Source organism: Schistocerca serialis, chromosome 1, assembly GCF_023864345.2.
Source record: "Schistocerca serialis cubense isolate TAMUIC-IGC-003099 chromosome 1, iqSchSeri2.2, whole genome shotgun sequence".
NCBI lineage: Eukaryota > Metazoa > Arthropoda > Insecta > Orthoptera > Acrididae > Schistocerca > Schistocerca serialis.
In genome coordinates, this window is record NC_064638.1 from 243,508,679 (window position 1) to 243,652,857 (window position 144,179).

The 144,179-nt window shown below is 39.5% G+C and overlaps 1 protein-coding gene across 4 annotated transcripts; it reads left to right on the top strand.

Moving 5' to 3' along the window:
• The first annotated feature begins 32,656 nt into the window (after positions 1 to 32,656).
• Positions 32,657 to 109,276, top strand: LOC126466919 (peroxisomal acyl-coenzyme A oxidase 3-like). Of its 4 annotated transcripts, none has more exons than XM_050096424.1 (14): positions 32,657 to 33,123; positions 35,763 to 36,075; positions 39,942 to 40,073; positions 45,564 to 45,719; positions 48,033 to 48,179; positions 54,573 to 54,705; positions 61,051 to 61,338; positions 64,106 to 64,269; positions 88,381 to 88,473; positions 88,620 to 88,743; positions 91,930 to 92,169; positions 94,448 to 94,581; positions 108,005 to 108,137; positions 108,326 to 109,276. In XM_050096424.1, the coding sequence occupies exons 3-14, from the start codon at positions 39,954 to 39,956 to the stop codon at positions 108,580 to 108,582; spliced, it is 1,989 nt and encodes a 662-aa protein (XP_049952381.1). In that variant the 5' UTR covers positions 32,657 to 33,123; positions 35,763 to 36,075; positions 39,942 to 39,953; the 3' UTR covers positions 108,583 to 109,276. The 4 variants fall into 4 exon arrangements, with proteins under 4 accessions (XP_049952381.1, XP_049952378.1, XP_049952380.1 ...); XM_050096421.1 differs by lacking the exon at positions 35,763 to 36,075 and adding an exon at positions 33,203 to 33,506 and having other exon boundaries at positions 32,658 to 33,123; XM_050096423.1 differs by lacking the exon at positions 35,763 to 36,075 and adding an exon at positions 33,223 to 33,506 and having other exon boundaries at positions 32,658 to 33,123.
• Positions 109,277 to 144,179: the final 34,903 nt, after the last annotated feature.

The following is a 144,179-nucleotide window of genomic DNA, read 5'->3' on the forward strand; positions in this document are numbered from 1 at the left end:
TGCTGTAGTCTGTTGTGGCGTTGTGAACCACTGAGGACAACGGCGGGGACGAAGCCTCTCCGTCGTTTCTAGGTCCCCAGTTCCATACAATACAATACAATACAATGGAACTGGACTATGCAACAATAGAAGAAAGTCCTTTGATCGGATGAGTCTTGTTTCACACTGTTTTCACTTCTGGCTGAGTTTACGTCACAAGAGTGAAACATGGAGGGGTTTCAAAGATGACTTGGCAGCCATATCATTTTATTTCACGCGTCCCATTATTACCGCGTAACGTCGGGTTACTGAAAAGGATTATACGCCCATTTTGGCCGATCAGGTCCGTTCCATGGTAAAATGTTTGTTTCCCAATGGTGATGTTGTCGTCCAAGACGACAGGGCCCTGTTCAGGCTGTTCGCATCAACCAGGACTGGTTTTGTGAGCACGATGACGAATTGAAGCATCTCCCCTGACCAACACAGTCACTAGATCTCAATATTATTGAGCCTTTGCGGTCTACTTTGGAGAGAAGTGTGCTTGATCGCTATCCAACTCCATAATCGTTATCTGAACGTCCCACTATTTTGGAGGAAGAATAATATAAGATTCCCTTTAAAACCATACACGACCTGTATTTAACAATTCCGAGCCGACTTAAAGCTGTTTTCAATGCCAAAAAGTTTCCTACGCCGTATTAAGCATGGTAATGTCTTATGATTTTGTTGTTTCCATATTTTTGTCCAACCCATGTGTAGCCCATGTTTGAATACCACTAGAATATATGGGAGCCACACTAATAGGAAACATCGGGCGGTAGAAATTAGGACGTTGCGAATGGTAACAGACATACTACACTAGCGAGAGAGCGTAACAGAAATGATGAATAAATCTTAACTGACAAATATTCAGCCGCGCATCTCGCAAGAACCAGCTCACAAAACTCAAATATTTTTCAGCCCATTGCGTACCTGTCCTGAAAATGTCACGCGGAAAAAATATGGCAAATAATAGCTCATGCAGAGGTGTACAAACAGTCGTTGTTCCCACACTTCATCCTTGAATTTTACTGGAACCTCCTTAGACATATAGTACAATGAAAAGTATCTCTGTCATTCTCTTCACAGTGATTCGCAGGGTACAATTGTTGATGTACCTAATGAACAGTATTTTCGATGACACTTGCTTGCAGGCAATGTTCCCATCTCCTTAAAGATAGTTCGGCGACAGAAAATTACAATAAATAACAGACTGGTCGTAACTTCCGAATAGAAAATACACGTCCGTCATATCGCGCTATCTTGGTGGCACCTTGATGACCGCGTCTCCCTAAATAATCTTATCAATGAACTTTTACCTCAGCGTACCTATGGTCGAGAGCAAAGTACGATTTGTGGAAGCATCGTGTCGTACCACATCTCGCAGATGTAATCCCCAGAATTAATGCCGCAGGAAACATGAAATCTTGAAATCACAACTGACGTAAGTAACAATCAGAATCACATTCAGCCGTTACAAAACAAGTCTTCAACAGATCAGACGCTACACCATGCAAAACTTTTCTGTAGTCCACTGTTTGGTCCACTGCTGGTTGACGACTTCCATCTACTAGTTCTAACAATTACCGTATTTTTACCATGTGGTTATGAGCTTTAGTAACGATCAAGCGAAGCGTAATTGGTGTTGTCAGCGGTTCATGAAGCTTTCACTGTAAATGATAATCACTTTAACGCTCTGGCGACTGAATATATTTCTATGATGATTTCTGCATAGACTTATCACCTCTCTTGGGATATCTGCATTTGTAGAAATATGTTAACACCCAATTTAAATTTAAATGTTAGAAAATCTATTCTGAAAGAATAAACAATCAACAGTACAAACCAGAAAGAATAGTACTTTTTAAAATGTTTTCCTACAGAGAAACAATGAAGCTTAGATGGGTAGATCGCATTACCAAAGAAATGGCACTGAATCAAACATCAACGGAGCCACCTGGCTAAAAGAAGGGATAGGATAATATGACGCTTTCTGAGGCGTCAATGGTTGGTTATGTTGGTTATGGACAGGAAGACCATGGCTAGACTACAAATAGCAGGTTCAATTGCATGTTCGTTGAAGCAGTTTTGGAAAGATGAAGAGACTTGCATGGGTTAGATTAATGTGGAGAGCTGTACCAAATCAATTTTCAGGCAGAAGACCACAACAACATCCAAGACTACTGAGAAGAAAATAACAAGTTATTTCTGTATGAATGGGTATAATGGAGTGGCACAGATGTTTCAGAATTACATAATAACAAAATGATTCTTGGTCAGAAAACGCTCCAGGTTAACTAATAAATTATAAAAGTAGTATGTCTACCAACTATCTGGGACACTTTGTACTTAAATGACCTTGAAAAATGCAGTTGTTGGAGCTGATTACCACCATTCAGGGACAAAGTAAATGACCTTTCACCTTGACCTTGACCTTGATCTCAGCTTTGACTTTGTGACATAACCATACTTCCCCTATCCTCCACCCCTCCACTCCGCTTCCCACTGTCTCCAACCAAACATAACACAGTATTAAAAATGAGACACAGTGAAAAATCCAAGGTAGTGGAAATAGCGCAAGATTAAAACAAGCCATACCCCATTCCCTGTCACCAATCCATCACAGAGAACAGTACTTCTTATCTTCAGCGAATCAAAGCGCTGCGAAAAAAACCAAGATGGCGGAAATATAACAACTAGCTTAATGGAAAATTAAAAAAGCCCTTCACATCTTTCACACCTCCTAAACTTCATCCACTCATAAAACAACAATATTTTGGAAGCAGACCAATCGCACACTCCCCTCTATCTCCTGGTCAGAGCATAGCATTAAAATAGAGTCATATTACTTTATTTCTGACGTACACATCAAGTCACACCCCCTCCCCCTCAAGCCCACCCTGCCTCTAGCCAATCAAAATGGAGGAAATTGCCCACTTGTGTACTTTACAGCTGCTCTCCTCCATCATTAATCAATTACACAGTGTCGTAATCCTTATCTCCATCCAATCATAGCACAGCATTAGTAAACCAAGACGGCAGAAATAGCCAAACTATAGTAATGCGAAATTAAAAGTCTCTTTCTCCTACTCTTTATCTCTGGACAATCATAGTGCAGTTCTAAGAATTGAAGTTGACAGAAACAAACCAGTTGTCCTATATATCTCACGCCCCCTCTTCTTTCTGTCTCCAACCAATCATTTTGTAGTATTAGAAAATGGCCCCAGATATGCTGTAGAAGTTATATAAACTCCACTTGAAAGTCTCATATTTTCTTGAAAGTCAAAGACACTCATTATTCCTGGCGTAAAAGTGGTCTCAGGTTACATTATTTTTGTACAGACCATTCGTGTGCTTTATACGCACTATTCCCTCTCCTCTCCTTGCGATCAGTCACAGATTAGTGTTAACAAATTTCCCAGAAAATGAAGAAAATCTCTTTTCCTCTCCCTTCCCCCTCCACAGTCATATCGTTGTATTAAAATGAAACATAAAATAAAATAGTACAAGCTGATGGAAACGAACCAACTGTGTGCTTTATGCCCTCTCCGCTCCCCTCTATATCCAACCAATTGCAGTGTATTATTTAAATGGTGTCAAGTTACATTATTTTTGACGTATACATTCCCTTCTCCTTCTCTTCTTTCCAATCTGATATTTAAATGATGTATGAAAGCGATGACGAACTACATTATTTGCGATGTAAACATCAAGTCACAGTCCTCACCCTCCTTATCTTCTGTAAACTCACACAAAAATTCACAATGATGGAATCAAACCAATTGCCCTATATATCCTATATAGCCTATCCTCCCTGTCTCCAACCAGTCACATCGAGGAACTGAAAAATGGAGCCACTTAAACTGTAAAAATTATGGAACCGCAACTTGAAAGTGGCTAACGCCTAACACTTGACACTTAATGCCTAATTGCTAATGGCTAATACCTAACACCTGACAGCTAACAACTGACACCAAATGGCTAATGCCAACAGCTTACATCTAAGTCTAACTACTAGTGCCTGATGCCTAATCGCTAATATCTAATTCCCAACGCCTAATGCCTTACATTAAATGGCTAACAGCTAATGTCCGACATCTAAGAGCTAACGCCTAGCAATGTGACGAGTGGTAGAAACTGAGATCGTTGCTTGTAATTGGTTCAGCTGCAATTGAGCTAAGCAGTTGCCAACATGTTTTTAAAAATCGATTCGATGTAAGAGTCAGATCATTCCCCTCCCAGGTACCCATCATTCCAACAAAATTCTCACTAAATAAATGTCATGTGACTAGGGCGTCTCATCAGGTAGACCATTCGCCAGGTGCAAGTCTTTCGATTTGACGCCACTTCGGCTACTTGCGCGTCGATGGGGATGAAATGATGATGATTAGGACAACACAACACCCAGTCCCTGAGCGGAGAAAATCTCCGATCCAGCCGGGAATCGAACCTGGGCCTTTAGGATTGATATTCTGTCACGCTGACCACTCAGCTACCGTTGGAAGACAGTACTCGCTATTCCCCCTAGCTTTCCACCTAACACCTAATGCCTGATGGCTAACACCTGATGTCTAATGCCTAACAATTAATGTGTAATGCATAATGGCTAACAGGTAACACCTAACAGCTATCACCTAACCCTTCACACCTGGTACCTAACACCTAACACTTAATGCCTAATGGCTAATGCTTAATTCCGAAGGCCAATGCCTGACACCTAATGCTTAACAGCCAGTATCTAATGACTAATGTCTAACACCTAACACTTAACAGCTAATGCCATGGGGACTGATATAAACTGAGACATGTGTTTGTAATCAGTTCAGTTGTGATGGAGCACTGCAGGTACCATGTCTCTCAATTCGATTGAATGGAAGAGTGGTTTCAAGAGACGTGTTGAAATCTCGAGAAAATATCCACAGGAAATTGGCATTGCTTCAAAACAGGTAAGCTGAAGCTCTGACTCCATACTGGAAGATGTATTTAAACCCACTTCTCAATTGGGACGTTCATTCCAAAAGAAGGTAGACCAAGGTGAAGCCAAAGAAAATAATGTATTTACAAAGTAGAAGAAGAAGACGAATATAATGTTGATGGTGGTGAAAAGGAGACTGGGGGTCAACTGGCAGTACCTTTTTCTGTTGAACTAACAGACAAAATATATGATACTGTGTATGGCATTAGATCTGAACCAATAGCAAGAGTGTGTATGAATGGTGATTCACTGGTAGGTGTCGACTAAGATAATTTAGTAACTCACAATATAAGATACCCAGGAATGACTGGATTATATAACGTAATGTTTAAAGTTAAACCTCCTGAAAAGAGTTACATAATACAGTATCTTCAAAATTATTGTAAAATTCTCAAGGCTACCACTGCTCATAAACAAAGCTATTTTGTCTACGGGCAAGTAAGTTCCAACATAGGTGCATATCGTTAAGGCTGCATTAGATAAAATTGAATGTTCATTATTGAGAGAAGATGCCACATGTGTCAGCATGAGAATATACGCAATTCCAGCTGTGTCTAAAAAATTCGCTAGGTTTTGTCAAAGGATTAGAAGATGTAATTCAACAAACGTGCACTTCCACCTACTTCTCAGAGATTGGGACAGCTCTGCCGATAGGAGACAGATGAAGACATTAAAAGCGATGTATTTATGAAAGCCATAGATGGAGAAGAAGAAGAGGAGGGGGAGGAGGAGGAGGAGGAGGATTAGGACGAGGAAGAGTATGATTGGAGAACAAAAGGAGATGAGATTCGCGATTGGACGACAGTCTCCAACAAATCGCAAGCAGAATCAGCCCAAATGAATTGGTAGAGAGACTAGTATGCTTGCTGGCTTGAAAAGTGGAGAGCAATAATTCACATGGTAACAAAATTCTTTCTATTGAATAGTAACTTCGAGTAGCATCGGTTATCGTCTCAAGTTGGAGATAAAAATAAACTGAAGTCGCATATGAGAACCTAGACTCAGCAGGATGATGACGAAACCGTATAACACGTGTATCTACCCTTTCCTCATGTACTGTATCTCACAATCCTGTTTTAGCTACAGTAGGAGCATATTTATCGTCATAAATTCAGTATCAACAAACACTTGTTAAAAGAATGCAATTAGTTATAAAACACTTTTGTAACTCTTAAGAGTGCTGCTTAACCTAAAAGAAATTTTATCAGTAGTGGCAATAAGCAAGTTGTGAGTATTTTAACAAGTGATATAGAAACGATTAATTTTGAGCTTGCAAAGTCTCTTAAATATTATATATAACACAACTTTAACTTTTATCCAATTTTCGTACAGGTCTAGCATATTATGATAAGCTCCAAGATGAGTGTATTTCAATAAGTTATACAGATACTTTAGAAGCGAAAAAATATTTGCGACGTTGCAGAGCCTGTGTTGTTCTGCAGTACAACGCAAAGTTCCTTCGGACAAGCATACACGTCGGAAGGAACAGGCATTGCGACATTTACAGTCATTTTGAAATACATCTAATATATTCACAGTTGCGAATATGGACACCCCACTCCAGCACAAATTTTCATTGTTCTCATACCATTCTGCAGCTGATGGTTGTACATATTCGCAAATGTAATACATTTCCTGTAAAAATATTTAGTTTTGAGGATTTATAGAGCTGGCAGGTGTGGTACACGTACTGAAATTTCGTCGTAAATGAGGCTGCTTAACCTAAAAGTTTCTGTCAGTAGTGCCATTATGCAAGCCTCGAGTGTTTTAATAAGTAATACAGACAATTTAAATGTGGCAATATTTAATCTGGAGCGTCATTGTGCTTGCAGCATCCTAAAATCGAACACTTTATTCCTGCCTTACCTAAAGAAAGTCGTGTTGTTCAATGTGGTAGTTCTTTTTATTAGATGTTGTTATAGCTGATTACGGGTTTTATTTCAGAGAGCCATTGTTTCCCGAAATGTAGCAGTAGTTTGTTTTAGAAACATTTATCTTTCTTCTTGTGATTCATAACCTTCTCTCCTCCACTCCTAAACTTGCGATGAAAGTAAGAAACGTAAGACTGAATACACTTTATGAATTTGGATACTATTGCAATGTAAGCATTACATTTTCTGAGGTATTTTAGAATATTGTGAGATCATAGAAGATCCTTACAGCGTTTTTTCTTGTACTTAAGCTGAACTAAATCTCCAGATAATTGATTTTGCCAACGTATTTTGCAGATATTTTAGGATATTGCGACATCATAGATGTGGAAAATAATTAATTAAAGGCTCTTTTGTGTCTTTAAGGAAGCATGGTTCTAAAATCAGACTTCGAACGCTTTTACCCATTACTGTTACGTGTTGGTGGAAGTGAGATCAATCCATGGTAAAGAGACGAAATTCTGTTCCTTTTTAACAGTGGAGTCATTTGTTGGGGACAGTAAGCAACTGTGGTGTCAAACAGGAGTTAATTTTATTTCTCGTTTTCAGGGTTTACAGAATAGGATTTAAGGTAAAACTATCGTTCAACAATTATGTATTCCTAATTCATTGTTTGTATTTTATGATCAAACATTGATTTTTGATTATTTACAGAGAATGTATTATATACTTGTGCCAGCATTGCATTGGAAACAAAATATACCAATGTGATTAATAAGACAGTCCAGGAACGAATTTTCAGAAGTCAGTGATGCAAACTTAGTTGACAACATGTACAGTACCAGTATTGGGGCAATTCAGATACTTCACTTTGATAAATATTCCGGATATCCCAAGTAGTATTACACTGTAATAGTTATACAAGGCTCTGGTTGGAGGGAGAGAAGATAGAGGTTTGTGATGCATTTTTCAGTAAATAATTCAGATCGTTCGGATACTTTTGGGCAGACAGCCTAGATTGGACTATGTTATAACTGGCTGTTGCGTTTTGATAAGAGGCCCTGATCAGAGGAGAGGAGAGAAGGATGGAACCATATGCAATATGTGTGCTCTATTTTACATACACACAGAGAACATTAATAAAATCGACAAACTGTAGGGACGAATTCCTGATTGGAAATGGAGAAAGAAAGATTCTATGAACATGTGTCTGGAAATGTATCATTGCCACAGTAGATGGCTTTGATGAATGAAAGTTCCTCTGATCATGTGTCATGTGTTCCACGTGTGCTGCAGGCCATGTAAGTGACACAATGTACTGCAAGCAGCAGAATGGTGTGGTATTCATGTCGGGAACAAGCCAAGATGGTGTTTGTGTAGGGCCAGGCAGATGGAAATGTTCGAGAGGTAGCACGGCTATACCAAAACAAGTACCCTCGAAGACACCAACTGCACCAAACAACATTTCAAGCCCTTTCTCGGGGTTTGTGTTATCATGCGTCCTTTCAGACAGAGAAACATGCATGGAGGCCGAGGACTGCATGTACACTAGATTTGGAGGGCTGGTTCTATGGGACATTTAGACAAATCACTGTGGAAGCTCCTGGCACGTGGCCCACCAACATAGTGTAAGCCAAAGTACGATTATGTATATCCTACATGACAACTGCTACTATTCCTATCACCTGCGACGAGTGCAAGTATTACTCCCCTACTGGAAGGATTTTGTCGACGGTTTTTGCACCATGGGATTTCTGTCATCAATTCTATTTACAGACAAAGCAACCTTCACGAGAACTGGTATCATCTCTCTGGATAATCGTCATCTGTGGGCTACAGACAACCGTCAGGTAATGGTTGAGCCATCTCATCAGCATCAAACTGTGATCAGGGATTCTTGGCAACCACATTCTTGGGCTGGGTACTCTTCCGCTATGCCTCAACAGAGAAATGTACTTGGACTTACTGGCCTGCTGAGAATGTACCTTTGGTAATACGACAGGTTATGTGGTTCCTGCATGATGGAGAACCACCACACTTCTGCATTACAGATCGCTGACACCTCAACAACATTTTCCCCATACACTGTATACGACACAGAGGCCCTGTAGCATGGCCTGCTGGATCACTGGACTTGAGCCCCTGGGTTTTTACCTATGGGGGCGTCTGAAAAGCGTAGTTTATGCTGAACAGGTTCCTGATGTGAAGACCCTTTAACAGCATATACACAACACCTGTGATGATATTCCAAGAGAGGCTGGAACATGCGAAAGAGTGCTGCAGTCCATGATAAGATGTATGAACGCATGCATTTAATCGCATGGCAGCCCCTTTCAACATTATTGTGACGTGTATGCAATGCAGTTCTATACAGTGTTCCAGGACGATTTATTATCGATGCACGCACACCATCCATTTCTAAACACATATTCATAGGACCTTCTTTTCCTCCATTTTCCATCAGGAATCCGTTCCTGCAGTTTGTTAGTTTTATTAATGTTCGTCCTATACAATTCTAACCTTCACTCTTGCAGTCATTTTAATTACTTACATCAGAGGTATATATATATGTGTGTGTGTGTAAATAATTTAATTTGATATTTCTAAGGCCAGAACGAAAGTCTTTTGGAAATAATGAATATCTTCGACTTTAATGTAGGAGTTTGTAATTTTTCACTACACATTTGGCACTATTGTCAATACTTTACTTGGATTGGATGGAGACAGGGAAGTGTACTTTGCAAATAACGTAATTTGACGCTATTCAAATATAATACTCTGATTGATTAGAAAGAGGAGGGGTATGTGGTAGAAAGCACACAGTTGAGCTGTTTCCACATAACAATGGAAAGGTCTTAAATTTTCCATTAACATAACTGGACTGTTTCTGCTACCTTTTATTTTTTTAATAATGTGCTATGATTGGTCATAGATAAGGAGTACAGCATTGTGTTGGAGAGTAACTTATCTACATTACACCAATTTTACAAAGGGTTAGTTCAAGTGTTCTTGTTATACAGTCATCCATTTTTATGCATGTTTATCTTAAATGGCGCAAACACCAACACATCGAGGCTTTACTCCACACTGTGGGATGAAATCCCACATTTCTATATTAGATAAATTGTAAATTGCTTTGTAATTAATAATCAGAAAGAACTGGAACTTGGATACATTATAGGCAACAAACCAACTTGTATTTCAATTTTAAATTGCGGCAAAATCCATCCCCCATTGATCATAGTATTAGAAAAACTGTAATGACAGTCTTCATAATAAAAACTAAACACTTCACTCACTGCACTAAGTTGTATAAACTGAGCTGTAGGTGGGTGAGTGTTTTGGAAAGGGTGTAGAATGGAATGGATGAAACTGAAGACCCTGAACCAAGCTGATGGAAAGGGAGGAAGGTTAGTAAATGGAAGAGGTTTCCTGGCAGGGAGAGGAAAAGGAGCGTTCTGTTAAAGCTGGAAAGCTGAGTAAGTTTCTGGTCGCATTTCGCGGTCAGATGGGGCTTAGTGATTAAAGTTTCGTTGGGATGAAATGTGGAGACTCCGTAGTTGTGAGTTTGAGGGATGTGTGGGTAAAAGTGTATCAGATAAAGTCATAGGAATAAGGCAATATGGTGCCTGGTCTCAAAATTGTGGGAAATGTAGGAAATTCAAAGATGTTCATTGTGAGAAAGGAGTGAGGGAGTTCATATAGGAATCGAGTGAGGAAGAGTAAATGGGTATGGCAGGAGAGGTGGAATGCATGGCTTTTAATTATTTACTGCGAGTGGTAGAGCTATAATGGAGAAAAAATCTAGGAAATATTGATATAACATAGGTTAGTTTGGATCAAGACTTCGTAGATGTGGAGAATGATGGAGAGTTTTAATCCACATGCTCAATCAGTTAGTAGTTGTAGTTTACTGTGAAGTATTCACTGCACGATAGCTACCGGTTCCATATTGGTGTACAGTCAAGAGTTAGTCCATGGTATTTTAATCTGCTGGTTAATTGGTCAGGATGACTGTACTCAAACAACTTACAGGAATGTAGTCAGGTGACGTCTTCCACAAGCAGCTGCAGTCCTGTAAGTTCTTTGAACATTTTATGAGCTGGAAGAAACTCAAGTTTCACAGGATGATTGTAATGATTATGTAGAAATCACAGGATTGTATGGTATGCTATGGTTGGTTCATATTACATTTATTGGCTTGGTCTTAGATGTGTTGATCTTGAGTACTCAGTGGTTGGCTGCGTTGGACGGTAAAGAAGTCGAGATGAAATTAAGGGATCGTTGAGCTTCCTGGAGGGTTTGGTATAGAACTTGGAAAAACGTGCCATCAGTATACTGGAGGTGGGCTAGAAGACAGGGATTAGACTGATAAAGTAGTGTAGAGAACATACAGGAGTTGAGAAACGTCACAACCTAGGACACACCTTCAGTGTGTTGGACATATGGGAACTGGAGACATTTATGGTTACATAGGATTAACATTTGTTTAGGATGGATGTAATAAGGTGGATATAGCTTATTAGAAGTGTTTCTAATTTGAAAGAAGAGTGTCATATCACAAACAGTCATGTGGTTTCTTGCAAGCGAAGAAAATTCAATACTGTTTTCACATAATTATGACCTTCAGCCTAGAAGCAATTGCAGGCTGTGTTTTGCACTCATTATTGTTCTTATTGTAAACATTCACAATACTTTAATAAAATCGATCTCTTCTTTTACAACTTGTTATCTCTACAACCTATTGCTAACCACAGCATTAACTGTCAAGATATTAAACTAGAGTCAGTTGTGCAGATTTTGCCTATTAATGTTGTTATACATGAAGCTGCATGTTTGACAAGCAGGCATCATCAACCATTTTGCACAAGTGTGCATAAATCCCTCACACCTCCACATGGCTCAAGCATGCTTTTACAAGAATCAGTTCATACTTGTAACCTGTCGAGCTCTGATAAGGACGCACTCACATGACTGCGGCCTTAATAGCGAATGATTTTGGAAAGAAGTGGAAATTTCTGTATTTTGCTCACTGCATTAATAGAACACAGGCAGAAATAGTTCCTTCGGTCGCAAGTGGTTCATTTTATTTTAACCCTCTGCTTAGCAGTAAATCTGTAAAAGGTCACCTACCTATCGGTCCTCTCAGGCCCATGTTGTTTAAATTTACATAAATCGACAATATTTTGACTACATATGAAATGAACAATCTCTGAGGTATAAATACTTTTAAGATAACTACATTTATTTAAAGATTACAATTGAAAAACACAATTTTTATACTTTTACTTGTGGCTTTTTAAAGATATATTGTTTATTCTCATTCTATAAATACACTAGATAATTTTCTGATACAACTAGCCTTTTCCCTGTGCCTTCCCCCGCATATGCATTCCACACGTTTATATTGAACACACCACCCCCTCCCCCTCTCTATGTCCATCTCTTCCTTCCTCTGTCCATCCACAGCACCTTCCCATCGCTATCTGCCTAGCTATTCCTCTCCACTCGGGTATTTCTTCATCTTCTCCTTTCCTTCTCTCTGAACGTATCTTCTTCTCCCTTCGTCTGAGCCTGTCTTCCTCCAACTCTCTCTTTTTAACTCTGCCTCCCTCTCCTCCTTTTCCACCTGCCAACTACCCCGTTAGACCTTCTACCTGTGTTATGCATCTCTCCCTCCTCTCCTCTCTTCTCACTTCCTCCATCCCTTCATTCTGTCCATCCCTTCCTCTGTCCATCTCAACTTGTCCTTGAGCCATGCTCATCAGCATGTGTAGGCCCTGCGGTAGAGTTCAATAAAGCAGGCCAATACTGCTCATACAACACACCTGTCATGTAGGGCAGGCTACACATCAGGGGCTTGAGAATTATTCAATTGCCCCTGAGGTACAGACCGCAATGTGAAGCATGTCGATACTGTTCCTACACATCTCTGTCATGCAGTGTAGTCTACACGCCAGGAAACGGAAAAACACATTAGCCTGTATCTCTGCTCCTGCTAGTAGTCATAATCCCAATAGTATTTATGCTCATGAGGTCTGCTGTTTCTCCGCCAAATTTGAATGAAATCGATCTAGGTGTTGGGAGGAGATGCAGGACAAACACACATATATTCACTCTGCTTTATATAATCCAGGTGGTCCAAGCAAGATCTCCTCTGTAGTTTTATGTTTCCTGCATACGTATGTGTAAGAATTGTTGCCTTGACACCGCTGTCGAAAGGGGAAGTGCATTTACGAGCGAACCTCCACCGAAATGTCCCGCCATTCACGTGAGTTTTCCTCCTGGTTCTGCTCTGGTAAGGTCACATGTTTGTAGTTTGAGTTAAGTCTTACAATAAAACCGTCAACAACTGCAACATACTCCAGCAAAGACTACATCAATATGATAGTGATCTATGGGGAGACGCAACGCAATACAACCGAGGCCTGAAGGCTGTATTCAAATTTTTTTCCAAGGTGACATCTACCTTCCGTGTATGTTTTTAGACATACCGACATGAGTTTAAGAACCAAAGCAACTTTCCACGTACAATGTGTCATGGAAAGACTAATCTGCGACACATCCAATGTTGCCCAGAAAGTTATTGAGCATTTTGGAGCACATTCCACATATGCTAAGCATAGCTTAAACGAAAGTAACGCATTCACACAATAAACAAGTGTTATCAGGTTATCGCATTTAGGTTGCAGTATTGTTTGCACCTATAATATTAATGATAATAAGAAGAATAAGAATACTAATAACGATAATAACAGTAGTGATAATAATAATACTATTATGGTCATTATTACTACTACTATGGAAACCATTAGATCTTGCCCAGTAATACCTACTTCTCATCGTAATTAGGGCAAAGAAGAGCTGCAGAAGACCTGGGGATATCGAGGTCTTTGGCATAAAGAACTCTGGAGGAACAAAAATATCATCCTTTTACAATGCACATACACCAACAGCTGTACGGAAATTATTTCCAAAATCGGGTATCATTCTGCATATATCTCGTAAATAAAGTAGCCTCAAATCCAGGTTTCATCAGGCAGATTCTATGGGGAGATGAATGCTATTTCCCTAATGACATCACTGTCAATAGACACAGTCTGCATTACTAGGCTCCTGTAAATCCTCACTGGCTATGACTACATCACATGGAAGTGCTCTGGGGTGTTAACATACGGTGCGACATTCTAGTAGACCACGTCTTTGAACCAGTTTATTTGGCTTCCACACTAACTAGTCAGCTGTACTTGCAATTCCTACAGAATGAGCTGAATCTTCTGCATCTCCTAGAAGATATCTCATTTCAGTTAGCTGTGAGGCACTGAATTCAGTACGATGGTGCCCCACCCCATTATTGTAGAGGTGTTAGGAAATATCTCAACAATGTGTACCCCTGATAGGCCATGGTGGTTGCTTCGATGGCTAGCGAGATCACCTGATTCAACACCCTGGATATCTTCTTATGGGGTTATATTAAAGCCAGGATTTACAAAACAGAACTGGAAAATCAAGATGTGTTAAAAGAACAAATACATCATGCTTGCACGTAAGTATCTGCAGATATGTTAAGAGGTGTCCATGCTAATACCGAGAGGCGCTTACATCAGTGCAACCAACAGGGCAGACACACATTTGTACATTTTTATTATGAATAATACAATTATAAAGATCTGTCAGTCTATAACATGGATTAATAGGAACATCATTTATGATATTCATTATATTCATTGTTCTTTATTGCAATCAGTGAAATGGTAGAATTTATTTAGTACTGCCAATTATGAGGCACAAACTGGTGCAGGATGTGTTGTTAACAAATTAGATGTCATATATTGATAAGCCGTGAAACAGATATTTGATATGCTTTGGTCCTTGGGTGTACTGCTTTGGTCCAGCACAATTCTTCTACACAGACACCTACACAGACAGGCCATGAATCGAACCTGGCACCTCTCCTAAGGCAAGAAAGTTTTCTAGCAATGATGTATAGGACCTGTTATAGCTGTGAAGTGTTTGTTTTCAAGAGTTAGTGTTACTTGTAGCAGGGTCCCCTCTCTGTTAGTGTTGAGTTCCCTTTACTGTTCTCTTTAGGCAAACCTTTCGGCGTCTGTGGTATCTGGGATAACTAATGTCAATGGCGGATGGTGTGTTTCGGCCACCTCGTGTGTGTGTCTATCTATGTATATAACTTTCCATTATTCATTAATATATATTATTCTATTGTTTTATCAACTAGTCACTGCTAGTCATTTTCCTCATCTTTGTTTGGTGCTTATTTCACAGATAATATAATTACCTTTAAATGTTAACTTTAATTTTCATTCTCTTCTAGCATTGTATCGATGGAGGTAAAACTAAGAGGAACTCTTATGATGTCAAAAAATTGAAGCTAATGTCTGCCATCTTAGCTGCCCCAAAACATTACCTTCAGATGTTTTTATTCTGTCCAGAACAGGAATCACAGAATACACTAAGTCCACGCATAGTCAGGAAAATTTCTGAAGAGAAATGCCTCTACATTGAACACACATCATCAGCTTCTTTTTTGGAACATGTTTTGTCATATGTACAAAATGCAGATTTTCCACAAGAAAAACATGAACATTGAATGAATAAAATGATAGCTGCCTGCGATAATATGCCTCATTGGTTTAAATATTAGCAGAACATTCATCTATACAGATTTTTTTAATCACATATTTTCTGTACTCCAAATGTTCAGAAAGATTTATCCCGTAAAACCTGTGTGCTTTCCTCTTATGTAGTTCATATTAAGTTACATGTTTTTCCACTTATTCAAAGTTTATATCTTTTTTGCATATTCCTCGTTGTTTATCTTTAAATCAAGTTTAGAGCACTCAGCTCAAAATTTGTCACATGTTGAACATGTCAGTTCTGGAGTATCCAAAAGCTGTTTTGTAGTTACTCACAAAAATCAATCGATATTATTCACAGGACACAGGGTATGGAGGATTTTTCTCTGAATATAATGGGTGTAACTTCCGAATATTAAGTTCTTTGGTAAATTTAAACATTTTCCAACATGAGTGCTATAATGTGATTTCTAGCCTCTCAGTGACTGTATATATTGATGCGCTTTAGATATGGTTTCTTCTTTAAATTTGTTTCCTCTAGTATTATGTTTTCCTCTGGTCTCCACATGTGCTTTCCCGGTAGTAGTAAAACATTTTAAAAAGTAATAAGACGTCTGTTGGTGATGCCATGCGATGCCAAGAACGCTGACTGACGTATTTTAACAGACTGTATTTGTCCAACTCTTCTATTAGACAGAAATAGGTCTCTGATATGTCATCTGGTGAGTTTTTAGTATCATGGGAGACCATCTGATTGAATTCCTTCATTAATCCACTCCTTTCGATAAATGGAAAACATTTCAATAGTAAGCACTTACAAACATCACCTGTAATGTGACTCATTGTACATAATCTTTCTGAAGAATCAGAAACACATTCCAACACTTTTCTTTTCCTTGTATTTGCATTCTGCATAGGACTGCAATTTTCATCTGTATCCTTCAATATTTTTCATGCCTTCTCTTCACTCATGAAATAACTTTAATCACAATCTCTATAATAGTAAGCATGAGTGTGTCTGTTCAACTTCCTGAGAAAAACTCATTTTCCTTCCTACTGTGTGGCGCAATTTTATATCTGTCTTTATCTTATTACTAAGCAATATAACAGTTCAAAGTTCATTTACAGTCTGTTAGTGAAGAACAAATATTGCTGGAAAGCCAGAAGCATGAGACTACAGAATTATAAGATAAAGTGTAAAGGATAATGAAATGCTCTAAGAAAGAAATGGAGTCTGATCATTTCTCCTCATCACCAAGTGGACCTCGATCGACTTTCTCAGGTGCATCAAAACTTAAGCCCATATTTTTGAGCACCTTGGTTATTTTTACAAATACCAACATTACTACATTATAGCACTTATATTCCTCTAAAATATGTTATGAACTAAATTTTTAATTTTGATGGACATTGATTGCTATTCCCATGCACCCTTCATATATAAACAATATTTGTTATTACACATATCTGACAGTCATAGTGTACCTAATTTGATCTCCTGTATGATAAATGAATGGATAACTGAAAATGGTAGTTGCACCGGATCCCAGTATCATTATTGATTTATCACAAAGCTTGCTGCAGGCTTATGCACTTTGAAAATCTCAAAATGAAATTAAAAAGTAAAATCAAGCAAGTTATTCTGGAAAAATGGGCACAAAGAGCTCCAGCCAATAAATATTCTGAGAAATGAAGGAAATAGGTTACCCTTAAAAAGATACAATAATTAAGTATAAAATCTAACTGTGAAACTACATGCTGTTAACAATTTTTTTATTAAAATATATGTGCAACAATTGTTTAAGAAGTGTGTACATGTTACAGAGGTTAAGCTATCATTACTTTAAAAAATGAGTTACAGACGTGTTGAAGCAAAATATTCACTTTACAGGCTGTAGGTTTTTAAGACCATTCCTTTATCCACAGTGCTGTCTTTTGCCCTATGTAGTAGGTAATAGTTTAAATGCTCGTTAGTAGCATTAGAACTACCTGATGATGACTTTTTTGCTTACTAGTTTTCTGAAACTTGTATTTAAAAATGAATTTATCGTTTTTTGCTATTATTGGCACACAATGAGTGACACTCCAAAGGTAAGATTTCAAAGTGAGAAGATGAGTAAACTACTATGACACCTGAGGCACTGTCAGTCTAGTAAAGCAATAACTAACTTCTGGACCCATGCACTTCTGTTCCTTCGATATTTATGGACTCTTTCACTTTGTTGACATTGACAACCCATAGTATCTTGCTTATGCCTTTCTGCGTTGCACACATTTATGGGCTAACAAAGAAAACATAGGTAAGTTTCTGTAAATGTGAAATTAAACATGCTGTGCATATGATTTGAAAGTTGAAAATGTAATGAGTAAGAATCAATATGTGGCAGACAGATGTGACACTACACTGTAGTACAAATAGTGTGGTTTTCGCGCTAAATTTTGTACAGCTGTCAAAGGGCTTCCGCGCCAGCCACTGGGACGCTTGTGCACTTGCCCTTAGACCAGTCTCTTACTCCGTTGTTTATTATTTATAGAGTTGCTTTTGAGTATTCATGTTTTAGTTGTCGGGTCGATTCTACTTCCATGTAAACGCCTCAGTCCAACATTCGTCATTAACCAACTCTCTGTTCATTTGAATAAAGTGTTACTGATTCTGATGTAAAGAGTATTTCGCTATATCGGCAGCTAATAGTACGCAAGAAGTAATTTGTTCCGACGGCCACAAACACGAGGCTACTTCAACAATTACAAGTAAGCAAATAATCATTGTTCTTGGAGTTCCAGGATCATCATTTATCGGAGCAAATACAGTCAAGGAGGATTTAAATGGATTACGAAAGCGTCCTTCCCATGCTACATACTTCTTTCCTTGATTATTTGAAATGTGTTACCAAAAACAAATTTACATTTACGATTACAAATACATTATGTTACTGAATCAAGTACACATTTAAGACCAGAAAAAAGTTTGGAAATGCCTTCCTGACACTATTTTACGAGCGTTCTCACTGTAATGTTTTCTATTTAAAACAAATGCCGTTTGCACAAAGCATAAATCGCGAAAAAAAATCAATCGTTAACAATCTCTGTGTAAACAATAGCCTGCTAATGTTTTGGAGCATCTAGCGTGCCGGTGGCGCCTTCAAAACAACGTACAGCGTCTACCCCTATTTTTATCTCCGTGGCTCTATCACGCCTGAGCGTGTACGATTCTAATTTTAGAAATTTTTTGCACAACTCCTTTTATTTGTCAAGTCTCTTGCCACATTCAGATACTGTCGATGGACAACAAAGCGTTCTTTTCTGCTGTAAATTAAATCACAGTTACTTTATCGGTATAGAAACAGTAGTTGCTTAATGAGTACCAAAACCTTCCCAAAACCTATAAATATGCTTCTTACCCTCAGTCTTTAGAAAAATTAAAGAAAATTTATGTTATCACTGCAGTCGTAAAATCTTCATTACCTGGAATTTGCGGTTTATGATTGGCTAAATTGACGTTAGTTCTGAAGCCAAAAATTAGGAAAAGACGTCATTGTTTCTGCCACTTCAGAATCAGTCCATAACTTGCTTGCAGATTAATATTTCTTGACAGTATGCAGATCCCTCCACATCCTTTTAACATAATCCTCGAAAAATTGTCAAGGTGTTTTTTAAATACAAATGGCTAATTTTTCCTATCTGCAACAAACATAAAAAAAATATTAGCTCTGCAGACCATACAGAGAAGTAATTACTTCTCCTCACACTGAGGCTCCAAAATGGTAACTACAACTATAAGGCAATTAAAACTGATTTGTTTCCCTTCATACATTACATCAATTTAATAACGTTGCTAGCGGGTATTCCAAGTAGTTCTTTTCTTTCATGCTTGCCAGATTTCTGAGTCATCATTAATCGGCAGTTGTTTCCACTAGTTTCTACTAAATGGCTTTGATGGGGGAAGGGGGAACTTCTAGTCTAAAATTTGCTGTAAGCATAGTCTCATCGCTTCCATCTCTCACCCACTAGACATGACAAACCAAAGCCCTAACAAACGGCAATCCTGTCGGAAGAACATGCTCAACTGAGCACTGGCATAGGATGACACAAACGTTGGTTGAGCCCAATTGGCCCATCTAAGGGCAGAAAGCGAAATGTTACCTACATCTGCCCAGTAATGACAAAAAAGATAAGGAAATTAGAGAGATAATGCTAAGGGAAGTAATAATTGTTCATGGTGGTTTTATCTGCACGTCTGAAGGGCAATCCACTAATCTGAATCAGTGTCTCCACATCCAGAGCGCTGCAGCAGTCCTAGCACTCGATGACGGATTCGCCAAACACGGCTTCCTTCATTCCAGCAGATGTTCACATTCGTCTTCATGTTTTTGGCACATAGAGTGTCTTCAGTAGGATGATACTGCTGTCCTCTCCTTTGTCCACCACTGTTGGCATGACGAGACGTGCGCTGTTTGCCATTGTTGAGTTGATGGGACAGAAGGATACATGAACTGGTCGGAGGATGAGAAGTTAGGAGAACATGCTAGCCACTCTAGTCGAACGATGGTCGTTGTCCTGAAGGAAGTCATTCACAAGATGTGCACGATGGGGGTGTGAAATGTCGTCCTTGAAGACGAATGCCTCGCCAATATGCTGCCGATATGGTTGCGCTGTCGGTCAGAGGATGGCATTCACGTATTGTACAGCCATTACGGCGCCTTCCATGACCACCTGTGTAATTAATAGTGCTTTCAGTGCATTACAATTTACCAAATGAGCATAAAATACAGACACAGCAAATAATGTTTTAAAAACAAGCCAATGTGATCCCAATTAGAATTTTGAAGCAAGTAACCACAGTCACTGCTGAAGGCCTTTAGCGCCAAGAAGGGCAATTATAAAAAATTTAACAAACATACTGTAAAACAGCAATGGAATAGCAAAGGTTAATTTAAAAAAGACAAGCAACTGATCACCAAACGGTTGAGATAAAATGATGATAAACTTGGTTGCCCAACCATTTAAACCTGCTGTAACGACAAGAATGGCAATTATATAAAAAAATTTAAAAACATACAGTAAAACAGCAAATACAACAACAAAGGTTAATTTAAAAGGACAAGCAACTGATCAACAAACAGGTGAGATAAAATGATGGTAAACTTGGTAGCACAATCATTTAAACCTGCTGTAACGCCACGAATGGCCAGAGTAGAAGAAACGCCAACCAACCTACAATCAAGAAAACTGTCAAAACTACACGTATCACCTGACAGCCGTGGCAAGGCAAGGAAACACACACTGCTGTTACATACAATAACCCCCCAGGGCAGGTAACTGGGGTGATAGCGGCCATGAGGCAGGAAAAATACCGCTGGTTGAACTTAACAAATAGTAATAAACTGAACGCAATAAATAGTAATTAGAAGTCCAGGAAAGCTAATCAGATCCGCCTTCCCAAGCACTCCACTCACTGCTCTTCACCTCGGGAACACTACGAGCAGCAACATGAACCCAAGTCACTGGAGAATTGCAAGATCTTTCAATGGTGGAGGTTTCTCTACTTGAATCCAAATGCATTCAACTTAAAGCTTGCAGGATCTACATCTACACCTACATTTATACTCCGCAAGCCACCCAACGGTGTTTGGCGGAGGTTTACAAAGCGGTTGTGCACCCTCGTGACCACAGGCCTTCGATCCAGCAGTCCATGCGTGCCGCCAGCGGTCCCAGCGTGTACACACACTGTGCAGACCTGACTCCTCCTGAGTCCCCAACCGTACTGCCCACTGACATGACCCGGGAGAACAACCACGTCGTCCCAAAGATAGGGCCACAGTTCCTACATATCGATAACCGCCGCTGCTGGCACTAGCGGACAGGCAACGCTTGCGAAACCAAGTTGCGCCAGTCGACAGGAGAAGAAGACAAACAACCGCAACAATGTCAGCTAATCGATACGGTCTGGCCTCCAGCATAGGATGGAAACCTAAAAACAGCACCAACGTGAGCTGCAGCACGGCTGACACTTTGCACGCCATTTTTCGTCCCAGTCAATCTCAGAAATAGGCACTTTAACACCCTTTGCTGCATTTTCAATTTCTATTCTCACATGAAAGCCCCAGTCATGATGTTTATCTATACCCACGCTAACATGTTTCGTTCCACTAGGAGTTAAATTGTGTGTAGAACTGAAAAGTGTGGGTACACTCGCTACCTCCTTATCTACAGCATCTGCACTGTGTGACTGCACCAACACAGGGTTATTCTGCTTGGATGGGTCATATGTTGGTGACCAGTACTGTCCTCCATCTTGCTGTTGTTTAGGATCACCAGCTGCATTTGATGTGTTGGGTACAGACCACATGTCCTCTTCACACAATTTGATGAGTGGAACAGACAATATCAGCTCTGTGTCCTGCTCCAGCAAGTGGGCTATGTGCACTACAGGGTCCCACGTGGTCACTATAGGTTCAGACATGCTGGAGGTTGTTGCTGCTCGAGGGCCTGAAATCGGTGCAGGTCTCAACAAGATGGCAGCTGAGGTTGTTGCAGGTCTGGACGTGTCAGAGGTCGACATGTTGGTGCTCGCCCCTGTAGGTTTGGATGTGTCAAAGGCTACTGCTGAACAAAGAGGAGGAAGCACTACATACCGACCAAGACACCAAAACAACCAATAATAATAATAATGCTGACAAGACAAAGATGTGGTATTGGATACTTACTTTTCTGTTTCTTCCTATTCTGCAGGGTTGTGCTGGATCACAACTGCTGTTGATGCTGCATAGTTCTTCTTCTTCTTCTTCTTCTGCTGCTGCTGCTCCTGGCTGATTGTGCGAGACTGAGGTCACAGAGCTGCTGAGCCTGCCCTATATACCCTCCAATGACATCACCAGATACTGCCATCCTATTGTCTGAAGCTTAACATGTGACCAGATTCAGGGTTCTCTTTGGTTCCTGCCCTTTTTTTCTTGTCCACTATCTTGGACTATGTCACAGGGGGGAGGGGCCGAGGTGGTGGAGGGCCTACAGGGGGCTCTGGTGGTGGTGTTGTGAAGTAGGCCGGTTTGTCTCCAACCCTCAAGATGAACACCTATGGTTATTCATGAAATAGGGCTAAGTTGATGTGGGGTGTTTGGCAATTTCAAAAAAGGTAGGCAGTTGCACCACAAGCGTTCGTCAGGGAGAGTACTGAAATGCATGTTCACGCCATCCTGATGCACTGTCATTATTTGTCGAAAAGCATTCATCACACACTCGTCCATTATCTTTTCTTTCCAGTCATTGTGCAGGAGGCTGTGGATACAGTCCTCAGCTGTGTACTTGCATGTAGTACATGTATTAATTTCATCTCTGCTCATCACCAGCATTTCCTCAACTGTACACATAGGTGCTTGCACTGGAGTGGATGAACTTCTTGCCTCTTGCACTTCGGAAGACTGACTGACTGGACTTCTATCAAATGATCTACGGTTACAGCACATGCATTTATGAGCAGGTGTGGCCTAGGGGTTCTAGGCACTTCAGTCTGGAACCGCGCAACTGCTACAGTTGCAGGTTCGAATCCTGCCTCAGGCATGGATGTGTGGGATGTCCTTAGGTTAGTTTCGTTTAAGTAGTTCTACGTTCTAGGGGACTGATGACCTCAGATGTTAAGTCCCATAGTGCTCAGAGCCATTTTTATCAGCACAAGTTGTGAAGTGTAACTTAGCCCCATCTTCATCATTTCATGAAGCATATTTGTCTTTGCCAAATATTATTGCTATCGACACAATCCCCAGATGCTAATATATCCCTCCTTCTCCAGCACAGACATCTCATACATTGAACACAGTACACAATTATGTCCATCCTACTAGTCCAGTAACTAGACACAGACTGAGTCCTTTTCCCGCTATTTCTCCCAGACTGCCATCCTGGATTACGTCATAGGAGGGGAGAGGGGGAGGGACGACAGTGCCCTCTAGTCGCAGTGTTGTGAACTAGGTCAGTTGGACTCCAGACATTCTGGTTAACATACTGGATGGACCTACTGTATGCATATGTATGCCTATCCTATCTGGTAGCCCAGCACAGACTGAGTTCTTTTCCTACCAGTTTCCAAATGGGAGAGTGGAGGGGAGTAGAGGGGAGCAATGCTACAAAATAAAGATTTATGTCTGTCCCATCTGGCAGCTCAGCACTGAGTGAGTCCTTTTCCCACCAATTTCCAGGTGGGGAAGGTGTGTGGAGGGGAACAGAAGAGGGCTAGGTTAGTGGAAGTAGCCCAATTGACCATTTTCCCACAAAAATATGAACTTCCCACCATGATGTCACTGTGACGTTGCCACATCTTTGGCTACCATCTTGAATAAATTTGGCAACAATGCAGAGTGGGGCTGCACCGCCCTTGCCATACTACTACTGAACATGAGCATGAAAAACGTTAAAAATAAAGAGAAAACTATCTCAAGAAGTGAGATTAGCAACCCAAAGACAGAGGGAGTGGACTGCAGCGTTGTGGAACAAGTAGAGCTATCTGTTAGCCCAATACAAGAAATTGAGAGTGGCATGTATCACATACTGACACCTAGAGGGACAGCCTTTTGACCGTGGCAAAATGTTAGTGGCAAAAATTACAGAAAAAGTTAACCAAAACATAAGCCTCATAAGAGAGGATTTCTCAAACAATGTAAAGATTCTGATAAAGGAAGAAATTGAAAGTGCAAAACAAAAGAGGCGAAAACCACAGAATAGACCCAGCACCATAGCAAGGGAAACAGAAAATCTGTTTCACATGAATGAAGACGAAACACCAACAACACAAGATATGACATAAAATTAAGCACTGAAAATGAATGTAAACGAAGAACACTGGACTTAAGTTGCCCATAGAATAAAGAGGAGCATGCTAAGCAGCATGAAATATTGACTAGTGCTGGACCACAAGAAGCAAATCTACACACTGCATATGAGATGGACTGGCTCTATATAGGACGGCTCAAACCTGAGACAACACCAGATCCAATAAAACAATTTCTCAAGAAGGAGGAAATCAAGGAAAATGTAAAATGTGAAGAACTGACAAACAACAATAATACGAAATCCTTTAAAGTAGGCATTCCCTTTCATAACTTCGAATTGGCGAATAAAGCTGAATTGTGGACAACAGGAATCACTGTCAGGCACTTTCGCTTTCCCCGTTTTTTTTCGAGAAAACAGAGCATTGTTTCTTTCATAAGACACAAGAACATAGCCCAAAACATCAATGAATTAGAAGCTTTAGGAGCCTTAAAGATCTTCCTATAAAATATAGAAGGTTTAAAAGCACAATGAACGTGGCTCCAAGGGACTTTCTACAGGTTTATGACATACAGTCCCAACATAAAAATTTTTAACCAACACCCAGAATTTTATTACACTCAACTCCAAACAAAACAAAGTGACAGAGGAAACCCATGGGAGGAATGTCTGTCCTCATAAAACTGGAATTAACACCAATAACTATAACTATCAAAAAGCAACATATGCTCTTGACAGAAACAAAACACATTACAATAATATCAGCATACTGCCAACTAAAAAAAACAGCTATTGATATAACAGATAAAATAGGCCAGCTGATCACTCAGAGCAAACAGGATAAACCATTAATTACTGCCAGAGATTTAAACTGCAGAATGGATATAAAAAAACTACAAAGCAAAAATAATAGTGGAAAATTGCAAGACAATGGCTTTATCCTATTAAACAATCTCCATGTACCTACATATATTTCCCAGAATGGCAAAAGCACAATAGGCATTGCATTCATAAGGGATTCAACCAGGGGCAACCTTTCTGGACTGCAAACCACACACCACTCCGGAAACATATTCCTTTGGAAATAAAAGTCCAAGGAGAACGACAAAAAGAGCATGAAAAGGAGGAACAAGTAAATGTCTGCAGACGGCCTTGTAAGCCGCAAACAGGTTAACACAATAAAAGTAACACTGTAGAACAAAATCGAACTAGTGCTTTTCATTATTAGGGACAAGTGCTTTCGAGAATAATAGATGTCGGGAAAGTAAAAGTAAAATCAGACGATATAAAACAAACGGAAAGGCTAATAGACAGTTCGCGACTAGTGAAAGCAACACAAACAATAGGAGAACTAAAACAAGTCGCCAATCTCAGATACAAAAGAAAAGTGAAAAAATGATCCGACACAGAATTTTACAGGCTAAGAAAAGATGTATTAGAAAGACTACACCAACTAAAGCGGTTTGCAGAGGACCCTACACTCCTTAGGACTTACGCCAAAAAACGATATATCTATAAGAAAACTCTAAAACAAAAAAAGAGAACACTCTGGGAACGAGAAGGAAAGAAACTAGTGGTGGAAGTCACAAGAGACCCTTATGTTGCAGTCCACCCCAGAAAACGAGCCAAAAGACATTGCTTCGATATGAGAGAATGGGAGATGCACATCGACATCATACTGAACGAAATAAGACTAAAAGGCAGATCAGAAGGCAGGCGGGAGACAGTGTCACAAAGAAGTACCGAAAGGGTCCCTTTGGTCACAGATGTCAAAGATGCCAATAACAGCACCAAGAACAAAAAAGCTGCAGGCTCTGACAGATTGCATAAAGAATGTTTGAAAGGTACTTTTAAAGGCACATTTGCAGGATGGGAGTTGATGTATTGCAAAAACGTAGATATAACTTGACGATTACGCAGTTCAGTTGTCTTGCAGAGAAGATGGCATGTTTTTTGTTCTTGTAACGTTCCAGATCAGACACTTACCTGCCATCGCTGTAGATAATTATTTGGCCCACCACAATTATTCTATTTTATTGAGACGCAATCTCACTAGGTGTACTCATAGTTACACACAGCAACAGAATTAATGTGTCTACGTAATTTAATTTAGTATAATATTTTGTGAATACAGCGATATTATTTAATCTTGTGTTTCATTTATGTTGCAAGCTACTGTTCCCATTAAACGGCGTATTGGCGTGGCTAAAGCTTCTGTGCCACAAATCCTATGAATGGCCCAGCATGAGCCAAAACTTTGGAATTATTCAATCTACGAAGTCCGATAAGAAAATATTTTCAGAAGATCTTACTCAAAAAGCCATTGTCAAGCGCCAAAAGTTTGTATTAAGCACCATTAGAAATTCATACTCTGATCACATACTATTATCATTATCTATTATTATTTGTCTGTTGTCTGATATAGTCAAACCAGACCGGAATGGTCGAAAAATCAATCAGTGTCCAAATGCTAACGCCAACATGGGCAATACTCTACAGTAAGTGTATATAAACAGCCTCCATTCCAGAACAGTGGAGACAGTCAGTAACAGAAGTGTTATATAAAGGGAAAGGAGACCCCAAAGACCCTAGGAAATACAGAGACATAGCAAGTTAGAAAACTTACCTGTCAAAGCATTCACAAAAATAATAACAAAAAGAATACAGCAAACAATCAGCGAATACCTCCCTAAATGCCAGATGGAATTCAGGAAAGGAAGATAAATTCTGACAGCAACAGAACTCCTACTAAAAAGCGTGTGGGAAGCCTTTGAAGACAAGAAAAAGTTTTATGTAATGTTTATAGACTTCACAAAAGCCTTTGACTATAAACAGAAATCTAGTGACAAAAAAACTAGAGGACACCCTAAGCAAAAACAACGCATGGACATGAATAATAAGTGCAATACTGTGATGGAACGAAATAAGGATCTCAGACAACCTCTACCTATCACAGCTGATACTCCCACCAAATGGAGTACTTCAGGGAGACCCACTGAGTCCTCTGTTATGTATCCTTGAAGCGGAAAAAACTTAAGAATACCGCAGAGGGAAGATGTAATCTTACACACATATGCTGACGATACTCTAATAGGCTCAAGGGACATTGCAAAGCTACAAAAATCAATGAACAGTATAGAAGATCGCTGCATCGAAATGTAGCAAAACATAAATAAGGTGCTCAGAAATGGAGGAACAGCACTTGCATCAGCTGAGACCTTCGTAGAGGAAAGAAAACTGTAAATAATGTCAGACTTCAAGTACCTAGTGGTCACGATACAAACAAGTGCAAAATGATGCACAACCGTGTAACAGAGAAAGGAATGCTAGCAATAATAGTTGTCTATGAAATACACTCCTGGAAATTGAAATAAGAACACCGTGAATTCATTGTCCCAGGAAGGGGAAACTTTATTGACACATTCCTGGGGTTTGATACATCACATGATCACACTGACAGAACCACAGGCACATAGACACAGGCAACAGAGCATGCACAATGTCGGCACTAGTACAGTGTATACCCACCTTTCGCAGCAATGCAGGCTGCTATTCTCCCATGGAGACGTTCGTAGAGATGCTGGATGTAGTCCTGTGGAACGGCTTGCCATGCCACTTCCACCTGGCGCCTCAGTTGGACCAGCGTTCGTGCTGGACGTGCAGACCGCGTGAGACGACACTTCATCCAGTCCCAAACATGCTCAATGGGGGACAGATCCGGAGATCTTGCTAGCCAGGGTAGTTGACTTACACCTTCTAGAGCACGTTGGGTGGCACGGGATACATGCGGACGTGCATTGTCCTGTTGGAACAGCAAGTTCCCTTGCCGGTCTAGGAATCGTAGAACGATGGGTTCGATGACGGTTTGGATGTACCGTGCACTATTCAGTGTCCCCACGACGATCACCAGTGGTGTACGGCCAGTGTAGGAGATCGCTCCCCACACCATGATGCCGGGTGTTGGCCCTGTGTGCCTCGGTCGTAGGCAGTCCTGATTGTGGCGCTCACCTGCACGGCGCCAAACACGCATACGACCATCATTGGCACCAAGGCAGAAGCGACTCTCATCGCTGAAGACGACACGTCTCTATTCGTCCCTCCATTCACGCCTGTCGCGACACCACTGGAGGCGGGCTGCACGATGTTGGGGCGTGAGCGGAAGACGGCCTAACGGTGTGCGGGACCGTAGCCCAGCTTCATGGAGACGGTTGCGAATGGTCCTCGCCGATACCCCAGGAGCAACAGTGTCCCTAATTTGCTGGGAAGTGGCGGTGCGGTCCCCTACGGCACTGCGTAGGATCCTACGGTCTTGGCGTGCATCCGTGCGTCGCTGCGGTCCGGTCCCAGGTCGACGGGCACGTGCACCTTCCGCCGACCACTGGCGACAACATCGATGTACTGTGGAGACCTCACGCCCCACGTGTTGAGCAATTCGGCGGTACGTCCACCCGGCCTCCCGCATGCCCACTATACGCCCTCGCTCAAAGTCCGTCAACTGCACATACGGTTCACGTCCACGCTGTCGCGGCATGCTACCAGTGTTAAAGACTGCGATGGAGCTCCGTATGCCACGGCAAACTGGCTGACACTGACGGCGGCGGTGCACAAATGCTGCGCAGCTAGCGCCATTCGACGGCCAACACCGCGGTTCCTGGTGTGTCCGCTGTGCCGTGCGTGTGATCATTGCTTGTACAGCCCTCTCGCAGTGTCCGGAGCAAGTATGGTGGGTCTGACACACCGGTGTCAATGTGTTCTTTTTTCCATTTCCAGGAGTGTAGAACAGATTAGATTCTCCAGCCTAGAAACAGCAGTGGCACTATTCAGAACCAAAATTTCCCCAACACTGATGTTGGGCACAGAAATCATTGGACCACACCTCACAGAGAAAAATCTAACGATACTAGAAAGAGCAACGGTGACCTATATAAAGAAAGCAGTTGGAGTGTCCAAAACAATACGATCCAGACTTGTGTACCTGCTAGGGAGGTAATCCTTCGTCTTTCAAGTACTACAGACAAACCTGATGCTACCCAACACTATAGCGTCGGAAAGTTTACTAAAAACATTGAAGGAAAAAAGGGAGACGTACCTCCAGAATTTTTTACAGCACTTGCACCATGATTGAGCGAACATGGACAAAGGAAAACTTCGAGATGAGATACGTAATCATCAGAATGGCAGTCTATGATTTCCACCAGCTTATTTGCGACAACACGTCGTATCATGAACCAAACGCAGTGTGTGAGTGTAAACTGTGTCAACGAATACGCAAATGTTACCATATAGACCTCTGTACAATAAGGACAGGGTCAATAAGTGACTATGAAAGCCACAATACGACAGCTTTCAAATTTCATTTATCATTATAATTGTACTTTGAACTTCTATGGTTGTTTGGCTGCAATAAACTTATTATTAAAAAAGAGACGGAGTATTGCGAGTGTTATGTTAAGCCTAGTTTACACGACGACACTAGGTTGCATGCAGCTGCGCTGCCGGCCACTACGCATGCGCGCCACGCGTTTGCGCAACTCATTGGTGAAGATACACACTTTCAGCGTGTTCCAACTTTCGCGACACTGGTTGCATGTGTGTTCGTAGAGTGTAGATAAATAGAAAAATGAAGTGGAGAGCGGAGGATAAAGTTCGCTTTTTAGATGTCTATGCTTCTATGCTTTCCATAGGTGTTTGTGGGATTTCAGTCATGCTGATTACAAAAATAAGCAAGAACTTGCTGCCGCTGAGACCGTCATGTGCGATCATAACAGATGGTTTGACAATATCTTAGCTGCAGGGCAAAATTTATTGAGTTAGGAGCACATATACAACTGAATTAAGAAAAATACAAACAAGTGTAATTCTAGCTGTGGCAATGCTCTCGCCTACAAGACTAAAATCCCATCGTTCGAGTTGGGCAACTCTTTGTTAAGGAATATTGTTGACAGGAGAGAAGGCTACACAAATTCAAAAAGCTGCAGTCTTCATTAGATATTCATCTATTTAAAACGTCGCTGCTGTTTTCCCCATTCACATATGTTAGAATTTTGAAATATTGCCACTGTACAGATCTATCTTCAAGAGACTAGGTTTGCAAACCATTCTCTTCTTAATGCGGCCTGCTTCGAATAATTACTGCTGTTAATGTAAATAATTATTACTTTTAATAATTATTAGTGCTAATGAAAAAGCGTGATCACCAACTAAAACCGCATCTTATAGCATGCCGATTGTTCTCGATTGTAATGCATGCAATGTGATATGTAATTTCAGTTCTGGCGACAGTGCTTCGTGCATTACAATATCTTTATTCCTTATCGCATAATTAACTCTGTTTAGAAGAAACGTTAACCGTTCTGGTGACATTCTAAGACAATTAAAAGAACTTATTGGATCTTCCGTTATAAATTATTTCAGCAAGGATGCTGTGCAACCGAGCTGACGTCTTTTCTTCATCCAGTCTCGAATCTAAACACGTTTCTTAATGTTTTATTATGCAGCGATTCCAAGCAACAAGCTTTAACTCCATCACAACTCCTGCGACTTGCAGCTGCCAAAACTTTCATTTCAGACACGACTCAGGAACCCACAAAAGGACGAAACTGAAGTGTACACTGGTTTCGCCGTGTCTACAGTCAAATATGAAACCATTTGCGTGCAACTCATTCCACGCAACGAATGGCGCAACCCAATGTCATCGTGTAAACTAGGCTTTAAACTGTGGTCGAAACTAACTAGGCACGTACACGTCATAGTATCAGAGACTATTAATCGTGCTTAAGTAAAAATGTCTGTTAGATTTCAGTTTTAATAGCACTTGGTCACAACAGTCAATATTAAATATTTTGTGTATGATAAATTTATTAATAGTGCATAACAATGTTTCATTCTGACAGCGTGTTAATTCTGCAAATATTAGCTGTTCCAGTTTACTGCATGTATTCACCTATTTCGACAATCTCCTGACAAATGATCAGGGTAGTAAGTATTATATTCAAATGTTTTATGTTTTTATGTTATACTTTCTGACATATTCCACACCCATGAGAATCATCTCACTTTTTGGGTTTATGGAACGCAAACTGAACCTAATCTAATTCAATCCAACGTCACACTGTGATAACGTCATTGGGAAGTGTCACCGAGGTGAATCTAGCAACTCTCTTTTTACGGAGGATGCTAAGTTCACCGGACTTGGATACGATGTGACGTCATTATGACGTATACACGCTACATCGAAAACGATAGAAACCGCATATCGACTTCTGTGAACTTTCGAGAGGTTGTGACAGGGTAGTGCTGTGCTCTGCGCCATTCGTTTAAATGTGTTTTGCGTTCCTTGCGTTTAAATCGTGTATTGTACTATGTTTGTGTCCTGTGCGTTGTTTTTCGTTAGCTCGTCTCTAATTATGTGTTCAGCATTCGAGAGACTAATGAGAAAAAGCTGAAAGAGTTCAGCATCGATGACGACGGGCAATTGCGTGGTTATTGTGAATTTCAAGCAGAAATTGATGTACTTCTGACCCAGCTGAAGTGCGTCGGTTATTCGTACTCGGTGACGAGAAGCACTCAGCAGCCAAAATCTTTAGATGCGTCAAGACACTAACCTTTGGTTAAGATTTCATTGAGAAATCCATTTCCCCTCGTATTTCATCTCCGGTCGACGATTTTTATTCAACAATGCCTCATATTTTTCTTTTTAATTTCGAAATTCAATCATTCTACACACCAGTCATTACTGGACACTAAGGTACCTGTCTCTGCGGTCCGAATGTAAAATTACTTGGAATTATGGTTGATAAAATACTATCTTGGGATGGACATATAAATTACTTAGCTATCAAACTTGCACGAGTTCTCTTTCAGCTATATAAATTAAGAAAAAAAAGTCAGCAAGAGTATGCTGCTACAATCTAATATGTACTGACAAGACCAATTGTATGAAACCATACTAAAATATTGATAATAAATAAATATTATTTTCGGCGTAAGCGCTCAATACAACAATCACACAATCTAATCTGGTCGCGACATAAGAAGACTTCACTTTTTTACGAAACGTGTTATCCGTGGTGTTTTCAAGGCCACGGTCAGGAATATTTCTATTAATATCCAGCTCTTTTACTTTTATTTTGGCGAAATACATATACGCTGCCACACTGAGCTGTTATCAAAATCGCACGTGTCAAAACAAACCACTAGCTGACGACAGTTTAGAATCTCGAACGTTCGTTAAAAGTCGATAGATGTGTTAATCGACTAAAGCGTATATACGTCATAATGACGTCACATCATATCCAGGTTGGGTGGACTTAGCATTCTCCTCTTTTTACCTCCATGGACTTTACTTCCGTAGACCTGTTGCGTAAACAAATGAACGACGCACAGCGTCGTAAAGCAAATGTCAGTGTGCAGCAGACGAAACGGTTTTTTTTTTAATAACGAGGATGTGGGACACGATTCATATGCTTATATAACACACATTGCTAGACTCTGCGAACTAAAGAAAATAATATGTATTTCTCAACATACAACGAAATCTTGGTGGCAACACAGTGTTATCTTCATGCGCTGTAACCCTTGTTTGTAGAAACCGCATAGTACATATGGCCAATCGCATAGAACATTGCTTGATTCGGTGAAATTATTGTGCGATCGTAACGTCTTGCGTTCCATTTTTTATTGTCTCTAAATCGTAGTTTCCCAAGAGGACGGTAATTTTCACATCATTGTTTTGGTGTCACTGCCGCTACTTACAATTTTTTTTAAATTTATTTTTAAAAGAATTCGTGCAAAGTTGTGATGGCTATAAGTTGTGATGGCTATAACTGCAGTAAAGGAGTCATGAGTTTCATGTCACAGTTTAAGTACACAGAGAACTGACATACGGATTGTTCCTTTACAGGTAATTCGATTAACATCTAAAAGTCTAGCGATATTTTCAGGTTGATTTAAGTAAATTTTTATTTTTTTTCTGTGAATAGTTACTGCTTTTCTTTTTTAGGTTTGTATAGGTCACTGCGAAAATTTAGCGAAACCAGAGGTTTTTTTTAATGATTGGAGAGTCAGTTCAAGTGGTGTGCACGCACTAACGTCTTTAGCGTAATATGCGAAGTCATTCAGGAGTACATTAATGCATGAACGATCAAACGACCTCCGTGCTTATCGCGATTGTGTACCATTATCTTCTGATAAAGCGTAACTACAACAGAAATTAGAGAAAAGCGTCTTGCACTAAATCTACACCAACAGTGATAGGCGGAAACTTCGAACGTACTGGCGCTCAAGGTGTGTTTTAGATTGTAGTAGATTTAATCATTTATATTTAATGACTGGAGGCAAATGATACAGCGTTTTAAAAGCGTGTGATGATAGTGTCATTACAGTAAAAAAAGCATTAGTAGATCAAATTAGCAGCAATTTGTTAAAGATATGACGACCTGTCTTCAGAAATGCAGATCTGCCGAAAATATTTTGCGCCATGGGTCATTTGTATTAAGCAGCCACAGCAAAACTTAATGTCAATTTCCTTGGTAAATAGCAGAATTAATCAGTATTACACTAACTAATCAGGAACATTTCATCCTTAACTTCGATAAACGTTATTGGAAGTGTCAGTGTAAACTTAAAAGCATTCCATTTCCACTCTGAACCACAATTAGAGATGTGATAGGTATAAGCTTTCGTTAGTCAATTTATTCAAATATAGATAATTGTTATTATTTGAAAGATGGGTTATATTAATGTAAAGGTAAAACATAACAATAGTACCTAATTAATGAATACTAGGTACCTAATTAATGAATACTAGGACATACTTATGGTGTGTGATCACTCTCACAAATATTTAAATGTTCTGTACAATATCTGTTGTCTGTAGGTACTGGCAAACAAATTAACTGATAAGGCTAAAACTAATATTACACTTCTGATTAGTGTCACTACACACTCTACATACACGCCTAGTAATTTGCTGAGATTGGGACCATAACCATATGTAAGGCTTTCCACTACATCATCACACTCTTCCATCTTTTAGTTTGCAAACCAGGCTTAGGTACTGAGAATATTACTTTAATTTTAGCATGCATTAGATTGTCAAAGTGTATTGTAAATGACAGAAAGTTTGTATTGTTAAGTGATTTTTCATATTTACAAACATATATTATTTTCATTCATTCATACACATTCTGAAGCTCTAACCATCAAGCAGCGGCTTTAGGGATCTAGGACAAGTCAGGTTATTTCCTATGCTAACAACAAATTACAATTAGTCATACTTATAACTATATCTTGACAACTATATACAAAAAACTCAGTTCTGCTTGTTCTGCTTTTAAAAGCTCCTCTCATATATTGCCATGGAGATGGGATTGCTTCCATGCTTTTGCTCAACACTGTACTGTGACATAATGTTCTGGGGAAGCAGCTGAGGTCATAAATGTATATTTTCAGAAATGTGCAGTAATAATATTATGTAAAGTTGATAACTAAAACTTTTGCAAAAACCCTTTCATGGACCTTTAGATTCATACCAATATATTTTCTCTCCAACGGTCTTTGTGATTAATAGTGACAGTGAACTTTGGTTGAACTGTGAAATATACTACCACAATACTAGAAGTAAAAATAATTTCCTTATAGACTGTTTGTCCCTGTCTAGGATGTATTATGGCATTGTGTACTCCCATGCTCATCAGAAATTGGGAATTCAAATATTAAAAATCAGAGTGCCATCCTTTATTAGCTGCTCCTTGTATAATTTGTTAACATATTTGATATTGATTCTATTTAGCATTAATTGTGAGTTTTAATTTTTCCAGTACATAGACAGCTGAAAGCATTATCTGAAAACAGTGAAGTTACATATAGGGTTACTGTAAATCAGTTGATAAAAACAGCAGCTAAGTGCTGAAGAGCAATGGATTTTTTTCAAAGTAGATGATTTTCTCCTAACATACATGTTCACATATAAAGTAATAAATTGTGGGATAGAATTGCTAACTAGTACTTACCCCCATGAAGCAAAATGTATAGTGCTGCCAAAAGATACACAGAAGTGTAGGTGACACACTATCCTCCCCAAGTTCCAAAGACTAGGATAGTGATGCACTGTCTGAACTTTTGTAACTAGTAGTTCCTTCTGTGGGGAGGATAGTGTGTAATTTCTACTTTTATATATGCGTTTTAGCATCACCACTCATATCCCCTCCTGAAGATAAGTCCCTGGCCAGCAATTCTGTCTCACAGTTTATTAGTTTTATCAATTTAATTTTTCTTTGATACATACATAGAAAGCAATGGAGACGTGATTCTCATATTGTCAGTGTGAGTCAATTAGTGTTAGTCGTAGTTTGTTATTAATGTAGTTTCTATAAACAGCCTGCAGTGGTTGCATCTGCCTTTCAATGTGCAACTTGTAATTAGAACATGCAAGAACAACTTCATATGAGACAGCAGCTATAATCTTCATGGCTTTCAGAAGCCAGCTCTAGGTACTGAGTAGAAACAAAGAAATTTACTGAACTGTTCATGTTCCTACAGGAGAAGTCACACCACCAGTGCAAATGTTTACACAATCCGTGGTAGCATGACATAATGACAACATTCACTGACTAATCACGAAAGCACACATGGACTACAAATGGCCACTACATCGGAAGCCACAATGATTATTTGCTACTGATAAATGCAATGGAAGTGATCCTCGAATGCTTGATGCTTCACTCAGATCTGATGCAACAAGAAGGCTGAGAATAATTTATAGTATAATGTGACTCATTCCACATCCTCAAAGGAGCTCCACCATGATGGGATTAATGAAATAAGCGTACTGAATGAATGAAATTCGTACCTAGTGAGTATTCTTTTCAGAAACAGCTTCACCTACATTAGAAAATGGGCCCAGTAAACAGTAGTGGCAAGTGATCATGTCTCTGTTATTCTAGTCAGTGACTCTTTTGGAATCCAGTTGCACAGTCATCGTGCGAAACTAATCAAATTATGAATAATCACATTTAAGTTTCCAGAACTAATTTTGGCACTCGCATGCTTTATGTACAGTAATGAGGATGAAGCTTGTTGCTGATAATTCCATGTACGGAACCATGACCCATTTTATGTAGCTTCATGGACATGCACTGAGCTACCAGAATTGCTACGTAGATTTGTTCAGTGTCATGTTAACTACAGGATGCAAATGAATATCCATAATCTGTATTGTCCTGGATTATTGCCACACTATTTCTTTACCTTTTCTGTGCACTTACACAAATTTCCTTATATACTGGTGAACACTTTTGGTGGATTTGCTTGCAGACAGAAGAAATAAAAACAAAACATGACGGTCTCTCTCTTTCTTTCTTTTAAAGCTCTGTTTTAAAGAACCATTAATACCTCTTCCTTCTTCAGCCTAACAAAACAAATCAAACAGTGAAATTTGAAAATTTGATGGCAAGAAAGGCGCAGAGTTTTCAGTCGGGTACATTATGAGCATTGTGAGCAATTGGTAGATGATTAACACAAAAGCTCTTTACTCACATGAATTGTTTAGTGCTATTGACAAGGGATTTCAGATTGATTCTGTATTTCTGGATTTCCGGAAGGTTTTTGGCACTGTACCACACAAATGGCTCATAGTGAAATTGTGTGCTTATGGAATATCAACTATTATGTGACTGGATTTGTGATTTCTTGTCAGAGAGGTCACAGTTCGTAGTAATTGACAGAAAGTCATCGAATAAAACAGAAGTGATTTCTGGTGTTTCCCAAGGTTGTGTTATAGGCCCTTTGCTGTTCCTTATCCATATAAATGATTTGGGAGACAATCTGAGCAGGTGCCTTCGGTTGTTTGCAGGTGATGCTGTCATTTATTGAGTAATAAAGTCATCGGAAGATCAAAACAAACTGCAAAACGATTTAGAAGAAATATCAGAATGGTGCGAAAAGTGGCAGTTGACCCTAAATAACAAAAGTGTGAGGTCATCTGCATGAGTGCTAAAAGGAACTCATTAAACTTCGGTTACATGATAAATCAGTCTAATCTAAAAGCTGTAAATTCAACTAAATACCTAGGTATTACAATTATGAACAACTTAAATTCGAAGGAACACAGAAAATGTTGTGGGGAAGGCTAACCAAAGACTGTGTTTTATTGGCAGGACACTTAGAAAATGTAAGAGACCTACTAAGGAGACTGCCTACACTACGCTTGTCCGTCCTCTTTTAGAAAACTGCCGCTCGGTGCGGGATCCTCACCAGATAGGATTGACGAAGTACATCAAAAAAGTTCAGAGAAAGGCAGCACATTTTGTATTATTGCGAAATATGGAAGAGAGTGTCACAGAAATGATACAGGATTTGGGCTGGAGATCATTAAAAGAAAGGCGTTTTTCGTTGCGACAGAATCTTCTTACGAAATTCCAATCACCAACTTTCTCCTCCGAATGCGAAAATATTTTGTTGACACCGACCTACATAGGGAGGAATGATCACCACGATAAAATACGGGAAATCAAAGCAAGATATAGGTGTTCATTCTTTCTGTGCGCTATAAGAGATTGGAATAATAGAGAATTGTGAAGGTGGTTCGATGAACCCTCTGCCAGGCATTTAAATGTGATTTGCCTAATAGGGTGTAGGAAGATGGTTAGTATTCAAAACAGCTTCCAGTCATCTCAGATTGAATAAATACAGCTCCATTATGATCTTTGAGGGAATCTTATATCATTCTTTGCAAAATAGTGGCTAGTTCAGGTAACAATGATAGACATGGATAGCAATCGCACAGCCTTCTCTCCAAAGCAGACTATAAAGGCACAATTATATTGAGATCTGCTGACCATGGTGGCCAGGGGGAATGTGACAGTTCATCTCTGTGCTTACAAAAAACAGTCCAGCTATGTGCACGGTAGGGCCTATTGTCTTGGAACATAGCATAACTTTTGAGGAACAAATATTGAAGTATTGTGCCATGGGATGGACCTGCTCTGTGAAAACGGTCACATAATCCTGGCACTAATGCAACCTTGCAGAATAACCATGGAGCCCATGGATACCACAATATGGCAGCCAAAACTGTCACTGAACCACCACCATGTTTCAATCTTGGCAACAAGCAGTCTATGTTGTAGGCTTGGGATGACCTATGCCAGATCTAAAGTCAGCCAGAAGTTGAAAACAGTGTAAAACAAGACTTATCCAACATTTGCCTTTCTTCCATTGCTCCACAGTCCATGTTTTATGGCTTCAGTGCCACGTTTTCCTATCAGAGACATTTGTTTCATTGATGAGTTGTTTTGAATTCCAGCTCATCCTGCAGTTCCCAGATTAGGAGTTCCCTTCTTGTTGTGGCACTGTGAGGGTTCACAGGTATGACATTGAGCTCTCCAATGACTTTTGCTGCTGTCGTCCTCTTGTTTTTTGTCACAGTCTTCAGTGAGTGTGTGTCACAATCACTCAGCACACACTTTTGTCTACATTGTAACTTAGTGAATGATGTTTTTCCACTTTACATGTCTGCAGTATAAATCTTCAATATGATGCCTCTTGAAACACCAAACACTTCAGCTACTTTGGTTACAGAAGCACCCACCATATGAACACCAACAAATTGCCCAGGTTCAAATTCACTTAGCTCCAACCTAATTCCCTCACACCACACAGAACTCTGTTCTGATCATTACTGATACTTGCAACATATTGTGTACATCATACAAGTGCCATTCATGGTCAAATACAACAGAACCAGCTGCAGGCTTGGCTAGCATCATCATTTATGTTTAAGCTTGCATTTCTCATAATGGTTCCCTGTTTTTGTCCAGTCCTTGTAGATTCTTGATAGCACGTACAGCAGTATATAATTAGTTCTTTTCTGGAATCCCTTTCAGTGTATGGACATATCAGTCTATTATATTTGTAAAGTGAAAAGTATTGTTTGTGACAGGTTGTAAAAGTGCTGTTCTGCATAACCATTTCAGGTCTACCATGGCAAACCAGTTGAATTTGAAACTGACACTCCAAGTATGAAATTATCTTTGACTGTTACTGATTACATTTTCAATTTGGCAAGACTGTCAGATTTAAATAATGACAATGTGGGAAGATTATTTTAGCATTCAATGATCTCATGCAGTTCATTAGCCTAATAAAATCTATGTATAACATTATTTTTCATTATGTAAAAAAGGTTTAGCTTTAATACAAGTAATGATCAAGAAGACAGGCCACCAATTACTATTAAGAACTGATCGTTGAGCAGTTATTGAAATTTCACTCTCCCAAGGAGCACAGGAAAGTTTAGAAACAGTTTGCTGCTGTTGTAATTTCGAACACAATCTGTAATTATTTTGTTTTTGGTGAGACATTAAACTCCAATATTTCTGCTTTTAAAGTAGAACAAAAGTACAATAGCTCAGCTGTATTCACTTCTTCTTTTTATGTTTCTGTTTGTTACATAAAACCTTACCTTCAAAGTACTTGGTGAACTGTCTTTTCGATCAATATTTAATTGTTTGTTTTTGGTTATGTTCATCTGAAGTGAGTAAAATAATGGGAAATTAACAATGAAATTTAGCAAATGAAAGTTCGCAGCAACACAGATGTAAAATTACACATTTTATACCGAAATCCAACATTTGATGAGTAATTCAGTATTAAATAATCTCTTTCTCCATTTTATGTCCTCTCTGCATTACTGATTGAATATTATGTTTATTTTGACAGAACACCATCAAGATGTCTGATAAGAAGCCATTCAGCGTCTCGGGACCTCTCAGTGAGTACCGAAAGAAAGCCAGTTTTGACTGGGACAAACTGAGATTTTCCCTGGATAATGAAGAAATTCTTAAAATGAAGGTAAATTATGTTTCAGTCTTTACTTTCTTTATGATAATGAACTGTTAAGGTCATCTCCCATTATGCTTATCATATTTCTTTAAAAATATGTGTATCAAGATTACCAACCCTAAATGATTCTTTATATGATCTTTCTTTTTGTGGTTTCTGTTGAGTTAATGTGAGTAGGGAACAAACTGGTAAACCTGCTAAAAACTGAGAATGTCACTAAGTCTGGAGTTCAGACAAGTATTGTGGGTGAGCTTTCTAGTGGTCTCCTCTCTTAATCTGTGATTTTGCGTGTTATTAATATTTTCACTTGTGGCAAACTAAGACAGAGTAAAATACACATAACAACTGTTTTTAAATTTTATTGTACACTCTGTATTGTGGAATATCATTAAGTAAGGAACTTCTGATTTTGTGAACTGTTAGCTGTATTTTAACATATTATCTGCACCTGTAATGATGAATGTTCAAAAGAACAATTATATTATTTATGTTTTAACTGGGCCATGGTTTTATATTCTTTTTCAGTCTGTCCAGATAGATGGCCATGCCTAGGAGACATCATCTTAGCTGTTAGCGATGTATGACCTAATGCCTGGAGAGTTTCCATGAGCTTCATTAACTAGGCGCCCCTATTTTTCTGCAGCCAGGGTGTGGTGTGTTCTTTTTCCCTAATTCACATCAAATGGACTATACTGAATATTCACAATGTTTTTTTATGTTGGGTCTCAAATCAACTCAACTGACGTGAGGGTTAAAGATTTCTTGGCAACAGCCTGTAATCTTTCATTACAGTTAGGTTGGAAACAATGACACAATAAGTCCTGCCAGAGTCTACATTTTCCAAAGGTTTGTTCTTAGTTGACGAATATCTGTAGGGTGATCTCACCCTCACTCCATATCATGAAGGTGTCATCCGTAAGTCTGGACCGAATGAGGAGTTTGGTTTTCTGCATGGTTAGGAGGGATTTCTGTAGATGGCCTGTGAATAGGTTATCATAGTATGGTACCATATTGGTGCACTTTGCTGTACCATGGATTTGTTTGTAGATGATACCTTTAAAACAGAACTAATTGTGACTGAGACTGCAGGTGACCATGAAAGTGGTTGTAGATTTGGAGTCAGTTGGACAATGGGAAAGGTGGTGTTCTATAACAGCATGTTCCACACCAACCTTTTTGTGAGACATCTAGAGGAATCCTTTCTAGTCACCCAGAATCGCAAATCCCTTGTCTGGTTCAAATTCATTGAAGACATCTTTGTAATCTTGACTGAGGGTGAGAGCATCTTCCACACATTCCTCTCTGCCTTCCTACTGCGAGCTAACATCCCAAAGATGTTCGGGCTCACATGCGGTTCCTCTTTGTCGAAATGGCTTGGCTCAAACTCGTGTAGGGATTGAACCGCTCGTGTCACATTACACTCCCTAAATTATACATTTGTGACCCTTTGGTTAAATTATCTGGCTGATGACAAATTTGCAAAATTATATGAAACACACAACATTAATATAACATATTACAACGGTAATAATACTATCGGGAGAAAAATTAATGACCTATAAATGATGTAGGCCACACAGTTGTTATTTGGTTAGAATAACGTTTATTCAGAAAGCAAACTAATAGTGAAAGTGGTCTTATTTAGAATTACTATTACACTCAAGCGCATATCTATTTGATACAGTTCAGTCATTCACATTCTCATCAAGAATTACAAGTCCAAAACTCAACCTCGTTAACTACACGAAAAGTTCACACCAGGCATGCGGCTGCTCACTGCTCCCATGATACCACACAACATGAAATTTTCTAAGTTGTTTCACTTCCTAGCTACCTAAAGACTGACCATCCACTTTCGCATCTCCACCAATACTGTCCCTTTACCCATCCCCGGCCACATTTCCTGCGCGCCGAACCTCCTCGCTCCACTGACTAGGGCAGTTCCCCTTCCTGAAGCTGTCCATCTGATTGGCTACAGCTTATTTTACATTTTAACATATTTAAATAATCAAAACTTGACCACTTTCACATTCTAAATAAAGTAACAATAATACCCATTACATAATAAACATTAAGTTCTTTTACATAAAACCAATACAATTTCTCTTAGCTTTCAATGTCATGACCGGTAGCCTTGCACCACTGTGCTTTCTAATAAATAAATAAAGAACAAAAGTAACTATTATGCACTAAACTTTACAACAAATTTCCTATTACCTAATGATTCAATAAGGTGTCATGCTGTCAACGTTCAGTGTGTTTTGTGTGGAGGAAATGATGATCTGACGCTTAACTGAAAATACTGATAATTTAAATTTACTATATTGTTTAAACAAATAAAGTTAGAGAGTTGATAGTTACAACATTTGTCATTTTAATGATGTGCTTCTATACGAAATGTTGATCGTTAAAATTGACCAGAGAGTTCAATTTTAGCATTCAGGTCTTTGTTACAAAACTTGTTAATTTCACTTTAACAGTAAATCCTAACCTAATATGCATATGATCGATATTCAAGCTTTATTGGGATCACCATGAAAATTCATGAAGGATGGTAGATTAAAATTACTGTGGCTTCATTCCCTTAATTACTACAGAATTAAATAGTTTTCATAAATGTTTTCCTTTATGGCTGATCTTAGGTTCGCCATATTTAACACTTCTACGTCTCCCTGGACACAAACAGCTTCTACAGGTTTTCCCTATGACGTAGGTTCTTGTCTGCCTCACTCGCACACTACAGTGGTTAGGCATCATTCAGCACAATGGGCGCCTGTGAATTTCCCCATCTCGTGGCAAATCTGTGCTCTTTGTGGCACACAGTCCTGGACGACAGGGTTTGTTTCACAATTCCTGAAGGCTGACCCTTTCAGCCATATATTTAAATGAGAGCGAAATGCTCGTTAACTCACACTCCCCATGCACTTGATGTGGTCCTCCTCAGCTCAACAAGCCACCTTTTTCTATGTCAACTGCCACCTTATGGACGGCTCCATCATTAATGCTATCCATGTCAAACCCACCAAACATTAACAACATCTCCAATTTGACAGCTGCCATCTACTCCACACAAAGAAGTCCCTTCCATATGTCCTGACTTCACATTTGAAGTGACAAACAGTCGCTTTCCAAATATATCGATGGTCTCAGTGAGGCTTTCACAGCCAGAAATAGCCTCCCTGCATTGTCCAGAAACAGATCTCCCACACTCTGCTTCCTCAGTAACCTACCATACTCTATATATCCACAGACTCACAGAAAAGTACCCCTTTGTGTCTCAGAACTGCTCAAGACTGGCGTAAATGAATCACTTTCCCCGCCATGATTTCTACTACCTCTCACCCGTGCCATAAAATGAGGAATATCCTAACCACTATCCTCCCCTTCCCTCCCGTGGTGGTATTCTTCTGCTCTCCAAAACTATGCAATATCCTTGTCCATCCCTACTCAATCCTTCCTCTCAACCCCTTGCTCATATCCCTAGAAACCTAGGTGCAAGATCTGTCCATACAGAGTGTTACAAAAAGGTACGGCCAAACTTTCAGGAAACATTCCTCACACACAAATAAAGAAAAGATGTTATGTGGACATGTGTCCGGAAATGCTTAATTTCCATGTTAGAGCTCATTTTAGTTTCGTCAGTATGTACTGTACTTCCTCGATTCACCTCCAGTTGGCCCAATTGAAGGAAGGTAATGTTGCAATTGTGCTATCACGTCATCAACACAGATTTTCTGTGAACGTTTGGGCAGGCATTGTTGGTGATATCTTGATTGGGCCCCATGTTCTTCCACCTATGCTCAATCGAGCACGTTATCATGATTTCATACGGGATACTCTACCTGTGCTGCTAGAACATGTGCCTTTACAAGTACGACACAACATGTGGTTCATGCACGATGGAGCTCCTGCACATTTCAGTCGAAGTGTTTGTACACTTCTCAACAACAGATTCGGTGACTGATACCAAATGTAGAGACTCTTCGTGCTCGTATTGTGGACGGCTGTGATACAATACGCCATTCTCCAGGGCTGCATCAGCGCATCAGGGATTCCATGCAATGGAGGGTGGATGCATGTATCCTCGCTAACGGATGACATTTTGAACATTTCCTGTAACAAAGTGTTTGAAGTCACGCTGGTACGTTCTGTTGCTGTGTGTTTCCATTCCATGATTAATGTGATTTGAAGAGAAGTAATAAAATGAGCTCTAACATGGAAAGTAAGCATTTCCGGACACATGTCCACATAACATATTTTGTTTCTTTGTGTGTGAGGAATGTTTACTGAAAGTTTGGCCATACCTTTTTGTAACACCCTGTATATCCTATTCCAGCCCTGTCACAGGCATTTCCTACCTCATCAAAGGTAGGGCTGCTGCTGAAAGCAGCCATGTGGTATGCCAACTTCACTGCAACCATAGTGTGTCATTCTTTGTGGGCATGACTACTACTTGTCATAAGCTGTCTGTTTGCATGAATGTCCTATTTGAAACTATAGCCAAGAGACAGCTGGACTCCACATTTACTAAGAATTCCATCCAGCGTGGTGTGCTTGACTTCACTGACTGCTTCACAGCCTGTACCATCTGGAATTTTCCCACTAACTCAAGCTTTCCGGAATTCCACCAGAGGGGAACGCTTCCTGCAACATATCTTCCATTCACATAACCCCCTGGCCTCAACCTTCACTATTCTCTGTCCCCACCTGCCTCTTTCCCATTCCTTTCTCCCACTCCACTCCCACACATAGCTTCTATTCCCTGAATGTGCCTACATAGTTCTTTCCCCTTTTCTCCTCTCCACTTACCCCCCAACCCCAGTGCAGACTCACAATGCTACACCTAACAATACCCGATTCTGATCCTACCATGCCTTTGTACCCTTGCACAGGCAGCATTACAGCATCTTCCCATGGCCCTGCCATGTTATCACATCTGAGATCTTTGCTCACCACATCGAGCCTTAAAGCCCCGAGAGGACAGTGTGTGTGTGTGTGTGTGTGTGTGTGTGTGTGTGTGTGTGTGTGTGTGTGTGTGTGTGTGTGTGTGTTTGTTCACACCTGGTCTATATGGTTGTTATTTCGTGGTGGATTTTCCAATGTTTGATTCTGCATTGTAGTAACTGTGTTGGTTATAGATGTTGTTCTCTGTTTTGCAGGAGTTTCTCAGGCCTGTGGTGTAATCAGAAAGTGTGTATTTCAGTTCATTTTGAATATGATTCTAATGACATTGAAGCGTATTTTCTATAAATGGAATTTAGTATTATATATTTCGGAGTATAATATATTTAGTATTAATATTTTGCATAAACTACAGATATATTCTAATGTAGCCAGTGAAAATTCTGCTCAATAAAGTTAGTAGTCATCAATTTTAATTTGTGACAGCATTGTTCATGTTTTCTTCCAGGTATTTACCAAAATCGAGCATGTATTTTTGTCACAAACATATATTTTATTTTACTATTTTAGTCTAAAATGTGCTTGTTATAATTTCAGGCAAAAATTTGGAGTGTGATGGAGTCAGATCCACTCTTCCTTCAGCCCTCACTAACACCAAGTCCTGATGAACAACATAGATTAACTATGAAGCGTATCAGGTATCTGCAGGCCAAGAACCTTATCTCACCAAAGGATTTTCATAATAATGTGAAGGTAAGACATATTTTATATAGTTTCCTCCCCATGCGCTCTCTCTCTCTCTCTCTCTCTCTCTCTCTCTCTCTGTGTGTGTGTGTGTGTGTGTGTGTGTGTGTGTGTGTGTGTGTGTGTGTCAGAAAGAGAGAAGGAATAAGAAGTGGGTTTTGGACAATAATGTTTACAGATACAATTACTATGTCATTCTCATGCCACTAAAGTCTCAGATGTGCTATTAAAATTGAATTTATTAATGTGGGATGGATTTGGAATTTTGCTACACAGAAATATTATTCATTGCTACACTAAAACATTATTCATTGCTTGAAAGATTTTATTTCCTGTGGAGTGAAATTTGGTGGCAATGCATTTACTCTCCATGAGCCACCTTATGGTATGTGATGAAGGTATTTTGGGTACCCCTGTCACTTCCCCCCCCCCCTTTTTTTTTCTTTCTGTTCAGTTAGTAAGTGGTATGCTAGGAGAATATCTGTAATCATCTGTATGAGCTCAGTTTTTTCTGGTTTTACTGTCATGGCCATTTTGCAATATATGTGTGGGAGAAAGACTGTCAAGCATTGTGGTAGGTAATTGGAAAAAATCACATGAAACCTGCAGAAGGAATCAGTCATGAGTTCTAAAGTACTATTAACACTCCACCTAGCACAATGATTACGCATAGGGAGTTAAAAAGAGTGGTCTAGCAGCTTCTCATAAACCACACATTTCTGTAGTCAGTGCTAAATGGAGCTTGAAGGGATATAAAGAGCAACACCAGTAGACAGTGGATGACTGGAAACGAGTAATTTGGAGTGATGAAACATGCTATGCCCTGGGGCAGCCTGATTGGAGGATTTGGGTTTAGCAAATGCCTGGAGAATGTTATCTGCCATCATGTGTAGTGCCAATAATAAAGTGCTGAGATGGTGGTGTTACGGTATGCAGCTGTTCTTCATGTTTAGGGTGTGATCCTCTTATTGAGCTTAAGAAAACACAGCATTGAGTACAGTAGAGGGACAATTAAAAAATGATAAAGCAACCTTTATGAGACAATGGTGTGTGGACAATAAACTCTTGAAATGGACTGGCCTGCACAGAATTCCAATCTGAACACATTAGAACACCTTTGGGATGAATTAGAACATAATTTTCACTCTAGACCATAGCTGTCAACATCTCTACACTCTCTAGTTTTCGCTCTTGAGGAAGAATGGGCTGCCATTCCTGCCCAGACATTCAGTTACCTCATGAAAGTGTTCCCAGCAGAGTTTAAGCTGTAATAAAAGTAAAGGGTGAATGCAATCTATATTGTCATCCACTACTAGCTGTCTGGATACTTTTGAGTAGATAATATACTTCTGTTGCTTTATGATTTTTTAAAGTGACAATGGTCTCTGTTACTATCATTCACAAGTCTGTATTCACTACATATATGATTTAGGTAAAACTGTCAAAGTATTAAAAATTTAAGTTTAGCAACAATATGAAAAGACAACATAAAGGGTGTGTTTAGCAGTCGGAGTAAGTCTTTCATCAAGTGTAGACGACAAAAGTGTCACACCATCACACAAGCACAACTCAATACACACAGGGCCACTGTTATCTCTGGGCACTAACATCCCACTGCGACTGCATCTGATGTGAGCAGTAATCTTTGCTGGGGTGGGTAGTGGTGTTACAGAGGAGATGTGGGGTGAGGACTGGGAGCATGGACTTGTGTAGAAACAAGATAGTGAGTGCAGTGGAGCATCGAGAGGCTGTGCCGGAGGGGGGGGAGGGATGCCCAGAGATGACAGTGGCCATGTGTTTGTGAGTTGTGCTTTTGTTTAATGCATGTGAGTTTTGTTGTTTATGTCTGATGAAGGACTTAGTCTGATAGCTGAACAGTATCTAGCAACATTTTTCATTGTGCCTGTCATCACTCAAGCCTCTTCTATGTCGGGAGTAGCAGTCTATCCTTTCATAGTGTTGCTATTCAGCCCAGATTTCCCTTAGAGATTTAAGTTTGCAAGAAAACTATGTAACTGAAAGTACAAAAAATAAGTAAATAAATAAAAATAAAAAATAACAAAAAATGAGGTGCCATGGTTATTCTTTACTTAAATTGTAAATACTACTGTCTCATATAAATTTTACTGCAGATGGATACTAAAATTTTGTGATCTTGATATTTTTACAACTTTTTGCTTCATGGTACTAGGATGTTGATTGTTCCCTTGCTGTACTGAATAACACAAGGTGCTGTCTTGAGCCATCATATGTTATTTGTGTGAGCTTTTGTAGCACATTGTTGTGCACACTAATTGATATGAAATTTTATACTGTTTTCAGGTAAATGCATTAACTTCAACACTCGGTCAGTATGATGCTTCACTTGCTTTAATTTACCCAAGAGAACTTACGGCATTCCTGAGAGCAGTTAATGACTTTGGTACCCAGCGACATAAGAAGTATATACAAGACTGCTTGAACAATAAGGTGTGTTCATTACTAGTTAACATTGAATATTGTTTTTTATGACAACTTATCCCTGTTATGTCATTTAAAATACACATTTCTGCTAATGGTTATTACCTTATTTATTGCTAACACCCAAAATTTTGTTATTGTATTATATTTTCATAAGAATTCTGTCAGTGTGGGAGGAAGTATAGCACACTGAAAAATGTCTTAAACTTGTATCCACTTAAGATGTTCTCTGTTGTTTAAAAAAAATTTTCAGTTTATTTGACACACAGAACAGTAAGCCTAAAGGAGCCTAATACTTTCCAAATTATTTATTTGGTATTTTTCTTTTAGGGAAATAAATATTAAGAAAAATATGACAGAGACTTCTATCTTACTAATCAATAGCAGTAAGTTAAGTTAGTGATACGAAAGTTCATCCTACACCAGAAATGGAGAGAAGCAGAAATACATAGCTCACTTTGTGTCAGTTGAAGATAATTAGAAGCTGAGAAATTTTTTATTGTAAGCATGATTTGTGCTGCTAGTTCTCTATATGACACTCACACAAGAGTGCCTGAATCATAGTTTGGAGGGGAGGGTACAAACTGGGGGGAGGGGGGGCTATTAAGTATTTATGATATTCCGGGGGATGAATGGTGACTTGTAAGTAGTCTTAAAAAAGTTTCAGTCCCTACATTGTTAAAAACCTGTGTAACATGGACTTTTAAATAATTTTCTAGAATGAAAATCGCTTGAGTGCACCATTTTTCCCCCTTTCCATGAGACTGCCCAGTCCCCAACAATCAGTCTTTCCTTCTCATTCTGTCTGATACAGCTCCCCTGATTTGTGGTTCTGGGTGACTTTTCCCAAATCTACCCCTTTTCCTAGACCTCTCCCGTCCCTTTCCTTCGCCCCTCTTCCTTCCCCTTCAACCCTTCTGCCTGAAGGAGGAGCCACTGGCTCCAAAAGCTTGCCTAATTATATGCTTCTTTTATGTGTATGTTCTGCCATTGTTGGTGAGTAGATTTTTTGTCTATCCAGTTACATTATATTATCAAAAATTTTTCATTACAAAATCTTAGTTTCATGTTTCTGTTGATTTCAAGTAAGCCATAAATTACGTCACATTACAATAGATGAAGATGAGCTTAGCGAATGTGACTGTGGTCCCTCCTCTCCCATAGCGAGAAGTCCCTTCTGCCATTGGATAAATTTCAAAACATTGGTGGAGAATGCTTTTGAAATAATTAATCCTCATTGACTCCTCTTGCCGAATGGATTTTCATTCGTTTGACTAACTTTTAATAGAAGTTATCTTCTTATGACCAGTATGATTCGCCAATGGAATGTAGGAATTCCAGAGACCACCAAATAATAAAATAATAACCAAATCCTTGCTATTGTGTGTGTGTGTGTGTGTGTGTGTGTGTGTGTGTGTGTGTGTGTGTTGTTCATGACAATCAATTCTAGAAATGTTTGTGTTCTCAAATGAGTACTATTGTGACAACAGCTACCCACTAACTGAACGTATTTGGTAAATACAAAGAATGAGCAGCATCGCAGTTATAAAGTCCTAGAACCACTCGGCCACTGCGGCCTGCAGTGGCAGTCAGGCATAGGTGCCTCTTCTGACTGACGATCTATGTCACAGTGCCTATTCATGAGCGACCAATGAAAAGTTTGGAAATATTTAATGGACATAGGTTCCAATCTGTGCAGCTACCCATGAGCCATGATATACCACTGTAGCCTGCCAACAATAGTCTACCTGACTGCCACCAACAATTCCTTCATAGCAACATATGGCATGCAGCGGTTTGATTTGTTTTTGGTCAATGCTCTAATTGCAGACATTGTGGAGCCGATTATACGAAAGACTTCCTCTTATACTACAACCTGCCACCTGACATAACAAAGGCATGACTGGTCAACAACACCATGGGCTACAGTCACTGAAGAAGACATCCCAAAGATAGCCATAATAACCCTGTTTGGCCTATTTGAGAGCCAGGTCATGATGTGTGTCTTCTGGAATGCTCCAGAACTTGGCAGAGGTTCATCAGTTCTGTGTTGCAAAACCTGTCCTCTTTTGCTTACTTAGATGACATACTGGTATTCTCAGTCTTGTCGGAACAGCATCTGCAAAACCTTGTAGGGGTATTCAGATGGCTAAACGAATGTAGTGCGGTACTAAACACAGCAAGATGTGTCTTCTGTTGACCGCAAGTGGACTTCCTTGAAAAACGCATTTCTCCATCAGGCTCTTTACTGCTACCTCACAAAGTGGAAGCCATCCTCCAGATTTCTTGGCTGACCAAAGTCAAAGAATTATGGTGTTTTCTCAGAATGTTCAGTTTTTACCACTACCACCTGTCATGTGTGGTGGAAATACAAGAATCCTTGTATGCTGCACTTGCAGGTCCTAAATGTAACAGAAACACAGCAATTTCATGGACAAACTGGATGAAGGCCACATCGAATAAGATCAAGCAAATGCTGTGTTACTAGCTCACCTGGAACTGAACACAACATTAGTGTTGGTAGTGGATGCAGGCCCAACAGCAGAGGGCAAAGTGTTGCAATAATGAAACAATAGTATGTGGCAACCTCTGGCCATTTCTCTCATGCATACTGTTCGATGTTACAACATAGAGTCTGTATGACCACAAGTTATTAGTGATATACAAGGTGAGTAAGTACTCTGTCCTTGAGTGGAACACCGAGAATTTACCAACTGTATGGAGCACAAGCTGTTAATGTACGCCTTCTGGCAGAACATTATCAATTGTTCACTCAGACAACATAACCAACTGATTGCACATTGCACAGCTCAGCAGGTATTCGACATAAATATGGAATTAAGAACGTAGTTGTAAACTGCCTCTCCTGTGCAGCAGTTCCATTATAAAAAAATATGTTGAGCTCACTGAAGTGCAGTTTAGGGGCTGAGAACTACAAGATCTGTTTCAGAAAGTGATGTCTCTGTTGCACCTATGATTAATTAATGTTCCGGGAACCAATGCCAAGCTATAATTGCAACGTGGCCAAGGCAGTACCTCATCCTTATCTACCACGCTATTTTGGAAGAAGTGTGTTTGAGTCCTTCCACAACCTGTGCCACCCTGGTGCACAACTAACAATGTGCCTAATCTTGGATCATTTTGTGTTGAGAGGAATTACGAAAAACTGCCATGAGTGGCCAAGGTACTGCATCCAGAGCCAGTGCAGTAAGGTCTGTTGTCACCTACATGCACCAGTTGGTGACTTCCCAGACACTACCATATGTTTCATGCATAAACTGTGAGGAAATGTTGCCTCCTTCAAACAGTTAATACTATCTGCTAATTGTGATCAACCATTTCACAACACAGTATCTTGGCAGATACATTGGCATACTATACATTGGCATACTCCTTTGTGCTCAGCTGAGCATCAGGATTTGGTTGCCTAGTCCACATCGTAGAGAAAACAGATATAGTTGGATCTATTTGCCAAGCTCCCAACATACTGCAGTACAAGTCATCATATTACAATAAGCTCCCATCTGATCATCAGTTGGATGACTGAGTGTTGGCACCAGTCTCTCAAAGCAGCACTGAAGTGCGACAGAACCAGAAGGACAGATACTCTTCTAATGGTTTTACTTGGATTGCAAAACACCTGCAAAATCAATGTAGATGCCTCCTCCATAGAAATGGTACATGGAGAGACAGTGCAACTACCTAGCAAATTCATAGATGTGACCACTCTGCCTGATCCAGACATCTTTGTCAGATTTCTGAGAGATCGCATGTCAAGATCTGACCTCTGCAACTGTCCAGACACGGAACAGCTTTCACATTCTTCCATAACAATCTGAGCACCATATTCACATGCAATGCTGCATACCGATGGCTTCAAACCAGCCCTTCAGCCACCATATACTGGGCTGCACCAAGTCCTCGAGAGGAAACTGTACACTAGACATTTCAGTCAAAAGGACATATGCCACATTCTCTACTGACTGAGTGAAACAGGGCTGTCCCCTGCTGATATTTCATGGACACAGCCTCACCCAGCAGACTCTAGAAACAGCAGCTTCTACACCAGCACCAGCCACAACATCATTACCAAGGGACCAGCACAGCATGGGGTCTGATCAACATGTCCATTTCCTGGTGTGTTACCTGGATGGCACTCTGCTTCTGCCAAGGAGGCTGTTGTAGCAACTGCGGCTATCAGTGCTGTGCTGTGTGTGTGTGTGTGGGGGGGGGGGGCTGTTGTGATGCATGTGTTTAAAAACTTCTCCTTGTGAAAAATAGTTTTCCCACCAGCTGCCATGGACATTGTGTTTCTGTTATATTCTCTATGTTTCTGTTTATTCTTAGGCCTGTTGATAATTTTATGTTTTTATGTCCACTCCACACACAGAGAATTATCAATCATTCTAGTCACACACAAAGAGAGCATTTCTCACAAGGACATCTATTCACATTCACTGCACTGAGAGAGCCTTACAATATTGTCTAATTTTAACCAGTGAATAAAGTTGTTGTTGCTTCAGTGCCAAGACAATGTTCATGCAACTTAATTACTATACTACACAGGATAAACAGCCGAAAGAGCAAGATCATGGCTCAACTGCTTAAAAGTAAATAACTTTATATATACATTCGAATATGTTAACTCTCTACCAACCAGCACACGGCATATTCCCAGAAAGGCAATGCATTAAATTTGAAAAATGCAGATAGTATCAAATAGTTTATTACTCATTGTGTTCATTACATTTCAGAACATAATAAAAAAATCTTTGAGCCCATCATATTAACTGTCAGGGTACTTTCTATGATTATATCTTCGTTATTAATTAACAATGTGGTACAATGCCTACCATATTGAAACACATCAATGAGGAATAGCTTCACTTGGTCTGATGTATTTGTGATAACAAATATTATTTTTTCTTTCTTTTTCTTACCTAATGTGAGAGCTGTATTTACATGAAATGTCAGAATTCTTTAATGAGATGTGTTTTTCTATTCCTTATTATTTAAACTGTCATCCGCCCCCGGTAGCTGAGTGGTCAGTGCGACAGAATGTCAATCCTAAGGGCCCGGGTTCGATTCCCAGCTGGGTCAGAGATTTTCTCTGCTCAGGGACTGGGTGTTGTGTTGTCCTAATCAAAATCATTTCATCCCCATCGCCGAAGTGGCGTCAAATCAAAAGACTTGCACCTGGCGAACGGTCTACCCGACGGGAGGCCCTAGTCACACGTTTATTTATTTATTATTTAAACTGTAACTTAGTCATCTTACTAAAGGAAATATTCAACATTTAAGGAACAGTAAAACCATGTGCACACAAACTTTCAAACTGCTAATAAGTACCTAATTCAGGATTTATATACCTTATTTTAAATCCCTGTTTTACTTAAATCTAACCATCACTTTACAAAATTTTATAGTTTAGGTAATAAAACTGATCAAAAATGTTGTTCTCTTGAGGAACGTAAGGCAGTACAAATTTTAGTATGTAAAACCTTTAAAAATCCAGTATTAGCATATTGTAGCTAAAAAGTATTTTATTAATGGAAAATATATGTTAGCTGATAGAGTATTCAAAGTATAAGTATTTGTTTCTGGAATAATCTTTATGAACTGTATTAGAAGACCCAAGATAAATTTGTGCACGTAAAAAAATCCACTCATTAAAATAATACCCCAATATTAATGCCACTTTCATATGCAGCTAATAGTTAAATGAAATACGATTTCTAAATGGATACAGGTATTGCCTTCAGTTTCTGCCTTTTTTGTTATTATCAAATATGTTATTAAGCTGTTTTGTAATGTTTTGTAAATAACTCAGTGAAAATTCCCTATGATAGTCTTCAAATAGAAACACTGGACAACACAAGTCACTGTCCCTGACGCATTCAGTAAGGAGTCATTAGTTATACATTCACAGCTAGTCTCCACCAATCAAGTCACCAACAGTTATGTATTTGAAACAAAAAACATAGTGAACTGCTTCTTGTACAAATGGATTAGACTCAATGGTATGAGGTTTACAGTTATTAACCTTAGTGCCTTACACCATTTCTTCAGAAATCTAGGAACCTGAAATCCATCTGTCCACCTACATCTACTATATGTGGGACATAATGTGTGAATGAAACAATTTGTGTTTCACGCAAGTTATTTTTTGTGAACAGAGTTTTATTTCCATCCAGGAATAACATAAAGTTGAAACTTAAAATATGCTGTAAGGATGCTGCTTCAGTTTAATATCATAAAAGAGTTGTACACTTATATACCATGACAAATAATTTCTTAGTGACATGGGCAGTCTTGTTTTCTTTGTTTTTATAAGTCCCCCCACCCCCACATTTCCCATTATCAAGCCTATAATTATAACTGTCCGAACATTTTTCTGTACAGATTTCTGGATGTGTGGCAACTGAAGAGATCTGCGGTTCTTGCAGGACAACGGCAACTTATGACCAAACATCACAAGAATTTGAGCTTCATTCTCCTGATTTTGAATCCGCAAAATGTTGGCAGCCAAGACTCGGTATGTGACATTTGGAGAGCCAGTAATCCTCTTGCAAGAGAAGTGAAGTTTAGACATGCCTAGTCCTTTTTTTTACTAATTTAAAAGGCAGCTGTTTTGATGTGTAGCAACAAGAAATGTTTCTTTACTGCTGAACTAGGAGCTATTGGTGCAGAAATTACACACAAACAGATAAACAGAGAGCTATTTAATGGTTAGTTTCAGAAGCTTTTAGGTAGATCCTTTATGTTATACTCCTAGACAACTGAGGCAACCCTCTATTTAGGTAAAGTTAATGCCTATGAGCTCAATAATCGTTTTTTGTCCCCACCCCGAAACAACTAACTTAGGCAATTAAAAAAAAAAAAAGGGGGGGGGGGGCAGAGAAATTGTAAAGAGGGAATTTAAAATAGCTATATATTATTTAAATTAATGATATCAATATAATGGAAGGAAACATTCCACGTGGGAAAAATTATATATAAAAAAAACAAAGATGAGGTGACTTACCGAACAAAAGCGCTGGCAGGTCGATAGACACACAAACAAACACAAACATACACACAAAATTCAAGCTTTCGCAACAGACTGTTGCCTCATCAGGAAAGAGGGAAGGAGAGGGGAAGACGAAAGGAAGTGGGTTTCGTCTTCCCCTCTCCTTCCCTCTTTCCTGATGAGGCAACAGTCTGTTGCGAAAGCTTGAATTTTGTGTGTATGTTTGTGTTTTTTTTTTTGTGTGTCTATCGACCTGCCAGCGCTTTTGTTCGGTAAGTCACCTCATCTTTGTTTTTTATATATATTATTTAAAGAAGAAATCTTTGAAAAAAGAAAATATTGTACGGAATTACGGTCCTAACCTTGAGTTCAGAGTAAAATGATTGGTTGCAGCATGTCCAAAATTCAGATTGGATATGACAGACATATGCTAGTATAACCACACACACACACACACACACACACACACACACACACACACACAAAGGGTAACTCAAAAACTATTAATATAGCAACAAAGAATGTTAGTAGTTCAGTGGCTTTCTTCTTGCCGTGTTATTTGCAAAAAAAACTCAAAATCTATTTTCAGTCAGATCATTTTCTATTGCCAGTTGATTCAAACACTCCTTACTTGGAGAAGCATGCAAGTAGTTCTTATTCCTTCCAAGAACTGAGAAGGATCATTCAGCAGAGCAGTTTGTTGTTGGTGTGCTCTAATAAATGTGAAGAGTGATGCTGATTTTTGGATAATGCCACAGATTTCTCTCTTAGGATTTTATTTAAGGCAGGCAAAGATGGATCATTCTCATATCCAAACTCAAAAGGAAGCTTTTGAGATGGACACATTCTGTCCCAAAAGACTCCTCGAATTCTCTGAATAAACATGCTGCCACTGTTTTCCAGCATTTTACACTTCACCGGGGTCCATTTTCATCAAACTGGATAAGAATGAGAACTTTTCAGAAAACTTTCTGTTGACACCAAGATGCTTATTGAGCTCTGTGGATAATTGTCCAATATAATTAATTAATTGGTCTTCAGTATGTCACTATCAGATTTTCAAACCAAAGTTTCATTTTCCGACTCAGAGTCGGAGTCATGAAAGAACTTCTTGCATTTCATCATGGTTTTCTTTAGTTTCATTGACTTGAACAAGTTTTTTTTGTAAGCTCCCATTTTCTTTCCCACAACTTTTTGTACGCTTCAAAAGACATTTCGTCTGTGAAAGTTAGAAGTGAAGTGTAAAGTTTCACTACTCCAGGTATGTCAACTGCTTTTGACCGTAGTGTTGTACTCACTGCATTAAAACTTTCCAAAATACTCCTCCACATTGTAGCCATGAATGCAATATATTTGGAGTTAAGCTTTTGCAATATTTTTTTTTCTTGCTTCTGATGTAATCACAGTTTTTTCACTTTTCTCTTCGGAGGTTCACTTGAGAGCTTTATTGACTGCATCCCAATTAGCATTTATGCTTTTGCAGCCATCTTTTCAAGCTAACCACCTTGTAATGCAGCGAGACTTTAAACTCGAGTTTCCATCTTCAAAAACTGACTATAGATGCTGTAAAAAATTTTTAAATAGTTTGTAGCAGGTCAAAAAATGTTGTAGACATTTCACTGTGTGTGCCTCCATGTGATCATACCAAATTCGGGGAATAATTGGAGCAAGGAATTAAAAATGCCAAGGGATGGAATGACTTGATTTGGGCTTGCAGCTCAAAGTAGATTCCCACCATATCTGCAGCACTGTCACCACTTTGGCCATAGAAATTGCTTGTGTCTAATCCTTGGGAGCTGGGAAACTTAAATACTGTATTTGTCCATTCTTTCTTGATATGCCCAGCATTTCTCAAAAAACTTTACAAACTGCTCCTGTGGTATGCCATCTTTATTCACATATTGTATAGTGAAACTTAACTGATCAGTGTGATACATCAGGCATAGAATTCACAATAACGCAGTAATATTTGCATCAACTATCTCTTCTGCAACAGTCTTCCTCATAATAATTTTATATATACCAGCTAAGAATCGATCTCATTCACCTATCAGCTGTAAACATATATAATTGCCATTTGTTAAGGTACCGAACTGTTCTTAATCTCCATGAAATGGCAGTCCTCTTGAACAAAGTTTTTTCACTATAGCCACTACCCTCTGTTGCACGTTTCTCCAATGTTTTACTACTTTAGTGCGTTTCCAAACTCTAAAGCCACCTGTGCCAAACTGGGATGAATCCCCAAACCGTTTACATGAGGGCAATAAAATTACCCCTGACAGGAAGAGTAAATCAAGTAATTGTGTTGTATGATGTCTCCATTCCACAATTTCCTTTCAAATAAATGATATGCTCACTCTGACTTTACAAAATCACAGTTTCCATTCTGATTAATTCCATTTTGTACTATGGAGCCTTGTGTTTTTTCACTGATTTCCCAAAAGAAGAGATTTCATCTACTGTAAAGTCTGAGCAAACTTCCCCTAGGCCTATCTCTGGTTCACTTGCTGTGCAATTGTTCGTATGTTGTTTATCAATTTCAGATTCACTAATGTCAAACTTTCACCACAACTGCTGCTGCACTGTGAACGATTTTTAGGTTTCAGGGCCTCAGAAGAGGAAGAATTTAAAGCTGTAGGATCTAGTCCTTTGTTAATGAAAATCATGTACAACCATGTGTTTGATTTAACACTTCCTTTTCCCCCCTCCTCTTTTGTTCAACTAATTTTCCATAGCTTGCACCACTGAGACTTTTCCTACCATCCACACTGATGTTTAATTTGTATCAGAACTTCACCATATTAATAAAGCAGGGAATATGCACACACACACACACACACACACGCGCGCGCGCGCACACACACACACACACACACACACACACACACACACACACACACACACACACAAAGAATAAAAGCACTACACTGATACCGCTACATCAAAGCTTCTGTTTGTACATCTGATATGTCCATTCCTAGCCACATAAAAATATCACAAAGGCAGTGCTACCAGTTGAATTATGTGCACATCTCCTTTGGTCTATCGTCTACCTATGATTTTACTCCCGCTAATAAGAATTCCTGCAACTATCACTGCCTATTTTTTTGTTTATTTTTTCCCCACTTAAATGTTTTTGATCAAAAATTTTCCATCCTTGCCCCAGGCCCATATGGCTCACGTGTAAATATGGGGTGGAGGCATAAGGTCCTGGAAAGGATTAGAAGTTACTGTAAACTGAGAAGTGAGGTTCAGACAACAGACATTGCACAAAAATGTTTATTCAAAATGAACCTTGAAACTTGAAAGAAATCATAAAATGCAGATTAAAAAAAAAATACACTTCCTGACAAAAGATGTGAAGCATCCACAAGACGTAGTCAAGTATCTATGTAACTTTGTACAGTATACAGTCAAAATAAATTAGCAGTTAATTACATACACAAAACTAAGCCCATAATTAGACCTGGTGCTATATTCTTTAAAACTGAGTGCCAACATTTCTCTTTTATGAAAATGCTGACATATGTTAATGGTAATTAGGCAAAAATGAAAATAAAATGAATTTAAGGAGGCAGATGGCAAAACAGGAGAGGGAGTGAAAAGATCCCAGCTTGCTTCATCACACATCAACCTAAGAGTTTGGAGAGGCCCTCATTGTGGGTCTCCATTTCAATAGCTGGTTGAAGTGTGTAAGTATCCAGTTTTTTGGTGCATTTGAATGTGACAGTAGCTCAACATTGGCCTGCATCAGAATACGAGGGAATGCATACTTGTTGTTGTTGTATCAACCGTGTCTGACTGCCACAAGGGAGGATTGCCAATTTGTACACTGAGCACATCATAACTCCTTCACATCTGCACCTGCCATCTAAAAACAATAGATTCCCTGCAACATTCTGTGTCATCCCACACCAATCGCCAGAGACTAGCAACAGACAGACAAGTTAAATACTGTCCCAGGTGTAGTCTGCCATTAACATAACATAATGGCTGCATTTGGAATGGTGCAATGACTGGGAAGCATGCTCTGCTGATGAATGGTGTCAGTAATGAATCATGGTTCTGCACTATCCTGGATGATCATCGTCATGAGTGAGTGTGGCAAAAATTCCAATGTATTGGAGACTCACAGCAGTGTTACTCCTGGCGTCATTCTGTGGGGAGCCATCAGTTATAACTTCAGGTCATTGCCGGTAGTCATTGAGCGAATCTGACAGTACAACAGTATGTCAGGGGCATCCTGCATCCCCATGTGCTACCTCTCATGTGACAATATTGTGGTGCTGTTTTTCAATGTAGCATGTTTGTCTATGAACTATCTGCATCATGTTGGACTACTCCCATGGCCAGCAATATTTACATATCTGTCCCTGTAAAACATATGTGGGACCAATTCAGACATCTGCTCCATACCAGTGGCAGTATCCAGAATATCATGAAGGACCTGTTACAACAGTTGCAGGCCATCTTACCTCAGGAGACAAAATGACGACTTTATCACACCCTGACAACCAGAATCATTACAAGCATCTATGCCAGCGTGTTTGCAATGTCACACTGATAAGTGGGCTCACACTGTCATTTTCTTTGTAAATTTGACTTGATTTTGTAATTACATGCTCCCTCAACCCAGGAAGTTTTATTTTGTTTCCTTTCCTTCTTGTAGGTACTTCACATTTTCTGCCAGGCAGTGTATGAAAATTGGCAAATAAGAGTGAGAAGTGACATAGGAGGGAATTGTGAGGTTGGATAGCAACTGGGGAAAAATGGGATGTTTGCTGGCAGTAAAGAGAAATTAACATTTATGCTGTTTGACCAGTCAAGGCAAACACTGAAGGAAACTTACAAAAGTGGTGACTTAATGATAATACTAATTTTGGTACAATTTCACACAAATATTTACATTTTAACGTAACTGATTACATTGTATTTTTTTCTATGAAAAAACTGAATATTATATCATGTGATAACTGAGCATACAGTACCACATGACAGTGGAAAATAGCACTTTATTGATCTTTGCTGATGTTTGATATGATTAAGAAACTATACGTAGAGAAAATAGATAATAAGAACATTGCAATCTCACCAATTGATGGAAACAGCCACACACCATCACACCATCTCCTGTTGCCGCAACACATGCAGATGAATACTATTTTCCAGGTATCTGCCAGGTTCATGCATGTCCATCATTCCCTTCTGAGCATGTCATAAAATGTGATTATCACTATATAAACTACTTTTCCAGTGCCCACAGACCAGTGATGACACTGTTAGCATAACTCTGAGTAAACCTCAGCTAAAATGGGGGTCATCTGCAGCAGTTGACAAGGATGTATGATGATTCATTTCTACAATATATTTTAGAGGTTAATGTTGATCAGTTTCAGTGGCACTGCCAAAGTGCTGAATGATGATTGACTCTGATGCTTTTTTAATGTTTCTTTCTGATAATGTTATTGATAACAGTGAATTTGGGTGATTATAACTCCTGTAAAATCTCTCTGATGGGAAGTCTGAACTTTCGGAGTCCCTAAAATCATGCCCTATTCAAACTCAGTAAATTCTTCTGTTGATTCATTATGGCAGGAAAAATAAAAATAAATATTTAAATATAATGATGATGAGTCATTGTGCCTTGATGTAAGCACCTTTGATTGCATAGCTTAACACAACTCATAGCTTGTTCAGTATGATACCTGGAGACCTTTGGAAGTGGTGTGTGTGTGTGTGTGTGTGTGTGTGTGTGTGTGTGTGTTTGTGTTAGTTCTAAACTGCATTTTTTTTAAAAATTCAAATAATGTTTTCTGTTTCATAAGCACACAATGGAGTTTTCATTGACTTTAATTTTTGTTTTTATTGCAGGAATTAGTGGTACACATGCTGTGGTTTCTGCAAATCTTATCACTGGAGATAGTGTGAATCATGGTGTGCACTACTTCTTGGTACCAATTAGAGATCCTATGACTCTTATGTCATACTCAGGAATTATTGTTGGTAATGTGGGTGAGAAGACTGGGCAAAATGGAGTTGACACTGGGTTTCTGATGTTCAACAAATACCGTATACCACAAGAAAATTTGCTTAATAGCCTTGCGGATGTGTCACCTTCTGGCAGGTATACAAGGACAGCAAATGCCATGACCTTTGATGGTAATTGTTATTCAAATACAGTTTACTGTGTTAAATATTTGTATAGCATGTAACTGTCACTGTCGTAAGATGCGAACAGCCTAAAAATGATTTCTTTGTGAAATGAAAAATTAAATACCAAAAGCATCATTTTATTAAAAATAATAAATATTTGTCCAATGACAAATAGGGATCAAAAAAATAATTTGAAGATCTCAATACTGCAGATTCCCATGAGACAATATAGTAGCTATCTTGCTGTGTGTGTGTGTGTGTGTGTGTGTGTGTGTGTGTGTGTGTGTGTGTGTGCGGCTTTTTTTTTTTTTTTTTTTTTTAAATAAGCCTTTGGTTTCATGCTGTGTTATTGACATGCAGTTTCTGTTGCTAGCACTTTTTAAATGTTGAAACTTAGTAAATGCTAATAACAAACAAAGCTGAGGAGAATTGTAAGGACATCTGAACATTGTTCACCTGAAAAATGTTTATTAATTGAATAGAATACACTAGACAACTGAAGGGTTTTTAATCCTTTAAAGTAATCAGCTCATCCTCCGGATCTCTCTGGATCATTGATGAAACTGATATGCACACTGTAGCATATATACATAATAGCAGCTGTAATCCAGTGTCATGGTTTGTTGTGTACAGAGAGAGGTCAATAAGGAGTGGAAAGCAGCTAACCCCTTCCATCTTCTATATTCACATTCTTGTAAAGATAGATGTTGCTCGTGCATATTATGTGGGCTATGATCTGTGAGGACAGAGCGTTGGGACAGAAGTGGCATAGGACAGATAAGAATATCCTGTGCGGGTTGGCTGTGCAGCAAAATGCTCTTTTGACCAGTGTAGAGACGATATTCAGGGTGCTTCTTTCTTGTGAATGTGTAGATATGTGACGGGTGTTGACTGTATATGGGGTAAAGCAAAAGAGACCTGTTATTGGAGAAGGTGCAGAGAGTAATTTTATTCTACATAGGGTTCTGTAAGATCTTCAGTGTACTGAAAGAAAGACTAAATGTTACTGCATGTGTATTGTCCATGAGTGGCCAGACTGAGGGGGAGGGACATTCTGATGGTGAATGAGTTACAGAGTGTGTAGCATCTACAATTCTATTACAAATAACCATGTACCCAGTAATCACAACAGCAGTGACACAACCCCACTCCTAATCAGCAAGTGGACCTTCATAGAGGGCAAACATTCTTTTGGGATCACTACATGGAGCATGAAGACATACCATCTTTCAAGTAGACTAAGAACAGATTTTCTTGATTACAACATAATGAACACTTCAGAGTTCTGTTGTCAGTTACGAGAAGAGAGAACAATTGGTAAGTAACTGCAGAGTTCTTGACTGTGTTGCAAGAAGAAATAACACTTGGTGAGTAACTCTTTTGAAATGCAGGAGTCCTGGTTAGTGTCTGGTTCAGTGTGGGACAACTAACATAGGAAGGTGTAAACCCCAGAGCATACACTGAGTGAAGACTATTTTTAAAGGATGAGCATGGGCTCCAACTAATGGGGTTCTGGACTTGACCAGCCCAGTGCCCAGAGCAGATGCTGACAGAATGCCTGTGTTCTGAAGGATTGACTGCTGGGTGGGACAAATGTAATTCTCAGAGCATAAGTGAATGCCGCCTGCTAGACATTTGGTGGTGGTTTGATAGACAGGCAAAAGGATTTCTGCTTGGAATACATGATTTGATTGCAGTGCCATCGTTGTTGAAGTGTACTGTGTTGGCATTTTGGTGCTTGTCTGGAAAGTTTACATACTTGTGGTGCATACACCAGCTTGTAAGCTGGATGACAGAGCCTGGAGACCTGCCAGTCACCAGTGTATGTCTGGTTGCAGAAGTAGTCAGTGAATAGTCATAGAGTGAACAGAGATTTTTTTTTTTTACGTAGCCATCAGTGAGGTGGATGTTGAGACTAAGCACACGTGCTTACTAAGTTCAGGAGGACCATGTGATATGAATGGGAGCAATAATGAGATTATTGGAAAATGAGAATAAGGATGGCCTCACCATTGGTCCACTTAATAAAGAAATCGTCAATGAATTTGAACTGGATGAGGAATTTAGGAGTCTAGGTAATTGGAAATTTTTTCTGTAGATGGCCCATGAGCCATTTGGTGTAAAACAATCACACTTATGTTTTCATGCCAGATTTATTTGTAAGCAATGCCTTGAAAGTAGAACATTGATGATTGTTTATTTAAATCCCCTCCTACCTTGTCATAGGTGAGGTAATGTCTCAGTAGCATTAACTTTTTTTAATATTTGTGCAACAAATCAATAATTATCATAACTTTTTCAAAAATGTAAGATCTCAGCTCTGTTTTTGCTCCATGTATGCTTCTACCAAGTATGGCTACTAACAAACAATCTATCTCTGACTTATTACAAAACTGAGAAAAAGGTAGAAGCTATTGTTTCTTAGTGTAACTATGATGAATATTTAACTGTTATGTAGTTGAGATGGCATAAGAAGATCCCCAACAGCCTGCAACACTGTTGCAAGCTTTCAATTTCAAAGTGTAGGCAAAGATGTAGGCAAAAACAATAGCCATCTAAACAGCTGTGACAACACTAAGGTGTTGTCATAGAGATGTTAACAAAACTGCATTATATTATTGGTCGAAGTAGGCACATGAAGCTACCATTCTGAATTCATTGCAACTGTCAGGGATAAACTTATGCTGACTCAACTATATAGAAGTTATTTAGCTTGATTCATAATATTATGTTTTAAAATCCTCATCCTTCTAGTCAATGTTTGTACTTACAGATGTCCAAACTCAACTGGCACTTCACTATTTGGTGACTTCTGCTAATTTATCGGCTGCATTGCTGGCAAAGGCTGTAACCATTGCAGTTCGTTACTCAGCTGTTCGGAAACAGTTTGGTCCAACACCAAACCAAGAACTTCCTGTTATCGAATATCAGCTTCAAGTAAGGCTTTTAAATATCAAGTAATTATAAACACTGTGATAAATGTAGTTTCACCATGAGTAATAATAACTTTGTGGTCTAGAGCACTTACTTTTATGTCTGTAGTTTTTGTTGTCCAGTCAGCATAGCACGGACAATTTCCTAGCATAATACTTGTAAGATTGAGCTTTGTATAAAGAACACTTCACAGCAGTAAGATTTTTGTCTTTTTGTTCATAGGTATTAATGTGAAGGACAAGCTCAGGGATTTAGCACTTTCAGGCTTTAAACTGATAAAGAGAAGCAGCTGTTAAAAGTTTCCATAATAATTAACTATCCTTAAACTGTCAGGCACTATTTTTCACATTTAGGAGAAATTTAATATTAGAAAATGAACAAGAAAGCTACTGCTATGAAAGAAGCTACTGCTGTTATATGTCTCCTACAGTCAATCTAACATCTACACAACTGTACTTGTACTGCAGACATTTACATGCATGCATCCTATTCATAGTGAGTGTTGTTACTTGTCATCTAACTATCAGGCATCTTAAATCCTTGGATCTAGATAGCTAGATAATTTTTTGGATTAGCTAACAAGGTATGCTTTTAATTTTCTTTTGAATTCATAAGGGTTCCCAGTTCCTCGTGTATGTTCAATGAGAGCTTGCTGAAAACCTTTATACATGATTATACAACCACACTGTGACTGAATCAAGGAGACAGTCCACATGGAACCAGTTTTTGTGTAAACTAACATTACACATCCTTAAAGAGTATATGCACTGTGAAATGAGAGTAATAATCCATAGATCTTTGAAAATTCCTCTTCTTTAAAGCCTTACTGCCTACATTTACTGAATAAATACTTTCTTTGCTTTTGGTGCATTGCTCCAAGAGATAATTCCATTATAGAATAGGGAGTGCAAGTATGCAAAAGAAGCTAGCATTGTGGTTTTCATATCAGTACACTTCCAAATACAAAACATGCCAGTGAACTTCCAGATTTGCACTTGATCTCTGTGCTGACTTAGTTTTAGCTTGTTGTTCAACATTAAGGAATTTTGCATATAGTATTTCATTTAGTGCATGACTATTAATGTCAGTTTGTTTAACCAGTGGGTATTTTTTTGGTTTAAATGGTAATATGGATCTTTGAGACATTAAGTCTTTAATAATTTGCTGTGAACTGGATATAGATTGGTTCAAATAGTGTCCAGGCTACGTCTGTGTGGATGAATTTTTAGTATGCTGGTCATCAAAAAAGCATTTTGCATGCATGGTACTCCATAGCTTCAGCATCTGGCATTTATGCTCACTTGAAGGGTTTAGTGCACTTAGTTCTGTGAAAGTCTAGCATATGCCAGTGTTGTCACTTTTCTCGCAAGAAACAATTGCATGTGACTTCCCTCATGCTCGTTCTTTACACATCATTTTATGGACTTATTTTTCATCAAGTGCTTCACTTACCTTGTGAAAAAAGAAAACTTCTGATTTTCATTTTGCATGATTTTTAATCCATATCATTTCTTGATCTGTTTTGACAAGTGTGCAGTTAAAAAATCTGATTTTATTTTCACTTATGGTAGTATGAAATCTTAGCTTCTTAATAAACCATTTACCTTTTCATAACTAGTAACAGTCAGGACGCTATTTGTGAACCATGTTCACTTGATTTACAAATCTTGTACTGAAGAAGTGTGATGGTGTGCAGTTTACCGCTTCCTATATTTTAGACAATACGTTACTGTAAGTGAAAGACAAGGGTGGTTTGATAAGTCAGGTTAAATTCCATGACAAAAGGGAACATTTTAGTTGCGCCTTCTGGTTGGTAAGGTTGATTATTCTAAGGATCATATAAAGAATTTCAACAGCATACAGTTCATTGTTGACAGCTGTCTGCATTGGTCATTGTGTCAACTGCGATTGAAAATGGACAAAATAAAGTTTTGTGCTGTTATTAGACATTTTCATTTGAAGTATTGGACTGCTGCACAAATCAAAGCAGTATTGGATGAAGTTCTTGCAGACTGCAGCATCAGAGAGGACCATTTACTTCTGGATTAATGAATTTGAATGTGGCTGGACAAGCACCATAAAAATGGAGCGCGCTCCTGCCATCCAATTCATGCCACTTTAAAGGAAACAATTTACAAGGTCCATGATATGGTAATGCAAGGCTGCCGAATGAAAATTTGTGAGATTGCTGAGACTGGAGGCATCTTAACTGAGTGAGTGCATAATATCCTGCATGGAGAATTGGCTGTGAAGAGGCTGTGTGTGAGATAGGTGCCGTGATTGCTCATAGTTGACCAAAAGTGCATCTGGCACAGCATTTCAACACAACATCTGGCAGTGTTCAACCAAACTCCGCAAGACTTTTTGTCCTGATCTGTGACTGGTGATGAAACCTGGATCCATCATTACACACCAAAGTCAAAACAGCAGTGAAAACAATAGACAAAGGCTGGTGAAAGTGCACTGAAGAAGGCAAAGACCATTTTGTCAGCTGGCAAGGTGATGGTCACTGTTTTTCGGTATTCCAAAGGAATTACTTGGAAAAGGCAAGATCATACTTGGACTGTATTATGCTTCATTGTTGGCTGGCTGAAAAGAGACCAAGATTAGTATGCAAAAAACTGCTCTTTCACCAGGATAATGCACCATCCTACACATCAAATATAATAGAGGCAAAAGTACATGAATTGGGCTTTGCATTGGTTCCTCAACCACTCTTTCATCAGACTACCCCAAGTGACTTCCTTCTGTTCTCTAACTTGAAACTTTGGCTTGCTGGGAAGAAATTTTCATCAAATGAGAAACTGATAGTTTCAGTCAATAAGTATTTTGCAGAGTTTGACAAAACCAATTTTTTCCAACGGGAAGAAAAAGCTGGATGATCGTTGGACCAAGTGTACATCCCTCAAAGCAGGCTATGTCAAGAAATAAGGTGAAGTGTTTATGAAACAAACATTTTTTCTTGCTTATTTGTCAGACTTATCAAACAACCCTCATACAGCTAAAATTACAGTAGAATTTAGTGACACTGTCATCTGTCTTCCTTCACAAGTAAATGCAAGTTATTAAATGGTGCCAATGTTGCATTCGCAAGCTGACAAAATTCACTTGGGATCAGCATAGTCTCTGACACTGCAGGAAAGAAAAATAAGTTACTAGTGATAGCTGACCATCCTGAAACATTTACATATGACGGAATTGTTTGTATTGTTGAGTTTACGAGAAAAACATTTCGTGCAAAAAAAAGTTTCAAACAGACCAGCATGTCAAGACAAGTCTTCATATAACAGGAATGCAGAAGAAAGGACCACGACAACAACTTCTGACAACAGCAAGCTGCAGTAGCAGGGATTTGCCCAAAGGTAACCAAAAAAGTTGGTTTAACACGGATCTGTGTGAAGCATTCATTGCAAGCAATACTCCTCTTCACAAACTTACAAACCCAGTCCTCAAAGTCTTCCTGCACAAATATTGCTTAAATCAAAATATACCAGATGAATCAGCATTGCATAAAAATTACATACCAACAATTTACATAAATGTTCTGGAAGAAATACACAATAACTAAAGGCCAGCATTATCTGGATTTCAGTTTACAAAAACGTGTACAAAACGTTACATTGGAAATTTAATTGTTGGTGCTTTAAAAGAAGAGCCTTCTTCTTCCTATTAGCAGCCTGCAAAGAACATGAAAAAATAAATCATTCTACGATTGCCAGTTTTGTGACTGAGGGTATTAGAAAAATATTTCCAGAATCGTCTCCAGATGAAATGGTGTTTCTTTATTTCAGTTGCTGCTCCCTATATGTTCAAAGCAGGAAAAGCCCTAAAAATATTTTATCCCAATTTGATTCATGTGACATGCTTTGCTCACAGAGTATGTTGCTTTGCTGAAAAAGTATGTTCCACATTTGTGAATGTAAATAAACTGATTTCATCCACAAAGAAAGTGTTCTTAAAGGCTCCTGCACAGATCAAGACCTACAAAGAAAAACTACCAATTGTGCCTTTACCTCCCGAACCAGTGGTAACTGATTGAGGTATGTGAGTCGAAGCTCTGTTGTTTTACAGTGAACATTTCGAAGCCATTAGAGGGGTAATAAATGACTTCGATAGTGTAGAGGCTTTGGCAGTTTGTCACTGCAAGGAAGCTTTTATTGATTCCGGTATTAAAAAAGACATTGCTGTGATTAGCACTCATTTTCCCCATATACTTGCAAGTATTAAAAGGCTTGAAAGTCAAGGTTTGGCATTGAATGAATCTATTCAGTTAATGAATAAAATTATTCTAGTGAACTCCTCATTGCCGGAGTTATTCCCAAGAAAAATTAAAGAAAAGTTTGAAAACATTTTAAACAATAACCCCTGAACCCTTGTGTCAAATTGATAGCTTTATTAATGGGACAGGTGAACTTTTACCAGAAACAATAAGTGCCAACATAGCACCCAAATCCAAATACTGGCCAGTTACCTCAGTTGATGTAAAATGGTACGTTTTTGCTTATAAAAATGTTTTGAGTGATTGAAGACACAATCTTACTACTGAAAATTTGAAACAACTCTTGGTCATTTATGTTTAAAATAGTAGAAAAATATAGAATAAATTGTAAACTATGTTTTGGTCCAGTAGTATTAATTAAAAGTTAATGCTGTTCAAAAAAATTCATGATTGTATGTTGTTTTTTAAATATGATGATATGGAGTTTTTGAGCATGCCCCTCTGTGTGCGATATATCTCGAAGTTGGTCCTGTACATAATGACTGTTTCACTGCGACCCACTCACATCACATCCACTTGTTACCGACAACAATAGCAAGAAAGGAACAATTCTTGAAGCACAGTATGTCTCCCCATTTTGCAAACTTTTAGAAAATAGTCCCAGAAAGGCCCCCTTCCTAACCTCTACCAGAAAGTATTCAGGAAATGACATCAGGATTCTAAATGTAACGATTTTTCATGTGGTGCGGGACTGTTCCTCGTAATTGATATGCACAGGTTTGACTTTGAGATATAATGCACGCCATAACTACCATGTTGTTTTATCATTTGATCTTGAATATTTTGATGCTTCTCATGCATTTTTTAAGTATTTTTCCATGCATACTTGTGTGCATATTTTAAGGTTTTTATTATGCATATAGCCTGGTCTCTAGTTATGAGACAATAAAATTCTGATTTGATCCATCAGCTCAATAGATACAATAGTATTCCTGAATTTGTTTCTTGTTTCACACATTGCTCACTTTACGTTAGTTGTGGCTTAGCTCAATTTCTGTTTGTTTATGTGGTTTCTTTTGTGTCCTTGTCGATACTGTAGAATCTTGTACCAGGGGAAGCAAGGGAGAGGATGTTGTTTGGTGGCCAGCGTACTCTTTCTGCAACACAACTGCACACACAAATTAACAAGGTTCTTTATTCACAAGAACAGGAAGCAACTTATCTTTAAGCTAGAAGCTGTTCTGTAATAGTCTGTATTAGCCTCACTGCTGGTGAAGAGTAAATCCCGCTATAAACACTACACTCCCGTAGCTGGTGATGTGAACTGATAGACACCAACTAGAACAGTGACTGAGCTAGTAACTGAGCTGACTGCGACTGACTCTGTGACTGACCCCTCCAGTCAGCAGCAGCGATCTAAATACTTGCAATCGAGAGGGCGGAGGCAGCGCGTTTCTTACGAGTCTGTCTTTGGCCTCTCTCCTAATAGGCGTGCTTGATCCAGCACCTACTATCAATCTTCTCATAACCTCTTTGCTGACCAGATTGCTGGGACAGCTTATGCCAGCACATTAACCCCCCCCCCTCCTCTTTCCCAGTGCCCACAGTTGAGATAAATCCTGAAAAGAAGAAAATTTGCAGCGCTCAGCGATACTTGCAGACCATTGGTGGTGGCACATGCTGCAGTGGGTGCAGTAAGTGTAGTAATGTCTGATGGCAGTGGCTAAGCAGAAGTTCCGCCAGTGATGGTCCATCTTGTGGGTGGGAGCAATAGGAGGCAAGAAAGAGTTGCAACACCTGTTCCCATGTGTGGGTGGTTTGAAGCGTGGCCATCTGTTGCTTAAAAGTGCGTACGAAGCATTCTGCTTCTCCATTGGAGTGGGGGTGAAATGGAGCACTTGCTAGATGACGAATGCTATTTCATTCACAAAACTGTTCAAAATCATGTGAAGTGAACTGTGGTTCATTGTCCTAGACAGGTACTTCGGGTAAAGCTTCTGTGCACAATGTGGAAGACAACAATTGAATGGTGTTACATGATGCGGTAGAAGCCATGGGCACTGCAAATGGAAACTTGCTAAAAGAGTCTACCACCATGAGCCAACGAGTGTTCCAGAATGGTCCTGCAAAGCCAATGTGCATTTGTTGCCATGGTGTTTGAGTCTTATGCCAAGCTTCAAATGTCTGTGGCAGAGCAGATTGGTTTTCTGCGCATGCACGACACTGTGACATCATCTGTTGAATGTGGACATCCGTGCCCTGCCAAGCACAGTGCTGACACGCTAACTGTTTAGTGTGAACAATTCCCCAATGTCCTTCGTGTGATGGAGCAATTGCAATGCATCCTTTTGTAACACTTTGGGAATAAGGACACATGATTGTCCACTGTCATTTTGAACTAGAATCACACCCTGTTGAACTGAAAGGTTGGGCCAACATGCAAAATATCGGCACACAACTGAGTTCTGGATACTGTTCAATGAATAAGGCCTACAAGACGTGCAAATGTAATGAGATATGGGTCTGTTTCCATGGACTGTGCAATTTTTTGCTAGTGCAAGGGAAATGATTCCAGCAATTCAGAGTCCTGCACATTGATTTGGCAACAAGATGCAGCAGACACATCAAAATCAAAGCCTGAGCCAATCAGAAGGTGATATAGGGCTTCTGCATTGCTGTGCTTTGCTGTAGATCTGTACACAATTTCATACTGATACTGCAAAAGTAACAAAGCCCAACATTGCTGTTTTTGAGCAGTGCATGTAGGAACCGGATTAGACAGATGAAACAAGGACTGCAAACGCTTGTAATATGTCATTAATAGAACTTGCAACCATACGAATAGTGATGGAATTTTGTCACACCATACACAATAGCGATTTGTGAATAATTGCACTGAGTTTGAGTGAGCAACTTTGACACAAAAGCAATAGGTCTGTCATGTGCACCAATTCTGTGTGAAAGCACAGTGCCGATTCCGTAGAAAGAAGTGTCAACTTGCAAAACTACTGGCTTGGCAGGGTCAAAATGTACTAAACATCTGTCACTTAGCAAAGCATTTTTGAATTTCTGAAACGCGTCTTGACAATCTATAGTCCCCACAAAAGGCACATTTTTGCAACACAAGCGATGCAGTGGAGCCGTGATCTGAGTGGTATTCGGTATAAACCGAATGTAGTATGTCATCTTGCCTAGTTCTGACTTCAAGTCAGACGCATTGTGAGGAACAGGTAGATCATGTATTGCAAGCAAATGATATTGGCAAGGGTGCACAACCTGACTGTTTATCATATGACTTAAGTTCTGTAGTTCAGTTTGAAAATAGTCACACTTTTTGAGATGACACTTGAGTTCTCCTTCTGACAACACTTGAAAAAAAAAAAAAAACACAAATTGGCAGTGTGTTCTTCTGGTTTACAACCTGAAACAACAATATTGTCAAAGTAGTTTGAACAAAATGACCCTTTTGCAGTCAGCTGTTTCAAGTAATGTTGAAAAATGGCGGGTGTGAAAGCACTGCCGAAGGCCAAATGCAAATACTTGAACAGTCCTAAGTGCATATTTACAACAGACCCTTTCTGTAATTCTTCATCCAATGGAATCTACAAGTAGGCACCACGCAAATGTATCTTAGAAAAGTAATGTCCTGCACCAAGCCTGTCCACGAGTTCCTCAGGGTGAGGTAACAGACAAGTGTCAACTACTGTCTGTGGGTTGACTGTAGACTTGAAGTCAACACAGATGCGAATGTGACCATTATCTTGCAATTCTTTTATTTCAGTGGTTATTTTATCTCTTAAAACAATTGGATATCGGGGGGGGGGGGGGGGGGGGGGGGCTGGAGAAACTTAGGCTGTGCATTGTCTTTCAATGTAACATGCACTACAAAATTATTAGCTTCTCCCATTCCTTCTAAAAATGGTTCAGGAAATTCGTTAAGCAAGCTAGCGACACTGTCTTTTGGTGCAAAAGCTGATATGGAAAGCACGTTTTCGTGGATGCTAAGTCAGACAGATCAAAGGCATATAAACCAAAAATGTTCTCACTGTCTTGTGATTTCAACACAGTAAAATTCACTGTCCTGTTGTGAGATTTGTAAGTGGTAGGTAAACTACACTGTCTAAGCACTGGAATTTCCTGTCAGTTGTAAGCAGTGAGGTGCTTGCTAGATTTAGAAAGGCATGTTGAGCCTAACTGTTCATATGTGGCATGATTAAGCAAAGTTACTGAGGCACCTGTGCCTAACTGAAAGTTTACACGATGACCAGCAATGCATAATGAGACAAATAATTTGTTAGAACATTGTTGCACAGCACTAGGGTGAGATGAAGGCACAACCTTAATCTTACTTTTGTCAGAACCTGTCATAGGTTTTGAAAACACAACGTGCACTGCCTGTGCACAAGCTTTTTTTTTCTGGGAGCGGGCAAAATTGGCGTTTTTGTGTCGTTGCAAACAAGTTGCTTGGACATGGCCTTTTTTTCCATATGTGTAATACATTGTGTTATGTGATGGGCAATCCCATCTTTTATGGCTAGCAAAAGATCTAGGGCAAGACTTCACTAAATTCACAGGCTTGTTTACATGTCTATGTGGCTGTTCGCACAGCTGTGTACATGCTCATTGTTGTGGCTGCTTGGGGTGGTCACGAGCAAGGGGTGACTCGACCTGACAAATTTGGGCCTGAACAAACTTATTGGCTGCTATGGCACCCGAATCATATTGCTCAAAGACTTGCAATACTTGAGAAGTGATGGATCAGTGTACTTTAGGATCTGTTCCCATATTCTACTATCTGGAACACTGAATGTTATTGCATCCCTTATCATTAAATCACTGTAAAAGTTGCCACAAGTACCCTTAAATTTACCCGTCCTAGTCATGCCCGTTAATTCCGTGTACCACTGATGGTATGTCTGTTCTGGGTTTTCCTGCAAGCGAAAGAACTGATATCTGGCTGCAGCTACTTGGCCTTGCTGGTCATAGTACTTGGTTAATGCAGCGATTACTTGGTCATAGTTGAGTTCGTTGGGAGAGGCCATTTGAAATAGTTTTTGTATCAACCTGAACACTGGGGACCATGCAATCGAAAGAAATTATTGTAGCTTTACAGTACCTTGAACGTGATGAACTTGACAATGTGCTTGGAACTGAGTCAGGTATTCGAGCCATTCTTCTTTTGTGTCATTAAATTGCTGGAATGTTGGTATGCCGGTCGGCAGCACTTGTTGGGCTGGTTTGTTGACCTTTTGCGGTTGTGTGGCCAATGCAGCTTGTGCAGCCAGAAGTTGTTGTACCGTCGTCAGCAAGGTAGAAATTTGTTTGTTCTGAAACTGAAAAATTTGTGATAGATCCATCACATTGGTTGTCTGTGGCTGAGGTAGGGGGTGGAATAGGATGGGTAGCCGTGGTTTACACAAATACGTTATAGCAAAAAATCAAGCAAAGCCTTTGAAAAGAGAAATTTTATTAGTTCTGCAGCTCCACTCCTGGAATGCATACAGGACCACAACAAAAAATTTGCAAAATGATCACTCCTGCAAACTAAAACACAAGAGAAGCAAGAAAATCATCGGCCAAGTTGATTAACTTCAATCTGCACTAATTATCCTTGTTGCCACTGTTGTGTTGTCAGCCACTGTAGAGTCTTGTACCAGGGTAAGCGAGGGAGAGGATGTTGTTTGGTGGCCGGTATCCTATCACAGCTGCACACATGTATTAACAGGGTTCTTTATTCATAAGAACAGGAAGCTACTTATCTTTAAGCAAGTCCATGTGTTGTGGTACAAGCTCTTTCGTAATAGTCCACATTAACCTCACTGCTGGTGAAGTATAAGTTCCACTATAAACGCTACACTCTCATAGCTGGTGACGTGAACTGACAAACGCCAACTAGAATAGTGACTGAGTTGATTGCGACTGGCTCTGTGACTGACTGGAACTGACCCCTCCAGTCAGCGGTGGTGGTCTAAATACTTGCAGTCAAGAGGGCGTTGGCAGCAAATTGCTTGTGAGTCTGTCTTTGGCCTCTCTCTTGTTAGGCAAGCTTGCTCCAGTGCCTACTATCGATCTTCTCTCAACCTCTTTGCTGACTGGTGTGCTTGCTACAGTTCACACCAGCACAGTTTTGGCTATTTTTAAATCTGGGCTGAAGCTCTCTTTGCTTTTGGAATTCTTCTTAACTTGGCTATCAAACTACAGTAGGTCTTTTCCATCCCTCACAACTTTACGTGGCATATATCTGTCCAAGGCACATTGTACAGTAGTCCTGAACTTGGTCTATTTTCAGCCTCAGAGATGAATGTTTGATGTTCACTCCTCAGGTAATCTGAAATCTCTTATTATTGCAGTTACTTATCAGAAATATCTTCCTGCCTATTTTTACAATCATCTTGACATCCATAATCAGTGATATTATAATAGCCTTATGACCTCTAATTCTGTACTCTACAATAACTGAGTCAAAATGTTTGGCCAATGCTGTAACCAAGCAATCTAAAATGTTACTCTCATGAGTTAGTTGTATGATTAATGGCTCAATATTTTTTTTTATATATAAACCATATAAATACGTAACAAAGTGTCCCAAAAACAAGGTAGAAACAATGCCAGCTTCAGTAGAAGGCTGATTGTACAGACTTCATGTTTTCTGTTGCTCCACCCTGTACATTCATTCAGCTGGCAGCCTACAACTACGAGCACTGACTATACCATTGGCATACAAGAACACCACTGAGCTCTGCTGCAAACCAATTAATGTTGAAGATTAAGTGATTCGCAGTACAGTGCATAACAGTATTTAATTATAGATAGTTTACTAAATCCTATTGAAATCAGTTATATAATATGCTATATAACATGTGTTAGCACACATTTAATAATACTATACATTTATAATTAGCCTCCCAGACCTCTTAGTGTTATTTGATGGATATGAAGGATGTACAAGGGAACTTGAACTTCAGAGTTTGATGTGGAATATTTTGTGGGCATTTTGGTGTAACAGAGCTGTGGCCTCCAATGACTTATTACATAGTATTAATGTAAGTATGATTAGTTTAGTTTATTACCCAAGTTACCTTTGTGTGAAAATATCTTCACAACAGTGATAAAACTTGTAATATTCAGTTACTAAAGTATACAACACAAAGCACCCAGTATTACAACAATGCAGATGCTGAAGTATGGTGCTTTGTGTGGCATTGCTATCGGTACAGTTCAGCATACTGTTACTGTGCCACTTGTCCATTGCTTTCAGGGAACTCATACATAATGTGCATGTCGGCAAACTCTTTATCAGTAAACACATCCGAACTATTAGAATTCGCTATTAACATAACACAAGCACTGCCAGAAAAACAGACCTGAGATCAAACTGAGCACTGCTGAATGCAAGCTTGAGGGTGAAGAATAAAGCAAGCACTACTGTTGTCAACAGTAAGTACTGTGAGTTAACAGAACATGTTTGTCACCAAACAAGAAATATAGTGCAATACACATGTAAAGATAAATGTGTAAGAAATCAAAAAAAATGCAGTTACTTTGTAGTGAGCCACAGGAGAGTAGGAGAGATGAGTTGTTGGGTAGCATCAACCATTCCTTCTTTAGCTCATACTGAATAATCATGGGAAGTCATTAATGATGATGATGATGATGATGTAAGCATACATGATCATGTATGCATAGAAAAGATGTGAAATGATTTCAAAGAGATAGTTGTCAATGGCAGTTGAGGGATATATACCACATAAATTAATAAGTGATGGTGCTGATCCCCCCTGGTACACAAAACACGTCAGATCGCTGTTGCAGAAGCAATGAAAAAAGCATGCCAAATTTAAAAGAACACAATATCCCCAAGATTGGCAAAGTTTTGCAGAAGTTTGAAATATAGTGCATACTTTAATGCAAGACGTTTTTAATAATTTCCACAACGAAACTCTGTCTCAGAATCTGGCAGAAAACCCAAAGAGATTCTGGTTATACACAAAGCACACCAGTGGCAAGATGTAGTCAATACCTTCACTGCGCCGTAACAACAGTGACATCACTGATTACAGTGCCACTAAATCAGAGTTATTAAACACAGTTTTCCGAAACTTCTTCACCAAAGAAGATGAAGTAAATATTCCTGAATTCTAATCAAGAACAACTGTCAGGATGAGAAACATAGAAGTAGATATTATTGGTGTAGCAAAGCAGCTTAAATCACTTAGTAAAGGCAAGGCCTCCGGTCCAGATTGTATACCAGTCAGGTTCCTTTCAGAGTGTGCTGATACAATAGCTCAGTATTTAGCAATTATGTACAACCGCTCGCTCAGATTAAGACTCATTCCTAAAGACTGGAAAATTGCTCAAGTCACACCAATACCCAAAAAGGGAAGTATGAGTAATGCACTGAATTACAGGCCCATATCACTAATGTCAATTTGCAGTAGGGTTTTGGAACATATATTGTGTTCGAACATTATGAAATACCTCAAAGAGAATGATTCATTGACACATAGTCGGCATGGATTCAGAAAATATTGTTCTTGTGAAACACAACTAGCTTTTTATATACATGAAGTAATGAGTGCTATCAACAAGGGAAGTCATAATTGATTCCATGTTTTTTAGATTTCCACAAGGCTTTCGGCACCATTCCTCACAATCATCCTCTAATCAAACTTCGTGCCTATGGAATATTGCCTCAGTTGTGTGACTGGATTTGTGATTTCCTGTCAGAGAGGTCACAGTTCATAGTAACAGACAGAAAGTCATTGAGTTAAATAGAACTAATATCTGGCATTCCCCAAGGAAGTGTTATAGGCCCTATATTGTTTCTGATCTATATTAACGACATAGGAGACAATCTGAGTAGCCGTCTTAGATTGTTTGCAGATGATGCTCTCATTTACCATCTTGTTAAGTCATCAAATGTCCAAAATTAATGGCAAAATGATTTAGATGAGATATCTGTATGGTGTAAAAAGTGCCAATTGATCCTGAATAAAGAAAAGTGTGAAGTTATTCACATCAGTACTAAAAGAAATCCGCAAAATTTCGATTATGCACTAAGTCACACAAATCTGAAGGCTGTAAATTCAACTAAATACTTAGGGATTACAATGACAAATAACTTAAATTGGAATGATCACATAAATAATATTGTGGGTAGAACAAACCAAAGACTGCAATTCGTTGGCAGAACACTTAGAAGGTGCAACAGGTCTACTAAAGACACTGCTTACACCACACTTGTCTGATCTATTCTGGAGTATTGCTGTGCGGTGTGGGATCCGCATCAGGTGGGACTGACGGATGACATCAAAAAAGTACAAAGGAGGGCAGCTCGTTTTGTATTATCACGAAATAGGGGAGATAGTATCACAGACATGATACGTGACTTGGAGTGGCAGCATTAAAAAAAAGGCGTTTTTCATTGCGATGGGATCTTCTCATGAAATTTCACCTCCGATTGTGAAAACATTCTGTTGGCACCCACTTACATAGAGAGAAATGGTCATCATGATAAAATAAGAGAAATCAGGGCTCGCGCAGAAAAATTTAAGAGCTCGCTTTTCCCGCGCGCTATTAGAGCATGGAATGGTAGAGAGACAGCTTGAAGGTGGCCCATTGAACCCTCTGCCAGGCACTTTATTGTGCATAGCAGAGTAGTCACACAGATGTAGATGATGATAATATATTCTGGGCACATGGCAGAAAGATCTTTAGTACCCACACTAAAATTCTGTTAGACAATTCTGGATGAAAGTGGCAGAATAATAAAACTTAATAAAAATGCACTAACACACACACACACACACACACACACACACAAATCATGCAGTTTGTCCATTTTGAAGTTTAGAATGAAAAGAGAAATTCAGAGGAAAGAGTTAAAATAGAAGAGCAGATAAGTGTGGCTGGCTGATCAGTGGAATAAAACAGATGAGCCAGCCAGCTACTCTGCAACACACTAAAAACTTGAGCCTAAAAGCATAGGATGGAGTCCAGACACCATACAAAAATTTAAAAGCTTTACCATGCTCGTCTTATCGTCATGTGAAATAGTGGGCAGACCATCACTTAAATTTGACTCTGCCCTTTCATCACAGTACAAGGTGCATTCAGTTAAAATGTGGCGTATAATAATTTGTATACTACAGGCATTGTTCTCCTTGCTACAATATGAAGCCAAATGTTAGGGGACAGTGTGCTATTTGGAGACGGTCAAGCTTACTTCATCCTGTTGTGGTGACTGTGGTGTGAGGAACAGTATGGTTGTATGGTTTGTTTCACGAATCACCTTGTTGTACCTCACTGCCAGCTACACCGTCCCCCCCAGCTGCATGGCTGTCTCTCTCAGCCGAGAGATGGCAGCCTATGCCCCCTGTAAGTCTCCTTCGCTACCTGGTCCCCACACTTGTTACCTCAGATTCCAGTGTGCTGTGATACCCAGCAGAATGATATCTGCTTCCTTTGCTGTTGAAGTAAGAAAGTTTGTCTTGTGTTGACTGGGTCATTTTCTCTGCTGGGCACATTTGTGGCAGTGCTTGTGAAGCACTAAGGGAATCGGAGCAGATAAGAAACTTTTTTATGTGTAACTTTTTAAGATTTTTTTTATAATAATGTTTCCCCGTTATTGAATTTATAAAAAATTATATATTGCATATAGAATAGTTATATAAAAATGCATACACATTCCAATGCAAAGTTGTGTCAAAATTTCAAAGCACTCAGTCAAAAACTTTCAGGGACTTGTAATTACCGTGTTTACTCAACTCTAAGCCGAACTTTAATCTAAGCCACACCTGAAAAATGAGACTCGAAATCAAGGGAAAAAAAAAAAAATTCCCAAATCTAAGCCGCACCTGAAATTTGAGACTCGAAATCCAAGGGGAGAGAAAAGTTTTAGACAGCACCTCCAAATCAAAACAAAGTTGGTCCATTGTAACATGAGACACAATTTAGGTTGAATGTTTGAAGATACAGCTACAGTAGTTTGGTTTGAGTTGTAAGCTTAGCAGTTAAGCTTTACCAGGTAGCCATTGCTATGCGTCAGGCGCTCCATCCGTATTTATACAGGTACCCTTCCTTTTCGACGTTCTTCATCTGGTTTGAATCGATTGCTTATTTTACTTTATTCTGATAAATGCCGTTCTCTTTGTTATAGGTGTTTATGTCACTCTAAGCTGAAAATGCATTATTGTACTGTGTCGTGTGTTGTTTGTCACATTCTGATAATGAGTGTTTACGACCCGTCGCCGCTCATGGCATGGCTTGCTTTTGTGCACACTACCACCGCTTACAATAAAAAAAGAGAGGAATTGTCTCATTAGCAAAACAATGGCAAGACACTGCTGTTTGTTGTTACTTACACTGCTGCATTCTTTGATAATGATCAACAAGAACCAAATAATAGACTGCTTATGATAGAAGATGTTCTGAACTAAAGTTTAGCGAACATTTTTCTCCATTTGAAATTCTTTGCAGATGCCTCTTTACTACATTACACTCTCCACAGAAATTAGAGTCATCTTAGATTCAAAAATCTAGTCAGTTGCCATGCTTCATTTCTGATTGTACACTATTCAGCATAAGAATAATATGAATGTAAACATGACATGATATGTATATTCTTCTGTGTTTGCTGTTGTCTGACTCTAGTTTCATAGTTTTATTAGGCAGACAGGATTTAAATGAGATAGCAGCAAACACAAAAGAATACATGGCATAATGTTTACATTCGTATTATTCTTATGGTTAAGAGAATACTGCATGTGATTCACAATTCATAAAAGTTCCTATTAGCAACCATCTCTTGTCACAGGTAGGAAAAAATTCAGAATGTAGAGGTGGCCATATTGACATACATCCCAAACAGTCTTGCCTGTCGGATTTTCGTAGTAGATTTTTAGTGATGACTTCAAGTGCAGAGTGTGTTGTTGTTGTGTTCAGTCTGTAGCAGTCTATGATGCAGCTTTCCATGCTTTTCTATACTGTGCAATGCAGAGTAGCAACACTTATAAAATAAATGCTTGTTGCACAGTCTGATTTGGAACACACTTCCATGCATCATAAATCCATTGGCACACTTGCAACAAACTTGCGCATTTTACACCTCTTGTTGGTGTCAATTGTCTGTCGCTTTTTGAAAGCCAGTCTGTGTACATGCGTTTAAACTTGTCCTTAAACAGTTTATTCAAACAGACATCAAGTGGTTGCAAAACTGACGTCATCCCACCTGGAATTACTGATGTCCATTTTGCTTTTGTCTAATTTTAGTTTTACTGCAGGTGTTGTTGGCCTGCGTACGCATCTAATACCAACAGACTGTGTAAACCAAGCATTGCGCCAAGAGAACGGTTCCACACATGCCTAATCCATTCCAGCACCATGTTCTCCGAAAACCATCCAGTTTCGTCTGCTCATACAATTACAGTTTTTGGAAACACTTCCGATTTCGGTAAAGTCTTTCACTTGAAAACTATGAATGGGAGTAATTTATGCCCATCTGCTGTGCAAGCAAGCATGATGGACATCCGCTGTTTTTCACCCCCTGATATAAGAACACTTATGTCTTTCTTTCCTTTGGCATCAACCGTATAATTTGACGGCATGTCAAAATATACGGGAGTTTGGTCAGCATTTCCTATCTGACCAAGGAGGTATTGCTTTTCTGTGCACCGCCTAATATGAAGTGCGGAAATTCCACACGTTTTTCTTCATAATTTTTCAGCAGCCTCTGTGCAACTGAAAGTCACCTCCAAAGTGAAAAACCCCAGTGCTTCATAAACAGATCAATCCAGCTGTGACTAACCTTAAAATTTTCAATTTTTTGCTCTCTAGCAATTTCATGCACCTTAATTTTTAAAATTTCGGTGTTCACAGGCAGGAGTTTCTGACGCTGTTCCTTAACAAATTTATTTAAAATCACTTCTAGTGCATGATATTGGTCACACTTTGGCCAACTAAATGCTTTCCTGCAACTTGAACATTCAAATAATTTGTCTCTCTGCAGTTGCCATCGCCTGACGTTGCTCTCATCAATCCCGTATCGCAGACCTGCAGCATGATTAGAGCTTTGTTCCACAAAAGAAATAACTCTCCTCTTGAATTTGGCACTATAATTAAAGCGCTTCATTATGGTTCGCTGGCACCAACAAGCACTTCACAAAATTCCACGAAGCAATAGGTGCCACTACTTGAAATCTTAATGAGCCCCAGCGTATCAACTCATGCAACTCCTAAAGCCTTGTGCATTGTTGGTATTTCTGTGTAAAGAAATTTATTTTTGTTGCTACGAATATTTGAAAGGCTGCTACATTTGAAGATGAACAATACAGAATTTCTATTTACTTCATTGGATAATGTATGAAAATGCAGTGGTCGAAACTCGGGGCAGAGGAAAAAAAGCTTGTCTTCTATCTTTCTTTGTAGTTATTTATTGACACAGAGGTTTTGGTGCCTGTATTTATCTTTGTGCCTGCAAAGCATGCCTGTGTAGTGCTACATATATTCGACGGCAGATGTAAGTTGTGGCAGCACCTACCAACATTTTTCAGAACTTCCGCTTACTTTGCACTCGATTCTAAGCTGCGGGTGGTGTTTTGGATTACAAAATCTGGAAAAAAAAGTACGACGTAGATTTAAGTAAATGCGGTAGGAATATTTACAGTTTCTGTATAAGTACAAATGTAAATATTAGTTTCTTCAAAATCTCAAATCTCCAAAAGTTCTTCATGGATTGCTTTGAAATTTGGACACAAAATTGCATTGGAATACTCACATGTTTTTAAATATCTACTGGAATGCCATCTGATATGTATGTAATTAAAGTGGGAACATTATTAATATGTAAATGTTGGTTTTTTCAAAATCAGTAATCTCCCAAAGTTCTTGATCAATTGCTTTGAAATTTTGACACAGCGTTGAATTCTAATACATTTCTTGGAAAAAATTGTTACTGAAAATCTCAAAATGTACCTTTTAGATTTACTTTTTACTTCAGATTTTTTCGTGTTACTGTAATAAATGTTTAGACACATGAAATTTTAGTAGCAAACAGGAAAGTTGTATTTATGGCTTATTGATTTATGATTAGATTACTACAGAATCTGAATTTGAAATAACAACAAACAAAGCTCAAGATCAGAGAGAGAGAGAGAGAGAGAGAGAGAGAGAGAGAGAGAGAGAGATGGACAGAGGGACAAGAGGAAATGGACATAGGAAACAGAAATGAGGATATGTACGAGAGGGGCAGGGGAGCAGTAGGAGATGGGTAGATGGGTGGGTGAGGAGAAGATGATCAGAGAAATGGGGGAGGAGATGATGGACTGAGAGAGGGGCAATGAGGAGGAGATGGACAAAGGAAAGAGAGGGGGCAATGGAGAAAGACAGGGGTGAGGAGGAGATTAGGATGTATATCTAACACCCATACGTATTAGAAAAGTGTGCTCTCTCTTTTCTTTCATTTCCATTTAAGCAGACAGAGTCAAACCAAAGTGTGGTTGGGTACAACTAGTCTAGAATAATTCTGAGCCTCTTTAGGAGCCAAGGTGGAGATTTACAGAGACCTGCTCCAAGCTTTTTGTAAATTTATAAAACTTTAAAATCAGCCACACTTATTTTTAAAAGGCAATCCTTTTCACAAATCTCATAGGATCTCATTGGTCATTTTCAATGGTTAAAAAGTCTTTCCATTTGTGGATGAGCAATGGTATGGTAAGCAAGTGTCTGTGAAAAAATATCTTATAGGCTGTCACACCAAGGGGAGTCACCACCTGATATTAAATGACAGCTAACTAGTCTCTTTGCAGAGGCACTAGTGGGTAGCCTAATTTCTTCATGGTGCACCATGTCCAACATTTTTAAATAGGAAGGTCATACAGAGCCTTGCATCATGTACTTATGGTCAAGCCAAGATTGCACTGACATTCTGTAAAACTGTACAAGACAGGTTTGGTCTGTTCACCATGACTTGTTTGATGTGCAAGTCAGCAAAGTGGCGTCAAATCGGAAGACTTGCACCCGGCGAACGATCTACCCGACGGGAGGCCCTAGTCACATGACATTTAAATCTTACCATGAATTGTGACTAAGAAATTTTAAAATATTGATTGCTTTTAGGGACAGGGTTTTCAGACCCCTAAGATGTGGTAAACAGGCAAGCTTAAAATCAAATGTGAGGCCCAGAAACCTTCAAAATTGAATACTATGTCCCTCATATTCAACTCACAAAAGTTAAAAACAGAACATCAACAGTTAAAAAGGTCACATAGACTTTTTGTTGATAAAGTGAAACCTGTCTTCTTTATCCATTCTTCTAAGGTGATTTGTTGCATGACTGGAGGGGAACAAAAGAAGGAGAAGTCGTCCACAAACAGAGTACGCTGGTTAGGACTTTCAACTATGAATGTTATACTAGTAATAGCTATGGCACAGACATTGACACTTAGGAACTATCTTGAGGATGTTCTCGGAGAGGACATCACCAATTCAGTATTTAAAATAATGTGACGAAAGGAAGGACTGTATAAAGAGGGGTCCTCGAAATCCCCATTTGTAGAGCTATTCAGGGATTTGTGCCCCCTAGTATTATTATAGGCCGTTTCAGTGTCAAAAAATGTTTCTGTGCAGAAAAGCTTGTTGTATAGAAATTTCAGGAGAACCAGGTTTCAAAGGTGTAGTGATATCTCCTGAAATGACATTTACAGCAACTAAGGAGCTGTCTGTGTGCTAAGATGCAACCAGGTGGTGGCTGACCATCTTTTCCAAGGTCTTCCCTCTGCAGTTAATAAGGAAAACACTATAATAACTACTCAAGCATGTATGGTCCTTCCTGGGTTTTAAAAGTGGAATTAAAATTTCTTCTCTCCAGGTGTTGGAAATGTGTCTTGGTGCCCAAATACAGAGCAAGAAACATTCTTTACATCACCGTGTGAGATGTAATATGGTTTAGTGGATCAAATCATGACCATCTGACATGTCATTAGCTGCAGGTAGCACAGAATCCAGTTCCGCTTGGAAGTCCCAACTGTCCGTCTCAGTGGCCTCTCTGTAGTGTTGAATAGCTCGATACTGACTGGCATTGGTGGTAACTGTGTTGAAATATTTCACCGCTGTCTGGGCAGTTTCTAACAGGTTGGTCTGGAGACTTTTGTTCCCCATTACAGCAGCCACCTCTCCTAGTTATCCTTCTGATGGTCTCTCATATGATTTTACTTTTAGTTGAATGGTATCGGTTTTCAGGAAAAGTTTCCATGATCTCTTCTTGCTCTCTCTAACAATTTGGCAACATTTCACCCATGTTACATGAAAGGCCATGAGGTTCTATGCTGTTGGCGAGTACATGAACTTATGTAGAGCTGCCTGCATGGCTCTGATTGCAGAGTGGCATTTGTCATTCCACCAAGAGACAGGCTACCTTTTTAGCTGGCCTGAAAACTATGGAATGGATGCTTCAACAGTGTGATGGATTATTGTGGTAATATGATCCACCCATTCATGGATGCTGTCATGGTGCTCAAATACAGCAAAAAAATGGCTCTGAGCACTATGGGACTTAACTGCTGAGGTCATCAGCCCCTAGAACTTAGAACTACTTAAAGCTAACTAACCTAAGGACATCACACACATCCATGCCCGAGGCAGGATTCGAACCTGCGACCGTAGCGGTCACACGGTTCCAAACTGAAGCACTTAGAACCGCACGGCCACACCGGCCGGCCTCAAATACAGCAAAGTGGCTGTCAGTGACCAGTCTGCCCTACTGAACACACATAGTGGCAGCTTTCCTTTGAACACCATTCTGTCTGTCAGATGAATCCCTATCATGACACTTCCTGCATTTGAGTGTGAGTCATTGACCACTTGCCATTGAGCCATGTGTGGAGAGTGATGGAGAGCATACCAAGAGATCGATAGCAGTGAACAACTCTGTTGCAATGCTGAAGTCCATGCTCTGCCAAATATTCAACAGATATGTATGGAATGACATTAGGAGGCTCTTGTTGCGCTGCCCATGGAACAAGTGGTTGCAGAACTGCAAAGCACACTGTATGTGCTAAAATCCCCATATAGGAGGAATGGTTGGAGGAGACGCATTGAGTTCTGTGAGAGCTTCTTTGTACAGCATTTCATTTGGGCACTGGCAGAGGGAACATATTTTCATCCTGTGATGCACGTGTGCCAGTACTGTGACTGCTAGTAAGGTGGTGGTTACAGGGAGAGAGAGGAGTGGTATACATTGTTTATGAAAATAGTCACCCTCCTTTAGCTCTCTCTATGCCAAGTTTGTCAATTTTGTGGGCAATGCGGCTACGTAACTCAGGGGTGTGAGATAGCTTAAAATGTGGAGACATACAAATTGGTCATCCCTGAGTTAATAACGTTTTGTTCTGGGCCAGAATATTTTGGGCTATTGTTTTTCTTCATCCTTACCTTGAATTCCGGGAATGGAGATAAGGCTGTTTTACAGATTTTTTATTGTCTTTTTCTGTTTGCCATGTTGGTATGTTATTCTTATTGACAGTTGGTTCTGATGCCACCATTATTTCACTTGTAGGAAAGCTTGATTGTTCCATTGATAATGCAAGTTTGTAGGTACATTTACAACTGCAGGTTGTTGTGATCTGTTCAGCTGTCAACTTCTGGGAGCCACTACAGTCTTATCTAAGGGCTGCTTAAAGGCAGAGGTGAACGAGTTCATGAAAGTGAGTGATTGTGTGTTTTTAAGAGTATGAGATGCATTTAGTACTTTCATTCTTGAATTTTCTTATCTTTGTTCCAAACTGTATAATTTTGGCAGCAATTGACACACATGCATGGGGCAGTACATTGAGTACCTGGTTCTTGGGCTGAACCACGTCTTCCACACATTGCTTAACCTTTGGAAATGGCGGTGGTATGCGCCAAACATTGGCACTTAAAGCAAAGTGTAGGGTGAGGTACAGCTTGCCCACGATAAGTCGACCAATCACGTGGTGGCTGTCGGTTACAGCAGGAGGTGTCCTTGCCTCCACCTTATGATTGTTGAGGGGAGAGGAGTAGTGATGTGAAGGCAGCATCAACTGCTCTTACACCACCACCCTTAACATGTGTATACTAATACTTCACTTCCAGGCAAGTTTAGAGGCAGCTTAATGTTAGCAGCACTCAGAGAAAAGTGAATATCTTTCATCCATAGCTGATTTTCTCTGTTTCTAGCAGCACCAGTAAAATCATAAAGTTGTCATGGTCAAGCTACACGTTAGGCCTACAACTAGAGTGGATAACTCCAGCTGCAATTTCAGTAAATGGGAAGTCAGAATAAAAGATCACATCTTCTGAAGCTCACCATTTACTCTTTTCATGTAATTCCTAACTGTGATGACACCTTCACTTTCTTTAGACACTGGACTCGCATTCGGGAGGATGACGGTTCAATCCCGCGTCCGGCCATCCTGATTTAGGTTTTCCGTGATTTCCCTAAATCACTCCAGGCAAATGCCGGGATGGTTCCTTTCAAAGGGCACGGCCGACTTCCTTCCCCCTCCTTCCCTAATCCGATGAGGCCGATGACCTCGATGTCTGGTCTCCTTCCCCAAAACAACCAACCTTCACTTTCTGATTCCTGTTGCTGTTCTTTGGCATATATATCCACGATATCACATGTTGTAACTCACTCACAGAAATGTAATCCAGTGTGCAACTCACTGATGATGGAACACTCACCAAGTGATTTGGCATTTAAAAATTTACTCGGCTAGCCCTCATAGTTTCAACCAGTGTCCTGTTACACAGACTCTTGATGGATTGAAGTTGTGCCGTGAGTTTCTCAAAGGCTGTCAGTACGTATGTAGGAAGGCTACAATGTTGCAGAAGTATCTTCCCCATGTTTCATTACAACAAAAAGATAATCTACCACAGGATGTAGACTGTTACTACCACTGCTTTTTCTTGTATTGGCAGGCATCTGATATGGACTTGCCAGATGAGGTCCTTTGGGGTTAATACTGCCCAATCAAGAACCTGAACCACTAGGAGTGTTAACAACTAAGGTGCAGTAGATTCCACAGGGTTACCTTCTAGCAACTGTTCCACCTCAGCAGCTATCCATATTGTCAGCACACAGCTGGCCTTGAGAATGAGTTTTTTTAGTACAGGTTTGTAACATCCTTGCTGTCTGGGCTCATCATTCCGCTGTCACGCCTCACAGTAGTCGCTGAGGAATGCCCAGAGCTTACAGTGCAGTTGGCCGGCAGTGCTCACCAGACCCTGCTTAAAAAACCTGGATTTGCCAAACCTGTTCCCAACCAATGAAGACCAACATCCATGAGGTCCCTGCCATTTAGAATGATGCAGGAGGCACATGTAGCTTCAAAGATACCACAGATTTGGTGAGCATTGCCATCCAGAAGGTATTGAAGAAATATTGCTGCTATTACGAGACCCCTTACGTAACACGTAGGCTTTGATTGGCATATCTAATGCAGCCTTCATGTAATCGGACATGTTTTGGAACAGGTGTGACTTCTTTTAGACTTGAGTGTATCCTCCACTTACCTTTCACCCCAATCACCACCACTTCTAGCACATGGTTATTGATGTCCATTTGGAGTGGTATGTGAAGCTGGTACCTTACAATGTGTCAAGGAATGGTGCAGTTGTCATGTGGCACATTTAAAATGTGACTTGTTGATAGTCTGTGACTCAGCACCAATATTATCTGGAATACAGAGATTTTGAATTGATCTGTAACAGTATGGCAGTAATTTAAAACAGAATTCACTTTAATTATCTAACACTTAAGAAGTTATAGACATTGTCTCCATTTCTCCTCTTTTCTTTTTTCTCGTCCTCTCACTCCTTTTGTCTTTTAATTTTTTTTCTACATTGCAGTAGTTTTCATGAACGGCATATATTTTCAGCAATGGAGACTTTTCCCCTACTTAGCATCGAGCTTTGCTTTCAAGATTTTTGCAGACTTTCTTGGACAGGCTCTTGACAACCAGCACCCAAAGGTAAATTTTTACTGCAATACTCTTTTTCTCTACACACTAGAAATCAACATAGAACTGTCAGATTCATTGCATAAGCATCAAGAATTATTAGGTAACTATTCATACTGTGGAATATCTTATTGTGTCTTGTATCCATTTTCATATAGGATATCATTGCAGCAAAGGAGCTACAACAGATAGCATCAGTGGGAAAATATCTGGTAACTAGTGTAACGGTTGATGGAACTCAAGAATGCCGAGAAGCTTGTGGTGGCCACGGTTACCTTAAAGGTAGGCAGTTTGGAGAAGACACAAAGATTCCAGCATTTAAGGATGCTAATATGCGGAGCTAAATACATTTGTAATTCTGCACCAGTAAGGAATAAAATAAAAACAAATTGAGGTAAAGGGTAGTCACCATTGTAAATCTGTGTCCTATCAAATTTGGGACAGACAGCTTGAGCTTCAGAGACAAAAGACATCACACTCTCTAATTAGCCATATGAACTTTGATTTAGACAATTTTCATCAAAAAGAGATGGTCTTGCAGAATGTGGTTCATCACACAAGTCAGATTTTCCTTCTCAGAAATGAGAAAACCATTTCTGTTCTGTCCTCTCAGAAAATGCTTCCCTCCCATTTACAGCCTGTATTCTTCTAGTGGCTTCTGCAGTGCTAAGTCCTCAATTAAACTCAAAGAGTAAAATGTGTTGGAAGTGTTCATTTTTCTCTACTTGACATTCCATTCTGATTATGTTCAAAATGACCAAAATAAGCTGTTAACAATATACAAGCTCCTGTAGGTGACAATCAGTCTTGAAACTGAAGAAAAACAAAGATTTGAAAGAGGCCAGCAGAGGGCAAGGCTATTGAAGGATTAGTTGAATGGGAGTGTGATAATGGAGGATGTGTTGAATGGGCAGTTTTTACGAGCACAATCCAGAATAGTTGGTTCTGCAGCAATAAATCCAGAATAGTTGGTTCTCTGGTGATATCATGGACACTGATGCAGCTGTTGAGCCACTGCAGTTCTGGAGTGCACCATGTTGATGAAATGATTGAGTATGTGGTTAGTCACATTTTGGATAGACATCTGCCAGTAGTCATACTACACAGAACATTGCATAGCAGTTAGTACACAGGGACTTTAGTAAAGTAAGTTACATGTCGCACTGTGCAACAAGAGTGGTGCATTGCCACAAGAGGGCAAGGTGTTCCTGCAGACAACAGTTCTGTTGTGATGCAAATAATATGTGTATCACAGTGTGTGAGTGAAATGGTGTGGCAGCTGGAAACTTTCTGAGAATTTGAAGTGTACAGGACAGCTTAATTTTTGTTGGCAAAACTTTTAAAAAATGAGAGGCATGGAAAATTAAGCAAAGCCATTGTTCTCCTGCATGACAACACAACACTCCATACAGCTTCCTGTGTGAGCTGAAACCAAGAGTTGTTGAACGGCTTTTGTGTGTTTGTGAATAGTTGCTTCAGGGGCAAAAACAGAAGGGATTTCTGCTTCGCATTGTGATTGGGGATGAAAAATGGGTTCATTATGATAACCCTAAATGCAAACAATCGTGGGGATATTCCGGCCATGCTTCCACGTTGACGGCCAAACCGAATATTCAGTTTTCTCCTCTGATTGCGAAAACATTCTATTGGCACCCACCCACATAGGGAAAAATGATCATCACGATAAAATAAGAGAAATCAGGGCTCGCACAGAAAAATTTAAGTGCTCGTTTTTCCCACATGCCATTCAAGAGTGGAACTGTAGAGAGACAGCTTGAAGGTGGTTCATTGAACCCTCTGCCAGGCACTTTATTGTGAATAGCAGAATAATCACGTTGATGTAGATGTAGATTGACAGCTCCAAGATCATGCTCTGCATTTGGTGGGACCAGCTGGGCGTCGTGTACTATGAGGTGTTAAAACCAAGTGAAACAATCACAGTGCTTATTATCAAATGCATTTAATGTGTTTGAGCAGGGCAGTAAAGGACAAACGGCCGCAATACAGCAAGAGGTACGATAAAGTGATTTTTCAGCACGACAACGCTCGACCCCATGTTGCAAAAGAAGTCAAAACGTGCTTGGAAACATTAAAATTGGAAGTCCTACCCCACTACCGCATTCTCCAAACATTGCTCACTCTGATTATCACCTGTTTAGATCAATGGCACACGGCATGGCTGACCCAACACTTCCGAACTAATGAGGAAGTCACGAATTGGATCGATTCTTGATTCCCTTCAAAAGATGAACAATTCTTTCGACATGGGATTCATACACTGCCTGAAAGGTGGGAGAAAGTAGTTGCCAGTGATGGAAGATACTTTGAATAATACATGTGTAACCAATTAGTTTCATTAAAGCCTCAAATGTTGGGGAAAAAATGGCGGAAGCAAAGTTGTACACCTTGTAGTAATCTGTGTTCCAATAGAAATCATAAAAATAATTTTTGTGCTGTCATTATTACTATCAAATTGTCACAATCTTTCTTATTTTAACATATTTAGTCAACCAACATCAAAGATGCATCACTAAAGCATGCAAAAGAATAGCAAGTGACAAAGAACACCAGGATCAACATGACAATAATTAAATCAAAACACACTTTGTTTAGTCCACCATCTCATTTCTGCTGCACAATAGAGGTGATTGTATTGACACATTTTAAGTCTTCTTTGCGAGTTTATGAACAGTGGTTAACAAGATCTAAGGAACCATGGCAATGACTGTAACTGAAGACGCCACAGGAAGACACCCTATCAACAGAGTGAGTGATTATTAAAAAAAAAAACCTTATGTTAACATCAGACCAACAAATGAAGCAAATTCCAAGATTCACACACACACACACACACACACACACACACACACACACACACACACACGGACCGACAGACGGACACGGCCATGCCCATCTAGGGGCAGTCAGGAATTAACGATCATGTGTGAATGCATGTTTGTTTTGCCTACATCTGATGAAGGATTTAGTCTGATAACTGATAATATCCAGCAGTCTTCTATCAATGTGCCTGTCCGCCACTCAAGACCTCCTCTATGTGGTAAGTAGCAATCTATCCTATTTCATATTCTTAATATAATTTTATGAATAGCAGTGCCAATATCACAAAAACTGGTAACTGGCTAAAGTTAATTGCTCAACAGCAGCTGTCATTACTTCATCTATACCTGTGTTCTGCTCCCACCTGGAAGTACCGTTATCTACCAAAGAATCTATTGCACCTGCCCAACTTTGATACGATCATCACAGTCCTGGAAGCTCCACAAAATCATCTCCCCATATTAAATGCACCAAATAATACTTACTTTAAGAAGACAGGTTTGTATTCATCATTGTAATAGATTCCTGATTCAACAGATATGTTTTGTCTTTTGTACATAATGTGTTTCTTTCACTTTTCATAAGTGGTGTAAACTACTAGAGTCATTCAATCATTGCTTCTCTTTTCAGTTGCTGGCATAGGTGACATAAGAAATGATAATGATGGAGAGCATGTATCTGCTCACTGTAGTAGTACTGTACTGCGCCAGTGTAGTGAGTGGTTGCTGGAATTATGGTCAAAGAACAAGAAGGGTGGGCTACCTTTCTCTAGTTCTGCACTTGGATCACTAGCATTCATAAGGGAGCACACTGACCTAATGACTAAACATTTCAGAGCTAAGTCAGTGAATGACACAATTGTTCCAGAAGGTAAGAGACTGCATTTACAAGAAGAGTGTAGGCAAAACACACATCCTTAGGATGTAGAATAATGAGCAGCCTTGGTACCTGTTAGAACCGTATTTACAATTGGAAGTAAGCCAGCCAGAAACAGAGTACATTAATGCTCGACACTAACAAACTTTTCACAAATTCTGAAACAGCAACCAACTGGCAGTTCCTGCACATTGAAAAACTTAATCACACCTGTTGCTAGTGGTTCAGTTATCTCTAATTGTGCACTGAGATGTAGAATATCCTACTCAAAATCCAACCCTATTCCCCCCCCCCCCCCCCCCCCCCAAATAGTGCTATGTTGCCCTCTTAGCTTATGCAGTATCCTACCCCATCTTTGTGCTGTTGCTGCTCCCAATTCTGATTCCCTCAGATCATTCTGTGTGCACAACCTATATGAAAAACAGCCTCATACACTAACCCACCATACACTACTGCAATTCACTGACAGGAATTTTCAACCTAATCAAAGGTAGGGCCATATGGGTAATCAGGTACATCCTTCCATCTGTACTGCAATTATTGTGCAATGTGGTGTGATAACTAACCCACTGTTGAACAACTACTTTATGGTTAACTGCTTACTCAACCATCCAAAGGTGTGCACCACCCAATTAGATCTGCCTCCCCCCTGTCCCCCTCCCCCCCTCCCCCCCCCCCCCCCATCTTCCCAGTACCAGTACTAGTACCAGTTTCTGTGAACTGTCCAGATGAGAACACCCTCCAAAACATACTCCATTATCATAGTCTCCATATTCTAAACCTTCAACAGTTCCCACTCTCAGCTTTTAAACTCTCTTATCTTCATTCTGTCCTCCCCCTATCATTTTCTCTTCTATTGTGTTCCTTCCCTGACTCGGTACTGCCCACCCTTACATTGCTCTACCCCTTCTACTTTTTTATTGCTACCATAAATAACCCCCCCCCTCCCCCCCCCCCCCCCTCCCACACACACACACACACACACACCTTTTTACCTCTTGTTTCCTACACTTCTGTCTGCCTGGGCAACCACTCATAACCAGCACCCTTTTTTGTTTTATTTTATTTATTTGTTTATTTATTTTTGCTTTGAATATCCATTATCACATCATACTTCTCATGCATTCATTAAAAAAAAAATAGATTAATTGTACAGATAGCTGCTATCTACTGGTTATCAGGGCATCTCCAGTATTCCCGAGTGTCATATCCAGCAAAAAAGTTTACATATGCATTTGCTGTATTAAAAATGCAATTAAGTCTGTTTTGTCATTCTCTGATGATCCACTGTGAATATAGGACAGCGACCAGTCAAATATTTACCAAGGAAAATCGCCAAACAGCCGTATGTTTTGACAAGTTATTTTATTTAGACTACCAGTTTCAGCATCTCAGTTATGTCATCTTCAGGCTCCTATGCACTCTGTGTATAGACAACCAGATATATCGACATTTGGATAACTGTAGCCATCAATATCTGGATTCTGTGAATTCATTTTTGGAGTGTTTACTTCCAAGACTTGACAACAACTTATTGAAATGCTGAGACTGGTTGTCTAAATGAAATAACTTCTTGAAACATATGGCTCTTTGGCGAATTTCCTTGGTAAAAATGTTTTGTCATTTGTGCCTTCATAATAACAAGACCTACAAATATAACACAGATCCTGTCACACCACACGATGACAGAGAATATAAGTTGGAAAAATATTTCCTCTGTATCTTGTGGGTTTTTTGTGATAACTGGTTGTTTTTATACATAATTAATTCTATTCCGTGTAAACTGGATTCATCCATAAATAGTGTTTTTGGAAGCAAATCACAAATGGTACTTAATCAGTAACAAACTTAAAATCAAGCACTATTGTTTATAATGTAACAATGTTGCACACACAAGCTTTCTGCACACAATTCTTGCCATGCCTATGTCCACTGAAGAAAGGAAGGGGTTTAATGACCCTTTGACAAGTTCATTAGAGACTGAGCACAAACTTGGATCTCAAAAAGGATGATAAAGGAAATTGGTCGTTTCCTTTTCAAGGGAAACAACCTGACATTTTCCTTCAGCAACTTTTGGAAGAACCACAGGAAACTGAGCCTTACCACTGTGCCACCTCACCTGGAGTGTCCATCAAACCTTTAGAAAAGCAGAGAATCACTGCCTACTAGTTTCAGGACCTCAATCGATTATGTTAACAACATGTTGCTGTCACTGCACATTTCATTTTTTCAGCTCTCTGAAGTTATTACTAAGCCTATATCTCCATTACAGAATTGCTGCAAACATATCGTTGGCTAGTATGTTGGCTGCTGCAGGCAACAGAAGAGAAACTAAGGAAACAAGGCCGTCAGCTTTCTGAATGTGAAGTGTTCTGTGCAGCACCACTGGCAAGAGCATATATCGAAGTAAGTTTGTTGTGTAGCTGTAAAGTCTTGTAATAGCATATGTGTTATTACTAAAAGATAGTCATACCATTCTAACTGTTGTGTTGGATCTCTTTGATTTTCTTCATGCTTAAAGGATTTAAAGTCAGTGCCAAGATATCAGTTTCATTAAAGCAGTAAGGCACACTTCCAAAAAACACTAAAAAATTGACTTTGAAGATTTGATGATCCAAGGGCTGAATTAGTGCAAGAATTTAGAATAATAGAGAACTGAAGAACCCTGATAGTGTAACATATTCATTTGTTATAAGTACAGCTGGATTGACACAATTTATACCTCACAATCTCTAGCTGATGGAGTTCTAGCTGACTGCCTTCCGTGACCACCCAGCATATCATATCCAACAGAGTGCTTTTACGGGAAGAGGAGCATGGAAAACTAAATGCATTATCTTGCAAGATCCTTAGTTGACATCTTTGGTAGTACAGAATTGGAACAGGATGCAAGTTACATGCCACACAGTACCTTAGTTTTACAGTGGCAAAATCACACACAAGAATTTTATTTCTTAGCATTACATCACTTATACAGTGACCTTGCTGATTTACTTGGCAGATTAAAGCCAAAATCATTAATATAACCAGGAAACACAGCTGGATTCAGAATTAGATCAAGGGGCATCACATGCATGTGGGAACACGTCACCATGACAGGAGCTGCAAATAATATGTAGGAATCTAATAGAGAACTATCAGTAAAATGACAGAACTGTACCTTGCATTTCATTTCATTTAATGCAAGCAAGTGAACCATGAAGCAACATTTCATCAAGCAGTCCTCCACTGAACTTGATGGCTGCACTGTTATTGAGGAACGGCTGGAGAAGATAGGCAACCTGACAACAATTACAGAGACACAAAAATATATAATTCATGAGATCCTTTTCAAAAGAAGAATTGCTCTGTGTCCTCAAAAATGGCTCCACAGAATGAGGTTGCAGGAACTGACAGCCGGTGGCTGAGATTAAATTATTTACAGAATGGCAAATGTCCAGTCAAAAATGGTGTTGCAGGAAATGATAGAACTGTATCAAAAGACAGCCAATCCTGGATGCAAAATGACCAACATTGTAGCGGAATGTTGAGATCTTGGGAAGCTCACACACTCCTGGTGGTCACTTTTTCAGACCTTCAAAAAGTGTACAACAGACTCAAATAGAACTCCCATTTCTATGTCACATATAAACCAGGTTTTGACAGAGCATTTACCACTGTAAACAAATGTATGCTCACTGCTAGAACCAAAATCATTTGACATCTTCACAGCCCATATCCAACTCTGAAGGGGCTTGAGACAGGGCTGTCCTTTGTCAGCGTGACTATGCCCCAGACTTTTAAGAACCCTGCTGAAGTGCCTGTGAGATGAACTGTCAGGAATTAGCATCTTTGGTGTAAAAACTGTTGTGCACATTTATGCTAATGACCTTAGCAGTTCACTGAACAGCCAAGACTGTGACACGTGAGTTGAACAAATCATAGATGAGTATCAGCACACAAAAATAAATCTGCCATTATCACCCTGGGTCCAACAGTTCAACGTGGTAATCTGAGAACCAATAGAATGCAGTTGACTCAAGATGCCAATTGCTTAATGGTCATTATAGCTATGCAAGAAGACAAGATAGAACAGTATTAGAGAGGAAAAGTATGACTAATTGAATCTTTGTTATGGAAATAGCATCTGCACTACTTGAACCTTACAGTCTTGTGAAATTCAGTCACATTGCAACTATCTTCCGTATGCCATGCAGTTTTGCAAGATAGGTCATGGCATCAATGGTGTAGCACACATGGAGTCCAAATCTTTTTCAGATTACCCTTTCTTACAATTGTCTTCCCCTCTACCACAGTAGAAGCCTTGGCTTGCACAACCTTTGTAAACACTGTATGGCCTCACATATTTATTAATAACAACAAAGGTAGTAGAACAGGGAGATGGTTTAGTACATGTCAGTCTATAGATGCCAGGTTGCCAATAAACCTCGATGTAGTCCGATCAGCACAAACTATTAGGGGTGTTCAAAAGAAAATTGCAAAGCAACACTGCAAGTATAATTGAAGTATTTATTCAAAAGTAATCACCGGAGGCTTAAGCACAATTATCCCACTGTTTCATGAGCCAAAGGATTCCCTGTTCCCAGAATTCGTGTGGCCAGTCCTCCACTGAGTCCTTAATTTTGTTATCTGAGATGAAGCACTTCCTTTTGCGACCAAACACATCGAATTCGCAGGAAAGCAGAGCTCACCATCTGCAGCATCGTCGACAGGACTGACTGCGGACCTTTGGTACAGAGCCGAGTGGAGGGTCTGAATCAGAGGCTGAGACGGTTCTGCGACCGTGTGGGCTGCAGATTCCTCGACTTGCGCCATAGGGTGGTGGGGTTTCGGGTTCCGCTGAATAGATCAGGAGTCCACTACATGCAACAAGCGGCTACACGGGTAGCAGGGGTTGTGTGGCGTGGGCTGGGCGATTTTTTAGGTTAGATGGCCTTGGGCAAGTACAGAAAGGGCAACAGCCTCAACGGGTGCGGGGCAAAGTCAGGACATGCGGGGACCAAGCAGCAATCGGTATTGTAATTGTCAACTGTCGAAGCTGCGTTGGTAAAGTACCGGAACTTCAAGCGCTGATAGAAAGCACCGAAGCTGAAATCGTTATAGGTACAGAAAGCTGGTGGCTTAAGCCAGAGATAAATTCTGCCGAAATTTTTACAAAGGTACAGACGGTGTTTAGAAAGGATAGATTGCATGCAACCGGTGGTGGAGTGTTCGTCGCTGTTAGTAGTAGTTTATCCTGTAGTGAAGTAGAAGTGAATAGTTCCTGTGAATTATTATGGGTGGAGGTTACACTAAACAACCGAACTAGGTTAATAATTGGCTCCTTTTACCGACCTCCCGACTCAGCAGCATTAGTGGCAGAACAACTGAGAGAAAATTTGGAATACATTTCACATAAATTTTCTCAGCATGTTATAGTCTTAGGTGGAGATTTCAATTTACCAGATATAGACTGGGACAGTCAGATGTTTAGGACGGGTGGTAGGGACAGAGCATCGAGTGACATTATACTGAGTGCACTATCCGAAAATTACCTCGAGCAATTAAACAGAGAACCGACTCATGGAGATAACATCTTGGACCTACTGATAACAAACAGACCGGAACTTTTCGACTCTGTATGTACAGAACAGGGAATCAGTGATCATAAGGCCGTTGCAGCATCCCTGAATATGGAAGTTAATAGGAATATAAAAAAAGGGAGGAAGGTTTATCTGTTTAGCAAGAGTAATAGAAGGCAGATTTCAGACTACCTAACAGATCAAAACGAAAATTTCTGTTCCGACACTGACAATGTTGAGTGTTTATGGAAAAAGTTCAAGGCAATCGTAAAATGCGTTTTAGACAGGTACGTGCCGAGTAAAACTGTGAGGGACGGGAAAAACCCACCGTGGTACAACAACAAAGTTAGGAAACTACTGCGAAAGCAAAGAGAGCTCCACTCCAAGTTTAAACGCAGCCAAAACCTCTCAGACAAACAGAAGCTAAACGATGTCAAAGTTAGCGTAAGGAGGGCTATGCGTGAAGCGTTCATTGAATTCGAAAGTAAAATTCTATGTACCGACTTGACAGAAAATCCTAGGAAGTTCTGGTCTTACGTTAAATCAGTAAGTGGCTCGAAACAGCATATCCAGACACTACGGGATGATGATGGCATTGAAACAGAGGATGACACGCGTAAAGCTGAAATACTAAACACCTTTTTCCAAAGCTGTTTCACAGAGGAAGACCGCACTGCAGTTCCTTCTCTAAATCCTCGCACAAACGAAAAAATGGCTGACATCGAAATAAGTGTCCAAGGAATAGAAAAGCAACTGGAATCACTCAACAGAGGAAAGTCCACTGGACCTGACGGGATACCAATTCGATTCTACACAGAGTACGCGAAAGAACTTGCCCCCTTCTAACAGCCGTGTACCGCAAGTCTCTAGAGGAACGGAGGGTTCCAAATGATTGGAAAAGAGCACAGATAGTCCCAGTCTTCAAGAAGGGTCGTCGAGCAGATGCGCAAACCTATAGACCTATATCTCTGACGTCGATCTCTTGTAGAATTTTAGAACATGTTTTTTGCTCGCGTATCATGTCATTTCTGGAAACCCAGAATCTACTATGTAGGAATCAACATGGATTCCGGAAACAGCGATCGTGTGAGACCCAACTCGCCTTATTTGTTCATGAGACCCAGAAAATATTAGATACAGGCTCCCAGGTAGATGCTATTTTTCTTGACTTCCGGAAGGCGTTCGATACAGTTTCGCACTGTCGCCTGATAAACAAAGTAAGAGCCTACGGAATATCAGACCAGCTGTGTGGCTGGATTGAAGAGTTTTTAGCAAACAGAACACAGCATGTTGTTATCAATGGAGAGACATCTACAGACGTTAAAGTAACCTCTGGCGTGCCACAGGGGAGTGTTATGGGACCATTGCTTTTCACAATATATATAAATGACCTAGTAGATAGTGTTGGAAGTTCCATGCGGCTTTTCGCGGATGATGCTGTAGTATACAGAGAAGTTGCAGCATTAGAAAATTGTAGCGAAATGCAGGAAGATCTGCAGCGGATAGGCACTTGGTGCAGGGAGTGGCAACTGACCCTTAACATAGACAAATGTAATGTATTGCGAATACATAGAAAGAAGGATCCTTTATTGTATGATTATATGATAGCGGAACAAACACTGGTAGCAGTTACTTCTGTAAAATATCTGGGAGTATGCATGCGGAACGATTTGAAGTGGAATGATCATATAAAATTAATTGTTGGTAAGGCGGGTACCAGGTTGAGATTCATTGGGAGAGTACTTAGAAAATGTAGTCCATCAACAAAGGAGGTGGCTTACAAAACACTCGTTCGACCTATACTTGAGTATTGCTCATCAGTGTGGGATCCGTACCAGATCGGTCTGACGGAGGAGATAGAGAAGTCCAAAGAAGAGCGGCGCGTTTCGTCACAGGGTTATTTGGTAACCGTGATAGCGTTACGGAGATGTTTAATAAACTCAAGTGGCAGACTCTGCAAGAGAGGCGCTCTGCATCGCGGTGTAGCTTGCTCGCCAGGTTTCGAGAGGGTGCGTTTCTGGATGAGGTATCGAATATATTGCTTCCCCCTACTTATACCTCCCGAGGAGATCACGAATGTAAAATTAGAGAGATTAGAGCGCGCACGGAGGCTTTGAGACAGTCGTTCTTCCCGCGAACCATACGCGACTGGAACAGGAAAGGGAGGTAATGACAGTGGCACGTAAAGTGCCCTCCGCCACACACCGTTGGGTGGCTTGCGGAGTATCAATGTAGATGTAGATGTAGATGTGATGTCTGGGATGTGGGACAACTGCATCCACACTACAGTTGCCTGAGACTGCAGTCATGTGTGTGAGTTGTGTTTATCTTTGTGTGCGTGTGTGTGTGTGTGGGGGGGGGGGGGGGGAGGAGAACCTGTTTTTAATGAAGACCTTATGGGCCAAAAGCTTTATTTGTGGCAGTCTTTTTGTTATGCCTATGTGCGACTCAGCATCTCCGCTTTATGGTGAGTGGCAACTTTCCTTTTCATACTATTGTTACATTCCATCCTGGATTTTTCATTCTTTTGCTTTATTATTTGGAGCTTAATTACAAAGATCAAAACATCCTGCAACAGCCAATGATGTGACTTTGGTTTGTAGTGTGGATTGCTCCCCTCATGATCAGCACCATTATCACCTTGTGGCCAGACTGGATACTTTTTTATGCCACCAAGCATAATGTTTGGCTAACAGGAATTCTGACATTTTTATAATTATATTCAGTAGAGCAACTGTACAAAAATGCCTTGAACGTTATTGACTTCAACATTCAAACTTCAGGAAGCAATCCAGAGGCAACAACAAACAACTTTTTCATAATTACGTATATGTTGTTCTTGATAAGCTCATACTAGAACAAGGAGCAGAGGCTTCTGCAGCCTGCTTAACGAAATGGGGTGGGGGGGACTGACATACCACTACAACTAGGAGGTTACAGTACAGCATTTCATATACACCTGTGTGTTATTCCAATCCTATAAACAAAACTCAAGATGCTGGACGTCAGGTAACGGTACTATTTTGACATATTTATTAGGAAAAGTACTTGTTTTAGAATGCCACAAGAGTGCTGTCGTGCCAGAAGTTCAGTGTGGTAGATAGATCATCATTAAGTTGCATACAGAATGTCCACAATTTTGAGCTATTAATTCAAAATCATCAACTAGTTGGTCAAGAAATTATTTAAAAAATGCATTTAATGCCAATATAATCACAGATCTCCTGAGAGGATTTTTGTTGAAATTGATAATTGTGTTTTGTCATTTGTGTCTGTAAAACAACAAGGCTACTTGTCAAGTACCACCACACAATGAAACAGAAACGAAGTTAGAAATATGTTTCCCCAGCATCATGTGTGACTTAATTCTCATTAGGTACCTGTTAATTTTTATTTGAATTCTATATTTATTATCAAATTTAACTCTCAAATACAAATACTGAACCTTAATTTTTTTAGTAAAAAACATGGTTTTAATTAGCAGTAGCATGAAAATGTGAGTATTCATACTAAATTAAAATTTGCCGCAAAAAGTTGACAAAAATGAAAATATTATTTCACCATTATTATGATCACAATACTTTTTCATTGAAACAATGGAATAACAACAATTATGTTACACTTTTTAAGTATTTCATATCATGTAGTTAATTCAATTTAGCATAATTTTTGCATTAACACAGTAATTTTTTACCAACTTTATTATCTGAATTAAGATTTTTTTTTAAATTTGTTATTGTTTGATTGAGTTACTTAAGAATTTCCTTTGTTTACCTGGGGCAGCTTGAATATTTACTATGAGATGCACTATTGATTTGTGACATTCTAATTATGCAGGGTCACAGTTATTGAACTATGTGGGGAAAAAAAACATAAATTAGCTAGAAACTACTGCGTGAACACACTTAATTCAACATGTAAACATCACTACAGATATTCAGATGTTTGATCTGCCTGCCATCATTGACAATGATGTGGCACAGACAAATAGCAAAATTCCGCATAACCCAATGAAGTGTCGGAACATCGATGCTGTCGATGACCTGAATGGCTGTTTTCAGCTCAGAAATGGTTTTGGTGTTACTGCTTTACACCTTGTCTTTAATACAGTCCCACAAAAAGAAGTTGCATATGTTCAGATCTGGAGAAAAGGGTGGCCAATCAAGGTCCATGCCAATGGCCTCTGGGTACCACAGAACCAGAATGCGGTCGCCAGAGTGCTCCTCCAGGACATCAAACACTCTCCTCCTTTGATGGGGTTGAACCCTGTCTTGCATGAACCACATCTTGTTGAAACGAGAGTCACTTTGGATAATGTGGATGAAATCATCTTCCAAAACCTTCACGTAGTTTGCTGGTCACCGTGCCATCAAGGGATATCACACTGGTTATTCTGTGACTGGACATTGCACACCACACAGTCACCCCTTGAGAGTGAAAAGACTTCATGATCACGAAATGTGGATTCTCAGTCCCCCAAATGTGCCAATTTTGCTTTTTGATGAACCCATCCAAATGAAAGTGGGGTGTGTCATTAAACCAAACCATACTAACTCCCATCATGCCCCATGACCAACCATGCAGTTTGAAAATCCTAACGCAAGCTATGATTTTATTTCATAGTTCAATAATTCTTACCATGTATATGGGTGATGTATTTCACTGCTGCGTTCGCACGATGTGCTGTAACACAAAGGTGAACTGAATGTACTATATCAATCACCATCAATCTTTCCACTTCATGATGTCTTAACAGCCAGTATTGTCCTGGAGTGGAATAAATGAACCACAACCTTCATCAGGATTTCAACATCCTTTCACCATGCCCATAAATTAGTAACATCTGACCCAAAATCCTTCCCACCCCTCCTAAAGTCAAATTCTGGTGCCTACCCAGTTCACAAAGTCCTAGTCCATCCTTACATGTCGCCTACTCCTATCCCCCAGCCACATAGGTCATATCCTGATGGAAGACCCAATGTGAGACCTGTCACATTTCACCGCCCAGTGCATCCTGTTCCAGGCTTAACATATCCCATTAGAGACAGGACCACCTGCAAAAGCAATAATGTGATATACCAGCTCTGCTGCAATTTCTGCACAGCATGTTATGGGGGTATGGCTTCCAGACAACTGTCCACTCCAATGAATGGTCACTGCCAGACTGAAACCTAGAGCAGAGTTGATCCCCGAGAAGTGGAACATGCTGCTGAGCACACCATGCTCAATTTCAAAAGTCTCATCCAGCCATCCAGTTTTAGGTTTTCTGTGGTTTCCTTAAATTGCTGCAGGCAAATGCCAAGATGGTTAAAGTAAAAAGGCATGGCCAATTACCTTATCCATCCGTGAAACTTTCCAAGCTGCTTTCTGTGAAAGTCAACAGGATGTTAAAACCCTAATCTTCCTTCCTTTCCTCCAGCACCAGCTTTTCTGAAGTGCATGGATGCAACACACCCTTCATTCCTGTAATCCTCTTGGACTCAATCTCATGATAGCTCCCTGCCCCTCACATGCCTCCTACCTAAGGACCCTAATTTCACTCATCCTGACATGCATACAATCTTCCCTTTCCTCTTTTCTGCCACCCACTCCCAGTCCATTCCCCCACATCATCATCATCATAATCATCATGTGCTGCATGAACTCACTAGTGTTGGTGTCTGTGTGTCTCATTCCCATCCTGTACATCTGCCACCTCCCTCTGAATCATCAACTCACCAACCAGCCTTCCCACTGCTTCCTGCCTCCTGTCTCCCCTCTCCCACTCCACACAATTCATCCTCTCACTCTAGGCAATCTATAGAACTTCAGTCCTGGCAGTGTGCATTCAGCTGACACATTGTACAGGTATGTGTGTGAGTGTGTGTGTGTGTGTGTGTGTGTGTGTGTGTGTGTGTGTGTGTTTGTTTGTTTGTTTTTCAGTTGTGTTTTTATGTCTGTCGATAGCTCAAAACTTCTACTATCTGGTAAGTTGTTACCTTGGTGTCTTTACTCGTAAATTCTTTAGAACTTCCCATACCATAAACATTATTTCTGCATTTGTATGTTATTAGCAATGCCATTGTTTACTCTGCATAAGTCATAATACATAAACTGATTAATGTGTCCCTAGTTGTGAATATTTAAAATGACACATCTCTGCCAACAATTTCAGCACATACGTACAAGATACAATATGCATAAGAGATTATTTAAAATTGTCATTCAGACTCAAGAATGAAAGGGACTCACGTTTCACCTCAAGGAGAGACGTGCCTCCCCCTCCTCAAAACAGAGGGAGGGAGAGGGGTCTCTGTCCTCCCTCTGAGTGACCTGCCTTCCCTTTTTAACATTTACCAAACTATACCTCTCTCCTATCCATGGAAGGAATTATCAGTTACTGGAAAGTAGGAAGTCAGCCTGTCTAGCAGTATTAAAAATTTCGCCCCCTAGCCAGAAATTCTGTTTCATAATTTTATAGTTTTCTGGAGTGAGTTTCCCTTTTGATACAAGACTGTGTAAACTGTCTTTCAGCATACAAATTAATACTTCATGTATTGCTGTTAACCTTTTATTTTTAGATTATATTCCACAGTTAATAGCTTTGACTCTGTTATTATAAATAATTGCATAGTACATTTATTATAATAGTTTGTATGAAAGACTGTAGTTTCAAGAATATACCATTTTATAAAACTGACATATTGAGTTGCATGGACTGACATGGCCATTCCAAGTTTTTTATGATATAAATGTTATAATTTATTTTGTCAGTACTTATTTCCTTCTTTATAATTTTCCATATTGCTTTTTATTTATTTTCCAAGTTTTCAATAAGATACTACTAACAGGGGATTCAAAGAATGGAGAAACAGTGTTCTTTCCACTGTGGACGCCTTTGTGAATCTAGAGGACTAACTTTTAATCCTGAGACTAATATCCATAAATCTTGAGACCAGGTCAGTTCTTTTAAAATTTTCCCAGTCATCCCAGAGTAATTAATACAGTTCTCATAACATTCTTGAGCTACAGTATAACTTTGGTTGCTGTCTGGACCTTACCTTGGTGCTTCCTGTTAAAATATCTCTTTTGCACCACCTCACTTATAGCTACTGCATCTGTATCATCGAAAAGTCCAGTTTCTTCAAAAGGGATATCACTCATGGGCAAACTTCATCATATAAAAACTTAACATTGTTGGCTGTCATATGTACAAAATATTGAGTACAGATAAACAATGCACAAGGTAGGAAGCTAAGAAAGGAAACCGCAGATATATTTAAAGCACATAATTACATCGGCATGTGGTTTCCGCTAAGTTAAAGGGTTCGGGCAGTGAATTTTTTGACATATGGAAGTAATTTTTAATGTTTATTTTTGCTGAATTATTGACACTTTTTAAAAATATAGATATATAGTTTTTACGTGGCACTGGAAAGAGGATTACAGAAAGTATGTAATGTGACCAAATCATAACAAGATAATAGCGCTGCAAGACACTGTCAGGCTGTTAAGAAAAGAGATCCCACAAATATATCGTTCATCTGTTTTTTATCTAAATGCTAGCCTTGAGCAATGATGCATGCTGTAAAACAATTTCAGCGGACAATATGCGTATAGAATTTTATCTGAACTTGTTCCTGCACAGGCCCCAGCTATAAGGCAATTCATATCTTTGGCAGTTGTCATTGTTTGCTTGTAGACATTTTAATTTTCCACATAAATGAAAGTGCAGAGCTGTATAGGTCATTTTGTTTTTCCTGAAGGACTGGCCCAACAATCTCCAAACGTTCTGTTAAGAGGGTCTGTGATTATCTGTGTAGAATGGGTGGGATATCAATCATGTTGGTACCATATAGATTCCCTTTTGTCCTGTGAAATGTCTTGCAACAATTGTGCCTTTTCTGTTGGGCATGGTAGATACTCATTTTCATTGAGTCCCATCAGTAAAACAGTCACCAATTATGTGATTCTTGAGAAGTGCCCACCACTTGTTGATAGGCCAAGGCTGTTATTTTTGGAAATTTGTGGTCAGTTCCTGTGGGACCAAACTGCTGAGGTTATCAATCCCTAGGCTTACACACTACTTAACCTGACTTAAACTAAGTTACACTAAGGACTCGAACCTCCAATGGGAGGAGACGTGTGAACCATGGCAAGGCGCCTAGATCGTGCAGCTACCCCACGCGACTGGCTGTTATTTATTCATTTCTCTCAGCCAGTGTAACAGTAGTGTGTTTTGCAAACATTGATTTGTCCAAAGTTCGTAAAGGATTCTTCATCTGTAAACAAAATTTCGCACAGAAACAGAAGATCTCTTTGCAGTTTTCATAGACACCATTTACAGAACTGTAACCAATTTTGAAAGTCATTCATTTGAAGCTGTTGATGGAGAAAAATGTGGAAAGGGTCAAGTGCATAGAATTAATTTTCACTCTGCAACAGAGTGTGCACTAACCTGAAACTTTCTGATGGATTAAAACTGTGTGCCAGACCAGGACTCAAACCTGACATCTTTGCCTTTCGTGACTGAATTATCCTAGCATGATGAACAACCCACCTCACAGCTTTACTTTTGCCAATACCTCATATCTCTTATCTTCTAAAGTTGACAGAAATTCTCCTGCAACCTTGTGGGACTAGAATGCCTGGAAAAAAGGATAAGCTGTGAGGGCAGGTCATGAGTCATCCTTGGATGATTAGTTGCTGGAGCACTTGCTCACAAAAGGCAAAGGTCCCACGTACAAGTCCCAGTCAAGCACACAATTTTAGCCTGCCAACAAGTTTCAAGATTAAGGGTGTTGGGTTGTAATATTCACAGGACATTTCCTTGGCTGATCTCAGTCACACATCACACTGCTTCAGAGTGACATGTGGATTGTGCATTACTGCTGCTAAAATGGATGTTATATTTCTCTAACCAATTCCTATGCATTTTTGTTGATGTATTTTATTCTTACCTTTCAGCATACAGCTACATCACTGCCCTAACAGTTTGGTGACATTCATCTTAAACTTCACTTTTTGTCTGCACATTGTGAAAGTCTGAATAGTTTGATCACTCCAGCAGCAAAGCAAAGACTGATAGGTTTCAAGTACACAAGTGAACATACCAACTATACTGAGTTATATGTTTGCATACATTTGGTACAGTAGGGCAATTGTTTGTGTCACTGTTACATTGTTACTGTTTGATCAAGCTACACAACTTATATCACTAAAGCTCTCTTCGAATGCTCTTTCCAATTGTACACAATAAAGCATACAGTTCCATAAAAAATAACAAAAGTTCAAAATACGCCACTGTTATAATTCAGCAGCTATGATATTTTATTAATGCCTGTCAGGAAATTAGCAACATGTTCCACTATAACTTCTTGAAAACCACACATTGGTGTGAGTGTAGTTGTGGTGGCCTGTTTTAACTACCTCACTGTGTATATGTCACACAAAATGGAGCTGCAATACACATTCTGTGACAATGTGAAAGTTAACATAATGTTTGCAGATAGTTTAGACACTTTCTCCCACTACTACTGTTTCAAATCACTACAGTTGGACCGGCAGATCAACACACAAATGGTTTCCATTATATGCATGCCATTAATTAACATATAATGGCTTTTACTGTATTTCTTTCAGAATTCATATTTTTTCCAAACCACCCCACTCATCTTGAAAAGTTGTATGAGTCTTGTGATAACTATGTCCCATCTTTGACTAATCTACCATATATTTCAGGCTTTTTAATGACCCTCTTGTTTTTTTTAACTTATCTCTTATTATTGTGTTAATTCATTTTTAACTGTAATTTTTACTGTTCTGTCCCTCTTCATTCTGTACTATTGTTATGCCTTTGACTTCCAAGTGATTTTTCTATTTAGATTTCAATAAATTTTCCACTTATCACACTCTGCTATACTTCTAATATTGTTTTGGTAACTGCCTCTTTTTCCTCAAACTTAACTGTATTGCATTTAATTGGCAGAAATGTGAAAAAATATAGTGCTCATTTTTAAGTTAAAAATACACAAAAATAAACATGCTTAAACTGCCACTTTGCCAGGGAAAAAAGAAATAAGCACTATTGGATCAGTTATCGAAGAACTATTTTGAGTGAAAAAAAGTTTATGGCTTGTGGTTAAAAACCTTGAAGGCAAAACTCAATTTCAGAAGTCTGTATATGCACTTGTGCTTGTTGAATATAAAGTGATTCAAGAAATTCATAGATTACTTTGTTTTCAGTACCTAGTAAAGCCACTGTCAATAATATTAATCTTCTGTTTCAGCACTTTATCTTGCAGAAATTTGTGGAAAAAGCAAACAGTGCAAACAATCATTCTGTGAAGGTTGTTCTCCGTAAACTGTGTTCCCTGTACGGTGTATGGTCTCTTGAAAAGCACCTGCCCTTCCTCTACCAAGGTACATACACGATAATGAAATGTGATGAATAAGTTACCAAAACTATACCTTATAATAGAAACTGAGTAGCGGAACTACAATAATTTGCAATGAGAAAGTTATAGTTAATACCTTTGCTCAAACACTATGAGAATTACTTACATCTTATCTCACTTCTGCTGTTTATGACTAGTAATTATTTTTAACAGGTGGCTACATGAGTGACCGTGAGCCAGCACATTTCATACAAGAAGGCCTCTTACAACTCTGTGAACAACTGAAATCTGAAGCTATTAGTCTGGTGGATGCTCTGGCCCCTCCAGATAGGCTTTTGTCATCTGTGTTGGGACAGTCTGATGGACATGTATATCGTAATATGCAAGCTTCATTCTTCAGCAATCCACAGACCTTTGAACGGCCAGCTTGGTGGAAAGATGTTGTGTTTTGGCAGCACTCAAAACTCTGAAGAATTTTCTATGAAATGGCTTGAATTTCATATTTGATGTTCATATACAAAATAATTCACTCTCAGGTGATTGGAATTATGTATATAAATTAGTTTCCTCATGCACAAAGAACAGTATCCCTACTGCCTATTTATAAAACATTAAGTTGGCTTAAAACTGGGACTTACATATTCATATTTTTTATAGAAAACCTTTCACAAACATTCTTTTACAAAAAGAAACTTAAATCAGTTACTTGAACTGGAGATTATAAGAGAGAGACACTTTTAGTATCACTTCAAAATGTGTCCCAGTGTCATGCGAAACTTAAGAAACAAGTAGCTCTCACTTTCTGCAGTCCCAGTGTTAGACGTATAATGGGAGGTGAACGAAACTGCTTACATGTGAATAAAAAGAGACAGAAGGAATTCATGTTTTAGTACAGCAACCAATATGGTTGTCATTCATTTACTCTGAAGATACATTTTCAAGTCAGAAATAAGATTGATAATATCTGCCACTTGAATGTTTAATTCTTACTACTGAAAAAGAAAGTGGTCAATAGAAAGATTTGTACAAAGCTATATTTTTAATAAGAATATATTTTTTTATATGTGGTGAAATAAAATTTTATATTTGTCTATTTTTAAAGGGGGTATTTTTGTACACTTGAACAATTATGTGATTGAATAAATAATATATCTTGCTGTTGGATTTCTGCCTGTTGGCTAGCCACGTGATTATATTTGTCATAATTTAAGTTAAATTTTGATGAGTTATGATACTTCTCCATCTGTTTCTACATCAGTGGTATTTCCACTTCAGTAATAGTACTTTTTTATATTTGGTACCAAAAAGTTGCTTTCTCTGAAATAGACTGAATCATCAGGAAATTTACATTTATGTACATTTGTAGATTATTAGAACAATACTATGAAATACTAGTATACATGCGGCCAAAGGGGTTGAAAACTTTTATGTTTGATGTACATATTGGTTACTGACGTGCACAGAATAACATACAAAAACCAATTGAGCACAATATGACTTTCAACAGTGAAAACAGTACACATAAAACCCACTAAAAATACAGTACACAGCATCTTATTTGGTTTACAAGTTGTGTGTAAAGTTTTGATCCCCTTACAGTACATTATATGTAGTAGTAGGGCCAGAGATCTCTCTCTATGCATACAGTACATAAAAATTTTTACCGGATGTTGCATGATGGAAAATTAAAGTTCAGATAATTAAGTCTAGAACACGGAATTTTCTTCTCTAAAATTGCTTCACTAGAGAAAGTCACATAGCAGTTCCTACTTAAGAAAATTACAAGGGTTCAAAAATAAAGGAATAAGAGAAATTCAGTTCCTATATATGAACATTGCCTGGTTCAAAAATTACTTATAAAGGGTGATCAAAAAGTTTCCATCCAGAGTCAGTATGCCGATCAGGCAAAATTGCCATGAGCATTGAGGCAATTGTCCCATCAATGCACCATGTTGAAGATACTCATTTGGTAAAACACTGTATCCTTCTAAGTGAAGAAATCCATAACTTCCTCCCGTACATTCTCATCTGACAAGAGTCTTCAGCCCTTCAAGGTCTTTTTGCAGGGATCAGAGGCATGATAATCACATGGGGAGATATGGATATAGGTCAGTTGCTCAGTAGTGTTGCACTTGAGTTGGTGTAACTTCTGCATTATAACATTTGCAATATGAGGACATGTGTTGTTATGAAGCAGCAGCACCCTTTGTCACATTTGTTTTCAACAGATATGATGCCCCATATGCATTCTTCATTCTCAAACTGATGCCTATCACAGATTGCCCTCTAGTAGTCAACAAAAGAACAATTGCACATTAGTCCTGTTTGGAAGCAATTGGTAATAATGTCTCCGTAGTTCATGTTCCCGCATTTGCCTCGCACATGATTGCCAAATTCATCTCCTGCCCACATGTCAGTACTTCTGTACTCATGTTGGAATAGCAGTACATTGCATATATGATTAATAATATTTGTGCCTACACCAGCTAAATGTATTCAAATGAAATATATGGGAAGCTGATGCTTTCTAGTTATATTAAATAGCTACTGTTCATTTGAAACTGGTAGCTTAATATATACGTAAATGGTATTTTTCAAAGAAAATAGTTATGTACATCTGTTACAATAAAGGTCTGTTTGTGTTACACTACTACTTATGATGCAGTTTATTCTAAACATTGCTGTTTGCTACATAATTAGAAAATTTCACTCCTGAATCTAGGCAATCCGGTAATTTTTAGGTGTAGTGGCTGATGGAGATTTATTTATAATTCTCTTTCGAGTTTGTATGGATTCCCAAATACGTCGTTTATATTAGATGGGGGGTTGTTGAATACCTTAGTGACAGAGTATGGAACTCCTATTTGAACCCATATACAGAGGCAGAGTCTGCATAATAATTATTTTGTGTTTTGTAGTGTGATTATGGAATTCATAATTCAGCAGAAACTGATTTTTATGATCGGCAACAGATACCATTAAGAAGTAAATGCTCAAGGAAGTGAGCATAATAACTCCAAGACCCTTAACACATTGACTGCTGCACATTTAACACTGGATGTTTCACCATCAGGCCAGCAATCAAGCATAACACTCTGCTCTGACCAGTGATGGCCTCGTGGCAGTCAACGTGTTTAAGAGGTCTCCATAAGATGTACAATCATCTCTTTTACACAATATTATTATTGCCTGCTTTTGGTCAATAAATATTTATTTACTTTAGGTGCATTTCTCCATAATTCCATAAGACCACATAAAGTGAAGGTATGTAAAATGAGCAAGTTGACACACTTGGTTTAGATCAGCAACTTTAGGTGCAAAGCTTGTCAAAGGTCTTTTGCACCATTCCCCGTCACCCTATTTTAATTTGTTACCCAGCTGAATCCCAAGGAACTTTGCATGCATGCTATGTTCCATTTTGGGTATGGTCAACAATGGATATTTCTAGTACTACCGGGTCTTTTTTGCTTCTTTGAAATTGCATAATATGACTCTTTATGAAATTATGACATTGACTTCAGTGAACCAGTTATATGCCTGTTCAACTATCATTTGGTTTATGTCTGATAAGATTCACTATGGGGCCTTGTTAGCATACTTGTACCAGCAGCAGACATTGCAGTTGTGGAACCATTGTTTAAAGATCATTTGTAGCCTATTGGTTAAGAACAAGAACGGACCCAGTACCAGTCTTTGTAGTCATCATATGTTTTGTTCCCCATTTGGAGTTTACTTTTATTCCTGTGACATAATCTATCACTATAACCTTCTGCTTTCTGTTAGGTAAGACTTTTATGCAAGAGGGATCCCATTACATTTTAGTTTGTCTAGTAGATTTAATGATTCTCACAATAAAAGGTATTTACAGGTCACAGAATATATGTAGATGGTAATTTTTTCATGTTTGTTTCTACTAGGACTTGGTTTCTGAGCTCTTGCATGACTGTCTCTATTGAGAATCTTTTGCAAAAGTCAAACTGAGAGATTTGCGACAACAATGAGGAAGTAATCACTGACTCTGGAGGACAGTGATTTCAGTGTGTGATCATTTTTGCCAGTTATGTTTTGAGCACTTAACTTCACTCACATCACTATTTTTATTTGTTTCTCGATTACCGTATTTACTCGAATCTAAGCCGCACTTTTTTTCCAGTTTTTGTAATCCAAAAAACCGCCTGTGGCTTAGAATCGAGTGCAAAGTAAGCAGAAGTTCTGAAAAATGTTGGTAGGTGCCGCCACAACTATCTTCTGCCGTCGAATATATGTAGCGCTACACAGGCAAAAAAAGGTGTAAGACGAGCTTTTTTCTCCGCCCCGAGTTTCGACCACTGCATTTTCATACATTATCCAACGAAGTAAATACAAATTCTGTGTTGTTCATCTTCGAATGTAGCAGCATTTCAATGTACTACGAAAATCCGACTGGCATGACTCTTTGGGATGTTTGTCAATATGGCCAACTCTACGTTCTGAATTTTTTCCTACCTGTGAGAAGAGATGGTTGCTAATAGGATCTTTTATGAATTGCGAATCACATGCAGCATTCTCTTCAACGTAAGAATAATACGAATATAAACATTTTGCCATGTATTCTTTCGTGTTTGCTGCTATCTCATTTAAATCCTGTCTGCGTAATAACCTAAGAAACTAGTGTGAGACAGCAGCAAATGCGGAAGAATATACAATCATGTCATGTTTATATTCGTATTATTCTTATGCCTAATAGTGATACAATCAGAAATGAAGCACGGCAATTGACTACATTTTTAAATCTAAGATGACTCTAATTTCCATGCAGAATGTAATGTACAAAAGAGGCGTCTGCAAAGATTTTCAAACGGAGAAAATTTTTAGCTAAGCTCTCGTTCAGAACATCTATCATACGCAGTCTATCATTTGGTTCTTGTTGATCATTATCAAAGAAAGCAGCAGTGTAAGTAACAACAAATAGCAGTCTCTTGTCATTGTTTCACAATTCCTCTCTTTTTATTTTATTGTAAGCGGCGGTAGCGCGCACAAAAGCAAGCCATGCCGCGAGCGGCGACAGGTCGTAAACACTTATCAGAATGCGGCAAACAATGCATGACACAGTACAATAATGCATTTTCAGCCTAGAGTGACGTAAACACCTATAACTAAGAGAACGGCACTTATCAGATCAAAGAAAAATAAGCAACCGATTCAAACCAGACGAAGCACGCCTGACGCTTAGCAATGGCTACCTGGTAAAGCTTAGCTGCTAAGCTTACGACCCGAACCAAACTACTGTAGCTGTATCGTCATTTATTCTACCTAAATTGTGTCTCATATTACAATAGACCAACTGTGTTTCAATCTGGAGGTGCGGCCTAAAACTTTTCTCTCCCCTTGAATTTAGAGTCTCAAATTTCAGGTGCGGCTTAGATTCAGGAAAATTTTTTTTCCTTGATTTCGAGTCTCATTTTTCAGGTGCGGCTTAGATTCGAGTGCGGCTTAGATTCGAGTAAATACGGTAATAATGTTCCATACTGTTTTATTCCTGGGTGTTCATTTTTTATATGTTTTAATTAAATGTTTTTTTAATGCCATACCAGAAGATTTTACAGTGCTAGTGGTAATGGAGTTTCAGTTTTTGGGTAAGCTTGTCCTCTGTACTAAGTAGAGCTCTCTTCCAAGAACAAGATACATTAACCCAATGGTTTATACAGCCAGCTCACAGGTTTCATGTCCATTATTACACTGCCTATAGTAAAACAGGCTGAGCAATCTATATTTCTTCTTCTTTGGTAATAGATGGCATGACATGTTGTATACCACTGGAAAGCTGAGAAATCGATCTGTTTAGTGGTGTATAACACTGTTAGGTTTATCTCCCCCCCCTCCCAACCATTAAAAAACTCCATAAATTGTGTAGTGTGCAAAGCAAAGAAGTAGAAAATTATGTAAGACAAAATATGCTGATTTTTAATAAAGGTAAATATTAAATATAGGGTCGACTGTGGGGAAAAATATTAGTAAGTCATGGGTTAGTCCCAAGAGTTATCCATCTCTTGTTCCCAGTTCCATTAAATATTACTCTACTTTGTTGTAAGGGGAAACAAGACTCAAAGAAATGCAGGAAGATGTTTAAGGAAGAACTAAATTTTCTATTCACACCTTCTAAGTCTCTTCTCAGTTTTCTTCATGCGTTTTCTCCATAAAGGTGTTGATCAAGTCACTTTTTATAGCTCTGTCATACAATAGTTGTCTTCTGTGAACAGAATCAAACTGCTCAGCATATTTTATTGTTAACCTTCAACTGATAGCATCAGGTCAATATAACCCAAGATTTTTTTCTTCTCTTGCTGAGCTTTGATATGCAGAGAAATGAAGGTAACTGTTCACATGCAAATTCATCTGTTGTGTGGCTGTCCCTTGAGCTCTGTTTAAAATCATTTTCTCTCTCCTTGTTTTCTTGTACTGTGTATTTTGACCCAACACAACTAACTGTGTCAGTCCTTGTTTCAGTAAAGTATTCCAATGTGACAGTTTATGTGTGATCACCATCACTGTCTTTCATGCACTTCAACTTGTAAATGTATTCACCATTAATACTTTTCTGACCAGTTACATATTTTAGGAAGGGTTCATTGTATACATACAAGGTTCCAACATTGTTTCTCATGTGGTTTCAGAAAAGTCCACATTTCTCACAGATTAGGAAGTTGTCAGATGTACTATGAGCTGATGAAAAAACAGTCTTTGTCTGAGGAAAGCTCAGAATGTGGGGTGGGCAGTGTTGAAATAAGTGAGCATGATACGGATTCAGACATGGCTGTCGCTTCAAGTGATGAATCTTCGAATTCATTTGTTGCTAAAGATTACTATATAGGTAAATGTGTGCCAACTAAATAGCAGATGAAGCCAGTTAGTCATAGAGAAAGATCCAAGAGCTATTACATCTTTTCTCATAAGCAAGGCACTTTAGTGCTGGCTACAGCAGCAAAGACTCCAGCAAAAATCTTTTCATTTTCATGATAAATTGATGAGTGACATTATTATGCACATGATAAACAATCAAACTCTTTATCAAATCTCAGGATGCAAAAGATCCAGAATGGAGATGAATGCATTTCTGGGTCTCTTGTTGTATGCATGAATTTACAAAATTTCCCATGTCCATTTCAAAGAACTGCTGTAAACTGATGAGCCTCCTGTATTTGTAGATACTATGTCATGTAGAAGATTCCTGTTTTTATTTTGCTGTATTCACTTCAGTGATAAAAAAAAAAACCCTCTAGTAATAAGTGGAAAGAGACTGTACAGATAGTTGCTGAGTGTGAGCTTATCATACCACTGCAAGATAAACATTTGAAATTGTATACTCCTGAAAAATATGTGACAATTGCCAAGCAACTCATTCCATTTCAAGAGGTGTTTCTTGCGACAATATCTGTCAAAAAAAGAAATACACCACAAAGGCTTTTACTTTGATAGTCCAGAGCATTTTATCTTATGAACTTTGAATTGTATGCAGCACAGTCAGATGGACCTATTTGAATAAAGATTTAATTTAGCCAGAACATTATGAAAGAACAAACCAGATATTCCCCTATGATCTTTTACCTAATAAATGAAAAACTCTAGCCTTAAGTCTGTTCAGTTTTACAAAAGATGTAACAATGCTGACATGTTCCAACCAAATCACAATAATGTTGTACCCATTTCCATGAAATTTTAGGCTCTCAGGAAAAGTCAAACAAGATGGCCACTATCAATTAGCAATTTAAAAAAAAGTAGGGGGGGGGGGGCGAGGGTTCTGGTGTGAAATTCATGTACCATTTACAAGTTAAGCTCTGGTAACAAAGTTACAAGACGTGAATTTCTGGATAATGTGGCTAAGGACACTCTAATTGATTATGTTGTCCAAAGGATTAACAGCCTCAGAACCTATGACAAGTAAAGTTTTATCTAGCACAAAAAAGAATTGGTGCCAGCATGTGTGGATATGAGGAACAGGACCAGCTTACCACTGCTTAGCACAAGAAGAAGGTGTCACATACAACTAAGTACAAATGACATGAAGCATTCCACAGTACATGTGATTTGTGCCGAACATGTATGTAGAAAGCATACTATGGTAATCTGCATATCTTGCGAAGATTACAAGGATGAACATTTTATGGCACATAACATGTAAAATATTATGTCTCTGTTTTAAAATGTTACTGAAATTTAACGTTCAAAAATCAGTTATTTGGAAATAAAGATGATCAAAATTTCACTGAAATCTTTCCTCTATGTGTAAAAGGGTATAAAAAATTCTTAAGTAGTTTTTAAATATTTTGAATAATAATTATTTCAAAAAATAAATTATCTCATGGAATAATGGAGTAATGTGTTCTTCCTTGTGTTTTAGTTGTAGGTCAAACACTCCTAGTTTGCCTATCAAAACATCATGAGACTATTTAAGGGTTAACATTTATCCAATATAGTCTGTGTAACGCACAGGTCTGGTTTAAGGCACAAGAGGCTGAGAGAGGCACCTCACCAACTGAAAAATAATTAGTAGTGAAAACTGACACTGGTGAAAATAAGACGAGTGTACAATGCACAACTCCAGTTTTCAACTGTATCAGTGGGAGTGCTGTAAATTTCATTTTTGAGACAACCCCAGACAAAAAAACCTAAAGGACTGAGGTCAGGTGACCTTGGAGGCCAAGGTACAGGCTGTGTTTGAGCTATCTACCTTAGCACATGAGATGTCATCTGGTAGCAGCAGCGAAATGTTCCTGTGCCCCATCATGCATGTACCGCAGTCATCAACTTTGGGCAACAGGTGAAATTCGAGTCCAGTTATATGATGTCACAATTGAAAAGTTTTCATTTCCAATACATTTATACTAACAGTATTTAATACTGAAGTCATAGGTGGCTTGTAACTACAAATTTGCAGTTATCTCACAAACGGCTTATTCGAGGACCCAAATTTACTGGAAAGTTTTTCCTTCTGTTAACTGTTGTGTCTCCCTGTGCAGGTTGATTTTATATACCATTTGTGTTGCTTGGCACTTCAAGTAAACTATATGTTGATTATTGTAGCGAACACAAAAGATAAAATGCGGTTCTCACTACTGGTTTCTGTAGTTGCAAATTTTAACTTCGTGCCCTCTGATCTATTATGTGGGGATACGCACAACACTAAAAAGATTTCCTGCTGTGAATGTATTATCTTTAATTTGCACAACTATGTTCTCATAATTCTGATCTGGCTTGTTAGAAATGGAACACTGCATCATTACTGTAACTGATTACGAAATTAAACATGTCTTTCTCTACTTTTGTCTCTGAAATGCACTGAAAATTACTCTTATTTTACACACAGAAGTTACAGTGTGCAATGTTTGCCAAACATAAAAGCTTCAGTGGAGTTTTTAAATATTTGAACAATATTGATTGCCACAGCTAACAAGCGAGCATGAAACTAAAAATGAGATGTAATAAAGATTCTATCTCTAAATGTTTCTCAGATGTCAGAGTTTTCTTCTACAACAGAGGTGGCTGAGGGAAGTGGTTAACTGGCCTACTTGCACTATCAGTGAACACAAAAACATGTGAATTTTTATTACGTCTGGCTCTGCACACAATGCCCGGTTTACGACTCGACTGGGTAGACACAGTCCTTTGTACCATCACCTGAGTCCAAGCTTTTGCTGGCACCCTGGCAGGTATCACAGCATTGTTCTGCTGGAGCCCTGTCTCAATTAGGTCTGTCCTGTACAGCTGTGGGCCTGTACGGCTAGTTTTACTAAGCAACGGGCTCGCCGCCAATTGCTTTCAACTCCCAACAAGCCGTTTCTACGTGCTAAAAATAATAAAAATACCTCATGCTTTTAGCGTCTTACCAGGCTCCATTTATGTCTGCACAGCCATTAACTTTTCTAGAGTGTCGCTCAAGGCGTGTTAGGTTGTAATGAAATCTTTAATAATTTTCCGTATGCCAAAAATAGGTGAGAGAGTAACTTGTCCTCTCTCACTGCCCCCTACCTGCTGTTAATTTCCGCATAGGTAGTGTCTCACTTCAATATTGTTTAGTGTGACATGAACCAGAGGAAATAATTGAAAATAGTCAGAGAATCTCATCCTGATAACCGATATATATGTGAAAAAGGTAACTTTGCCAATCAGCAGTAGCCATGACTAAAACACATTCTAGCTTGACCTCATTCATTCCAGGGGTCATTCACTCACATGAACTGCAAGTCAGTAAGAGTACACGTAAACAGTGCTGCGAGCAGTATGAATTAAGTCAGACCCAGGGGTCATTGCTACATCACAGACTTCCGTTAAACATTTAATATGTGGTTAAAAGGCCTTGGATAAAGAAATGTACCTATTCACACCATATCCTGAAGTCAGATATGTCTAATGTCCCTAATCATCTATAATATCCTGCAGTATGAACTGTTCTCTGCTCATTGATTTACTCATTTGGTCTCAATCATCAAACACATACATTCTCAGATTCTCAACGAATAAGAAAACAACATGTGTAATCTGTTTGTCTTATTACCTAAGTTGCATAAATTTGTGTATTATTTTCTACAACATGAAAACAAATACAGGCACATAATCAGTGTCGAGAGCACTAATAAATGTGCAGAAAAAATGTGGACCTCACAATCAATACAGTTCAGTTGATACATACAAAAACACAAAAATACTTAATGATATTACTGAAAGGTATCCTATCACTTCCTCCACAAGGGTCCCTGAGGAGACAACTTTTACAGTTGAAAATGTCATACGAATTGAGAACATGGCACTTAGATACACACACAAACCGTATCTGGCCGGACTGAAGAGTAACAATTTGTGCAAAAGTGGAATGGCACAGTAGTGTTACTCATGGTGAAAAAATCCTCTTCACTGATGATAGCAATATTATAGTCACTGAGAAAACAAGAGAACTCCTTGCTGAGAAAGGAAATGAAACTCTCAAGAAAGTTTATGATTGGTCAATAAGTAATAAAGTGACATTGAACATAAAGAAAACTAATGCCATGAATTTCAGTTTGAAGAGGAAAAATGACAAATGTTAAATTATATGACAAATGTTAAATTATATGTAGATGGCACCTCTATAGACTGTTTAACAAATGCAAAATTTCTAGGAATAAATATTGATTCTCAGCTGAAGTGGTGTGAACACACAAAGGTACTTGCAAACAGAATGTCATCAGCATGTTACACCCTTAGTATCCTATCATCAGTGTGTACACTACTGGCCATTAAAATTGCTACACCAAGAAGAAATGTAAATGATAAACAGGTATTCATTGGACAAATATATTATACTAGAACTGATATGTGATTACATATTCACACAATTTGGGTGCATAGATCCTGAGAAATCAGTACCCAGAACAACCACCTCTGGCCGTAATAACAGCCTTGATATGCCTGGGCATTGAATTAAATAGAGCTTGGATGGTGTGTACAGGTAAAGCTGCCCATGCAGCTTCAACACGATACCACAGTTCGTCATGAGTAGTGACTGGCGTATTGTGACAGGACAGTTGTTCGGCCACCATTGACCATTTTCAATTGGTGAGAGATCTGGAGAATGTGCTGACCAGGCAGCAGTCAAACATTTACTGTATCCAGAAAGACCCGTACAGGACCTGCATTATCCTTCTGAAATGTAGGGTTTCACAGGGATCGAATGAAGGGTAGAGCCATGGGTTGTAACACATCTGAGATGTAACGTCCACTGTTCAAAGTGCCGTCAATGCATACTAGAGGTGACCGAGACGTGTAACCAATGGCACCCCATACCATCATGCCAGATGATACGCCAGTATGACGATGATGGATACATGCTTCCAATGTGCGTCACTGTGATGTCACCAAACACAGATGCAACCATCATGATGTTGTAAACAGAACTGAATTCATCCGAAAAAATGACGTTTTGCCATTCGTGCACCCAGGTTCGTCGTTGAGTATACCATCGCAGGCGCTCCTGTCTGTGATGCAGCGTCAAGGGTAACCGGAGCCATGGTCTCCAAGCTGATAGTCCATGCTGCTGCAAATGTTGTCGAACTGTTCGTGCAGATGGTTGTTGTCTTGCAAATGTCCCCATCTGTTGACTGAGGGATCGATACATGGCTGCACTATCCGTTACAGTCATGCAGATAAGATGCCTGTCATTTCGACTGCACAGCGTTCTGTATTACCCTCCTGAACCCACCGACAGTCATTTGATTTCAACCAACATGAGCAGCAATGTTGCGATACGATAAACCACAATCACAATAGGCTACAGTCTGATCTTTATCAAAGTCGGAAACGTGATAGTACGCATTTCTCCTCCTCACACAAGGCATCACAACAACATTTCACCAGGCAACGCCTGTCAACTACTGTTTGTGTATGAGAAATCGGTTGGAAACTTTCCTCATGTCAGCACGTTGTAGGTGTCGCCACTGGTGCCAACCTTGTGTGAATGCTCTGAAAAGCTAATCAGTTGCATATCACAGCATCTTCTTCCTGTTGGTTAAATTTCGTGTCTGTAGCAGGTCATTTTCGTGGTGTAGCAATTTTAAAGGCCATTAGTGTAACATGCAGTGTCTTTTAGTTACATATTATTCATGTGTACACTCAATTTTTAGCTATGGCATTCATTTTTGGGGAACAAATGCACAAAATATGAACACAGTTTTCAAACTCCAGAAAAGAGCCATAAGAATAATAACCAAAAATACCAGTCAAGCTCATTGTAAAGATCTATTCAGAACACTGGGGATTTTAACTGCTCTATGTGAATACATTTACCAGTCAGTTATACACATCAAAAATAACATTGGTAATTACTGCACAAACAGCTCTGTCCATGACCATGCAACAAGAGATAGACTCAAGTTACATTTACCAAGAAAAAATAACAAAAGAGATTAAAGAAGTTGCAAAAATACACATATTTAAAAAGGCAGCTAAAAGTACCTGTTATGCAATACATTTTATACATTGAAGGATTACTTAGCTAAAACAGAGTAGGGATTTGATAAAAAATGCTAAACAAATTAAAAATAATAATGATTATTATACATCCAACATTCCACATAACACCTTCACTTTATGTTTTTTCCTTCTTTTTTTCCTTTCTAGAAATACTTATCCCCCCAAGTTCTTCCTCTTTCTGCGCTCAACATCTCACTCATTATGGAGAGATGCTGACACAGCTTTTCAGGATAGAAAATGGGAAGTTGCAGTACAGAAAATGGCCCAGAGATCACCAGTGTGTGTGTGTGTGTGTGTGTGTGTGTGTGTAGTGAGTGAAGTATTATGAAACAATATCATACATACAGTTGTACAATACTATGATTGCCTGGATCAATAAAAATACAATACAATACAATACAATGTGTGCATTGACTGATGGTGAGATAAAAGTGAACAATGTGGCATTGTATTGTTTAATAAGTTATTTGTAAAAAAAAAGTATTGTATACCAGGAGTAAATCTAATGATTGTCTCTAACTAGAAGTCTGTAAATATATGTGTATACGAATTAACTTATTTTAAATTGATCTAAATTCATAAATACTTTGATGTGTCCTATATCCTCGTAAAAAGAGATCTGCGGATGAATAAAGCTACTACTACTACTACTACTACTACTCTCACTCAGTGCATGATGTGGCAGAAGTGGTAGCAGACATCTCTGGCGTTCCCTCTCGTCTCTGGCAGCATATGGCGTCTTGGCCGTGTCTGGCATCTTTTGTAGCTTCCAGACTGCAACTGGACCCTTGGCCTCATCCTCGTCAGGCTGCAGTCAGCAATCAGAGACTGGCATGACAGCACTGCATTTGACGTGCAACCCGTCCCCTGCCATAGAAGTCCATTAGTGGGACACGGCACAGCCCTACTCTTCCCATTTATTTATGCATCAGAACACGCACCTGCCGGTGCGGGACATTGGATTTTCTCGCCTTTTGTTAACAGGACACGTCACTCTAGGCACCCCGCTGAGTCGATTAGGCTTGGCGGGCACATAGACTGTGGTGCCATGTGACTCGCTTGACTCTCGATTAGCGGCGTGCTGCCAGTGAATTTTGGAGTGAAGATGTCACAAATATGCAACTCATTTGACCACATTCAACAAGGACACATCCAGAAAACTAATGGAAATGACAACCAAACAAAATAACACTGAAATAGAACAAATGTAAAATTATGCTAAGCAACACAGTATCAACAGTAAATTAAGTTAAACAGTTCATCCATGGAGACTATTTACATACTGCACCTTCTCTTCCCGTAGCAGTTCTCATGTATCTTCGTACTCTAACAGGTTAATATCACTCGTTCCTATAAGTTCCTGCAGCATTGCTTTGAGCTGAGTCCGAAGCGGCTGTTTATCAATTCCTGTTTGAATTTTCTCTGTGTGACACCTGCGAGAGTTAGGTGGCCTCAATTCCACGTATTCACTACATTGGTCATTCCATTGACCTTGACCGTCATATGTCTGTCTATTGCTTTGCTGTTGGTCCCTAGGTCCCGGCAGAGGTTCGAGTCCTCCTTCGGGCATGGGTGTGTGTGTTTGTCCTTAGGATAATTTAAGTTAAGTAGTGTGTAAACTTAGGAAGTGATGACCTTAGCAGTTAAGTCTCATAAGATTTCACACACATTTTTTTTATTTTTTTTCCCTAGAATCCTGTTGGCCATGGTTCGAGTTCTGTTGCTCTCTCCAGTTTCCGTTTCGTCGGTCGTTGTTGTTGTTGTTGTTGTTATGATTATGATTTCCTTCTCTTCTTCAATTTTCTCATGATGTCTGGTTATTCCCATTGAAGTTTTAATTTCGTTTTCGATTCGTCCATCGTCATTCCTCTCTGGGGAATCTGGGCAGTTACGGTCATTATTTCTACTTCTTTCCCGCGAGTTGTGAATTTCATCGACGTAATCGAGTTCGCTCAGCGCACTCTTGAAAGCTTCGATTGAATCGCTGCATCTATCGATGAGCAGTTGCTGGTAACGTAAAGGTAATTTAATGTAGCAGTGCCTTATAATTTCCTTGGGACTGTACGGTTGATCCAAGAATCGGTTCTTCTTGACCAGGGATTCGAAGAATTTGACAGGACTGCGTAATCCTGACGCTCCTAAGTCCTTTCCTAACATGATCTCCTGTTTTATCCTTTCCTGCGTGTCTTGCAACCAGTATGTGCTAAGGAATACGTCCTTAAATCTTGGTAGGAGCGACAACTCTCCGCAACTCCGCGCATATGTTCTGCTATCGACCCTTTTAAGAAACCACAGATAAACTGGAGCATGTACTTCAGTGGTCAAGATTCTGGCAGCACGTGATCGTACTGTGCCATCCAGGCCTTTGGACGTAATGCGTTGTTTGCCTCCTTGTAGAGTTGAAAATTCTGGATGGTCAAGAAAAGTTTGTGGCGAAAAGGTTCGAGGTATCCGCCGTACGAATTTCCCTCTTGTCTGTAGCACGTGACTCCATGTATCCGTGCCCGAACGATCCTCGTGCACTATTATGGTATCCCCTCGCGTTGTCAGATTCATGTAATAACGTTTCTGACCTCCGTAGACGTGTACAGTTATTTTCCAACTCGGCCTCTGACATGCTGCATGTTACCGACGGAGCGTGTTCTACTACCCGTTTCGCCACGGCAGATGCATATTCTTGCTGCATTTGGCATGTGCAGGGGGTGTGTCCTCATATAGCGGTTCGGAGTCACAAAACATTTTCTTCACTTCTGTGTTGCTCTCGATGGCGTCCTACCTGATGAGATTGTGTCTGCAATTGCGCGACCCGCTTATGTGTCTGCCGAATGTCCTTAGCCAACTCGTTTTGTTGCGCAGCGACTCGCCTCTGCTGATCTTTCACTTCCGAGATTTCGACCTGTTTGATTTTTGTCTGTTCGATTTGCTTCGCAGCCTCACTCATTTTTTCTTGCGTTTCTTGAACAAGGGCCTTTTTTGTCTTACACACCTCAGTTCTTGCCAGTTTAACTTGTTCTTTGGCCACTGATCCGTCCTTTCGTGCTACTTGCGGTACCAATCGCGCTGTTTTAACGTCGCGCTTTGACTGGTCCGCGACCTCACGCGTTTCTGCAGTCGTTTTCTTGACATTCTCTAGCTCTTCTTGGATTCCCACGATCTCTTTCTTGACTCAATCTATACCTTCTGTGACTGTTCTTATGACTAATTTGTGGCTTTCCTCCTCTTCCTCCTGTCTCTTTTTCTCTGCCTCTTGTCTCTTCCTTTCTGCCTCTCGCCTCTTCCTTTCTGCCTCTTGCATGAATTGCATGAGAGCCTCAAACTGAGATCCACCGCTAACATATCCCGGACTAAATCAACGAGATTCCATCATTCTGTGACATTTCGTTCGTGATTCTGGTCTGCCAGTCTCAGTGATGGTGCGTCTCGTTCCGGCAGCATGTACATTTCGTTCAGCTGCAGTCTCCCGTCCACTTTTGTCACCTTACTGAGACATGTCGTCATACGCTGCAGGTTCTACGTTCGACGGTTCCGCCCGGTCTGTGACTGCATTTACCTGAGAATCCTTTGTAATATCTGCCTGGACACCGCTAATAATCTGACGTGGATCCATGGTTAACAAAACACAATTACTTCCGCTACCCTGTAGCAAATGTGCCTTGCTTCTTGTAAGCATGCACTCTAATTCTGACCCAATCGAATTTAAACACCACACATTCCTTTGCCACACAGATTCTATCCTAAATTACGCTCCTGTGAGCTACCGATTCGTAGTTCCTGACAACGAATTCAAATAACAGCACGCTTGTCTACGCTAACAAACGAAAATCTCAACTATCCTAACAAATCAGCACAACGCCGTTCGCCGTCAGAAACAATCAAGTGACACAGAAGTCACAACCACAACACGAAAAGACACACATACAATAATTAATTATAAGGCGCCAGCAACGCGAATCAACTCTATCCAGCACACCACATTAAACATGGGAAACAGAAACTTCACTAGGCAACACTATCTATGATCTGATGGTCACAGAAGCTGCCATAAATTCAAAATTCTGCGCAAGGGACATCAAATTGAATGACTACGCTAGGCAACGCGATCTGACATTTACAGAAGGTGCCATCAATCCGAGCTCCTGGCATGGGATGCCACAATGAAAGGTAACTTGTTTGGACTATTTAATTGATTGAGAATGCTGATAAACTTTAGTGTACTAACAACATTTATTTTTCTAAACCAGACATAAATTATGCTAAACAATTTATAGATTGAATTCCCTAAACAACTAACAGATGCTTCATTACTTCACTTGGTGGATCCTGATTGGCAATGACAGTTTAACTAGGTGATCAGTGTGTCACGTACTCAGGCCCTTAAAATGTGGATAATGCAAGCTGAATTGATCTGACGCTGAGTAGGCTTTGATTCATCAAATCTACTGAAGTGAGAGCAAGTGGCGATTGAGATCTGTACGCCCTGACAATGCCGGAGCCGCAGTACATTACCCTGTTTACATCGTGCGGTCACGTGACTGGCAGCTGGCGCGATGTGTGCGGCGGAGGAGGTGAGACGTTGAGGCGGCACCTGTGAATCGATCGCGGCCACGAAATAAATACAAAAATCTCACGGTCTAGCGATCAGGCAGACGGATCGTAATTTACTCTCTACCTGAACCCTGAAATCACAGTAGATTTCAGTGTGTGACACACCCATTCGCTGGTCGTACCAAGGACCAATTTGGCTCACTTATACGACAGAGCGCACAAGGATACCAAACGTCAAGACTGGTAAACCAAAAACGAATAATTGTGCCCTCGGCAAATGGGTAGTCCAAGACGTTTGAAGTGACACTGTCAGTACAGTAAGAACTTAACCACAGGCTCCCCAGTCTAAACTACTCGCAACTAAAGTCAGTCTCAGGATAGGTCCGAAGAACCAACCACACATGCCAGAGCTTCGACTAGAAGTGCTTACCAGATCAAAGTCCCACACCCGAGTGCTTCGCACCTCTCTAGGAAAAAAAAATTGCGTTTTCCCGCAAAGTGCACAAACGACACAGCATTCACCCCACCTTGAGCCAATCACAAGGCTCTAGAGGCATTAAATCTCCTTTCCCACTCGACATCACAAACTCATGTCGAACCAGGGCAAGAGTTAAGAAACCTGCATCTCTGAAAAATAAGAAACCACCAATTACTGGCTTTTTTAAGTTTTCGCAGAGGGGGAAGAGATGTTTTTTTTTCCGAAGTTGTGTCTCTTCCCAAGGCAACAAGTGAACAGATACAATCTCAAAGGTCTTTATCTAAATTGCCTGTGCCTTGGAGCTTGTTAGTCCTAGCTATGAGGTGTAATAAAGATTCTATCTCGAAACATTTCTCAGATGCCGGAATTTTCTTCTACAACAGAGGCGGCCGAGGGAAGTGGTGAACTGGCCTACTTACACTATCAGCAAACACGAAAACACGTGAGTTTTTATTACATGTGGCTCTGTACACAATGCCCGGTTTACGACTCCACTGGATAGATGCATTCCTTCAGACCGTCACCCCTGCTCAGGCTTCTGCTGATGCCGCAGGAGGTATCACAGCATTGTTCTGCTGGAGCCATGTCTCGATGAGGGGCTACCCTGTCTGCCCTGTATGGCTGTGGGCTTGTCCAGAAAGATTTACTAAGGGATGGGCTCGCTGCCAATTGCTTTCAACTCCCAAGCCGCTTCTATGAGCCAAGAATCATGAAAATACTCCATGCTTTTAGCGCCCTACCAGGCTCCATTAATGTCTGCTCATGCCATTAACTTTCTAGAGTCTTACACAAGGTGCATCAGGTCTTTAATAATTTTCTGTATGACAAGAATAGGTGAGAGAGTAACTTGTTCTCTCTCAACTCCACTCACAACAATCCTGTGAGATGGTTGCCATCTGAGCTCGAAAAACTTGTATGAGAAATTGATGAGATTTATCGCAACAACAAGAGAGAATGATGCATTATACAAGCAAACAGTTGATTGTCATATCTGTAGGCTGCCATAGGATAGAAAAGCGGAAATTCCACTTACAGACCATTGTCATCTAATGTGGAATTTGTGTGGCACATCGCACAATGCATGCAACCTGAAGTAGCAACTGCCACGGCACATCCCCATCTTCTGTCACGTTTTCTTGAAAGTGTATGATGCTCACTTCCTTGTTGAGCATTTGAATTATTTCGGCTTGAAAGATAATAAAGTCAGTATCATTCCTGAAACTGTTGAAAAGTACTTTTCTTTTTCCGAGAGAATTTCATGAAGAACAAATCTCCACATACTGGACCTGCTGCATTTCATGCACATATGTCTTCAGAAACTTGTTGAGACAAAGCGTACGGATAATGTGCATATCATCAGAGCCACATATCTTGATGTCACAAAGTTTCAGCTTGTGATGAAGAAATGTGTCTTTCCATACGAATACCTGGATTGTCTGAAATGATTGCATTGCCCAGTAAACTAACAGACAGTGCCATAACAGATGTGGAGTATGAGCATGCAGTGAATGTTTGACAGGAGTTCAGCACCTATGATTTAGGAGAATGTGCAAGCTATGCATGGACCACAATGTACACTGTACACAGATATTTTCGAGGGATTCTGGAGTGTGTGCCTGGACACACTCTTTGGACCCTGCCTTCTATTTCACAGCACCAAGATTTTCATGGGACACAATGTTAAGAAGAACATGTCTCAGCTGAGCAATTTTGACGTGCTGCTCTTCTTCGAATGTGGCACTCATGAGCAAATTTGCCAGTGTGTGCATAGGTACACCAAGGTGAATAACCCACAGATGGAATAAATCATTTACTTGGATCTAAACAAACCTACAGGTTCGCCATGCAACAAAGTCTACCATTTGGAAGTTTCCAATAGATGTCCAAAGGGAAAATCGCAAGACTGGAGGAAAAGATTCATGATATGGTTGCAGATGGCTGTGAGCAATACACTGTTGATGTACAACTGGCATATCCTACCTGATGTGTCGACAGAAGTGCCGACACAGTGTGGTTTGAGGGGACCGCAATGCACGCTATAAGCTCACGAAGGATGGCGTGAGGTCTGAAACAGGATACGTAATGAATGCTATAAAGAAAAGTACGTAGCTGCTGGAATACTTAACTTTAATCCATCCTTGTTGTACATCGCTATTGACGATACAAGTGAGACTCTGTAGATTCAGGCAATAAACTACTAATGGCGCCTTGCTAGGTCGTAGCCATTGACTTAGCTGAAGGCTATTCTAACTATCTGCTCAGCAAATGAGCGAGGCTTCGTCAGTGTGCATCGCTAGCTACGTCGTCCGTACAACTGGGGCGAGTGCTAGTCCGTCTCTCGAGACCTGCCGTGTGGTGGCGCTCGGTCTGCGATCACTGACAGTGGCGACACGCGGGTCCGACATGTACTAATGGACCGCGGCCGATTTAAAGCTACCACCTAGCAAGTGTGGTGTCTGGCGGTGACACCACACTACCCATTTGCATGGCGCACACAGCGACTTGCCCCTGCACTTGAAGTGTCTCATCCCACAAAATGGCTATATCCCGAAGATGTTAACAGTGCTTGCAAACGGGCAGCAATATGTTCTCCACTACAGAAACCTCCAACAATGTCTCAGATGGAGATTGGTACTTTTTAGAATCGCCTGTGGCATCTCCTTCACACAGCAGTGCTGTTTGAAGGAACACAACTACATATATATGATATTCCGCAAGCCAACTAATGGTGTGTGGCGTAGGCTACTTTCACCACTATCTGATACCTCCAACCCTGTTCCACTAGCGAATAGTGCGTGGGAAAAATGATTGTTGGTAAGCCTCTGTATTGGCTCTAATTTCTCGAATTTTCTCCTCATGTTCAATACACGAGATGTAGCCAATGTGGGGGGAAGTAATATGTTGTCCGACCCTTCTGAAAAGTGCTGTCCCGAAATTTCAATAGTAAATCTCTCTGTGATGCACAACGCCTTGTAACGTCTACCAGTGGAGTTTGTTTAGCATCTCCATAACGCTCTCTCGCCAGCTAAACGATCTCGTGACCAAACGCGCTGCTCTTTGTTGGATCTTTTCTGTTGTTGTTGTTGTGGTCTTCAGTCCAGAGACTGGTTTGATGCTTCTCTCCATACTACTCTATCCTGTGCAAGCCTCTTCATCTCCCAATACCTACCGCAACCTACATCCTTCTGAACCTGCTTACTGTATTCATCTCTTGGTCTCCTTCTACGATTTTTACCGTCCACACTGCCCTCCAATACTAAATTTGTGATCCCTTGATGCCTCAGAACATTTCCTATCAACCCATCCCTTCTTCTGCTCAAGTTGTGCCACAAATTTCTCTTCTTCCCAATTCTATTCAATACCTCCTCATTAGTTATGTAATCTACCCATCTGATCTTCAGCATTCTTTTGTAGCACCACATTTCGAAAGCTTCTATTCTCTTCTTGTCTAAACTATTTATAGTCCATGTTTCACTTCCACACATGGCTACACTCCATACAAATACTTTCAGAAACGACTTCCTGACACTTAAATCTATACTCGATGTTAACAAATTTCTCTTCTTCAGAAACGCTTTCCTTGCGATTGCCAGTCTACATTTTATATCCTCTCTACTTCGACCGTCATCAGTTATTTTGCTTCCCAAATAGCAAAACTCATTTATTACTTTAAATGTCTCATTTCACTAATATATTTCCCTCAGCATCACCTGACTTAAACCGACTACATTCCATTATTCTCGTTTTGCTTTTGTTGATGTTCATCTTGTATCCTCCTTTCAAGACACTGTCCATTCCGTTCAGCTGCTCTTCCAGGTCCTTTGCTGTCTCTGACAAAATTACAATGTCATCGGCGAACCTCAAAGTTTTCATTTCTTCTCCATGGATTTTAATACCTACTCCGAATTTTTCTTCTGTTTCCTTTATTGCTTGTTCAATATACAGATTGAATAACATTGGGGATAGGCCATAACTCTGCCTCACTCCCTTCCCAACGACTGCTTCCCTTTCATACCCCATCAACTCTTATAACTGCAATCTGGTTTCTGTACAAATTGTAATTAGCCTTTCGCTCCCTTTATTTTACCCCTGCCACCTTCAGAATTTGAAAGAAAGTATTCCAGTCAACATTGTCAAAAGCTTTCTTTAAGTCTACAAATGATTGAAATATAGGTTTGCCTTTCCTTAATCTATCTTCTAAGATAAGTCGTAGGGTTAGTATTGCCTCAAGTGTTCCAACATTTCTACAGAATCCAAACTGATCTTCCCCGAGGTCGGCTTCTACCAGTTTTTCCATTCGTCTGTAAAGAATTCGCGTTAGTATTTTGCAGCTGTGACTTATTAAACTGATAGTTCGGTAATTTTCACATCTGTCAACACCTGCTTTCTTTGGGATTGTAATTATTATATTCTTCATGAAGTCTGAGGGTATTTCGTCCATCTCATACATCTTGCTTACCAGATTGTAGAGATTTGTCAGGGCTGGCTCTCCCAAGGCTGTCAGTAGCTCTAACGGAATGTTTTCTATTCCCAGGGCCTTGTTTCGACTTAGGTTTTTCAGTGCTCTGTCAAACTCTTCACGCAATATCATATCTCCCATTTCATCTTCATCTACATTCTTCCATTTTCATTATATTGTACTCAAGAACATCGCCCTTGTATGGACCCTCTACATACTCCTTCCACCTTTCTGCTTTCCCTTCTTTGCTTAAAACTGGGTTTCCATCTGAGCTTTTGATGTTCATACAAGTGGTCCTCTTATCTCCAAAGGTCTCTTTAATTTTCCTGTAGGCAGTATCTATCTTACCCCTAGTGAGATAAGCCTCTACATCCTTATATTTGTCCTCTAGCCATCCCTGATTAGCCATTTTTCACTTCCTGTCGATCTCATTTTTGAGACGTTTGTATTCCTTTTTGCCTGCTTCATTTACTGCATTTTTATATTTTCTCCTTTCATCAGTTAAATTCAATATATTTTCTGTTACCCAAGGATTTCTAGTAGCCCTCGTCTTTTTACCTACTTGATCCTCTGCTACCTTCACTATTTCATCTCTCAAAGCTACCTGTATTTCTTTCCCCCATCCTTGTCAATCGTTCCCTAATGCTCTCTCTGATACTCTCTACAATGTCTGGTTTAGTCAGTTTATCCAGGTCCCATCTCCTTAATTTCCCACCTTCTTGCAGTTTCTTCAGTTTTAATCTACAGTTCATAACCAATAGATTGTGTTCAGAGTCCACATCTGCCGCTGGAAATATCTTACAATTTAAAACCTGGTTCCTAAATCTCTGTCTTACAATTATATAATCTGTCTGAAACCTTCCACTATCTCCAGGCTTCTTCCATGCATACAACCTGCTTTCATGATTCTTGAACCAAGTGTTAGCTATGATTTAGTTATGCTCTGTGCAAAATTTCGTTTCTTACCCTCATTCCATATTCACCTACTATGTTTCCTTCTCTTCCTTTTCCTACTATCGAATTCCAGTCACCCATGACTATTAAATTTTCGTCTCCCTTTACTATCTGAATAATTTCTTTTATCTCATCATACATTTCATCAATCTCTTCGCCTTCTGCAGAACTAGTTGGCATATAAACTTGTACTACTGGGGTAGGCGTGGGCTTCATGACTATCTTGGCCACAATAATGCGTTCACTATGCTGTTTGTAGTAGCTTACCCGCACTCCTATTTTTTATTCATTATTAAACCTACTCCAGCATTACCACTACTTGTTTTTGTATTTGTAACCCTGTATTCACCTGATGAGAAGTCTTGTTCCTCCTGCCACCGAACTTCACTAATTCCCACTACATCTTCTCTATCTCCTCTATAAGTCATACCTGGTAGGGATCACAGATAGATGAACAATACTCAAGAATCTGGCTACAAGAGCCTTATAAGCCACTTCTTTCGTGGTTGAGTTCATGGATGTAAACACCAAACAAAGAGCTCTCGCTACCTGTGACTTTGAAATAGATTTTTAAAAATTAAGGAACAATTGAGAGTACGGGAAAACAATGGAAAATGTTAGAGAATATCATGAAATTCGTTGGTTTACCGAGGGTGAGAGGGGGTGATGCCGTTATAATGCACAAGAGATTACATTGCCAGACCGAATCTCATGTGGGTCACCATCTTAAGTGAATAACTAATCGCTGTGGACATGCCAAAGTTTTGGTGCAGTTCAAGAAGCCTATCTGTATCGTTAAGTGTGCTCTGCAACTCTTCGAACTCCTTGTTTACCTGTTCCAGTATGAGCGTGTGAAACCAAACTTCGCCGGTCCCAATTTAGTTCATATGGATACATACAGAGTCACACTTTAAAACAAAAATGTTATGGGCCTGTGAAAGATGAAGCAAAAGGTTTCGCAGATTGTGGAGTGTTTAGGGCTCATGTCAAACATGTACACATACTGCTTGGTGCAAATGGCACTGTGCAGCCTCAGAGGCTATCTCGATAGAGAATTACAAGAGGAGATGGGCACTGTTACACACATAGTGCGCCAAGTAGTCTTTCTATCGAAAGGCCATGAGATACATAATGCACTACTGCTGAAAGTAAGACTGTCATGATAACAGACCATTCCTCTGTGAGGATTTAGTCAGGACCCTTCTGTACTCACTATTCATTTAGCAATTAAGCGTGTGACTGCTTCATTTATTTGCAAATATCATATGTATATGTGAAATATTCAAATGAACTCCTTGTCATAGTTGTATTTGTGTAAGTATGTGTAGCTAACTGCACATTATGTGTGAATGTTATTGTGTGCACTCTATCTGCACATGTAAATACTTTATATATTTGTGTGTATGTGTGGTTTTTCTTCATCTGATATAGCTAGTCCTTGTTTCCCATACATATTGAATATATAATAAATGATCAGAAAGAAATGACTGAAATGTAAATAGTGTATGTGGAATGATCAGAAAGAAAATATAAATACTATATATAGAGTGATCCAGAAACATAGTAAATCCACACATATCATACAAATGTAAGTGCGTGTGAGAGTGTGTGTGTGTGTGTGTGTGTTTTGCGCGCGTGTCTGTATGTGTATACATGCTCCAAATCTCGTCATAAACTATTGGACCGCCAGGAAGCAATCGCTGTGGGGGTCAGTATCACCTACCTACAGAAGAATCGGGTGGGTGGGACGGGGGGTGGGGGTGGAAAAGGATCGTAGCCCCCGATGTGTGAATTCCCATACTGCACTCACCGAGTGCCGAGTGCTTGAGACTGAGAGCACTTATTCACTTGCAACAAACTTTACACATAATTTAAAACCTTCTCGATTACTCCCTTTACAAAATGATGTAAGGAAACAAGTTATTTTCTTTTCCGCTGTTCATGCAATAGAAGTACTGCATAAGACATGACCTATAATTCATTACTTCTTTATTTCTAACTGTTTTCGCAACGCATTTTGTACCCGGTATTCTTATATCGCACATAATGTAACTGCAAAATTATGTCAGTGTATTACACATAGATCAGTAGATATGGCATTATAAGCAAGAAGATGCGAGGAAAACTTTCGCTTCATGCACGACTTTTAAATGCATTACTTCTCTGCTACTTACTCTACTCGCCATAAATTTTGGAGACAGTATCCAAATATGTCGCTGAATGAACCTACAGTATTATACCATTGTACGAGACACAATTCAGGAGATATGAGGTCATAAGGAGTGAGATGCGTGACAAAATTGTTCATTTACATGACGTTTAAATTTATTATTTCGTTGTTACTAACTCCATTTGCAACATGTTTTGCAGACACTATCCGCATATGACGCTGAATCTAATTACGAAATTGTATCACTGTACACTTAGTTCAGGAGAATTACGTCATAGACATTAAGAGGACATGGACTTCATGGTCCATAGTTTTTACTAGTACTTTGAAATTTAATAATTCAAAAACTTTAATAGATATTGTAGAGAAACTTTAAACAAATAATTAGTATATTGTGACCTCTACACAAAAAAAAGAAATAAGAACTGTGGAATACATAGTGGAGTGAATATTGATTCTTACCCTATAATCTGAATTACATGTAATTTTTATTTTAGTTTCAAAATGGCTCTGAGCACTATGCGACTTAACTTCTGAGGTCATCAGTCGCCTAGTACTTAGAACTAATTAAACTTAACTAACCTAAAGACATCACACACATCCATGCCCGAGGCAGGATTCGAACCTGCGACCGTAGCGGTCGCTCGGCTCCAGACTGTAGCGCCTAGAACCGCACGGCCACTCCGGTCGGCTTTATTTTAGGTGCACGGCACTTCCACACCATTCAAATTAAAAGGCCAAAACAAAATTTATTCTCTTAAATATTCACTTGCTGAAAAAATAAACTAGAAATATTTACCAATTTTCTGTTTCATGTATTTATAAAAAAATTTCCAGAAGTCAATTTTTTCTCCTAATAATTTAAAAACATGTGACATGATCCAGCTTAAAACATTTAATACATTTTTGAATAATGTGGTTAACTGTGTAGGCAAGCACTATATTATTATTAACGTAAAATTTTGTTTTTATAGCTTTAAAATTGTATGAGCTAATGATCCTTAAGTACGCAAAAACCTTGATCACAGGAAATTGAAACTAAAGATTTGCATGTCATTTTGTTCTCAATGATAATATGTCAAAACAATCAAGCTCCAAAATCTTGTTGATTCTGAGTTTTTTATCTTATCTAATTTTCGTTCTTTTCTTCGTTATTCTGGCTTTCAGCAGCTTTTTCAGCTTCAGCAAAACGTTGCCTGTCCACTTGTGGCAGCCTACTTTTCGTGTTGTCCTCAATTTTGATGCCTAGTCTGATCGCAATTTTTATTGTGCTTATCATTCCATATTTAAAACATGTTATGGCGTCCATCACACCAATCTGAAAAGCCAACACGCCAACAAAAACAGTTTTCAGTAAGCGTTCCCAAATGCTACTAGTGAAGCTTTCATTTGGTTTCTGTCTTTGCCCATGAAAACATTTTTTCCAGGAGTTTACAACCTGAAAATTTTTTAGACAGGGCGAAAATTAATAAAACCGACAGTCTGCATTGATGAATTCCTGGCTGGAAATGAAGGAAAACATGTCCAATGAACATGTGTCTGGGAATACATTGTTGTCATTGTGGATGGCGCCGGCGAATGACAATCCTTCTAACCATGTGCCTCGAGTCCCTTGTGTGTAGCACGCTGTGTGATTGACAAAGAATACTGTAAGGGGTATTCATGTCAGGAACAAGCCAGGATGTTGTTTGTGTACGTCCAAGCACATGGAAACGGTCGAGAGACAGCATGGCTATGCCAAAACAAGTATCCTCACAGACAGCGACCACATCTCAAAACATTTCATGCCCCCATTTGGGCGTCTGTGTGAATGTTGAGTTCTTTCAGTCAGATGAACGTGCAGGGGCACGGTGGACTGTATGTGTAGAGTCTTGTACATAGGAAGCAAGGAAGAGGATGTTGTTATGGGTGGCCAGTATCCTCTTACTACAACACAAATGCACCCATGCATTACTACGGTTTTTTATTTAAATGAAGCTGCTACTTAACTTGAATAGAGTCTAGGTGTTGTGATACAAGCTCATCAGTAATAGTCCTCTTGCAGACAATATCGGTAATCTAGCTACAGTCACAATCTGATGCTGTGTACTGTTGTAGCCTGTGATAAACTGTAACCATTCTGTGAGTGGACTGACAGACGCCAAATTAGAGTGTGAGTTAGTGAGTGAGGCCGTCCAATCAGTGGTGGCGGCCTAAATACGTGCTGCAGAGAGGGCGTTGGATGCGTGCTGCTTGTCAGTGTGTCTCTGGCCTCTCTCATGATAGGCACACTTGATGCAGCACTTACTATCGATCTTCGTGCTACATCCTTGTCAACCAGTGTGCTGTCGACAGCTTACACCAGCACTTCCTCCTCCGAAATGCCGCCCTTTTGTCATATGGGGAAGATGCGAACAACAACAGGGAGGGAGGCAGGATGCTGGTCGTAGAGAGGAGCTGGGAGCCGTGACTGTGGATGACGGTATACTCCCGACTATACCCTGCCATTTGGCTTGAGAGGCAAGATGAACATCCTTCAGAAAACTGCTGCCAGCACACACGTCCTGGCCTGAGGTTGTGTCTCGGAGCGATGAGGGCAATAGCGACAGCGATGGTGGGTCCAGCTCCATCCCACTGCCGAGCGGGGACAGCGATGGCGAGGAAGCATTGTCCATCATGGGGTGCCCCGGTGGCACAAACAGGTGGCTACGAAGGCCGCACTGTCCTGTGTGGCCTTGAATCATCAGAACCTGCAATCAAGTACGTAAAAGAGCCAATGTGTTCCTGGATCACAACTCTTTCCAGCGCTCACAGTTGCCATAAACCCTGAAAAGAACCAGATCGCGTGGCACAAAGACCTATGTGCGGACCATTGGCGGCGCCAGATGTTGTGGAGGGTGTAGCAAATTTAGCAGTTTCTGACGGTGGCGGCCATGCAGATATTTCGCCGGTGGTGACCTGCCTCATGGGTGTGAACAATAGGAAGTGAGAAAGAGTTGCAACGCCTGTTCCCTTGTGTGAGTGATGCGAAGCTTGGCCATGTGTTGTTTAAAACTGCGTACAAAGCGTTCTGCTTCTTCATTGGACTGGGGGTTTAATAGAGGTGACGAATGCCATTTCGTTCACAAAACTGATCAAAATCACATGAAGTGAACTGTGGTCCATTGTCTGACACGAGAAGTTGTTTCAAACGTTCAGTGCTAAATATGGAGGACAACACTTGAATGGTGCTACGTGGTAGAAGTCATAGCCACCGCAAATGGGAACTTGCTGAAAGAGTCTACCAATACAAACCAATAAGTGTTCGAGAATGGTCCTGCAAAGTCAGTGTGCACTCGTTGCCAGGGTGATTGAGTCTTAGGCCAAGCTGAGAATATGTGGTGGAGCGGATTGGTTTTCCGCGCGTGCGCGACACTGTAACGTCATCTGTTCAACGTGGGAGCCCCTGCCCTGCCAACTACAGTGCCGTCGCGCTAACTGTTTAATATGAACAATTCCCCAATGTCCTTTGTGGAGCAAGTGCAACACATCCTTCTGCAACACTTTGGGGATAAGCACACGCGACTGTCCACCTCCATTTTGAACGAGAATCACACCCAGCTGAACTAAAGGTTATGCGGACCTACAAAATATCGGCGCACAACTGAGTTCTGAATACTCTTCAATGAAGGAGGCCAAGACGTGCGAATGTAATACAACAATATCTTGAGATCTGAATCTGCTTCCGTGGCCTGTGCAAATTTTCTGTAGTGCAAGGGAAAGATTCCAGCAAGTCAGAGGCCTGCGCATCGATTTGACAACAATATGCAGCAGATGTACCAAATACAGAGTCTGGGCCAGTCGGGAGGCAAAATATTGCGTCTTCCAAAACTACGAGCTCGGCAGGATCAAAATACACTAAAAATCTGCCACTAAGCGATGCATTTTTGAGGTCCTGAATTGCGTTTTGACAGTCTTGAGTCCACACAAAAGCCAAATTTTTGCGACGCAAGCGATGCAATGGAGCCGCGATCTGAAGGGCATTCGGTATGAACCGAATGTAGTATGTCTTGCCTAGTACTGATGCACTTCAGACACATTGCGAGGAACAGACCTATGACGAATTGCAAGCAAATGAGATTGAAGACGGTAACACGCCCTGACTGTTTGTCAAATGACCTAAGTACTGTAGTTAAGTTTGAAAAAAGTCACACATTTCGAGACGACACTTGAGTCTTGCATCTGACAACACTCAAAAAAAGCACTGCCGAAGGGCAAACGCTAATCATTGAACAGTCCTAAGTGTGTATTTACAACAGATATTTTCTGTGATTCTTCATGCAATGGTATTTGCAAGTAGGCATCACGCAAATGTATCTTAGAAAAGTAACATCCTGCATCAAGCCTGTCCATGAGTTCCTAAGGGCGAGGTAATGGATAAGTGTCAACTTCTGCCTGAGAGTTGACTGTAGACTTGAAGTTAACAAAGATGCGAATGCGACCAGAAGGCTTAGGCAACAAAACGAGAGGACTTGCCCATTGACTAGCTTGAATGAGAGCAAGCACACCATTATCTTGGAAATCTTTGAGTTCACTGGCTACTTTGTCTCTTAAAGCAGTTGGAATGGGGTGAGCCTGGTAAAGCTTAGGCTGTGCATTGTCTTTCAGTGTAACACGCGTTACGAAGTTATTAGCTCTTCCCACTCCTTCTGAAAATAGTTTAGGAAATTCTTTAAGCAAGCTAGCTACACTGCCTTTTGGAATAAAAGCAATCACTGATAATACATTGTCTTCGATGCTAAGTCCAGACACATCAAAGGTATCTAAACTGAATATGTTCTCACTGACTCTTGATTTCAGCAGATGATTTAGAAAGGCATGGTGAGCCTAACTGTTTGTACGTGCCAAAATAAGTTAAGTTACTGGAATTCTATCATTTTCTGTAGTATTTATTTCACCACAGTTCTTATCAATATAATCCCCCCCCCCCTTAGGGCAGTGGCCATAAAAATCAGTACATTTAGGCTCCAGTACGCAGAGATTACACGTATTAGCTATTAAATTATAATTCATATTGTAATGGCAGCTGTATCATAATAACTCTCAAACGTTTTAATTGTTAGTAATACTCGCCAGTAGTGAGTTAACCTATTCGCATACTTCTACAGAGGTCAGAAAACCGGATGTTGGCCCTTTTGTAACCATTAGTAATAATCAATAATTTCTTCCATACCGATATGTAAATACCATTAGCAGTGTTGTCATAAATGTCATTTCCAACTGTCACTTCCTCATACATTTCTCACCGAGAAGTTGTAAGATGTCAGAGAAGAAGGAATTTCGTATGTTAATGGGTTTGTAAACATTTCACACAGCGAGTAAATATAGCGAACATATCTCACGTAGGAAACGCTATAAATTCGTGAAACATATTAGAGATACGCAGTAGCTCAGGCGATAAAGTTTTGAAAAGAAGAAATACTAAGAGAGAATTTTCCACCTCATCCTGCATCGAATCCATAAATGATAACTGAATTCTCAAACATTTGGAAACATCTTTCAAGTAAACAGGTTCAAAACAGAAAACTGAAGTGTTTTGCTGTGCGTGTATAATCTGGTGTATTGCGAACTATGTGAGTATTCACATTACTACTTGTAGCATTAATAATTACCTGCATCTCCATGGCAAATTCTAGAAACGATATGCTGGGCAGGGGAGAGCGGAGAACGGGTGTTGCGAGTTGTTGAAATGGTAACGAACAGACGAGCTACTCATCTAAAGCTTGTTATAAGGATAGGATAAGGTGATGGAGTTGGTACTTGATCTGTTTTAGGTCTTAATTACAGGTCTTAATTACAGTTATAGGGGCTTCAGGCAGTATTTGCAATTTTAGCGATTTCGCCCTTTCTAGGGTGAAACGTCTTTTATTTAGTGTGGCTTGGGGCTATTTTATTTTGACACAGATTTAGGGAAATTTGGGGTACAATCGAAATAAAGGTGATAAGTTCTATGGCCCCATTGATTTATTAAAGGGGATTCCCTCAAACTGTTATTGAGTGTAATTCACGTATTTCTTTATCTATGGACCGATTGATTTGGTAAAGAGGATTGCCTCAAACTCTTAACGAATGTAATACGTCTAATTTTAGCTTACTATATTATTTGTCCTAACACCGTTCTTTAAGATGACATTGGAACTTGGGCGTATTACACCTACAGCAACTGCACAAAAAGCAGACCATTTACACCGGACCATATAGAGGAAAAGCAAATACGCCGCTTCGTAGTGTTAGGATGCGTGAAGGGAAATGTTTTCGTGTTTGTTTTCCAGGCAGACAACTTAATGGCCTCGCACATCTCGTACCCGTCAGTTGCTGTGGGAAAAATAACACACGTAAGTAACAAGGATTTGCGAACGCGGATTATACACTCTCCATCTTCAAAAGTGTCACTTATTTGTAGAAAGGAATTTGAAATTAAAATAAGGCCCTTGTAATGCTATACAATTAGTAACGTCACAACAGTTACCTAGCTGACGTTGGCTGCCATGGGGCATAAAGTAGTCGACTTGAAGCAGTCCGATATGTTCATACATATAACAAATCAGTTGGCCAGCTTCTTGGGCAGGTATTGAATAGTTCTTCTGCATCACGGAACAGTAGCTACAAAATATTCTGTAGTCTCAAAATGCAGGATCATCAATATCAACATTAAGCAAAGGAAACAAATATGTGCAAAAATTTAAAATAGCTTGGATGGAGCACCCTGATTTTAAGTCTTGGTTGAAGAGATGAAACAACAGATCTATCTACGAAAGTACATTGGCAGTCATTATAAGATTCCTTAACAGTGTGACACAAAAAGTAGGATGCAGATTGCAGATTTTTTGATATGATCGATATAATTGGGAAGGGGGAGGGGGGGAGGATTGCAAAACGCATCTTCCAAGCAATAAAAGATGAATTTCCAGAACATGAAATATTACTTCTTCACTTCTTTGGATACAAAGAACGTTGTAATGGGAAAGCACAATTTGGTTCAGGACTTACTAAAAAAAGAAATTCCACATCTTGTCATTATAAGGTGCCCATGCCTTCTAATTCACATCGCGACATCACATGCCTCTCCCAAGGTACCTAAAAAGTTAAAAGATTTGAGCCTTCATATGCCTGCATAATTTCATATCAGCCTGAAGTGAACACAATCATTAAAGATTTTTTGAAGATTGATCAACATAAATTAATTTCTGCAGCTAATAGTAGATGGCTGTCACTTCAGGCTTGTATGATCTGGAGACTAGAGCAATATGAAACCCTTAAAATATATTCACGAAAGCAGTTATTGAGGACCCTCTGTACTTATGATAGTATTTCGAACAGTCTTAATAATCCGTTTGATAATGCATTATTATATTGCATAAGTTATGTCCTCTCTGTACCCAAGGATTTTAATACCTTCTTTCAATCAAAATTTCCACAATTGTACAAACGGCCTGAGATTTTTGGGAAGATTTTGCAAACATTTCTGTGCAACTTCTTCAAAAAAGAGTACCTGAACACTGGATCTGATTTAAACAGCCTCATGAAATTGGATGTCACTAAAACGGGAATTCACCTAAATAAATACCATATTTATGCTGGACTAGAATAAAATCAACTATTTAAAGACAAAAGCCCCATTAGAAAAAAAATCAACAATTTTCCACACACTGTCGGGAATTTTGTGTGGAAATAATATTGCAAATACAACAGCAGTTCGACTTGAATAGGAAACTTTTCGGTTTATTGAAATAAGTAGATTCTCAAGAAGTATGAACTCTGGAGAAAAGGTCTGTAAAAATGTACTAAGTCATTTTAAATTTTTTGATGACAGAAAGCAACCTTCAAAAATCAGGCAATGAATGGAGACATGAAGCTCTCATCGTTTTGGGGTTTAAATTGAGGGAATAAAAAAAAGAATTGCCAGCTGAAATTTATTGGAATAAGGTACTAAGCTTGAAAGGTTATTATGGCAACTTTTTTTTATAAGAACCTGGAAGTGGTCATTTAACTTTTACCAGCAGTATCATCTTCAAGTACTGAAGAAGAAAGCTTATTCAGTGTTTTCAAAAATGTAAAAACAAACAAAAGAAATAAACTTAACACATAAACGCTTGACTGGCTGCATTGTACAGACTGAGGATGCTAGTAAACAATTGCACCGTTTTAGAACCCAACAGTGCCGTGCTAAATGCTACAAAGAAGTGTAAAAGTGATACTTCAGCTTCTGATCCTGTTAATCTATGAATGTTTTGCATAGTCTCTAGGTATTTTATGTTATTACATACATAAAAAATATGTCATTCATTATAATTATACTCTCTCACTTTTGGTATTTTTAATATTTTTAGGATATTTTAGGGATAATTCTGGGATAAACTAGGGTAAAATCAAAACAGTAAGTGGAAATATTTGCCCCTGGCACGAGCCTGCAGTGGGGCTCTCTCCCTCTTCACCACTACTGCTTGTCTCCCTTTCCCGACTCACCAAAACGTCGCCCACGTCTCGTCTCTTGCACTAAAATATAAAGTAAGTAGGATTTTTCAAAATTTATTTTACTTTTAAAACACTACAGATCCAAATAGAATAATAACAACTTTTTCTGATACAGTAATACTTAAAAGAGCTGCTTCTGCGTTCACAATTGCACCTAATAAATACCAAGGTAAATTAATTATAATGAAATACAAAAACAATCAGTTTTTACCGAAACATATATTTCACAAGTAAGTCAAGCTACTTCCTTTCAGAATAAAATCAGAAAAATTATTTTAAGATGTATCAAAAATTTGAAATAATATCTAAGGCCAAACAAAAATGAAAAATTAATAGAAAAGAAATATGTACGTATGGATAACCATGTTAAAATAAAAAGTGTTTGTGAAACATATGTACTTAGTGACCTGAATTGTTATCAAATTCAAATGGTTCTTTCCTCGTTTTTGTAGCTGTGAAATAGTCTATTACTTTACAAAAACTATATTTTGTGCACTTCCATTTGTTGTTGATAATGCTGCAAACGAGATACTTATTCCTAACCCACTGCAGAACGTAAGCGGCTTTTTTAAAATTATTTTCATGTTCGAACAAGATGCTCAGCTTTTGCAAAACTCACATTTACCGTTAAGTACATCATGACAGCTGGGCATTCATCACATTAGCTTGATGCCAGTGAGCTGTACTTGCTAATAAAAGCTCTGCTAAACCTTGTACACCAGACACATTAGAGATTTGCGTAATGAAGAAAGCTTCACAGCTACAGTTGTCAACTCTCTTTTACAGTGAAGCACAGAGGGTCCTCAAAAACTGCTTTCACGAATATAGTTTCAGGGCATCATAATGCTGTCAATTTGTATTTGACAATGTCGATTTCAATGTCTCCACTAACAATGGTGGGATACTTTTTGCAACTTGAGTGTGTCAAATGCATCATCCCCTCTCTCAGCTCTCCCAACATTCGAAAAGGTCCAGACGCTTAAGTTGGTACCCTTCGTAACATAACAGGTCACTTAGATGTTATGGAACTTCAGATATTTCAACACATGTCAGCAATGCATTACAGCAGATTACTATTCTATATTTAAACATGATCGGTCCTAGTGCGTCAGACACATTGACATTTGTCTTGCAAGATGTACTTCGAATATGTAGTAGGTGGCTCGACTCCGTGCAGATCCATCTACAAGTGTCAGCATTGCCCAAAGGAAGAGATTTACAGAGTCTACCAGTAATACAGTTACTTGTGAGAGAAGTGCAGCAACTTTCTGGTCATTCATCTATTCACAGCCAACTGACTATGGCTTGGTTACACAGTTACACTATGCTGTCAAAGACAGAGGCAGCAAGATGCCACATTTACCATACCAACCCCTTACGCACCAACACTACATTGGTCACTGACAATAAGCACAAGTTTAAACACTTCTCAGCAATTGTTTATGGGAACATATTTTGCATAAAAGCTCATTTAATAAACTGAAAATACTCTTCCGGAAAAAAATTAGTGCACCTGGAGAGACTATGTCGATTTTGATCCAATGACAGTATATGACACCTGGGACGTAGTAGATGTACTAATAATGGTTTCAACTCCCCCGCGAGCAGATAGTGTTGTGACGTAGCTACCAGAGCGCTATCTGTGCCTACCCTTTAATATGTAAAGCTCACAGCTAGGTGATTCAGTGTAATGCAGACATCGAAAGCATGCAGGCTACCATGCCATAGAGACACACTCGTGCTTCCTACAGCCAACTGAGTGAGTTTGAAAGGGGTGAAATTATGGCCTTCCAAATGCGGGATGGTCCTTATGGGGAAATGCCACACAAGCTGAATGTGCTGCATCAGTTGTTCAATATGGTATCAATGGCCAGGTGAACATTCTCACACCTGTAGATGAGGTTCTGGACATACCAGCAGCACAGACGCCAACCAGAATCGTCCCATTGTAAGGGCAGCAGTGCCAGATCATACAGCTACCACAGCA

Excerpts from the sequence above, each read along its gene's own strand:
- LOC126466919 (XM_050096424.1), top strand. The coding sequence starts at position 39,954 with ATGTCTGATAAGAAGCCATTCAGCGTCTCGGGACCTCTCAGTGAGTAC. Across the intron at positions 45,720-48,032 it reads ATTTTCATAATAATGTGAAG|GTAAATGCATTAACTTCAAC; the intron begins GTAAGACATATT and ends TACTGTTTTCAG. Across the intron at positions 92,170-94,447 it reads TGACACAATTGTTCCAGAAG|AATTGCTGCAAACATATCGT; the intron begins GTAAGAGACTGC and ends TCTCCATTACAG.